Source organism: Labrus mixtus, chromosome 7 (assembly GCF_963584025.1).
Source record: "Labrus mixtus chromosome 7, fLabMix1.1, whole genome shotgun sequence".
Taxonomy (NCBI): Eukaryota; Metazoa; Chordata; class Actinopteri; order Labriformes; family Labridae; genus Labrus; species Labrus mixtus.
Genome location: NC_083618.1, coordinates 27,651,216 through 27,795,394, shown reverse-complemented (window position 1 = coordinate 27,795,394; position 144,179 = coordinate 27,651,216). Strand labels below are relative to the sequence as shown.

At 41.7% G+C, this 144,179-nt stretch overlaps 6 protein-coding genes and 1 long non-coding RNA gene across 14 annotated transcripts in view; 4 read left to right on the top strand and 3 right to left on the bottom strand.

Moving 5' to 3' along the window:
* The window catches only part of LOC132977091 (transcription factor SOX-13-like), a 30,802-nt gene extending 6,755 nt beyond the window's left edge, over positions 1-24,047 (top strand). For 2 of the 6 annotated variants that reach the window (XM_061041485.1, XM_061041480.1), the window contains exons 2-15: positions 4,666-4,882; positions 4,988-5,090; positions 6,022-6,108; positions 7,352-7,524; positions 7,710-7,826; positions 7,960-8,074; positions 11,332-11,408; positions 12,582-12,747; positions 14,517-14,635; positions 17,098-17,200; positions 18,488-18,658; positions 19,133-19,349; positions 20,528-23,179; positions 23,226-24,047. In XM_061041485.1, the coding sequence (XP_060897468.1) occupies positions 4,667-4,882; positions 4,988-5,090; positions 6,022-6,108; positions 7,352-7,524; positions 7,710-7,826; positions 7,960-8,074; positions 11,332-11,408; positions 12,582-12,747; positions 14,517-14,635; positions 17,098-17,200; positions 18,488-18,658; positions 19,133-19,349; positions 20,528-20,813 (1,950 nt within the window). In that variant the 5' untranslated portion in view covers position 4,666 and the 3' untranslated portion in view covers positions 20,814-23,179; positions 23,226-24,047. The remainder of the gene's footprint in view (positions 1-4,665; positions 4,883-4,987; positions 5,091-6,021; positions 6,109-7,351; positions 7,525-7,709; positions 7,827-7,959; positions 8,075-11,331; positions 11,409-12,581; positions 12,748-14,516; positions 14,636-17,097; positions 17,201-18,487; positions 18,659-19,132; positions 19,350-20,527; positions 23,180-23,225) is intronic. The other 4 variants (XM_061041484.1, XM_061041483.1, XM_061041482.1 and 1 more) reach the window with 4 other exon arrangements.
* Positions 24,048-27,771: 3,724 nt separating this feature from the next.
* etnk2 (ethanolamine kinase 2) lies at positions 27,772-42,336 on the bottom strand. Its single transcript, XM_061041518.1, has 9 exons — positions 41,914-42,336; positions 35,145-35,282; positions 34,886-35,007; positions 34,079-34,219; positions 32,387-32,529; positions 31,790-31,873; positions 31,534-31,694; positions 31,338-31,411; positions 27,772-30,787 (listed from the first exon to the last, which is right to left on the bottom strand). The coding sequence occupies exons 1-9, from the start codon at positions 42,058-42,060 to the stop codon at positions 30,715-30,717; spliced, it is 1,083 nt and encodes a 360-aa protein (XP_060897501.1). The 5' UTR covers positions 42,061-42,336; the 3' UTR covers positions 27,772-30,714.
* LOC132977351 (uncharacterized) lies at positions 36,251-38,349 on the top strand. The gene is made up of 3 exons (XR_009673818.1): positions 36,251-36,607; positions 37,771-37,941; positions 38,096-38,349. It is a non-coding gene; the product is annotated as an uncharacterized LOC132977351 (long non-coding RNA).
* A 14,587-nt stretch (positions 42,337-56,923) lies between the features above and the next one.
* Positions 56,924-66,315, top strand: si:ch211-112f3.4 (EF-hand and coiled-coil domain-containing protein 1). The gene is made up of 9 exons (XM_061041479.1): positions 56,924-57,707; positions 59,325-59,766; positions 59,861-59,995; positions 62,377-62,456; positions 62,876-63,017; positions 63,109-63,262; positions 63,467-63,586; positions 65,273-65,342; positions 65,427-66,315. The coding sequence occupies exons 1-9, from the start codon at positions 57,125-57,127 to the stop codon at positions 65,594-65,596; spliced, it is 1,896 nt and encodes a 631-aa protein (XP_060897462.1). The 5' UTR covers positions 56,924-57,124; the 3' UTR covers positions 65,597-66,315.
* An 876-nt stretch (positions 66,316-67,191) lies between these two features.
* Positions 67,192-125,679, top strand: phactr3b (phosphatase and actin regulator 3b). 2 transcript variants are annotated; one of them, XM_061041476.1, is made up of 13 exons: positions 67,192-67,443; positions 92,400-92,558; positions 92,732-92,806; positions 92,972-93,112; positions 95,140-95,370; positions 95,457-95,664; positions 95,994-96,184; positions 99,331-99,484; positions 120,512-120,567; positions 122,457-122,518; positions 122,616-122,756; positions 124,592-124,668; positions 125,116-125,679. In XM_061041476.1, exons 1-13 carry the CDS (start codon positions 67,335-67,337, stop codon positions 125,129-125,131), a joined length of 1,620 nt encoding a protein of 539 aa, XP_060897459.1. In that variant the 5' UTR covers positions 67,192-67,334; the 3' UTR covers positions 125,132-125,679. The 2 variants fall into 2 exon arrangements, with proteins under 2 accessions (XP_060897459.1, XP_060897461.1); XM_061041478.1 differs by lacking the exon at positions 67,192-67,443 and adding an exon at positions 87,608-87,853.
* A 7,540-nt stretch (positions 125,680-133,219) lies between these two features.
* On the bottom strand, positions 133,220-134,747 carry LOC132977085 (protein phosphatase 1 regulatory subunit 3D-like). 2 transcript variants are annotated; one of them, XM_061041472.1, is made up of 2 exons: positions 134,306-134,747; positions 133,220-134,176 (listed from the first exon to the last, which is right to left on the bottom strand). In XM_061041472.1, exons 1-2 carry the CDS (start codon positions 134,340-134,342, stop codon positions 133,224-133,226), a joined length of 990 nt encoding a protein of 329 aa, XP_060897455.1. In that variant the 5' UTR covers positions 134,343-134,747; the 3' UTR covers positions 133,220-133,223. The 2 variants fall into 2 exon arrangements, with proteins under 2 accessions (XP_060897455.1, XP_060897456.1); XM_061041473.1 differs by having other exon boundaries at positions 133,220-134,159.
* A 1,294-nt stretch (positions 134,748-136,041) lies between these two features.
* LOC132977084 (tripartite motif-containing protein 16-like) lies at positions 136,042-138,578 on the bottom strand. The gene has a single exon (XM_061041471.1). The coding sequence runs from the start codon at positions 138,404-138,406 to the stop codon at positions 136,724-136,726; it is 1,683 nt and encodes a 560-aa protein (XP_060897454.1). The 5' UTR covers positions 138,407-138,578; the 3' UTR covers positions 136,042-136,723.
* Positions 138,579-144,179: the final 5,601 nt, after the last annotated feature.

The following is a 144,179-nucleotide window of genomic DNA, read 5'->3' as shown; positions in this document are numbered from 1 at the left end:
AGTGATTTTTGAGGGGAAGCCATAAAACCAGACTGGTTTGCATTGTTCTCGTCTGAGACGCTGAAGGCATTGTTTGAAAATAATAAAAGCAAAAAACCTTTGTGCTTCTAAAACACACACACACACACCTTGACGCATTCTTCGCTGTCAACAGCTCTGCGGGTCGCTGAGATTCTGTGCATACCTCTGTTACACACACACACACACACACACACACACACACACACACAGAGAGTCTATGCAGAGGCGTGTGAAAGCCACCTGTGGCAGCTCCACAGCCCTAGCCTCTGTGGAACGTGGAGGGGAGACCCAGGAATAACTTCCAGCGTGGGACAAAACTCTCACACACACAATCAACCCCTTGCTGATACCAACGGGGGCCGAAGCGATGTTGACTAAACAGTTTCCAAACCTCTCTGTCTTCATTCCTCCATTCTCAATCCTTCTTTACACTCAGCGGAAGAAAAATAAAACTCCACCACACCTGAAAGATAGGAATCAAGACAGTGACACACATCAGTAAGGGTTTACATGTTGCCAGCTGATAGACTGGAGTGCTAAGATTAGGATTCACTGGAATTACAGAGCAAACCAGATTTCTTTCAGAATTCTTAAATTTTGGCCAGAGAGAGTCAATCACAAATAATAAAACATAAAAAATCACATGCAAACAGATGACTGTGTGTGATATTGAGTGCGAGGTCAACATGGGTTAAGCAGGTTCATGAAATGAGTTTGAGTGCAGTCCTTGGCCCGGCTCGTTTGGATTTTTATTGGCCACAGTGTTTTGTAGCTACCAGCTGTGTGAAATGGTTTTATCATGATTCACAGTTCACACACACACACACACACACACACACACACACACACACACACAGGTTGAAATACACTCACTCACAGTTTGCGCAGGTTAAGAGCTTTGGCTGTCAAGTGGCCCTGCGGTGAAATCAAGCGGCAAGTTCAGGTGTTGAAAAATGAGGCCAATGCAGAAGTGCAAACCCTGCAGTCCGTCGAGGGTCCGCTTGAGGCTGGCTCCAAGACCCCTGGTAGTCACATTAAAAAAAAAAAAAGCCAGTTTTTAAAGCAAAAATTAACATCAGAATCAGAAATACTTTATTAATCCCAGAGGGAAATTCGGTCGTTACAGTTGCTCCAAAATATACAATATAGCAGTAGAAAAATAGTCATAAAAATATTAATCAAATAGAATAGGAATGTAAGTAAGATTTCAATAATAGGTACAAGAAATATTTACACATGTAAAATTTTAAAGATAAAGATGATGTTGGCCGAGTTATGTGTAGTCAGGCGTGTATCTGAATTGATTGACGGGTGTTTTTTTAAATTGTTGGCTACGCCTTTTATCCAACAGGTGAAGCGGAAAATCTCTCATTAAGACTTAAATCATTCAGTAACTCCTTTAACCCTGAGGGTGTCGGCTTTGTTATAATGGAGCGAGCACTCCCAACAGAATAGAAATGTTTGATGAAAGGAGAATGAGATAAAGTTTAACCTCGCAAAACAACTGAAGTGCTCACGCTGGAAAACAAAATGCACTCAAAGCATTCAGGCAAAATGTGCACTTTTTTAACTAGCATGATTTCAAAACTTCTCAGTATAAGTTAAAGTCGACCTGTTGTCGTTTTATTTCGCTGTACTTCACCTTCAGGCCGTCCCAACAAGAACAGAGCTAGCTCACAAACATGGACGTAAACAAAGTGAACAATCGCATTCCTTTGAGGGAACAGAATGCATTGAATGTGTTCGTCAGGTCTCAGGGTGACACGCACAATATGGTTTGTTGAGAAAACAAAGAAGGTAAACATGGCGGTTAACATGGGAGAAATCTGTACACCTTACATTCTAAGAAGGTTTTTTTGGGTTTTTTTTCCAGCGCAGAACAATGGGCCCGATTGTGCCGAGCAGCCGACCGCAAATAAAAGTCAATCAGAGTTGCTCCAGAATTTCCCCGCCGCACATTTCTCGTCACTCTTGTTTTGAAGTCACGTATGCACTGCTTGATTTAATTCATGCGTTGCAGGTGAGAGTTATTAAATGTGGTTTAGGCGATCAGGTGGTTTACTGTAGTGTGGCTTAACATTGCATTCAGGCTCTTAGCCGTGTTTTATTGGTGCAGTCAGTGCACACACAAACACAAACACACACACACACACACACACGCACATACATCATAGAGGGTTGGAGCCTTGGCCCCTGGCAGACAGGTGGCTTTGTTCATAATCACAGTGTGCAGGGCTGGGAGAGCTGGGTGAAGTGGGGTGGTGGTGGTGGTGGTGGTGGGAGGGTTCTAATCATTATCATGCTTTCCGCAGAACGGTGGCGCTCTGCATTTTTTTGTTGTGTTCCCGAGTTGGTCGGCACATTCCGCTGGCATTGTTATCCGGCCTGTTTCCTGCGGCCGGCTGCTTTTGTCAGCCTCTCCCCCATTGTCCCGGCTTCCTTTGTTCCCCGGCTCCAACAATGGCTTTTTTTTTTTCTGCCTCTTAATATATATGTGCACTTTTTGCCCTTGTGTGTTCTGTTTGTTTTGTTCTGCTGTCTGCCATGTTTTTCTTTCCTCCTGCTGCCGAGGTTGGGAAATAACATGCACACACACCCCCATACACCCACACACACACACACACACACACACACACACACACACACACACACACACACACAACAAACAGGCACACACAAGCTTGAGTTGATATGTTCAAGTTCACCGTGGTTCAAACTTTTCTCACTCAACCTGTCCTCTCTTCCTTTTTTCTCCCTCACTGAGGTTTTGTCTGTCTGCCTTTCCTGTAACCTTCCATTAGTCACTGTCACTCACACACACACAAACACACACTTTGATAGTAAGCCAGGCTGTTCCTCATGTTTTTGTAACAACACAGTCACAATAAAAGCTATTGTAGATCCTAACTCATTTAAGGTTGGCTGATGATAAGAGCCGATACGGGCTTATCAAAGACAGATCTAAAGTGTCCTGATGTCAAAGAACATGGTTGCGGAAACAGTGTTTAAAGTTGTCATCGCCTGGTTTATCTGGCAAAGCACGCTCTGCAGAACAAGGTATGGTAGCATACCTTAACAATTTCTGATTGTTGTGCACAGTCCTGTTGAAAGGTTTTTCTTTAGGATTTAGGATTTAGGATTTAGGATTTAGGCTGCATAATCTAAAAACTAATACGTCTTCCTCTTTAAGAATTGGTTGTAAGACGCAGCGGTAGGTTGCCGAGGGGCCCTTGAGTAGCCACTGAACCCCCAACCGCTGTGCAGCCCCCTCCCTCTGACATCTCTCCATTAGTGCATAGGATCCTGTTTGTGCATGTGTGTGTATTTCAGCCTATGTGTGTGTAGCATGTCTCAATAACAGAGTGTGTATGTGATTTCCCCGTCTATATATCCACTCACCAATTTTTCATTTTCAACTGATATTTCACTCATAATGATGATGCTGTCTTTGGTAATCTGTTGACAAACTCTTGGATGAACTTTGGTTAAAGGAAGACTGTGCGACATTTTGATCCAGTAGATGTCGCCCTTGAGCACCAGCATGAAACCAAAACAAACTTCTGTTTGGTTAATCTGAAGCCTCCGCTCTCCTCCAGCGACACACCTCCAACCCCCCTCTCCACTCATGAAGGAGTTATGAATTAGAACGCACCGTAATTAAGCCCCATTAGGCAGACAAAATTGTCATTTTCTTGAGTAGCAATTGTGTCCTGCATTGTTGTGTTAGCAGGCTAATGTTAGCACACTTTGGTTAACTCGTTTATTATTTTTTTTGTATTTATTTATTTGCAGTAAGGGGGGGAAAAAAAGCATATTAAACAAATAACAAAATAGACATCATTCAGTGCAGGAAGAGTGAGAAAACGCAAAGAGCTTATTTGAAGCCTCCGCCTAAATTATGCAAAAACATCATCAAACTGGTTTGGTCCAATCACAGCTTCATATTGCACATAATTTGACACAGAATGACTGTGATCTAAAGACACTTACCTGACATCCAAATAAGCAGTGAGTATGTTATTCTTCTTTTCTCCAGTCTTTGTCACAAACAGCTTTATAAACAAGGCCGTCCCGTCCATGTAAACGTGATGTAAACACGGCTCTGACAACAACACAGCCAGCGGGACTCGAGCTTCTCACTCATTGTAGACAGTCATGACTCAGAGAGACATTTACACTGGCTTTCTGCTGTATTTATGTCTCACATTCTTCCTTTAACGACCAAATACCTACAAACTTAATGGCATTGCCATCAGCCTCAGCTGTACGTTGTGTTAAGCGAATTACTAATGTTATATGTTGACCGGGTAAAAACAATATACCTACCAAATATCAGCACATTAGCATCATATTGTGAGCTGATGTTACCATTTAGCTGAAAACAGATCTGTTCTCAGTTGTCCTAAAAAAAATCCTAAAAGCTCTTTTTTAATTATCTTTCCAATCACTGGACCAAAAGAATGACTCAGTTTCCCCCTCAAGTTGTTTTAACTTCTTATCTTTCTGCTACTGTTGTAACTTTATCTCTCTCCCATGCCGTTGATCATATCAACAATGGCATTAAAAAGTGGCATGGCCTGTGCCCAAACCGCAACACACTGTAAGTGATGCCTTCATGCATGGGTTGTGTTTGTCTTCCCACAGAATGGTTGAGCCCAGCTCTCCAGCGCTGCACCTCCTCTCCGGCGGGGATGTCAGCATGGCGGCTGTCGGTGTCAAAGTGGAACAGGAGGAGTCTGGCGGAGCGGTCGGAGTCATCACCAATGTGAAACCTCCCAAGACGTCGCCCTCGTGCGACTGGTCAGCCAATCATCCGCTGGAGGCCCGCCAGCTGACCCCTCCGCTCTCTTGCTCCCCATCGGTAAGAAAAAAAGAGGCACGACTCTCTCCGGGTATTTTAGAGTACTCTTTCTTTTCCTTCTCTGATGCTTTGGTAAATAAACGCTCTCTTTCTGTGTCTTAACAGGAGGGCTCTCCAGGTAAAGAGCTGCCTCACAGGCAAAGCCCCCTGGGACTGAAGGAGGCCAGGACACATGACCGACCAGAAGGACAGTCGAACTTCAAGGAAGGTCCGTCCAAACTTTGAACATGTTCTCTTTGCTTTAACGACGTCACATGAGAGTAAAAGACTTCCACGCTTTTCAAACAGAAAGCGATCTCTTCTCTTTAAAGACATAGCTTCTGTTATTTAGAAGGAGAATCATGAGCATGGGGACTTCATTCTAGTTCTGTTTATTTAGCGAAACAACTCAGGAAAGACACCAGGTTTGATATTTTGCACATCGCTTCTTATTGATACAATATGCAAACACTCGTCTAATCAGTGAAATTTTCTAAAGATCGGAAATGAAGGATTTAAGATATCGGTTTTGGTCTCATTCCTGCACATGTTTTTTTTTCCGTCTCTCTCTCAAACAGTTGGTTACAAACGTCCGTACAACTTATTGCATCGACCACACTTAGATGACTCTGTATCTTATGTATTTAAGTGCACTACATTCTGCCGCTATTCAGCAGTGAACAATGCAGCCTGCTGAAAAATCGATGCGTAGAAGTGACAGTTTGTCTACTGAAGCGAGGGTGTTGTTTTTTCTTTCTGAATGGATTCTAAGGGACCGGGTGTTTTAAGTCTGTTTTTGTTCATCATCCACTAACAGAGTAAAAGGCTGCTCTGTGAGTCGCCCCCCGAGCCTCTCCCTGCCCTTAAGTCTTTCACCAGCAGGCACTCCTCGCCTTAAATTTTTCTCAAGTTCTCTCCACTAGCTGACCTTGGATTGTTCGCTGTTCAAATATTGATCCACTCAAACACTCAAAACTTCTCCCAGACGCACAAACAACCTCTGCCCTTCTTCAATCAATTCCATTAGGAAGGCAGAGGAGAGGCTGAGAGAGTAGTTTGGTGTCAGATGGGTTTTATTTGACAGAAAATGTTTTTTCTTTCATGCCATCTAGTGCAGCTCAGTGCAGTTCTGCTGAGTACCTGATGTGTTCTGTTAACAGTAATGCCCACCATTGAGAAGCTGCTGAATGTCGACTGGAAGGAGAAACTTCTGGATAAAAGCTCAGGGTGGGCAGGACAACTGAAAGGTCAGTTTGCAGACGCTACCGCCATCTCTTCACTTTATTTACTGCTTTCATACCATTATTGCATGTTACTGGTATATTGTGCAAATATCTGCCGCACTCTTTCAGTTCAAACATGTTCTATAACCTCTTTGACACACCTGCAGTAATGTGGGACAGCACAGGTTGGATGACTTTGCCGTCATAGTCGTTTGCTACATCTGTATTTTGTTTTAAAGGAGGACATATTATCCCCCTCCACCTTTTCAAACAGTCCCCCTGTAGTCTAAATGAAACATCTGTGCTGTGCTTTGGTCAAAATATAACATGAATCAAGCACCAGAGGAGGTTTGTGACCCTGTATAAACCAGCTCTCTCAGAACGCTCCGTTTTGGTGTGTGTGTCTCTTTAAATGCAATGCGCGCCCCCTCTGAGTTTTCCTGGTAGACATCACTCCTCTGTAGCGAGAATAAAAATGGCGGACCTGCTGCAAAAGTTTTGATCTAGGCTGGGGGTGGAGTCCATGGGTGGAGATACTAGGGGAGGGGAGGGTCTTTTTTTTACCAGAATCCCACTGTGACATCACAAGGAGAGCAAATTTGAAACGGAGCGTTTTTCTCTCAGTTGTAAGACTTATGCAGACCACAAACAAAGGACTGGATGGATTTATTTCACATTTTCTGGGTCTGTAGACACTCAGGTTACCCAAATATATGTTCAAAAAAAGTGTGTCAAAATGGATTTTTCAGAATATGTCCCCTTTAAAAGCAGGGCAAGCAACCACGGAGTTAAACAAGAAGTCCACGTGAAATGCAGCAATAGCTTATGATAAAGTGGTAAACATTCACAAGCTGGTGTTCAGGGAGAACTGAGCCTGTGGGGATTCTAGAGTTCGTTGGGGCCCTTGGCAAAAAATGAATGGGGGGCCCCTCCGACGACTATTATATCTACCCTCGTCCCGACGGTCTGCCTCTTTCTTCTTCACTCCTAGACGGATCATTCCTCTTTATTTTCCTTCAGTGATTTGGTTTTCCACAGGAGAAATACATGAGATGGTAATCAGGGCAGCGAGAGTGAGTGGGGCCCCATTAGGGAGGTATCCTACTGTCATTGTAAAATTTGCACATTTTGAGCTACTGCTGTGGTTAAAAGTTTGTTAGCCCTCGGGGGATTCACTGTTGGATTCACACTCGAGCTACAGTGTGTCCGAAAAAAAAAATCCACAAGCTGTTTGAAATGAGAACGCTGTCCTTTCCGACTCCTCCAGGAACCCCGGAGTCGCTGGCAGAGAAGGAGCTCCAGTTGTTGATGATGATCAACCAGCTGAGCGGTCTGAGGGAGCAGCTCCTCGGGGCCCACTCGGAGCAGAGGAACATGGCCGCCCTGCTGCTGGAGAAACAGCAGCAGCAGATGGAGCTGGCCCGACAACAGCAGGAACAGGTAACGGTCACAGGTGTCTAATCACTCAATCTGAATGTAATAGACACGCAGAACAAGTTGTAGATATTTTTGAAGAGAAACTTTTGCTGTAGGGGTTCAGGTTGAGTTCTTGAATGAAGCCCTGATCACACTGTCAGCATCATAAAAAATGATGTACGTGAAAATGACCATGTCCTGTGTCTCAGATCGCCAAGCAGCAGCAGCAGCTGATCCAGCAGCAGCACAAGATCAACCTGCTCCAGCAGCAGATCCAGGTCAGCCCCTCTCGAGACCTTACACACGTCTATGCACACTTCAGACAGGTGCATGAGCATGGGGGGTTGCGATATATATATATATACGAGAAGTTCACACAGCAGATCAGACATCCGTGTTTGACGAGGAGACGACGCAGGAGCATTTACGCGAGTTGTGTCTGTTTCTGCCCCGTCCCAGCAGGTGAACATGCCCTACGTGATGATCCCGGCTTTCCACCCCAACACGCAGCCCCCGCAGGTCACCTCTGAGTCCCAGATGACCCTACCCCTGCAGCCGATCCCCTGCAAGCCAGGTAGGTCATCGAGCTCACACACAGAGGTTTCAGCGCTGTGGAGGAGACAGGTCGGGACACATTGGCTCACATTAAATCATATAACCACGGATGAATAGCGAACGCAACGGGGGGAAAGAAAGTAGCCTCAGGGTTTTACTCATATGGACAAGTCTTACTGGCAGCAAAGCTTACTGGGTTTGATCGTCACAATTCATGTTACTTTGCTAATTTAGGATATCAAATGCTTTTCAAAGGAGGTGTTTGTACATCTAACTTATCTCATGAAGTTGGTGCTTAGGACGACAAACTATCACTTGAAAAGAAAAAAGAAAATAGCCCGCACACTACTCTTGCTAAGCATCACAAGGTTATTAGAAAAAATCACAACGTTTCGAGTCCCGCTGAACCTTTGTCAAGTGTGTTCTCAAACAATTCCCCAACGTGATCTTTAAGTAGACAAAGCTCCACCTACTGTGTGTGCTCAGGTGTGGGACATTTAGTATAATCACAAGTGTCTCTCAATCAACAGCAGTGACACGTGCATTGTCACTCACAACCAATATTCACAAATATGAAAAAATGAAAAGTTTCATGTCACGAGGTGAAGATTACTCTCGACCCGTCAGCTGAGCTGTCCAGGAGATTTTTAAAGTGAGGTGAGACATTTCAAAGGCGCAGAGGGGTCGTCACTGTGACTACAGGGAGACACTGCGGAGACTAATCTATAGGGACAAGATAACGTGATAAATGCAATTTAATATACGCATTTATTTCTGAGCTAAATCGCGGTTTAAACCAAATTCAGTCCCACCATTCACTTCCTCACTGTCCATTTTAAAACACTTTTTTAATCAAGTGAATGAATTATGACAGGCTTCCTCTTTTTCATCTCTGTCATTCTTCACCTCCTTTTGTGAAGGAAGAATAAAAAGAACTGGACTTCTTTAAAAACGACTGAAAGCTTTTGAAGGTCAGAAACTTTTCTGCAGAAAAGTTGTGGCCACAAAAACAAACAGCACCATCGATGCTGGAACATCTCCTTGCACTCCAGCTCAAGGCCCATTTTATAGAAAAGGAAAAGGCATTCGTGAGATACAAATGTATGCTTCAACTGAACAATGTGCCTGATAGCTCCTTTCATACACGTATGCTTGCACAGTTAGCAGGCTATAGAGGGCACTGCGTGGAGAGCTTTGTGCATGCTTTCACGAGTCTTAAAAGCCGGGCTTGTGTGTGACCTTGTCTCCTCCATCTTTTCAGAAAACCTAAAAGACACGAGGCCAGTCTTTAAAACATTGTAGGCGGAATTTGCGGATAACCATTTATTTGCTCTCTGAGGAATTTAAGTGGCTATGTTTGAGTGTCTCAGAATGTTCTGACGGATGAATAAAAAAAAAGGAAAAACGGTCGGGTTGTTTGGAAGAGGTCAGCTCAAGTCAGCTATTGGATGGCGTCTTTTATTTGATGATAAAGACGGATTAAAAAAAAGTAGCTATGCAGGGTATTTTATTTTGTAGTGACCTCTATTTGTTTGCATTTAACTATTAGAAACTTGTTCTATTCAAAGCTTCTTTTTTTCAAAAAGTACTCGAGTTCAAGAGAAGGGAGAACTAACTCGTATTTGATCTCAAATTAAACACAATCAAAGTCTATTGTGAAACCACGTTGTGTTCCTTTTCGTCTCAGTGCACATGACAAGCTTACACAAAAGTCCGTTGTTGTTTTTTTAATGTAAAGTATTGACATGTTACAAAGTTAGGAAAAAGTAGAGCCATGGGCGGCTTTGGGACAGTGGTGGAGTCGGTCGTCTCTCAACTGGAATGTCGGGTTGGATCCCCCAGCTCCTGCATGTCCGATGTGTCCTTGGGCAAGATACTTAACCCCTGGTGATGTTTTACATGTAGCAGCCTCTGCCATCAGTGTGTGAGTGTGTAGGTGTGACCTGCAGTGAAGAAGCACTTTGAGTAGTTAGAAGACTAGAAAAGAGCTATACAAGGTCCAGTACATGTACCATTTACCGTAGGATTTCACAATCTATGTTGCACATTCTGATGGTCGGTGTTCAGCTACTTTTCTAAACTCTGTGATAATGAAGAGAGCAAAAGCCTAACTTGCTGAGTGTGCAAAACTTGAAGGTCATGGCCTGTAATGCTTCATACTGCGGATTTAAAGCAAAGCAATGTGTTGATATACTATGGGGTATTACAAATCCACAAATCAACATCTTGTCATTCATTTATATTTAATGTTTTTAAAAAAAGCCTTATTTGAGCGCAGGTGGCGCAGTGGTGCAGTGGTTAGTGCGTGCGTCCCATTTACAAGGCTATAGTCCTCCAAGCGGGTGGCCCAGGTTCAAATCCGACCCGCGGCTTCTTTGTCGCATGTTGTTGCCCACACTCTCTCTCTCGCTCTCTGATTTCTGACTCTAGCCACTGTCCTATCTCTCCAATAAAAGCACAAAAAGTCCAAAAATAAATCTTTAAAAAAACCTCCCCGTGGTACCTTAAACTGTATCATGTTTTATGTTGGAAACTCAAATTGTATTGTGTATATATATATGTATTAGTTACTAATGAACGCATGTAAATGGGTTATATTCAATTCTACGATGCCAAAAAACATCCGACAAAGGGACTGCCTATGAAAATTAGCCTTTTCGGCTAACTCGGGTACGTTTACATGCGTCTGACCGTTGATTAATGTAGACTGTCCCTTTTCAAATAAATAAACCTCCCGAGGAGATATGGCCATAGAAGATGGTTTGGTCTCCCATTACGTCATGTTTTTACTGATGCTCATAGTGTAATTAGCATTACTCATGGGGTGGTTGTGGCTAACTGGAAGAGTTGGGCGTGTCCCAACTGGAACGTTGGGGGAACAATCCCCGGCATCTACAGTCACACGTCAAAGTGACCTACAGCCAAACGCTAAACCTGTAATTGCTCCTGCTGCATAGTCAGCGCCTGTGTGAACGAAAATGTGGGTAACGGCTGCAGAGCCTCTCCAGAACCGATGACAGATTGACTGATTTAACCTCTGATTGTATTAGTAATGTCAGATATTTACAGATTTTATTTACAGACGCTGCCTTCTGAAAGGTTTAGCGGCTTGCAAATCCGTTCAATCCGGCCCTCAATGTTCTATTGCACATTTCTCTGATACTGCTGTTGTCAGAGTTACTGTCTGGTATTTGATTGTTTATTACATTTGAATCAAGTCTTAGCTTCTATCAGTAATGCTGTAATTCATACATGAATTTGTACCCCTTTCCACAGCCGTGGACTATCCCATGCAGCTGCTGCAGAACCCCCACCCCACCTCTGTCAAGAGGAGCAGTGGATCCTTCAGACAGGTACAAATATTATGACAGTATTGTTTGTCAGCCATTTACAAGTTATTCTAAGGCAGAAATGCGTCAGCTGTCGGCTCGGGGAGTGTCTGCATGAAGCGTTTCTGCTCTTGAGAAGAAAACCGTTGCTCGTCCGTCCTGTCTCTGTTACAACAGTTTGTTGACAGCGGCCGCTGTAGCCTATGACCGACACTGCTCCGTTACTTTTTACTGCATGTTTTTATATTTGAGATCGTTTTTTTTTTTTTACCCCAGCAGACTCGGAGCAAAGAGGGATGTGAGTGCAAGATACGATCTGCAGGAGGCTAAAACCACAGGGAATATCGTACATTTTGAAAAGAGCGCCGTGACGTCAACAGCGCCTTTTCTGAAAAAGTTTAAAGTTTTTCAACTTGAGCGCTCGGAGCGGCCGCACAAAAACAGCATAGCGCTTGTAAAAAAAAAAAAAGACGCTGGGCGCTGCGCTTTTTCTTCCAGGCGGCTGCTTTCTGCTGAGAACGCTCTCTACCCAATGAAAACAACTGAAAAACGACACACAAAAAAACGCTAGGTGGACACGGGGCCTTAGAGTATAAAAGCTTTTTCTCAAGTCCCAAACATACAAATATTATTCTGCATATGTTTTTTTCCTAGAGATTGTGTGTGTGTTTACTTTGCAGTGTGTGTGTGTGTTTATGTACTGTTTACATATTGCCATAAACGTGTGGTTAAATGCACATTAAAGTAAGTGACACCCTCCAGATTAAACAGAAAATTTTACTTTGGGGCACTGAAAAAACTTTCTGAAAACACCACACCCTCTGTTCAAAGATTTAACGTGTGTGGCATAGACGTGTGTGAGGGTGCTCATACATGTGTGTGTGTGTGTGTGTGTGTGTGTGTGTGTGTGTGTGTGTGTGAGAATGTAGCGTGAACTGTATTTGCACGGCTGGTTCTCAAGCAGGGATCCAGCAACACGGCTTAAAAAAAAAACAAAAGGGAAGAGAGGATGAGGGGAACACAAAGACAAAAGAACCTGGGACGCTTCAAAGGTGTGACGGATGCGCTCCGACATGCCAAATCTGCCGTGCATAACCGGAATACACGCACACACCCTCGCCCTTTTGTGGTTTACGCCTGAATGTGTGTCGGTGGCCCCACCCCTGCTCATCGCTCGCTCTCACTGTGTTTTTTCAGGAAGCCAGTCAGCCCTTGAACCTGACCTCCAAGCCAAAGGGGCTGGAGCTGGGGAAAACACCTAGTCCGCAGGGCCTGGAGCTGGGATCTCTGGGGATGCACGGGACCTACAGACCCAGAGACCATCATAGAGAAGTGAACCACAGCCCGTCTCGATCTGCCCTCAGTGAGTCCCACCCCCCCACCACACCTGACTGATACACTCCCTGGTAGAAAGTGTGGATCTATAATAGACTCATTTTAATTAGTTTGACTAATCCTGCAGAGATTGCACAACATTTTTATCACCAAGAGGCTGCACCCAAACCAACTCTTCTTTAACTTTTCTTTGAATTTAGTTCATCATTAAAAGAGTTTGCGTCTTTTTTATTTGTCTCCTGGTTCAAGCCATAGACTACATAAAGAGTGGACAGCGCAAACAACTCGCCTCAAGCCAAGCCAAAAAGACGTAGAGCTCCCCCTACTGACTGGTTGTGGTAAAGCTCATGAACCACCATGTTAACAGATGGGACACAAGTCAAACTATAAAATGAAAATACAACTTTGCACCTGGTGTTGTTGTGACAGTGATCATCATGCTAAGTGTGCTATTTGTGTTAAATTCATTTTTAAATTAATTATTTGATGCTATTAAAAGGCGTAAAATGCCGTGATTGACAGCTCGGTTGATGAATGTGGCCCCCTGCAGAGCTGCCTGCACTGAGTAGAGTAAAAGAGGACACATAATGAACACTAACACAAGAGCCCTGGAACTTCCAATAAGTCAGTGTCTACTTCAAACTGACACCTGACAGAACCGGTTCTGCTGTGGACTGTACCGACCTGAGGGATCCTCGACATTTTATTAGTAAGATAAACTTGTGTTTCGTAGTGGGAGTGGTTTGACGGCCGTCCAGTCACTGTGTTGCAGACTTTGGCTACAAATGCGCTACATGTCAGCGCCCGTCAGGGGGGGGTAATTGGCTTCATCTTCGTTCAGCAGAAGGAGGTTGAGGCTTATTGTCCATCTGTATACAGTCTATGCATCAAGTACTCAGGTGTGTTGATACACAGTCGTGCATACTGTATCACTGGACTTTCCACTGATGCGACTAGACCCGAAGTTGCATCTGTAGGTAAAAAAAGTTGCCAACAAAGTTACAGGAAAAGAAGCTTTCAAACTTAACAACTACAATCTGTGCAGAAAAACACAAATAAACAGTGAAGGGAGAAAAGGAAAAATTACATTAGCGCTGTTTGCTTGTTGAAAATGCGGCCCAAAGGAATTCAAACTCTTAAGGCAGAAGGCATGGTACCAGCCACATAGTATGATAAAACGAGAATCTCTATGCTATTCAGACAAACCACATTTATGAGCTTTTGGTAACAATCAGTACTGTAGCTACAGTCAAAACAGGAACTGCAGATTAACAATTTATGCTAAATAGACACAGTTTTAGTAGAATACTGAGGGTGTCTGTATGTTTACTGAATGATGGATGTGCTGGTGTCATCTTTTAAGTTTCAACAACTTAGTCCTAAAACTGTGCTACTAATACAAGTGGAAGCAACATTCAGGTGTAAGCTATGGTATGCTTGGTATCTGTGAAAAGCTCTTTGACCTTGGCTTATACAGAGAAAAGAATGTCATGTTATGCACTATTCAGTGTTTTATGGAAACACATGCAAATCCATCTGATTTTATCTGAACTCTGTGTGCCTCGTTCTCTCAGATAAGCTGAGTTTGTATAGGCTCTACCTTCCTCATATTTCCATCAGAAGGACATAAAGGTGATTCTCGTCTGTGCGTCGGGGAAGAGTTGTGAAGCTGTACGTCACACGGGTTTCTTTAGTGCAGCCGCATCCAAAGAGTCAACTGCATTGATCTCGTTCACCTCATCAACATCGTTCACATCTTTTCTTTTCTCCTTCTTGCTCGGTGTTTTTGTTCTTCAGGTTTCCTCGGAGATGGCGATGTGGTCACTCAGGCCATCCACGACGCCCAGCTGCTCCTGAGGAACCACAGCGCAGGAGGACGAGAGAGGGGGAGAGAGAGGGACAGCGGGGGAAAGATGGTGAGCTAAATGTTCAGACTACACCGTGCCATACCTATTCCAGACCTCCTGTCAGACATCTCATGGCTTAATAAGCTCACACACTCTGACGTTAAAGCCACACGGGTGATCCGACCATAGCAGTGTGAGGGATAAGCCATGATTTGAATAAACACAAGGTGCTTGAACAAGCGCCTGTAAACAGCTACGACAAGCCCACCTGTCAGTCAAATTAGCCACATTTCTATTTATGAAAATGTATGCATACCTCTTAGCCTTCATATAATCAAAACGGATGAGTTGTAAAAATACATTCAGCCCACTTCTGCATGTTCAGATAAAGAAACAAGCCACTGAGACCTAAGCTGTTTTATGCACCAGCCTGTAAACATCTTTAACTCTGCTGTCTGTGTAGGCATTTTAACATGGCTGTTACTGAGGTTACCTGGGCTTTTGTAAACAGCCTCTAGTGGACACTTTAGGTACTGCAGTTTCTGCTTGGTTTAAACTCATTATTAAGCTTTGTAATGCTAATTCAGTGTAGGTGTATTACTAAAAACAACTTTTTTAACATTGGTCCTATACATTGTAATCATAAAATATCTAAATAAAAAGTAAGTGTACACCTGCCACACAGAATTCTGAGGTATCGATCAACTTAGCGACCCTTTGTCAAAAATAATTTAGAGCAATTAAAGGTCCATTCTGTAAAATATCTACTTAATTAAATGATACAATGACATCACTATACCATCAGACATTAAGGAAACATGCTCTGTTGAAGTGCTGGCTTCTATGTCCTCCTTCTAAGTTTAGATTCTGGTCCTGAATGGTCTTTTTTTCATTTTGACCAGACAAAGGTAGACGGCTTTAAGGCACCCAGACACGGCCGTTTTTGACACCCCTCAGTTTGCCTCGCAAACGGCACACCAACAGGTGTTGCAGCGATGGAAGGGGGCAAGAGAAGCCCTCCGCATTTTTCTAGTAAGCTGCAAAACCAGAAAAATGGTCAAACTAGGATCAATATTGGAGAAGCTTTTGAAAAATGGAGAGAGGTTAGAAAGCAGAAAGGTTTACAGACAGATGCAGAGCTGGTCAAACGCCGAAGCTTCTGTGTCAGCGTCATGGCAACACACATGCCCGTTGACTGTAAGGAGGAGGAGGCTGGGCGGAAGGAAGACAGCTCTCGACAATGTTTTGAATTTTAAACGCTACGTGTCAGAGCTGCATATTGCTCCTTTTAAAATGCTTAAATGTTCATAAAAGGGTTTTATATCACCACATGTTCAGATCTTGATATGAGTGGTTCAGATTCAGCTGAGCAGACTGTAGAAGTGGAAACATTCACAGTCCTACCTCCTCTGTTTCTCTGGCTGACATGAAGTGGGCTTATCGGGGGGTTAGAGTCAGGTTTAGGGTTTCAGGGAACCGTGCCTCTTAGGGTTGAGACCAGCTGAAAAATACCCCAGCTGGAGTGGAACCACACACAGAAGCGCATTGTTACATACAGCTCAGTGAGTTTAGGTGTTTACTTCTGAAAAATGCTGCTGAACACGGTGAACGATCAAACACAGACGCTATGCAGCTACATACTAATCATAGCTCTTATTAACGGCTGTTAATCTCTTGTGAGTACATGTGCTACAGTGAAAGGTGTGCAAGAACATGACTTTGGTAGTACAAGCAAATGAAAAACAAAATGTGAACTTGGCATTCACAGATTTCCTCTTTCATGACTTTTAACTTTATTTTCCAAGTGCTGTTGAAGCACCTCGCTGACTCCTGGTTGTCATATTTTTGTTTTGGTTCTTGTAAAAATTGTCTTCTATTCCGGTCTTGGTTTTCAGTCTTTGAGGTGGCTGCAGCTTTGGTCTCAGCCTCGTCCTTAGGCAACAGCTGTTGCAGCCTCACAATACCACAAAGGCCTCAGTGTGGCATTGACTGAGCCACCTGCCTGCTTTCTTTGTCCACAGTAATACTGTACTCTGGAGCTCCCCCTCCTCCTCTTCTGTATTCTCCTGCTCCATCTCGTCCTACCTCCGCTGCTGCTTTAACACCATCACTGATCACTGACCTATTTTGGTGTTGCACTCCTATGCATGGAAAATGAATAATGTTTATCAGCATAGCGGTGGATGATAGAAAAGATGGTGGTGTGATAGTTTTGCAAATTCCGAGTTGCTACATTCCCGCCTCTGCCTTTTCTCCTTCACCTTTCCTCTCTCAAACAATAAACACCATTCTTTCACCTCCATAGTATTGCACTTTCCTTTCTTTGCATTTATAGCCCTGCATTTAAACAGCAGCTGATACGGCGAGTGCACGGTCTCTTTACCTTAAATAGCACTCTTATGTAGCACATGCGTGCCCTGAACATTGGGTCATCTTTTATTGCAGACAAAATTCAAATCATCCCTTTGTGCCGGTGTGAATATTCCATGCCTGACTTCCTCCGTCATTGTCTTTTTTTTTTATGTCTGCAGGAGTATAAAAGTTCTTGCAGCGAGAGAATTTCTCACTCAGAGCGGCGTGAAGACAGTCAAGGCCTGCCGCCCACCGAAGACCACCTCAGCAGTGACTCTGAGGGTACGTGTCCCTGGAGCAGCCTGTTTTCAATAAGGCTTTATCTAAACTGATGCTGACATGTTTATCCAAAGTATTGAAAGAAGTTTCTTTTTTTTTTTTATACTTTTCAAAGAGTTGCTTCATTCATATGGTCATTTCATTTCAACAAACATGTTTTCAACATAAGATGTTTAATGAATCAAAAAAAAAACTACCCCCAAGAAAAGAAGCAGCACCATCTTTAGAAATGAATACACAGACTTACATACACATCAAAACAAAGAAATAAGAGAGAGAAAAAAAAATAATAATAAAAAATATAAATATATAAATAAATTAATTAAATTAAATTAAATTAAATTAATTAAATAAATAAAATAAAATAAAATAAAATAAAATAAAATGAAATAGAAAACAAACAGACAAAAACAAACAAAAAAGAATAGGGGGAAGGATATAGCCGCTATGTTCAATGAAAATGAAATTTATGTGCATATTTGTGTGACAATACCCATGAAATATTGAAATTAATCCAATGTAGAAATGTGGAAACCTCAATTTGCATTGAAAGAAGTTTCTAAGCCATGACCACACTGGTGACCATAATGGTGTAATAAGATCCATGTGGGTTCTTTTGGCTTGTCCCCATAGAAGAACCCTTTTCTGGCTTCTCTTCTCACAGAGTTCTACCTTGATCCCAACATAAAGGGTTAAATCTACAACCACTTACTTATCCTTCTAAAACCCTCCAAGAAAGGTTTTCCTAAGAACCCTTTTCTGGTGAAATGGTTCCATCTGAACATTTCATGGTGGGTTCTATCACAAAGCGCTCAGCCCACAGGTTCTACCAAAAACCCTTTACTATTCCAAGGGGTTCATCTAGGACCCAACGTTTATCATGAGCCCAGCCAGAGGGGGAAACATTGAATATTGCTTTAAAAGATGGTGATTGTAAAGTACAAAATCAGGGCAATTAGTTTAAAAATGTGAAAGCTATAACATTTAAATCCTCCAGTGGGATTTGTAGACAATTCAGAAAAGTCCTCCATCCTGGTCTGCCCCTTCATGTCCTCTGCATCGGTGGTCTCAGCACTCCTTGTGTTAACAGTTCTAAGTGATACGGCTCTGAACTCAAATTGTTTTTTTCTGTAATTCCAGGTTAGATGCTATTTAGCTGAAACTCTGGTGTTTATTTATTTACCCTTTAATGACAAGATTAAAAAGAGATATAATTAAGGATGAATGAGTAACGTGTTCCAAACCAAGCAGTCTGATGTGGTCGTCTCACTAAACCCCTCTTTCCTCTAGGTGCCCTGCCCGTCTCGGTCGCAGGCAGCTATGCCGAGGCCCGGCCCCCTCCCTCCTCGGGCCACATCAAGAGGCCGATGAATGCCTTCATGGTGTGGGCCAAGGACGAGCGCAGGAGGATCCTGCAGGCCTTCCCTGACATGCACAACTCCTCTATCAGCAAGATCCTGGGTGAGTCGGTGGCTCTATTCTGAGACGCTGCCCTGGCACATGTGAGGGCACAGACAGCCACCTGCTTCTCCCCACCAGACAGAAACATGCAGACACACACACACACACACAGAAACATGCAGACACACACACACACACAGACACACACACTGGCCTGAATCCCTTTCCTTGAAATAAACATTTGCATTCCTTTCTATTGTGGAGAGCTTGTTGTTGTGAGCTATCCATTTTTCACAGATACACACAGACATGCATGCAAATTCTGCAGAGTCATATGAACCATTTATATTGATTTATATAGATTTTGGTTTAACTTATAACTGCTTTAGTGTCCTACTATTGACTGTTCAATACACTCTATAAAACTAGTATCATTAGGATCCATGTCCGTGTCTGTTTTCACACTGATGGCTCTATTTTTAGCCTGACTTTCTGCTTCCTGGTTCTTTTTGTAAAATGTGCCTTCATCTTCAGGCTCCAGGTGGAAGTCCATGTCCAACCAAGAGAAGCAGCCTTACTATGAAGAGCAGGCGAGGCTGAGCAGGCAGCATCTGGAGCGCTACCCGGACTACAAGTACAAACCCCGGCCCAAGCGGACCTGCATCGTGGAGGGGCGGAGGCTGAGGGTCGGCGAGTACAAGGCCATGATGAAGAGCAGGCGGCAGGAGCAGAGAGCCACCTACACACACAGGTAAAAGACAAACAGCACCAACAGCATTGACAAGTTAGCTCGACTTTACCTGCAGCTCCCTGAGTTCCTTTTTCATTCTTGAAAACAAAAAACAAACGTGCACTACTTAGCTTTTTTTCGTCCTTGATAATGAATAGCCTCCGTCACCATCGTTCCTCTAAACTCCTTCACCTACTCGAGCTGGAAGGTTGGAACTGTTTGAAAAGTTTTACAGTTTCATCGTTTTTTTTTCCTTTGTCTCAAATATTGTCAATTTCTTTATTTCTAGTCTCTTCATGAAAGTCAAATGGAAATATAAAAAAGAACCCCCTTGGCTTTAATCCATGCGATGAATAGCTCCTTCCTCTTTATTGCTCTTCCCCCTCCTCTCTCCCGTTATGTTAAATATACACTGTTGTTATTTTTATGACTGGCAGTAGGGGTGTGTCCAGTGGGGTGGCCAGGGGGCATGACCCTGATGCCCTCCCAAAAAATCCTAAACTGTAATTGGCATGTTGCCCTCTCAAAGGTGGGACTTAAGACTATTAGTAATAGTAATGCTAAGTTAAATCCTGGTTGTATATATTCCCATTATTAGTTTTGATATTTTTAGTGCTTATTTACTTTGTATTTAATATTATTTTGTGTTTTTTGCTAATATTGTGTGTTTGGACAACCTGCTGCTGTAACGCCACAATTTCCCACTTTGGGGTCAATAAAGTAATTCTATTCTATTCTATTCTATTCTGCCTGAACTAACTGGCAAAGTTTCAGGACCAAGACTTTACCAATCAATGTATTTCTGCAATGTAGACAGAGTTTGCATGTGATAAGAATATGTTATCTACATGACAGTATGTTGCCATTATCTTTGTGATGAAGCAGATATGATTGTTGGAGTTAGAAATGGTACTTAATTGATCGGGCCACCCTCGCAAAAATCAGTGCCCCAGTTGAGCCATAGCACTCAAAAAAAAGTCTGAACACGCCCCTGACTGGCAGTAAACTTTCTACTAAAAACCGTGAAATTATCAAACATATTCATGAACACTTGTTGAGTCTTTGATGAAAGTGTGTTGAACTGACATTTCAGAGTAGCTAATGTATTCTGTTTAATAGTCGGACCTCAGATTTTGTGAAATGCAGGTAAACCAAAAGTGTTGCTATAACCGTCCACATGTGCCCTCTTGTCGTTCCAGTCAAACAGAACCACAGCAGATCCACTATTCCCACAGCGACGGTCAGTACCCGGTTACCGCCGGCTCAGTCTCCGTGACCGCCATGCCTTTTCACCCTGCGTTGTTGGAGCACTACCTGCCACAGGTGCCCGCGGCGCCACGTCGAGCGGAGGGCCAGGCCACGCCCACCTCCCTACCCAGAGAGCGGGAGAGGGACAGAGAGAGGGAGCGGCCGCTGTACAGCGAAGGAGAGGAAAGTGATGGAGGAGAGAGGAGTGAAGGGGAACTGGTGCTCCTGACAGACTGAAAAGGGGGAGGGAGGAGGAGGGGGGGGAGGAGTGAAGTGAAAGGGAGAGTGTAGCTCAGGAGGAAGGGTGCTTTTGATTGGCCGACTGTCAGAGAAGAAGAAAAAGAACAGAGGAGACACAGAGGGATTGAGCTATCCCCTCGGTAAATCAAAAATGAAGACGTGGTATAAAAAACTTACCCTTGTAGATTGTTTTCATTAAAACACACACACACACACACACACACACACACAAAAAGGCAAGCTGTTTCCGTACTAATTTCCTTTCATTGATTTGTCATCAGCTGCTTTGTTTCTTTCCACGCTGACTTTCACAAATTCAATTCCTCTCGGGGATTTTCACCTGTTTCAGTAACTGGCATGTGATGGAGCTTTATGTTATCAGTAAAGCAGTGCTGCCCCCTGCTGGTGAATGCTGGTAAAAAAAAAGAAAAAAGAAAATGCAGACCTACAACCTTTAGTTTCTCATCATCACGCTGTTGATAACATGGACTCACCATTTTAGTTCTTAACCTACCTAACACACGGTTCAGATTGTCATCCTGCCACATCAATTCAAGTTTCCACCTTGAAAATATTAGGAACAGAAGTATTCCCGAACTTTTAGAAAGGGGGACATTTTTCAGCTTTTAGTTCCTTGTTGTTTATGCGTCAAAAACACTGAATCCTACACTTCCCATGATGCAAAGCGATGAATGCAACAGGATTATTTTCCTTTGTAGTTTGTGCGCAATCTCTCCAGAGCAACAGAGGACGTGATACAGCTGTTTTTCTCAGGGTGAGCGGTCAACAGAATCTGATGATTAATGTGTGTGTGTGTGTGTGTGTGTGTAGACGGACCCCCCCCCCCCGAAATTAATTCCTTTAAATTAGTAAAACAGCCTCCAGGACAATAGTGCAGTTTAAAGTGATAAACTAAATCTCTGAATTTGTCTCCATGATGAAAAAGAGTTCATCACAGAAGGTGATTTCGCTCTACGTTCTTGACAAAGTTTTAACTCCAGGTCACATGTTTGTCATCACTAATGAAGTGATCGTTTTTAGCTGAGGAATGTCTCATTGATTAATGATTTTCATCACGTTTTTTAAGAAGTTACTACCCTGAAACGATGCAGTAGTTAACGAACAAACCTCCCCCTCATCTTCCTCGTCTCTCCACGTCTCTCTGATTGGTTGAGCTGTGCTGTAAATGCTGTATTTGTGTGTCCCATCGGTTCCCCCTCGAGGGCATGATGGGTTGACCCGGGCCTTGCCTTTTTTTTTTTTTTTTTTATACCTCTGTGTTTGTTTCTTTAAATGATTGTTGATTGATTGTTGTGCTGAGCGCCCCCCTCCCATTTTTTTTGTCCATCTCATTGGCTGATTTTTTTTTCAAGATGCAGCCTCCCACACGCACTGTACACGATAATTTCTTCAAGTTATTTTATACATACGTTTCTGCAATCTTTAAAAAAAAAATGTTCACGACTTTTTTTTTTTTTTAGGACATGTCGTACTCTTTGTACTTCTTTGTGCATCTGACCTCGTTCTAAGACTTCTCTGAAGCTACACTGGAATTTATTTTTCAGATTTGACGACTGACAGTGAAAGTAAAAATTCATTTTCAGTTTATGCAGTGACATATCGATTGACCTCACGTTAAATAATGTTCCATCTGCAGACCAGCAACAGAGAGGCAAATCTATCCTTAAATCCCCCTCACACACGAGGGCAGTAGCTGTATGTCTTTAGTAGTATCCTCCCTCTCAGAGCGGATACATCGATGGATTCATGTTCAATCACCGGCTTTGAGCTGTGGACAGGGAAACAACTTCTTAAAGATCTGTGTTAATGAACCACTGATCGACTTCACGAGAACAAAGACACCAAACTCATGACTGTAAGAGTGTGTGTGAGGAAGTTAATCCAAGGTCATTCTTTCATGAAAGATTCTCACTAAAGGCAGGATAGACGTTTACTTTAAAAGAAGCACTTCAATTAAATGTTGTAAGATCAGATTCAACTTCAAAAATTATACTTTCATTGTAATTCCAACTGCAGGTTTATGTAGCTTGATTAGGAAATTAGTAGACTTAAACCAAATACCGTAAAACTTCTATTAAAAGCCCATGCAGGTTTTTATTTACTTCAGTTTATTCAATTGCCCTACCTTTATTTGGGACAAGCGTGAATAAGAGACCACCTTTAATTATTTTAAAACAACACTTGTGCACGGCAAAGATTAGCAAGACTAACAATTTGTCAATTTAAACCAGAAAGAATATTTAACTGTGTACAAAGTTAACAAATCAGTAAACAGATTCTACAAATCACTGATTTTCTTTGACGTTGTCGGACAGCCCATCCATACCAACCTGCTGCACTGTGTGGAGAGAGAGAGAGAGAGAGAGAGAGAGAGAGAGAGAGAGAGAGAGAGAGAGAGAGAGAGAGAGAGAGACATCTAGTTAATATATTTTAAATCCACAAACTAATCATCACTTAATGCACAGAGGCCTCTAATGCTGAGCTGCATTCATGTGTCAAAGCGTGCAGCAACACCAGGCTAGGAAAAGAGACTGGGCCTTAAATTAGGATGTTTATTAAAAGTTTTACGATATTTAAAAAAAAATCTTGGGAGTGAAGGTGCTGAGAACCGGCTAGCTCCTGCTTAACCTCGTTTCATTTAAGTTCTGTAGACTGCGTTCACCTAAAACTCCCCACGACACTGTTCATGTGCTGAATCAACTGGAGCCAGAAACAGACAGACATGAATGTCCAACATGCTGTAGCGTTCTGTGACTAACACTTCTTGTCTCGTGTCTGAATTTGGTGTCTTTGCGCTCATCACTTAATGACCACACTGTAGAAAACTTAAGTGTACACTTGGGGGTCAATCCATCTGATCCAGCTCGGTTTACAAATCATAATGTCAGAAAACGCCACACTTTGGTCTTCAGGGTTCGGGGCTCATCATGTACAATCATGTTCAGGACTGTGTGACGTAAATAATGCTGGATGATGTGCACAGAGAGAGATCGACATCAAGAGGAATGTGTTCATCTTATTTTAACGGAGACGTGCTGTGGAGTCACCTGTCGTTACCCCTGCTGATGTAAATATAGAGAGAGACTTTATTTTGTTTATAAGAGCTTGTGTAATTTAAAGGTGTATGTTTCTTTATGTTTCAAGAGTTTTGTGTTGTTGATGTTGTTTTTTTTTTCCTTGAGAGAAAATAAATTGGTTGTGTTAATCGTGTTTGATTTTGTTTTTTAATAATTCGATCCTCGGTTTCCAGCTCAGGCACGACAGTGTCCTCTTCAGTGTTCTGTTTTTATTTCCTGCATCTCATGAGAACTATAATTAATAACAATGAAAAACATCAAGTGATTCAAAATGTCAAAGTTCCCTTCTACAAGAGAACAGTTTCGAAAAAATTTAAATTTTTAGTCTGAAGGAAAAACAAAAGAAAACAATTAATCCCCGTTTCCTCCAAGCGGTCAGGTTTGGTTCAGATCAGTTACATGGACTACATACAGTCGTTCAAACATCCAATAAATTCAACAAATAAAAGAATGTGACAAAGTAAACAAAGATCAGTGATTCATAGGACGGTCTGCATCTCTGAGGAGAATAACAAAAACAGCCTTGAAATGACTCTCTCTAAATCTGCAGGGCTTTTAAACTTGGTGCGTTTTTGTGTTTATTACCTTTATTACACATGGGAAGTGAAGATTATTTCGACCAATCAACGGACTGCAGTGTTTCTAGCTCCAGCCTTTTTACGGTCTGATCGGTACGCTTGTCACGCCAACAGAAGGGCACCAAAAAAGTAGGACGGTACAGGTCAGTTATTTTGATACCCTTCCCAACTTCAGACGGTGGAAACGCCATTAAATGTGATCTGTACCGAACAGAACTGAACCAGATGGTGGAAACGGGACATTAGACAACGTATAAATATGGACACACAGTCAAAAGGTTTGCAGTCTTCACTTATTGTGTGCTTCACCATGCCACATACAACATTGTTCAGTATTATACTGTGTGATCGAATAACCTGCAGAAACAGTAAAATGGTGAATAGACTGTACTTACATATAGCTTAACCACTCAAAGCACTTTTACACAACTCTCACATTTCCCCTTCACACTCGCTCTCACACAGACGACAGATGTTGAAGGACACTTTGACTTGAAGCCAGCAGGGGCTGAGGAGCAAATCGCTGACATTTTGATTGAGAGGTGAGTCAAAGCTGCTCTAACAAATAACATGATTCCAAAAAAAAAATGTCCTCGTCATAGAGGCAGTGGGTCTGAATCTGACCTCTGCCCTTTGCTGCATGATATCCCCCCTCTCTCTCGCCTCCCAACGTTTCTGCTCTCTCATAGCTGTCCTGTCCAATTAAGGCAAAAATGGCCTAAAAAAATACATCTTATCAAAAAAACATAAAACGATTCGCACAAAAAATCTGAAGATAAATCCTCTTCAAACTAAAAAAAAAAAAAAAAGATTTATACTGTACAAGTTTAAATGAACACTAGTCTGTACATTCCTACATCCTAACACACTTATTTCTGGAATTATTCAAAAACGCAGACGCCATCTTTTGTCTTAAATGTTCACCTATAGATTTATAATGTTTAATATCTCAGTTTTCAAACTCTTTTACAAACTGATTACAAATTCAACACCTCACATTCAATATTTTACCATTCAATTATTAACACAGAGAAATGTGATCAAAATCTGTTGATCGAAAAAAGACTTTACACTGTCTATCTTGTAACATTTAACATTATTTGATTAAAGGTTTGCACCAAATCACTTACAAAAAATAAAAAAGTTTATTAAGATCAATTCATTTGGATGAGTCTAATCTGAGAAGTATTAAGTTATCAGCTGTTAAATGATGTTTTATCAAACGCTCTCCAGACTCACAGAGACTCTTAAAGCTCCCCTCACATTACTGTGGTGATAAACTCACGCAGCAAAGTCCCTTTACAGTTCACACCAGCACGGAGTGACAATATTTAACCCATCTCCCACCAAATCTGTAGCTGCAAAATGTCCGACGTGTCCGTGGGCAACACACTTCACCCCGAGTTGCTCCCGCTGCTTTGTGTGTGGTTTATAAATGTGTATGAATGGAGTTAAGTATGGTCACTTTACATAGAAGCCTCTGCCATCACGGTGTGAACGTGTAGGTGTGAAAAGCACTTTGAATAGTCAGAAGACTAGAAAAGCCATTTACCATTAACACACATTTATACTTATATTTTAAATTTTAGGAGAAAAATGACTCTCCATTTAAAAAAAAAAAAAAAGTAGGATCTATTAAAGTCAGCTGCTCCAGCCGGCAGCAGTTAAACAGACTCCTAAAGCTGAGTGACGGGTTATAAATCTGCCCGGTTAAAATGCGTCCTTTAAAAGTTCTTATGAGCAATCGCTTAGCCTGCTGCCACCGCGATCCAGACCCAGGTTTGCGGAAGACAATGGAAGAACACATTTATACTTCATACCTGCAAAATGACAACACTGTCAGCACAAGCGGTTTGTTTTAATCGATGAGATGCACACTTAAGTATCATCCTTGCAGTATGTTAGTTTAGTCATTGTGAGCACAGTGCATGTTAACTTCAGCGTTTAGCTTCAAGCACGATGTTTTTATAAATGTTCAAAGTCATATTAACTGAACCTGGACGTATAAAACACAGACACACGTTTTCTTATTTTATACATTTTAATGGAAATATTTACTGACAACTGTTAAATAAGTCTTTTTTTTTTTTTTATCTTCCGGAGGTGTGAAGGATCACTGTACAGTAAGCTTTCCACAGTTTTTTTTTTCTTACAGTATTTACATCCTCCGTCTCTGCCGGCTGCACACACCGACGCAGCCTCCCCTTCAGCAGTGGATAAGTACATTTACAAAGCGCTCAAGCATTTACAAAAAAGTAAATATCAGCATACAAAGAACAAAAAGAACAAAAAAACAACAACAGTTACCTGTACAGTGTTTTTTTTTTTTCAAAGTCAGTTAGTACATTCACACACAAACACAGTTAATCTCAAATGAACTGCAATGCAAAACCTCCTGAAGCTAACCATCGTGGTTCGATTAGAAGAACACGGACTGTTGCGAAATGGAAACATGAACGTGAGGTCCCGTCAATAAGTTGGACAGATTCAGGGCATCCTGTCGGGGGTACAAGAGGGCGAAACAGATTTGTGAATATTTTGGTCGTTAAACTGGTTCGGTTTGCTTGTCTTATTTTCACCGTACCCACAGTGTGTAACGTAAAGAGAACTACTTTATCTCTGTGTCTGTTTATGTCAAACACTTTGACGTTCGACTGAGATTAATCAAACTTTTCTTCTAGCTTTTTGAACTTCAATATTTTCTAGATCCCTCCCTTCAGAGACGACGCCTAGCTTAATTGTCAGTGCAGTCAACAGTGCAAACGTTTTCGCTACCATTCGCTAACTTTTGGGTGAGCAAAATAAACATCGGCTAAGACTTGTCGGAAGAAGGATCCGTCATTGGTCTCATTTTCAACCTTAAGATCCTTCCTCCCGCGATATACTTTCAGGGCATATGGATCACTTTTGTTACTGTAGAAATCTCTAAAAGTTTTATCCAAATATTTAACATGAGCATTAAAACAAAAACTCTACTTTTATTGCTGATGTAGAAGAAGAAAAAAATCATTTAAAATAACTAATAGTTTATACGTCAAGACTTGGAGAACACATTGTTTAGGTATTGAGAGCCTCAGTCAGCCTGTTGAGAAGAAGTGGACGTAGCTCTTTTTGACTCCAAAAGTGAAGCCAAAGTACAAGTTATCAAAGCGTGCATTCTGCTCATTGACCAGCAGGGGGCGACTCCACTTGTTGGAAAAAGGTAAAACAACAAGAGGTGCAGGAAGCCTACTTTTTACTTCCTTTTTTGTTAATTTACCTAAATAAACTGTTTCTTAATAAGTTAATGGTCCTAACTTTATAAATTCCCCATTCAGAGCAAAATAGATGATAAGAGGACGGTGAGTCTACTTGTGATGGACAAGTCGTTACCGTGGCGATTCATCAACCAGGATAAAGTGCATGCATCCTCTATTAAAAAAGAAACAATATACAGCCAGACTAAAAAGCTTTTCAACAGCAGTCCACTAGACATATGGGAGACATCACAAAGGCTACGTTCACCCATTACTTGGCCAGCTGATTATATCGGCAGATATCGGCTTACCTAGTGACTTATCGGTATCGGCTAATTTTATCTCAGATATGCGCCGATATTACTAGATTTTTATTCACCAGTCAAATAGTATTTCATTTGAGTATCATTGTTTTAAACAAGCAGTTCTGTTTCACCAGCAGAGGGCGCTATATGGATTACAACAAACATTATCACTCCAGAGTGTTAAGTGGTGATGCATGTACATGTGCAGTTACTTTCCAGTTGAGTGACCATCTTCATTATATATATATATATATCTATTCCACAAGTGTTTAATATGCATTTGAAGAGTCAACGCAATAAATGTGTACGATATCTGTATCTATCTCTACAGATCGAACATAGATCGAAGAAAGATATCGGCCGATATATCGGTATCTGATTTTTTTTTCCCCATATCGGTCGGGCCATAGATATAATCCAAAAGAAACTAAACAATATGTTCCCAAAGTCTTTTCTTCCTCAGTCCTCAGTTTTTTTTTTTACAGACAATTATGTGCCATCATAAAACGACTCTTTTACTAAGTAACTCTAAACCCTCACAATGCCACAAGCAGTTAAGAGTTCACATTAACAAGCTTCTGATCATCACTCATTAGGATAAGAGCTTCTGACACATTCTTAGATGGACGTGATTCACCTGACAGCACCTGGGCTACGTCCCAGCTTAAATGTCCGGACTGGAAACCATTAACATAAATTAGAGTCTGTAGTGATGGTGTTAAGGGGCAGAGGCAGCTCACTTTGTAAATTATTGAGCCTGTGAGATACATGAGACGGGGGAGTGTGGGACAAAGGTCAGCGCTCAGTGTCTCCCCCTGCTGTGCCTAGTAGAGATTAAATATCCTGAAGAGCGTTTGGGGGAAAGAGAGGGAAACTTGTTCCTGCTCTGGAGACCGGCGGACAAAAGTCGTTTCTGAAGATATCATCTGAAGCTCTGATTTATTCATGACTTTAAAGAAGTCAAATAAAGAGCTCAGGTTCATTATAACAGAAGCCATTAAGATCTTTCTAACAGACCGGTTAGCGCCAAGATGTCTGCAGGATTCAAACAGCCAAATAAAACCATTTTATTGTTTGCAGTGTTCAGTTAAAACGGCTGAAGGAAACATCTTTCAATGCCATTTCATCAAATTAACTGAGATATGAGAGGACAAACAAGACCACACGAGTCAAACGTGTGACCAAGATGTAACAAATAAATTAAATGAATGGAAAATCAGCCTCGATTGAATCACAGATATAAATCGTGCAGTATTTGATTACGTAACAGAACATACTTTTAAAAATGTGAGACGTGAGCAGGAACTGATTGGCACATGGTGTGGCGGTGAGAGCAGCCTCTGAACTCAACGCTGCCTTTGAAGCAGGTGCTGCAGTTTGAACCTGTTGAAAGGCCAGATATGAAACCAAACTGGGGGCTGGAGATCAAAGATGATAACATGAGGAGGGAGCAAACAGATTAGGCCATAAAGAGTAGAGGAGGGGATATTGGTGTATGAGGAGGGGTTGGTAGTGAGGGTGACGGAGGTTGTAATTTTCCAAGAGGTCCAGGAAGTCTTAATGGAAAGTTTAACAGAGCGACGCTCCGTTACCATAAAAGTCAAGAATGTGGAAAAATGGGTTGAGGAGAGAAAAGCACACAGAGTGATACAGGTGCTCTCACTTAAACCCTCCTCCCCTCCTCCTTCAGTATCACTGCAAGCAGAACCATGGAGCCGTTTCACCTGAGATACTAAATAATCCAGAAGGTCTTCACATCAATAAATAAATGCACATTTAGCTTCTCTCTATCATCCATTGCTAGAACACAATAGTGACCTAACCCGAAGCCAGCCCGTGAAAAGCTTGAACAGGTTTCTGTCTCTCACACTCAGTCCTTCCTTTAGGAGAGAGGTACACCAGCAAACACTCACTTTTTATTTTTTTATTTCTAATATTAGCAGCAGTTTATTTGGAATAACTAAAATAGAAACTGACAAACGCTTTTACTGGAACAAGAGAAAAAAAGAATCAGGGAGAGAGAGAGACACACAGGACTGCCCCAAAGTACGCAGCTGGTGTCTGGGGAGGGCAGTGCATAGATACCACAGCTAAAAGCACTTAGCACCAGAGATGCAGAAGAAAGGAATTTAAATGTTTCAAGATCTGCAGACAGAAGGAGGAATTGTTTTAAGCATACCAACCAACCTGCAAAATCTCAGGAATATGACGTGCAAGGCGTCTATGGTTAGTTTCTTACTACAGTGAGGCCGTTGCATTGAGTCATGGAGACAGTCAAACTAATAAGAGGAAAGGCTATTTGTGTGTATCTTTTAAAAAGTCAAATTTTTTTGTTGGAGGTGCTGTGGGACATTTCTGTATGAAAGTAGGAAGTCAGGTTTCTAAGGATGGGTGGACAGTACAAACAAAAAGCTCGCACACTCACTCACTCACATACTGTACAGACAGACAGAACTCAGAAAAGTGTCTTGAGCGAAGAGTTGTGACAGACCTGGAGCTAAGTTGGGAGGAATGAAAGAGTAATCGCGCTCGTCGCAGGAAAGGAGGCCAGGTAGAGCGGGTACTGGTCCGTCAGACAGCTGGGCTGGAAAGATTGAGAGAGTGTACAGGAAGTTCCAGCATGAAAGCTGATGCACCCTCCCTCACTTTTTCTCCGGATTCTGCCTTCCTACGTCTTCTTTTCATTCCGGGATCTGCAGGGCCATCGTTGCAGGTTTGGTCTTGAAGTAGTTCTTGAAACGTAGCACGGCGTACCTGCAAGGCAGAGGAGCAAAACGATGGAGGTGGCAAGAAAGGAGGAAATCTGGATTTTGAATTCTCCACTCTTCTTCGATACAGAAATATCAACAATATATTTCAGCTAAAGGCTGTTTTTTTTTTATCCATGTTTTACCTAAAGAAAATTATTTACGTGAAAGATAAACCCTAAAATAATTGATACCACATGTTAAATAGAAGCCCCCCGCTGTCTCCTCTGTTTTATAGGCTTAAAGGCTACATGGGACTTTGGTTCTGTCAAATCCTAAATAAGAAGTGTTGCTCCATCTAGACTTTTCTTGTGTATACTGAACATGTTTTTTATGTTGGACCCTCAGGGCCATCCCAGTTGAGTGGTATGGATCACAAAGGAAAACAAGAGTCATGTTGGCTTTTGGGGTTTTTGGTTTCACTCTTGCATAACCCCCCTGTTGGATTATTTTCAGACACACAGAGTGGCCTTTCACTTGCGTAACATCCTACACTGGGGGGGGGGGGGTCACCACACACGGCTTCAAATCTTTGACACTCGTACGCAGCCACTTACCCGAGGAAGTCGAAGTCTATGGTGGAGTATTCGGCCTGTATGAGCGCCCAGAAGCCCCAAAAGAAGTGAGAGGCCTTGAAAGAGACAAGCGAGGTATCAAATGTAGTAATGTGAGACACTGAGTAAAGCAAGTGTGGAAAAGATAGTGCTTGTCATGTGTGTGTGTGTGTGTGTGTGTCAACATATTCCTCCTCACCAGAGCAAACTTGTTGACCTGTACGTAGAGCGTCTCCAGCTCTCGCTCGCTGACCTCCTCTGTTTTCTTGGTGAAGAGCTTGTATGCCTGCAGGTACACTTTGAGCCAGTCCATCTGCATCTCCCGAGTCGGGTACAGCCCATAGTCCAGCTCTGCCATTCCTGATCACACACATGAGCCCATGGTAGTAAAATAAGGGAGACTTTATGGATATAACTTGAACTCGTGATTCACTACAGCGTAGCTTATAACAAACCTGCAAATTCATTGAAGTGGTTGCCGATGTCAAAGGCCTGGTAGTTGTAGCTGGAGTATTCATAGTCTATGAAGCGAACGTGACCTGAGAGACAACAAGAGGACGCATTCAATACAAAGTCATGATGCTGTACTGGATTTAAAAAAAACAGCTGTTCTGTCTTGATGATGGCAATAGTTCTGTAAAGTACAAAAGCCCAGTATCCCTCCCACCACACCCCCCAGATTTACAAAAACTGTCGCTGCCTAACATGCATCATGATAGCAAACCACAACCTGAATTGTGGGTACTAAGACTTCATGAGTCAGCTTGAACTCTAGGGAACGCAACAGGAATTAACATACACAAAAGCTAAAAAACTGTTCCGTAGATGTCACACTTAGCTTGGCTGTTCAAGTGACCCCACAACTGCCTCCTGTATGTGACCCTCGACAGTCTTCAAATGCTCTCCTTTTTGTTGTTATCTGTATTACTTTTATTATTGGATTTACTGGGGGTCAATTAAGCTGCTGAGAGATTGGGGACTGGTAATTCGGGCTTTGGCAGAGGATGAAAAAAAAAAGAAGCGTGGCGCTCGATTGTGGCTAAGCTACCTACCCTCTTTGCTGTTGTGGATGATGTTCTTGCACAGTAGGTCATTGTGGCAGAGCACCACGGGGGAGCCCAGTGTGGAGAGGTGCTCCTTCATCCACACTATCTCCTGCTCCAGCACTGCTTTGCTGGGACACTCCTGCTGGATCCTGCAAGAACGGAGACAGTAAAAGAGAGAGATGGGAGAAAAGTCAGCGAGGTCATACACGTGTAGCTACTTTGTGCAGACGGGTGTGACAAGACAACGGTGTTGATTGACTGGAAAACTGGCTCCACAAGCATTGGTAAAGGGAAGTGACGGAGATATGGCTGTGTGATATAAGTATTGTTTCAATATTGGCATGCGCAAATGCTAAATATTCACATTTCAGGACACGTAGAACACACAAAAGCAGTATTCAGATCTATCTGTACATCTGACATCTGGCATTTAGATTCATATTTAAGCTGCTACAATTTGAAGGATCCTACCTCCTCAGGTGCACCAGGATGCATATTGATCTTCAATAATTCAAAAATTAGCCTCCTGAGAAAATGTCTTATACATATTTTTGTTACATTCTTGTGCAGCACCAGACAGAAGGAGTCGTACTCGAGATCATCGACCAAACCGCAGAGCTTTTTGTTGTTTTAAGGTCATCGAACTGTTGGATCATATTCTGAAATGAAAACAGCTGAGACAAACATGCACAAAAGGCACACCTGCTCAGCACGGGCTCCTGGGAGGGGTGTTAAAGAAAACAAGCTCTCAGTGGAAACTCCTGGTGTTTGAAAGCCTTCCAGAGTCACTATGGCTACACAGCTTTGTCTCCTTTTGGGAGCTGATTATCCACATTTGCTTTGTGTTTACTTTATACCTTCCTTTCTTGATCTTTCTGCATCTGCATTCATCATCAAACCTGTGTTCAGCAGCAGTCACATGACAACGCACTGACCACTTCAGATCATCAATGTTTGTGGGTGCAAAGGTGTTATCATCGGCTAGTAGAGAGAGGGTTAAGTCCACCAGCTAGTGGCTGATCCAAGCAGACTGGTTGACTGAACAGAGACCCCGGTGCTAAGCGTAATGGGCTTATGGGAACTAATCCACAGCTAGGATGACATCACAAGAAGAGAGAAATCTCAGAAGCACGCTGTGTAAGACACACACACACACACACTCACACATCCACACCCTCTCCTACAACTACTGCCTCACGTGGATCTTTGTCAGACAACTCATTTGAAAATGCTCATTAACATGAGGGCATATGTAAAGTCCGCCTCGGACCACAGAGAGACAAGCGGCTGGCGTCTAGGTGCAGAACACTTTAGCTGTCTGTGTAACCAAGGAAGAGAGTAAAGTGACCCGAGCCGAGCAAACATCTGCTGGCCTACTGCATGCCTCAGACTCCCTAATCCAGCCGGCTGTAATTGTTACAGTTATATAAAGCCACATGCTGGATTTAATCTAATAGCCATCAGAACAAAGACGTTAGCTGCAACCGAGCAGCTTGCAAGGTTATGAAATGATCCACCTTTGTCGGCTCCACAGGTCCGCTGCCAAGAAGCAAACTGAACCAGCCTCAGCCTGAACGTCGGGAAACTGCCCCCCAGGGCCATGAGAACGAAGCCTTAGTAAACATGTAATGCCGAGGGGAACCTGGAGTAGTTTCACCTATGAAGAATTACTAAAACATAAGAGAAACCTGATCTCACCTGAGGTTGGTTGCTTGGTCTGTGAACTCTGTGGGCACAAGAGAGAAGTATTTTCTCATCTTAATCCAGAGGTTGGGTTTGGGGATGCAGCCGTTGTGGGCATGGATGGCATGGATACGAGCCATCTCTCCGGCTATCATTCTGAAAGGAGACACATACTCAAACAGTTACTGATAAAATTACATTTCAACATGAAATCAGAAACACAACAGTCAAAGACACACAGTTACGTTAAAGGTGCTCTATGGAGTTTTGGTAGAGACATGTGAAAAATGGAGAAGAGTACAGATTGTGTGGTATATGTTCATAACTCTATACACAAACTGTCCTCAGAGGAAAATGTGATCCCTGTAACACTGAAGATAAAATGCTACACAAGAAGTGATGGTGGTGGTGCCCGCAACAGTGAAACAGTAACTCTCCTGGTAGCTTTTTAGCTCCAAACAGTGTTCCATGGACCCATTTTTTTTCTTTGAGTAAAGTTTGTGTATTCAGTTCAGAAAATATAGAATAGTTTCACGACTAAATCTCCATAGTGAACCTTTAAGCTGCAGGGTTATGTGTGGACAAGAATCTTGCAGAGATCATGGATGAGTCCACACATGCTCTTGCTTCATTTGCCTCTTTACTCCTGCGGTGCTGATGTGTGTTTTTACTTGTTTAATACCTTGTGTATCTCTGTATGTCGTCTGTGCAAAACCAAGGAGGCTTCTAAACCAGGTACTTGACACACTTTTGATAACACAATTACCTCTGAGCTAAGTAAGTAAAATCCTGAGTACGTCCATCACACTACCACGTCCTGACCTGAGTAAAGAAGGATCCCTGACATCCGCCGTCCCGAGAGCGTCACCCTGCACGAACTCGTAGCAGATGCCGTTCTGAAAGGTGCAGTAGAGGTGAGGAGCGCAACCATTAGCATGTAGCACCTGCAGGAGAGTAAAAAAAAAAAAAAAAAGATAAACAACTCATTAGAATGAGACAGGAGAACGTACTCTAGGCACTAATTGATTTACTGGGGCAATTGGGCTGGGACACGCAACAGATTCATTAGCTTTTACACTACCTGAAAGCTTTTGAGCTCATTGTCTCTGTCCACGAATAGCTCCGTCTTGTTTCCGTATACTCGGACAAGGACCACATCCTCTGGACTGTCCTCCACGTAGCAGCCCACTAGCTTGTTGGTGGTTCCATCGGTAAAGAGCTGAAAGGAGAAGAGAAGAAATCATGTGACCGCTCACAGATGAGAAATATCACCAGCCTCAGCATGTGTAGCAACCATCCTTATATGTTCCAAGGCAATCTTAGACATGAGAGATCTCAGTGAAGTTCATAGCATATGGAATATATATATATATATTATAAAGCAGATTTCTGCAGCTCTGAAATGCCAAAAGAGAGACTAGTGTTCCCCCTGTATGCATCTAGCAGCATCATCATTGTGGATGCCTCTATAATGTCATTATTGATCTCAATTTCAACATTAACAATGAATCCCTCTTGGCAATATTTGAAGAAACCCTCCATATATTTTATGCAGATGATACTCAGTAATACTTATAAATGAAGCCAGATGAGACAACTTAGTTAACTAAACTCCAAACACACCTTAAGGACATAAAGACCAGCGCCAACTACCAACTACCCTAGTTGGTGTTACCAATGTAAAGAATGTGGGGGTATTCACAGATCAGGATATGTCTTTCAACTAGCACACGAACCAAATTTAACAGACCTCCCTTCTCAACTAAGTAACACATTCCTTATTTAAAAGTTAAGATTTGGCCAATAAGTCACTTCAGATTCCAAAGTCCAAAATGCTGCTTACAAGTGTGCTGACAAGGAAAAGGGAAAACAGATCATATATTTCCCATACTAGCTTTTCTGTGTCGGCTTCCTGTGAAAATAAAAAATACAAAACATCCCAGCCACAAAGATCTTCATAGTTGTTTGAACAAGCACGGCCAGTGGAATTCATTGGAACTCTTTTAACAAACACGTCTTAAATGGATGATGGGAGCCAAGAGAAATAACTCTACAACTCAATCTAACAACTAAATTGGTAAACGAGATGACTGATACTTGCATGTCAAAACGAGTGAATGATTCTTGCATTAGGCCTGCAGGGTGTTGTTGGTGTTCCATCAGTCAATCAAAAATTGAAGTCAAACGCTTCATCTGAAATTACGAGTAAGCAAAAAGCCGTCTATGTCTGGAGCCAGGCCCTAAATCTCACGTCACTCCATTGGAAACCAGTTGGCGAGTCCGTCCCACTCAAATGAACACAATAACAACATACACACTGCCTGCATCTCCCCCAGTCCAGACGCTCACTCATACATATCTAACATTCCACACGTGGCTGACCACAAAGATGGGCATGCAGGCATCCCTGTTATGGCCGTATATATGCAAGCATACACGCCTTTGCTACCACATGACTGATCCATTCTACCCGCCACACAATACACCGCTAACACCGGCAATCAATACATCGACAGACAGCGATAAGCTTGGACCCAGACAGAGGTAAACATTCAGCCATATACTGCCTGACGTTTGATTTTTTTTTTTTTTCTCCCATGAATGAGTCTACAATGTGTGGCCTGACTGCAAGCCCTCTGAGGTGGACTGTCTTTGGGACCCTGTCTTTAGTAGATCTGTGGGTCACTGTCAGGTTTTATCTGTAAGGTTCCCATTTTAATACTTTCTTCTAAAGCTGGGTGATCCATCACTTTAATCCATATGATGATGTAGTTTAAATATTTAAATGGAGAATTGATTCTGAGTTGACTTTAGATGGATAAACAAATTACACTTCCGCTTCCCCTAGCTTCTGTTGTTCATAGTGCTAGGCTTTTCAGTCCTCTGGAAAGGGTTCAATCTGTGAGAAAATTACAAAGAGTTATACTAAACTTTGTTGGAATCAGCAACCCTTCAACACCTGTAAAACAACAGGTAACAGTAGTAGCTTCAAATCGATTAGAATCACAACTAGTGTGAAAAGGAAATTGTAGGATACATTTTTAGGCTCTATTGCTAGGACAAAAAGGAGCCATTGAAAGCAAGTGTTTGTAGTGCTCGGTAAATAAACGAGTTTCAATTTCAAGTATGATTTTGGATTACACTGCCAAAAAAAAAAAAACGGATTCGAGATCAAATGATGACTGCCCTGCGTGAAAAAAGTGCGTCAAAAGTTTTTGTCATGTGTTGTTAAGGTTTTTAAGTGTTGTTATATTTTGGGCAAAAGAGTACTGCACCACTACCTCAAGAACATAGTTAATTTATCTTTGTCTTTTATTATTTTCATGTATTTTTTTCACTTTATTGCGATTGTGATTTTTACATATTCGAGCAGCCCTTAGTTGTTGTTGTGCTTATTTTCAGTTTTAAATCTCAGTTCAACCCAAAGAGTCTCTCTTGCAGTTAAAAATAAATGTATTAAAATTGCACAACTTTGTACTATCAGCTGAGGGGTCAATCACAGTGGACAGCAGAGAAGACCCCCCCCCCCCCTAGTTAAAAAGTGGTTTAGCCCACCACACTGACTGTCATCATCACCAGAGCAGAGTGTCTGAGAAGCTAACAGAACTGAGTTGCTATGCCGTGCCTCACACTGTAAACACTCACGCTGCACTCCTTTCTATCATCCATCTTTGACTCCATTACATCTTGCTTTGTGGTAAATTAAGAGACTGGATCGATAGAAGCGTAGGATGCAGCTTGTCATGCCGTTGATCCTCTACTGCATGTAGAGAATGATGAGGCTAAAAATCAAGTCAAGTCCACATGTGGTCTTCTCCACTGATGACTCACACCATCGACCTTTATTGGGCAGCCTTCATCTCCAGCATGGGAATGCTGTAAGTGGAGACTGTTCCTCTGTTGCTGTTGGCACACACTGCTGTTTTCATGAACTCAGGGTGCACATGGGACGTTTGGAAATGGACAGCGTGTATTTCCAGTGAAACTCTTCCTGTCCAGGTGGCGAGGCTAATCAGATGTTTCTGTCAACAGTGCTGCCCTGCTGCTCTTCACCACATTCAGCGCTTCCTGCTGCCATGAAAACAATGGTCCCGCTGCTTGAGAAAACTCAACCCCAATTCCCCTGAAGACGCTCTTTACAGTAATCTCACACTTCCCTTTCTCCGTCTTGCTCATACCTGCCACATGACAAAACTGCTAGCTGTGCAACTATGCCGATCCTTATGAGAGAACATTCTCAGGTGGACTAAGAACCCTATTTTGGGGTCGATCACAGAAACACTCTTATGGCTTTTTAGCTCAAGGTCAGCTCTATCGTGGTTTAGTTGAGTTTGATTTAGTTGACAGCAACCATGGGCCCGAGTTAGACTTGCAGCTAATTTACATCTGGTTTCAGGGTGGGGTATCTGATCCAGGGAGATTAGCAAACAAGTACAAATCATGCCATTTGAGAGTTAAAGACGCAACTTGTGTTATTGTGTCCCCTATCAGAGCCACCTCCACGACTTTGACCTGGCAATGACTCATCAGTCACTTGATCCTTTAACAAGGAATTAATTATGCATTTCCCTTCCTGACGAGCAGAGTCTCTTAACTGGATTGCCTAACAACAACACTTGTTTGCCAGCCTTTGGCGATTGTGTAGAGAAAGGTTAAAGTACAGAGACTTCATCTAGAATTTTTGCCGATATTATTTTACTGGAAAGAAAAAGAGCATCAGAGTCTCGATTTGATAACATCACATCGCTTAGAGCAAAATGACATTAACATTTAATGTCCATAGAGATGTTTCTACCTCGTCTTCTAATAGAAAGAAGGAAATAAGTTTGGACTTTTTTATTCTATCCCTAACAAGGTTTGATATGTTAAATTATTAGAAAAAGAAAAGATTAGTCTGATAATCCATGATAAATTAAAGATGGAGCTTACTGTCCAGCTAATAGGCATCATATCAGATGAGATTTTTCAACCCCCTCGGTTTACATGAGGGGATTTTTATCTTTAATATCGACGAGACGGAGTTACATTATTCAAAAGAATAACAGACCCTGAGTTCAAAATGCTACCCCCAAGGTTAATATGCGACCTTGTAAAGAAAAGCAAGTGCTTTGGCAAGAAAAGAAAAGAGTTGTGGATCCGGAACAAAAAGATGCACCTTCTGTTAAGCCTGTTTTTGTCAGGCTTTAAGGGCCATCTTCATTTTTCTTTATCCATATGTTACTTTTATTTAATCTTATCAGGATTTCTTTAATCATTATTTTCCTGCAAGTATTTTTAAAACTTATATTGATTTTTCAAAAGTGATTCGGTAAAATTAAAATTGTGTGTATACTGTAACAATTAATAGATTAACTCAGAGAAAGTGGACTCTTATGGAGTACCTGGGAGTTCACCTGAACGATAAGCACGAGTCGTCAGCATCACAGCTGCAGACAGGAACAGACTGCACAAGCACAAGCTGGCGAAGAAGGCCAGCTCTGTTCTGGGCTGCCCTCTCGACCCTGCGGAGGTGGTGGGAGATACGGAGGATGAAGGCAAAGCTATCATCCCTTATGGAGAACGCTTCCCGACCCATGCATGGCACTGTACTGTAACAGCACTGGGCAGCTCCTTCAGCAACAGGCTAAGTCCTCACGGTGTGTAAAGGAGATACACCACAGGTCCTCCCTTCCTGCTGCAGACTGACTGTTTAACCAAGCCTGCTCCCGGTAGATCACAAAACACACACACACACACACACACAAGCTGGACACAATTCACTCCAACCAATCGTGCAATATTATCATAGAAAATATCTGCTCCATCTCTCATATCCTCTGATATTTATGTGCCATAATATATAGAACTGTTGCACTGTGTTCATGATTGTCTATACATCTGTGAATGTTCAGACTACATTTGTAACGACTGCAGCTCTGTTTCTGCTCGTCAATTATTCAATCACACTTTGTTCTCCTTATCGTCTAACTTTGCTCTTTGCTACTGTAACACTAAACATTTCTCCCTTACGGGAAAAATAATGGTTTATCTTATCTTCGTCTATAAAAGTGTATCTATCTTCAGTAGTGAGACATTTTATGCAACAGATACACGTTTGACGTCATACCATCTGATGCATCATGGGCATATAGGGGCGTCACTATGTCGTGGCACAGCATTTGTGTGAGTGGGGAGGGGGGGTGGGGGGGGGCAGAGTGGGATGAGACTGTCACTGAGCTCTCTGACTCACAGACAAAGCGCTCTACGACAGATTTCAGCAGGACTCGTTCTGCTGGGTCCCCCTCCAAACAAGGAAGCAACAGATGAGCCGTTAAGCGTGAAGTTTTTGAGGCATACTGTTGTGACAACAAACACAGACTTTGACGATATCACTTTTGTATTTTATCATTTAACCCCAGGTGAAATAACTTCCTTCTAGACCCTCTGTGCTTCTGAAACTTTAAAGTCATGAGTAGTATATCTTGATACCGTGTCTTTGTTAGATTTCATTAGAAGGTTGTGAACTTGAGCTTCTTCTAGAACTAAGAATTTGTTATTTTACCTCTTTTTATTGGCCTTTGAATTGTGCCCTCCTGTTGACTTTCATTATATGAATGCTGTAAAGTGTCATGCCATTGAGCCTTGTGACATTTCAAACTACAACGTCACAAAAAACTTAATTCGTGGCTTATATAAAATGCCTAGCAACACTCTCAAATTGCTCTATATTGAAGAGATAAATTTAACTTCTAGGGATTTTCATTGTCTTTTTTTTCCCCAAACATCTCGGTGATTAAAATGTTATCGTCTTTGTTTAAATAAAGAACTGTTGTATTTTGTACAGTTTTTGCAGGGGGAAAAGTTCTTGAAGCTGCAAAAACAAAAGCGTTTAAGGCAATAGTATTTTAAGAAAGCCTGTGAGTTATTCAAGTTGTGAACCCATATCACGTGTTTACATTTATCCCACATGAGGAGCACAACACCCCTGCTAGATCTTACTTTAAAACTACATAGCAGTTTGTGTTGAGTGCTATCCTTCCTCTTTTTTCTACTAAAACATGTGATCAGAGAGAAAGGAGACGCAATAAAGAAGCAAGGCTGAAGTTCAGGGAATAGGCTATAAACCAAACTTCATAAGGTGTCTGCAGTCTTGAGAAAGTTGAGTTGAGTTGTTATTCAACGCTTATTATTTCCTATCCAAACCAAGTCACAAACAGGGAGGATGACATTCCCATGACTTGGCTCTTAGACTTCAAACAATAATTAGACTTCAAACATTCAAACAAACAAGCCAACTTCAATATTTTTCAAGTGGCCTCTGTGGTTACTTACTTTCTCGTTTAGCTCAGTTTATCAATCAATAACTTTATTTATACTGCACCTTTCAGACAAATTAAATTTCAGTTCAAAAGTGCTTAACAAGAGTGCAGAAAAGTTATTGACAAAAAGTAGTTTATAAAATCGTTGAGAGACTAATGCACACCAATAAGAATTTAAAAAAAAAATGTATAAAAATAAAAGAAAAGAGAATATGACACATAAAAGCAACAAGATGTTAAAATAAAATATTTAAAAAATATTATAAATAAATACAAATTTAAAAAATCTCGATTTTTAGGTTTAGTCAACACTGACAGCTGTTAGTTTAGTTAACCTTTTCATAGTTTTTTATGATTAAAATTGCGACACACATACGTCTCAAAATAAGAGGAGACTGTCTCAAATGCTGACTTGTTCGCTAAATGGAATTAAACAAGCTTATTATTGGGTTTTTTTTTCCTCGGCCCTCCTCCCCTGCTTGGCTTGGTGATGCTGCAGAGCTGCCAGTCTTAGCCTAGCTAGCTTCCTCTAGCTTGGCAGGCTAACGTTACCTTCGTCTTGACGTGACTCTTGTCCCACGCCGGTCTCAGTTCTTGGATGAGCGTCATCGCCCCCTCCGCCACGTTGTGCTCGTCCACGAAAATGGGAATTTTTCTAATCACCGGCGACCCCACGGGCACATGTATTTGCGTCTCCATTCCTGCAGTCGTTTATCTGCACCGCTAATCTCCCAAGCCCTTCGCAGATATTTCCAGAAGCTGCAGCATGCAGGTGTTGCTGAGTGAAGGTTTAATGTGGACGAGATTTAGGTTGAATGAGTTCAATGTTATCTTTGCTTCGCTCGCTTTGGCAGGATATCAATGCGTGGAAAAGCGGTAAAGATGGGCGATTAATCTGCCGGGTACGGAGGCTCGTCGCCGGTTTTCTTGAGAGCAGTCATTCAACGGTACAGTTTCCTCCTCTTTGGCTCCGCCCGCCCGGGATCATCCGATTGTACCGCCGGTTGAGACGCAACGCAGCCGAACACGCCCACTATTTCCGGAAATACCCGAATACACCCGAGCTATAGAGAATCTTTCTTTCTTCTTTCTTTCTTTTTTTTTTATTATCATTGTATACAAAGACACAACGAAACTTCGTTAGCAGCAATCCTAAACAGCAGCGTTTACAAAAACAACAACAAAAATATCATTTGTGGCGATATGAAAGAGAAGTATGCAAAAAGTGGCCAGAGCAGTTGCTGTTCAGTGAATGAATGATAATAATAATAAATAAATAGACAGTTGTGGTGACTGAAAGAATATATACAGTTATTATTTTTGCAGTGACTGATTAATTAAATAAATATAAATATAGATATATAGTGCAAATAAGTGAAGTTATGGTGCAGTGACAGAGTATTTATTATTGTGCAGTGACTGATTAATTAAACAATATAAATATAGATATATAGTGCAAATAAGTGAAGTTATGGTGCAGTGACAGAGTATATACAGTTATTATTGTGCATTGACTGAATGAGTAAATAAACAGTGCATTAGTGCAATGAATAAATAGACAGTTAAAGTTAAATTGCAGTGACTGAGTAAATAAATGTTGGAGCTGTGGGTGGGTGTGCAGTTGTGGGTGTACAGGGAGTAGAGGATAGGACTGAGGACGCAGCCCTGGGGTACACCCGTGTTGAGGATGATGGTGGAGGAGATGTTGTCTCCCAGTCTGACATGTTGAGGTCTGTTGGTTAGGAAGTCCTGGATCCACAGACAGAGGGGGGTTCCTAGCTGCAGTGTTTGCAGTTTGCTGACCAGTTTGCTGGGCTGGATGGAGTTGAATGCAGAGCTGAAGTCAACAAACAACATTCTGACGTAGGTGTTGGGCTGTTCCAGGTATAGAAAGTGTTAACGCTTTGCTGGCTTTATGGAAACATCCAAGATTGAACAACTTCTCTGCTAACCACTGGAACAAGCCGTGGTGTTTTGTAAAACTACTTAAATAAGCTGCTGTTTTTATGTTTTATTTTAAAAGTAAATAAGACTTATTATGTATTGTGCACATCTAAATCTACTAAATCTTCCTTTTTCCATTTCCCATCTGCACAGCTGTCCCAAGAGTGAGCCTCTAGTTGGACACTTTAATGATCACCTCAGTTACTTAAATAGCACCTTTAATTTAATGTCTGCACTGCCTGTTATTTAATGTCTGTTTTTGATAACTCTGCACTATCTGCTTTTTAAACATTGCTGTACATATATAAACAACACAACTTCAGAAGGTCAACACTTTTTTATTTTTATTCTTTATATTCAGGTCTAATTACAATTTTTTTTCCTCAACTGTTTTTAGGTTCTTGTTTTAAACTGCACATATATTTTTATCCCTGCACGGGTTATGTACATTTCTTGTATAAATCTATTTTTAATTGCACAGTTTAAGTTTGATTCATCTAGGGGTATTCTTCAAATCTTTTTTTCAGGTTAATATATATGTATGGGAGGGGGGGCGGTTTTGTGGTTTAATTTGTAACAAATGTTTCATGTCATGTATGTCTTTGTAACCTGCTACTGGATGCTTTGAATTTCCCCCGCGATCAATAAAGTATCTATCTATCTATCTATCTATTTAACTGTTTGGTCCTCTTTGGTTTAACTGAGTATTCTATGTCGTATTTTATCATTAATTTAGTTTTAGATATTATGAGACTATTGAATTTTAAACTACTCCCTCATAATTATCAATCCTGCATTCATTGTTTGTTTTTAGAATGATGCAGCTCCAAGGATATAAACAAAGTGTTACAGCAGCAAAGAGACAGGCCACTCAAACAGTGCAATAGGCCTGTTTGCATATATTTTGTTTGTTTGCATGCATAAAAATGCAAAATTAAATCAAACAACTTCAGGCAGTTACAACTTTTCTCAAAAGGGAAAGTAGGCATTGTCTTTTTAAAGAAAGGTCAACATAGATTAATGTAGGCTACATTTTTTTTTTTACCTGGTCCAAATGCTTTATCTGACTGCCTACAAAACCCTACTAGTTCCTACTCAGTGTAAAGTTGTGATTTTTGACCCTTGGCATAAGCTTAAATAGCCTGAATGATGATAGAGGCTTGAGACACATAATGATCATAAAACACCAACACTGTCACATTCAACTGAGTAAGTTCCCAGTACTGTATGTGCTGATTATCCAGAGGAGACGTGATCTGCTACAGCAACCTTTTCTCTGGCAGTACCAGCACACAGCCACATGGTGGCAGTATAGTAACGTAAATGACTGTTGAATAGTGGGGACAGGGATGTCTTGAAGGATTCTTTAAAAAAGTACAACTCTTAGTCCTGATAAATCAATGAGGGAATGCTGTCTCACTATCAATGATTTCTCTGCATTTATTTAGTTTGACAGACTTTCTGTCTTTTGAACAGCAAACTTCAGATTGTAAATTCTCAGTTTTTTTCAGGTTATGTTTCCAGTAGGGATGGGTGGATGATTAGCCTAGTGAAGCGTTAGGGCTTTCTTTTTATTAAAAGCTTTTGGGTTTCATTCTGAGGAAAAACAGTGACATCTGGTGGCAAAATAAAATAAAGCAGCTTTAATAGTGGGACAGAAGCACTGACACAACACCTCACTGTTGTTTTATTTTTTTAAAGATTTATTTTTGGGCTTTTGGTGTTTATTGGACAGGAAAGCGGATAGCACAGGAAACCAGAGAGAGAGAGTGGGGAATGACACGCAGGAAAGAAGCCACAGGCTGGGATCGAAGGACTATAGCCTCCATACATGGGGCGTGACCTAACCGATAGGCCATTGGCGCCCCACACCTCACTGTTTTTATCGGAAATTTCTGCAATAAAAGTTAAGTAAAGCTGTATGTTCATTTGTTGAATTGAAGCTAAATATTACATGAGCAGTGTTACTGTTATTCTACCTTCATAACATAGTGCTCATGAAGATAAAACTACTTGTTCAAACTCCCCAATAACTTCTATGCATTTTCTATTGAGTTAAGAAGGAACCCTAACAGTCATAGAGATTTTTAAAATACATTTTTATTCATGGCTTTAATTAAAAAAGAGGCATGATTTCATAGAAGTGGTAGTTTGCTTCATCAGTAATTTGAGAATGAGCGTTATGAACAGGGAGGTGTGTGCTTTTTGCAACATTTTATTTTTCTTTAAAAATGTATAAACGTTTTTCTCCACAGTGCTTTAGGCTTCAGTCGGCTCATTTTCTGGCTCATGATTTCCACAGCCTTGGGGAAAAAAATGCTGCTTACCTTTTCTTATTTGGCGTCATTCAATCAAAATGCTGTTTTTCTCCATATTTCAAAATCTGCTCTCTCAAAACTCAATATTGCTAAGTATCACTGAGCCATCATAAACTCAGAAGTTAGGCGCTGACACTTGGGAGCTGTCAAACTCACACAACATGTCACAGTAGAATAAAAAACACGGTGGTTCATTAAACTGACAAGAGCTTCAACATCGTTTGCCCATCTCTAGTTTCCTCTTCCTCCTCTTTTAACACTTTTTATTTCCCATGATTTGTGATGTTGATGCATGGTCAAATCAGTAAAATCATTAATGCATATTTAAAACTAAACTGACCATATGAGAGTTCTATATAAATCAGTACCATAAAGAAACCTAACACACCTTCTCAGCTGTGAAACACTCCAGACTTCAGAAACCAAATATGACCCACCACTGTCGCACAATATGACATTTTGATAGAATTTGTTGGCACGGACAGAGTTGTTTTTGATAGTATTTAAAATCTTTGCTATTCAACATTTGGGGACTTTTTCTTTACCCATGAGTTGTCGACTTCTATCTCCTATGATTCTCTAAAACCTCATGACACAAGCAGCCAGTTGAACAACCACAGACGTCTGGCCACTTGTAGAATGAAGATCAACTTTATCAACTTTATTTGGAGGACCCTGATGAAGGCCACAAGCCGTAATGTGTCGGTCTTATAAAGTTAATAAAGTTGATCTTCATACTACAAGTCAAGCCTTTCACTCTCCATGCGTCTTGGTAGTTGATGAAGCTTCATCACACTATATCTGCTGAAACTTGTTGCCTTCATAGCTGCAGGCAAACGCTACATCGTCAATGTGTGTTTGTGTGTATACAAACCTGGGAGATGTAAACAAGTCCACAGGATGTTTGGGGCATGTTCATTCGCAATGTCTACTGTGTGGAAGTCAGAGCCTACATAGAGCCATAGAAATATTTCCATAGCAAATGTATTACAGCAGTGACAGTGCTGCATTTAGTAAAGCTGAAGTTCTTTAGTCCCAGAATCACTCACTGCAATCCAGTCTGTTCTCAGGCAAATGTTTCATAATTAAACCTGGAATTATATCGTAATATTATTCAGTTAAACTTTGAATCCACTTCTCATGAAAAAGCTAATGACCGGGGAGATGTCAAAACAAATAGACCTTTCCCAGGCTCAGAGGTAATTACAGGGTTTGTGGTTTATTTCTTTGGGGGTTTCTTTTGCTCAATAAACCGAATGCATCATTTATTCCTCTACACATGTTACCTGATTTATGTATTGAATTTGCAATATTATGTCTTTATTTCAATAAAAGTAATAGTTTGTTGGGGTGCTGGTGGCGCAGTGGTTGCTGTGTATGGAGGTCATGGTCCTCCAGGCGGGCGACCCGGGTTCCAATCCCACCTGTGGCTCCTATCCCACATGTCATTCCCCACTCTCTCTCTCTCTCTCGCCCTGATTTCCAACTCCATCCACTGTCCTGTTTCTCCATTTAAAGGCACAAAAAGCCCAAAAAAATAAAATCTAAAAACAAAAAAAAAAGCAATAGTTTGTTCTAGTGTTGTAGTCAAGACCACACTAACCGAGACCAAGACATAAATGTCACTGAAAAATGTTAATCTTGTGTGCAGCAGGCGTGTCACTCACTTAGACCGTCACACTGGGAAGGTTGTGGCCGTAACCGTGGGATAGAAATCAAAATTATGAATGAGTACCATTTACCATCGTGCATCCACAATCCAGAGACAGTGGGGGTCCCCAGTGTCTGGTCCCCTTATTTTGGGATTTGCGAGTGAAAAGTTTGGAAGCCTCTTCTCTTTATCAGCACTTTAGTCCAATCAGAGTATACTCCATTGTAACTAACTGCATTATAAAATCTCTAAACCAATTCAATACAAGTTAATTGTTTTACTGGTAGTAGAAGATATACATGCATTTAGGTTTTGTGTGATGTGATACATACTGTATCTTTAATAAGGAACTTCAGCTGTGATGCTTTATGTACAAGTTGGCTGGAGTATTCTTTCTTAAATTAACATTTAAACTTAAGTAGAATTTTAAAAGCTTGACTTTTATGGAGTTAAACCTCAGCATGGAATCTCAAAATGTCTTCAACTGCTGCCAGGTCTGTTGTACCACTCACAGCTGAAGCCACCTATATCTTCTTTTTTTCTCCACAGAAAGTCTGAGTGAGCCGATGTGAGAACGCAGCCGGATGTAAACAGGATAAATCACCTCGAGTGAGTGGGATGGGGTGGTGACGTTTGTGATCAGAAGGAAACCACATAGAGACTTTCTGCTGTGATTAAATGTTCTTCTCCGCTCTTTTGTTGATATTGTTATTTTGTCAAACTACACATAGCATTGATATGAAGGCAAATACTCCCTTTTCTGGCGCCATGTAGCCGAGTCTGTTGCTTCATCCGCCAGCTCAACGTTGTCTTTTTACATCACGTCTCGCCTCAGGAGACCCCCCCCACCGCCCTAAGGTGTCCAATAGGGATAGTCTCCCGCTGTGAAGTGCATTTGTGAACGACGACTAGGGATTTCAGATGTGCATATGTAAAACCCAGTCCAGGTATGTGTTAATGCCTAAACATGTTTTTTAAATGACTTACAGACACGTTTTCGTTTCACAGGACTCAGTGTGACGTGTCGGCGTGTGTGTGCCATCACACCCAGGAAGAGAGTGTGAGCAGCTCAAAGCCACAGCTCTAACCTGTAGCCACATGTCTCATCTGCTCTCCTTAAACTTTGTTCACTCGTTTTCTGCTGGCTCTCAGGAATGCAGCTGACAGATTGTGTGTGCAATATGTGAGGATGGGTAGGTGTGGATGCATGAGCGAGTGTGTGTGTGTGTGCGCTACAGTCATGACCTTGTACACAGGTGGGTCAGCTCAAAGGTAGAGAGGTGCTCCTGTGATATCTCAGGAATGAGGAAATGTTTACATTGTCACACAGTGGAGTGTTGTTTACAATGTGGAACACACACACACACACACACACACGCTGCTTCTTGTCTGACCTAATTTCTCATGTCAAGGCTCATGTTGACACACTCCTCATCTATCACGGGCTGCATGAGCGGAATGAATCGGAGTGTTTGGGAAGAGCTTTGAATTGTTCAATGCTAGAAGTGTTTGCTCTCACATACAGCCAACCCAAAGTTTGACACAAACCCCACACAGAGAAGAACATGGCTGGGTGTTTAAGTTGGCAGATGTCCTTTTAGTGACTGAACAATGTGCAGAGTTTATGATCTACTACAAAACAATAGACTGGAAGGTCACTCAAGGACGTCTGACCATCTGGACTATTAGGATGAGGGTTAGATTGGAATGGAGGATCGTGACCCACTGAACTTGTCTGCTGTACTCTCCTTTTTTGTTTTCTAATCGTCATTTAAAATTATTTTCAAGGTCACTGTTCATCACATTGAAATCATTGTGAAAAGCAAGATTTTAGGGATGAGGCAAATTACACTTACGTATTAGTAGCAAATTTGTAAATGTAATTTGCAGTCACGTTCTGTCCCATCCCGTCACCATATTATTCACTTTGTTGTTCTTGTAGGTCAATTTGTCTCGGACTCTGAGTGCTGCATACAGTTTGCTGCTTCCAACAAATGGGGAATGGACCTGAGCTTGTATAGCGCTTCGCTAGTCAAAGCACTTTTCTACAGCTTTAGCTTTTTCTTAAAGGTGCAAAGGGACTCTGCAGATCGAATGGAGTTTGGAAGTTTGTTCCACCACCGCGGGGTGACAGAGGAAAAGAGTCTAGTTAGTGTCTAAGGACCCTGTTGTGAAGGTTGGATCAGACGCCTTTTCATCACACCTACACATTCACACACTGATGTCAGAGGCTGATATGTAAAGTGACCATCAGAAGAAACTAATCCCGTTCATGCACATTCATACACCACTGACGAAGCAGTGGGAGCAACTTGGGGTTAAGTGTCTTGCTCAAGGACACATCAGACATGTGGCTGGGGATCGAACCCTCATCCTTTCGGTTGAGAGACGATAGACCCTACCAATTGAGCCACAGCCACTCAACAAAGTATTCCAAATTACTCATATTGCACAAGATCATCATAAAGCACAACATTACAACTTAATATGAACTGAAGAAAAGCTACATTTTCATTCCAGTTGAAGATGTCCTTGTGAGGAACCAAAGACATTTCAAAGGAGCTGACAAACTCACAGCTCCCACAGCTTCCCAGTAGCTTGTTAGCACATAGTTGTCTATTAACACAATACAGATGCACAGACATGTTTTTTTTCTGTGACTGGAATTCAGTTTACTTCCACAAGTCACTTGTCGGTCCAACATTCAATATTTTAGCCTCTGAGAAAGAAAACTCTGGGATTTTAGTTTACTATGTTTATACATTTACTGACAAGAAAGGTGCCATTTTTCCCCACTAGTACCACGGGCTTGATAAAACCAAACATCTAAAGTAACAAATACAGAGCTTAACTAAGCAAAATAGAATAATGTTTCTTTAGCTCCGTTCAGACTGCCGTTTTAAGGCCCAATATTTGTGACGCTTCGCCCCTCAATCTGAACGTCGGGGAGGCGTAATGGGGGGACCAAGTGATCCTGCCTCTGTACCGTCTTTAGAGGTAGTAACAGAGGCGTTATAGGGGCGAGACAGCAGCGGTGTGTGTGTGTTCGTGCATGTCTGAACGTTTGTGTGTGTGGAGCTCCCGCTGTGCCGTGCTTCTGCGACGCCAAAATGCAATGTGAACTAACAGACTGGGACAAGAATGTTAAGCCGTAGTGGGGTCGATATGAATGTACAAAGACGTAATGACAGCTGCGCTTAGTTACAACTTTTGCAGAAACAAAGTCTATTAACTTTATTGATTGAATGTTGGTGCAGCATCGTGATATTGAAGAACAAGCAATGAAAACAAGTCTGTTGGTTTCTAAAGTTCCTCTACCAATATCTACCAATCCTTTAAACCTGACATGTCCTGTCTCTCTTCTTTGCATGTTGTCATGTTTTTCAGTTTTGTTTTTTTGTTTGAGAACAGCTCGACAGTTGTTGGCTGCCTTGTTTGTAGTCTCCATGAGATATCAGAGTTGGAGTTTTGTCCCAGATTTAGGTCAGTGATTGTCCTGCTCCAGATACTTTAGATAACCACGCCTGGGTGCACAAAGTAGGGGGATCAGCAAAGCAATCAAAGCCTATGTCCTTATGAATAAAGATTGTTTGGTCTAACACAATGCAGAGTGGATTGAGGTTTAGTCATATAGAGTGGCTCTGAAAGAACAAAGAAACACTTTGAATCCAGTCTTCCTGTAGATCATCATTGCTCTTTTGAAACTTTGAACTGCACAACAAAACTCATACTTTTTTTTTTTCATACAGCCAACTTAAATTTAAGTTAACAAACTGTGCTTAAGTGTATTTTGTACGTTGAGGTACTTGTACTTCAAGCTGCTTTAAGCCATTGCTTCACAAAACTGCACCCCGAAATAAAATATTTAATGGCTGCATGAACTAGCATCCAATACATAGAATATATTCTTTATGACTTGCAACATTTTCAAATCAGGAAACATGACTGCCTTACATGGCGGTTGCCAAGATTCACGGCGTAATGATGCAAATTCAAAAACACATGCAAAAAGTCTACAAGAGAAACACACAACAAATACAAACAAGTACTTGAGGAAAGCAAAAAAAAAAATCCATACACACAAAAATGCATAGACGGAAACACACAAACAGGCTATGTTGTAAGGTAAAGATACTCTGTTATGCAACAAGTGACTCTAATATGCACGGCCTGCTTCGACCTCCACCTCAGTGTGGACAACAGGAACGTGAGGAATACAAAGACGAACTCCTTCCTGCATATTATCCCATCTCCCCCTATCCCATTTTTTTTTTTACACACCTTGCACACAATAATTTTTCCATTTCACTTACAGCCATGAGACCGAAGCACTGGGAAGCATGCCTGTAATGAAGCAACTTCTTTTGGTTTTTCCAACATATTTACTTTTTTGCTCATCACCATTGTTTTTGTGCAGAGAAAAATCTGCTTTTATAGGCAAAACGCTTGGAATACCCGCCAACCAGCACTGACCAGCAGTGGCGATTCTAGAGTCTGTTGGGGCCCTAGGCAAAAATTTATTAGGGGCCCCTCCAATTACATCTACCTGTATCCTGACACGCTTCCTCTTTCTTTTCTTTTTTTTTACACCCAGACAGAAAACTCCTCTTCATCTTCCTTCAGTGATTTTCATTGACAAACTTTAGTTTTCACAGGAGAAATACATAAGGGAGGTTTGCTACTGTAATCTCAAAATTTGCACATTTTGAGCTACTGGTTTAAAGTTTATTAGCCCTCGGGGGCCCCTAAGTGGCCAAGGGCCTTAAGCAGTTGCCCGACTTGCCTGTTGACAAGCAGCGCCTCTGCTAACCAGCAATAACCAGCGGGTTTAAAAGATTTAACAGTCCGAGTCAGCTTTCCATATTGAAGTTAGCGTTAGAGGAAAAAAACAAACACAAACCAATATGAAAATGTATTATTTAATCCAGTGATCAGATCTGTTAAAGCTGATGTGTATATCAGCTAAATGTATGGATTATTTATGTCTTTCGAAAAGTTGTTGTATAATGTGACGGACATGTTGCTGTTCACTGATTTATTTAAAGACAGTTTTAATAAATGATGATAGTTTTTCTGTGTTTTCAGAGTTCTGTGTTGTTCTTACAATTCAGATGAAAGTGAGTTGCAAAGTGTTTCCAAAACTAAAAGTTCAACCAAAGACAAAACTTGAAATTCAATTTCTATTTTGAAACCTGATTCTATTTTACTTATTTCACTCTGATGTAGTAGCCGACTTGTGTTACCCTGACAGGAAATGGTCATGGATGAACAAAGGACTTGGGGGGGCTGAAAAATAGGTTAACCATGTGTGACCTCACATCAAGAGAGACCTTCACTTCCCTGCAGGGTTAAACCAGGACCAGCCTTCAATGAATATCGCTCAGTGTCACCACTTCAAAGACGGGGGTGCATCTGTCTGTGAGTGTGTGTGTGTGTGTGTGTGTGTGTGTGTGTCTGTGTGGAGTGTGTGGCTGTACTTTTTTGTTGACCCTCAGAGCAGCATATGGCAGCCAACACAATGCTTTAACCCAACTCCTATCAATACTGATACTGCCTCACTCCTCCTCTCAAAGGTGAACGACAGGACACTGAGGCAATGCATGAGCACACACACACACACACACACACACACACACAACCCCCCCCCCCCCCCCCCCCCCGTTTATTAACAGCCCCCTCTTCTTGCTGCCCATCCTTTCATTTTCAGATGGGGTCCTTTCACCCGCAGCAGGCAGCAGCTGGAGGCCTGGCTCTCAGAGAGGGGAGACACCATGACAGCAGGACTGAAGAGGCAGGTGCTGAGCTGCACATTAACTACTAGTTACCTCACACAGAGTCAAACACACATATACCACATTAACCCCAACCAAAACACCTATTATGTGACTTCATTTAAGCTCTTTTTTGGACACATCTCGACGGGGAAAGAAAAGCTTTAATCCTCAGAAACAGAATGTCAGAAGGGAGGGTCTCCCATTCAGCAACGTCAAGTATATTTATGAAAAGCTTGAAGTGACAACTGATCTGCGAAAGCCTTTTTATTTCTGCCCCAGGTAAAGGAGGTGTGGCTGCAAGTTTGACATACCCACAGCTGACAATTTACTATTTCAAAAACACCAAAGGGCTTTCACTGACTTATTGGGTGTGCATTGTATATGTGAGTGATGGTTTCTTGTGTTGTGCAATACAAAGTCCTCTAAAGGTCTTCAGATATTTGCAGGAGCCGTAAGCAAACAAGCATCAGTCATTTTTAATTTGCTCTTTTTTTACTGTGTAGCGACAACATTTTGGTTGTTGTTACATGAAAATGGAGTCAAATAAAATGTGTGGATGTATGTCCGCTTAGGGCTTCCGTACATGTTTGTATGTAAGTAGATTTTTTGTTGGGAAAACCATATCAAACTATTTTTAAAAATGCATGAAGAAACGTAGGTTTGCTGTATGTCTGACACCATTTGAGGGGTGCAGGTTGTATATACCAGTAGCCTACATGTGTGCGATATTAAAGAGTTAAAGGCTCCATAGAAGGTCGTTGGTAAAACCAGCTACGGGGTTCGAGGCTCTACACAAACAGAAACAACGAGTTAAAACTAAAAAGGTGTTTTTAATCACTTTGGTTTTAGAAAGTAACCTCAGGAGAAAAGAAAATTGGGCCTTAGCAGGAGTGTTGCTTGTATTAAACGCTTTAAAGGGATAAAATATTTTTAAAGAATTGTTGTCAGGCTTCTATTTATCTGTATTTTAATGTCTTATTTTTGTTAAATGATGTTCTTCATGCTGTGTTTTTATACCGTCTCTAGCACTTTGAGTTGCTCTATAAATAGACTTTCCTAAAATGTATATTTTTGTATCCATGGCTTTGGGGCACACCTTGACCGTGACTGTGTTATCACCAGTTATTCCCCCGGAAGCGTCGGAGGAAACGCACATAGTTTCCGAGACACAACCAGAGGACCTGAGCTGAATACCCTCTGCCTGTCTCCACACGTCGATGAAAACAGGCCGCAGGCTATCGCTTCAGTTATACGTCTCTAAGACAATCCGTATCTGCTGAAGAGGACACATTTGTTTGTCGAAGGGAGGACATATCCGTAGCCTTAAGTAGAACCTAATGAAACAGTGCTCTCTCACACACCCTGCAAAAAAAGGTAAATGCCCAAGATGAGTCATGGCAAGTGCTGCAATTCAGCCATACTAAGATTAGCGCTGGAAAGCTAAACAAAGTCTAAACTATATCTGAGGTTTCCTTCTCTGAGCTCACTGTGGGTGAGAATGACTCATCAGCTAGCCAGTACATCTGTCTGCGGTTTGCAAAGGTGAAAAGGTATGACCAAGGATGACAATAGTCAGTCATATCATTAGAGGAACAGACGATTCGATTGAATTTACTTAAAATGGAATTGTCTTGCTAAAAAAAAAACAGATGGACACACATGTCTGTTTATTCAGTCTATGCTAATACACACAAAGCTTTTGTATTTTGGGCTATTTTAGCTTTTATTAGATACAACAGGTGAAGAGAGAAATGTTGGTAGGAGAGGGGGGAGGGAGGGGGGACATGCAGCAAAGGGCGGAGGACGGATTCCAACCCACGGTCGCTGCTACAAGGACTATGATCTCCGTGCAGGTACCGCTATCCAGCACCCCACAAAGCACATTTTATTCATATAGCCTACAATTAACAAATCACTCTTTCAGAGTCAAATCAAAGAATTAGCATAAATGTATCATCTGGGCAGTTAAAGGCTTTATATGTGATTTTTCACACTTAAATATAATAGAAATCAAGTATATCCTCTGAAAATAACTCTGTGAGTCATGACTGTCTACAATGGGTGTAACACCCGAGTCCCACTGTCTGTGATGTTTTCAGAGTTTTCAGAGTCCTATCTTCAGTTTGTTTACATCGCCCGGACGGCCGGCTGACTCCTCCCCTCGTGTATAAAAGTTGTTTAATTGAGGGACTAGAGAAAAGAAGAATAACATACTGCACTCACTGCTTAACTGTGTTTCTAGATCACGCTCATTTCAGGTAAATTTACATGCAGTGTGAAGATACGAGCATAATAAAGATCGCTAGCATTAGCATGCTAACACAACAATGCACCGCCAGTTGTTTTGGTTTCATGCTGGTGCATATAAAGCCTTTAAAGTTACATTAACTGTACTGAGGACATGAAGTACTGAAAGTTTACTCACCCACATCTTGAAAAATGCTCTTTTTTCCAAACTGTATCTGTTTTTATGTTCAGCTTGGTCACCTGAGTGTGATTTTCTCTTTGGGTCTGTATGCTTTCCTGAGACTGAAGAAATGTAAATGTCGCACAAATGGAAAGGAATGTATGAGCTGTACCTGCTAACAGAATATAAACAAGAATATAATATTGTGACCTTACAGACAAATAAATGAACAGTGCTTTGTTTGTTTTAGTTGTTTAGGAGTGATTTTGCATAGTTTAGAGTTTGCGGTTGCACATTTTTATTATTGTGGTGTTTTTTTTGAAGTTATGGACTTGAGCTTATATAAAGCTTTTCTAGCCTTCTTACTACTCAAAAAGCATTTTTACACCGCATGTCATATCCTTTCTTTCTTAATGTTCTTGCAGTTTTAACAAATTGTAAACAAATAGGTGGATAAGGAATGACCCGCCCTGACTGCTGTGGCCTCTTTATTGGAGCCCTTGTGTCTCAATGGGACAATGTGACACAGGGAAACTTTGTCCTTTATGCTGCTTCGTCTGACCTCGGCTGATTAAATCCTAAAAATAATCCTTATCCTGTCTCACGATTTCACGATTTCACCATTGAACAATCACAACAATGAATGTCTTGCACGTCTGAATGATCTATCATCTATCAATTGACAAAGTGTTTTGGCGCTGGTCCATGTGTACTGAATTCTTTTGCAGTGTGTAATGCAGTACGCAAGTGCTGCAGTGGAGTGTAATGCACATGTAATTTGTGCGGCGTGGTCTAACCACAGGTGAGTGTAATCAAGCAGCCCTCTTTGTTCTGGCTGTCAGGTGGGTGATAGGTGGTGTTCAGGGTGGGGAAAGGTATTTCCGAAAGGGGAGTTGCTCAGTTTTTCTTGGAAACAAACTCAAATGTGACTTCCATGTAAAGGTATGTGTGTAGCTACCTGAGAACCTTTGGCGACCCTGCAGTCAGAGGGTGCAGAGTATCAGGAGCCCTTTGAGTTTTATTGTTGTTGCTGTCACACAGGTTGTGAGTCAAACACACTTAAGACTCATTCTGGTAGCTTTGAAGGGGTAAACTGAAACCCACCGTGACTCACTCTGGATTGTTGTGGTTTCTTTTTGTTATTGGATGACAGGTGTCTCAAAGTTCACCTGAAGCACTTACAAACTCATTTGACATCACGCCATCACACCTACATCTGATATTTTACCACACTGAATCAGCTAAGTGAATAAATATGAACTGTTTTGACAACAATTGTTTTAATAGATAATAATAAAACCCGGTCTCTGTCTCTGTGTGACTATGAGGTGAAATGAAAAACGCTGGTACAGTCATGCACACACACACACACACACACACACACACACACACACACACATACATACACATGTGGTCAGAGTGTGCACATAAAAGGGTGGAGTCGGTGCGGTGGGACTTTTTTCTCACCCGAGGGGATCAGATCTTGACTTGACGCGCCAGGAACGCACTACAGGAGAGGAATTACGCAGATGAAAACCACACCGGGATGTGTGACAACTGAATTCCGGTTTGAAATTGTATCCGGTGCTTATCGCAGTAGTCAGATTTCAAATACGATCCAGAGGCAAAGTCTAGTTTCTGTGCAGTCTTGGAGCACATCGCATTGACCATGCCTCGCGTCCAGCCCTCACCACGAGCGGCGCGTAAAAGCGAGTGGCTCCGGAGCGCCCTGGCTCATCACCACTGCCCTGATCCCTGCGTGGACAACGAGATCGTGGTACTGGCAACTGGAGTAGACCAATACCTGCAGGAGGTCTTTCACCACCTGGCCTACCCCAACCGGGACGACACAGTGTCCGCAGAGGATTTCACTGAGCTGTGCACCGTGCTGGGACTCAACCGGGTCGAGAAAGGAAAGAGGACAATTAAAGACGGAGCCGGAGAGGGACAAAAAGGTGAGGAAGATGAAGAGTTCAGGGACGTGTGTTCCGGGCTGCCCTGCCACCTGTCCTTCAAAGACTTCCACTCGCGGCTCTGTGGATATTTCCGTGTGCGCAGCTCGCGAACAGGCACCGGGGAGTGCGCCTGGCGCCTGCCTGTTACCGAAGCCACGGAGCTGGTGGAGACACAGATCCGGGTCCGGTGGCCTCGTTCAAGACGGAGAAAATGCGTAAGCTTTGATCTGACAGGGGACCAGAACGGAGCCTCTAAGAAATCAACCAAAGGTAGAACCGCAGAGGAGCGCGAGTCAGGTAAAGTTCCAGGATGATACGTTTGATTTAGATTCTCACTGTGGCAGAGCATAGCCCTACTTCATTATTGTTGCACCTCTTTAAGCTGTAGGCTTTAAGGGGACTATTCCAAGTAAGTTTGTTTGTACCTTTCAACTATCCAAAATTAACCCATAAATTGTACATCCCAATTTAATATTTATTGACTTCGAGTAACAGAAAAAGCAACATGCAGCCTTCCCCACTTCCATTATTTAAAAGTGATTTTTATCTGATTGTTCTCAGCTTCTTTTATGTCCAGATCTACCTGTTCCCATTCTCTTATTCCCCAAGAGTCAGAGTTTATTCAAGCAAAACTCCCATAAAACATCATAAATACAAATAGATGAATCAAGATTGTAAAGTCCCCCTTAAAGCTCCTGTGGGGAACTTTTAGTTTGAGTCGATTGTGATGCCCCCTGTACATATCTCTTTGCTGATCTTGTCCTTTAAATGTGCAAGTTGTGTTTTCTGATGAAAAGCGTCCTCCTGTTTTGTGAACAGTCTTTTGTCCTTCACTGTGAATATTTGTGGAAAACGTTAAAAAAAGTTTTTGTAACATCCTTTACTCAGTTATCTGACACCCACCCTGTGGTAGCAGTTACCGTTTTTAAAAAAGAACTTAACGAAATGAACAATCTTGTCTGTGATTGGTCTCGTTTGCTTTTTAATGGTCAGTATTACTTTCAGTCTGTTTCGTCACAAGCTAAAAACTTCTCACAGGAGCTTTAAGTAACCAGCTCAGAGCAGGTACTCGCTCAACATGTCGTCTATGTTTGACATTGAGACCAAAAAGGCTTTTTTGATCTTTAACAGGCTATCTTTGGATTCAGGTTCGGGTTATAGGTTTTTTAGTTCAAAGCAATATTTGCCTGTAGCTGAAGTACTTGAGTAAACACAGGCCTTTACTCTTTGGCTTGCACTCACCACACATTATATCATATTATATAATAGGATAAGCACTGATGTTGGTGTGTAAGCTGTTGTTGATGGTAGATATGGAGATATAATCTTAACTACCATATCCATTTTCCACCTGAACACTTATATCAAATTGAATCCTCACCTCATCACATGTTATATTTACCTCTTCAATAAAATTATTCTCAAATATAAATGAGCTTGGATGGAAGTACCAAAATAAGTGTGAGTGTTTTGAACCTTTACCTGGGTAGATGTATACAACAGTTTTACAGAATCAGTATTTTAAAAAAGTATAAAACATACTCACATACATTTGTATATAAACTGCAATGATCGGTGTGAAGCGAGGATATCAACTTGGGAGGATAGAGCATGTATTTGATTTTTAAATACTGTTAAATGGCAAATTGGCTTGAATTGACTTCTCTTATCTATATTGGTGGCTAAGCCTCTGGGAGGGATTTTGGTACACAAACACAATTTGAAATGTTTACTGCAAGCACAGACTGGTGATCAATCGACCCGCTTGGCCTCTGAGCCACAGTCCCAGTGTTGTTGTAGATGGATAAATATTTAAAGCAGAGGAAAAAATACCCATTAATAAGAAGTGATTCAGTTTCACCCCAAGTTTAAGCATTTTTCTCTCTTCTCTCGTTTCCCCCTCTTCTTCTCCAGATGAGGTCGCAGCTCTGAGGGAGCTGGTGGAGGACCTCCGCTCAGCGCTGCAGGGAAGCGACGCACGCTGCCTGGCCCTGGAGGTAGCACGGAGACGGGAGAGGGGCCGCACGCCTCCGTCTCCATCCAGGCTCAAATCCACAGTTTCACCTCCTACAAGCTCCATCACCCTTAAAGAAGGCAAACTGGTACCGACGCACAGAATTAGAGGACAGGGCAGCGTTTCTAGAGTAGACGGGACAAGTAGGTTGGGCAGGAGACGTGACATCAGGGACCCCCTTCTGAGGGAGCTGAGGCTCATCCGCTCCGCGCGCGACGGGCAGCTGGAGGAGGCCATCAAATTTAACGAGCGTCTGGAAGAGGAGCTGCGGTGGGCGTACCAGGAAGTCCGTAAACTTCAGGGGGTGGAGTCAGCGCTGAGAAAAGAGAACACTCACATCAGGTTGGGAAAAAAAGTCATTTTGGAGGATTTTGATTGGAGGAAATATACAGGAAGTGCATGAATGGTTTTAACGATGTTGGATGTTGTCCATCAGGAGGCGGGCGGAGGAGGCCAGGGAGGCTCTGAGCTTGGGGCTTGAGAGGGTTCGAATGATCCAGGAGCAGGCTCAGTCTGTGCCGCAGCTCCAGTCCAGGATCAGCCAGCTGGAGACTGAGCTACACCAGTACAGGTACGAGCACTGTGTGTGGTCCGGAGAGAACAGAGGAAAGTGCATGGGCGTTGTTGGTGCATCCGTTTACACATCATTTGCCTCTGAGCTCCACTCATTTGAAATTCAATGCACTAAAGCCGAGAGATTAAGTTACCCCATGAGTTTACACTCTGTCTGAGTGTTGGGAAAAGTAGACTGGGTAACATTCCAGCAAACACCACTGTATTAACGGCAAACAAAGACTCTTTCCCCCCAACCCCCCCACAAAGACAAGTTCTTTTCATTGTACCCACAATGCATCAGAGGCTTGTATAAATCTGCTCTGACGTCTGTCTTACAAACATTTGATATAGTTTTGAATAAGCAAGTTAATGTAAAAGGCGTCACTCATTAAAAAACCCCGATCCAAACAAAATGTTAAAGCATCTTAGAACTTGTTTTTTTTTTAGTTTTACTGCCGACAACTTAACAACAACTTAACTTTTTTTTGGTCAAGCTCATCAACCTTATTTTGTCTTAAGCTCTAAAAACCATGAACCATGTTTAAGAAATGTAAGAAGCCTCTTTTTAAAAGTGAAAACAAGGTTAAAGCGACATAAATCTGCAGTATTTTAATGGCCAGGAGGGGGCAAAAGAACTTCCAATTGAATGGAACCTGCTCAGAAAAATCACCCCACTTCTTTGATATATATTACCAAATGAGTTAAAAAGACATTTAAAAATGTGTCAGAAGTGAACGTTTTTTCAAACCGCTATTTGAAGACGTTAATTAAACGTCTATGTTAAGATTTTATCAAGAAATGTGACACTATCACAAGATTCATCGTCACACATCAATACACTGTCATTTTTCATATTTCATATTTGAAGGATGTTTTGAACTTGTCCTCATTTTACGATGTCGCTGAATTTTCTTGTTTACAACTCACGGCCCTTAAAGCGCCACATTTATATTTCTGTGGGAAAAAAATTGATTGAGATTATGTCTTTATGTTCAGTAGGTGGGATTTCACACCGAATAATTTTGGACGAATGTCTCTACAATATTTATTTTCCTCACTGCTTCGATGCCAAAATGAACAAGTTATCAAAATGATATATCAAACTGTGTTTCTGACACATTGATGTTCTAACTGTGTGTGAGCAGGTTGAAAACTGTTGACATCAGGTCTTAGATGTTCAGACCTTATTCACATCTCTTTTCAAGCAAAGATCAAAGTTGAAATCCTGGCTGGTGCTCACTGGGTGGTCTCAATCGATAGTTTCTAGTCTTCGACTCTGCTTAATGTTACCTCGTGAATCATGGTCCCATTTACAATCATATATAAAACAAAGACGGCGAAGCTTCAAGCTTGGCTACCTGTGATTGTCAGGAGAGATTGTGTTTTGTCAACACACAAATTTTAAACTCTTGGCCTCAGAATGGTAGTCCTGAAAACTATGGGCGAAGTCTCACTGTCCATATTTATACATTTATGTACTCTGCCTACAAAGCAAAAGAAGACACACACACAGTCAGAGACTTTCTGATGACGTAATGGAGCAGTTAGCAGCTGAAGGGAAAGATATCTGCAGGAGTCAGAGATGAAAAGGAGGAACATGTTTGGATCACATTCATTAGCTGGACAAAAGCACGACCTAATACTAAAACTGGTCTGCGCCTGCTGGTTGTGCACAAAGTCAAATGTTTACTTTAAGTTAGCCAAAAAAAAATCACCTGCTGAATTGAATGCTTTCCACATAAAGCCCCAACATGACTCATCAAAGAAATGATGGAGTTTATAAAAGTCATGTGTGGTTTCAGATCAGATAAAGGACAATAACACAACAAAAGAAACATACTGAAGACGCCTTTACTTTGAAGAGACACACCTGATATGTCTCACTCTGACCTTCAAAGTCTAGTCAGGGACGTCATTTTAAGCGTTTGGATCAGACAACATAAGACGGCTGATCGCAACTCTGATAGAAATACTGACAAGTCAGAATCTAGTCCACTTCTCTCAACATGCCCTATGATGCATCAGGTAGTCGGGTCATTGACATTCATTTTCCAAGGAGTCTCCTTTGACCTGTCTTACATTGTCACGTTCCAACGCCAACGCCTTGCAGTTCGTGATAGGACACGACATGTTCATGTATTGTTTGCTGATCTTGGCTTTAACTTGCTGTTATCTCCTGTGCCACAGAGTGTATCTGTGCTGCAGCCGTCACTAAGAATGCAGCTTGGATGTGTTACTTAAATTGAAGTAGTCTTTTTTTTATTAGACAGTTCCAGGTGGAGAAAAGAAAGATATAGCAGCTTCAAACAAACTCAAACAAATGCACAAATAAAGGAGCTTCTGTCCAGATAGGCAATGTATTTTAAGTTTATATTTGTGTACCTCTACCACCCTTAGGTCCTGCTGCACCTGCATCTCTTACCCCGCCGATCAACAAATTCACCCAGTCGGAGCAGAGGACACCTGTGGCAAGACTGGTGAGTCTTCTCTGGAGTGGAAGAACAGAATGATTTGCTCTGAGCATCAGGAATCAGACGCTTGTTCTGTCTTAACTTCACTTTAACAGCAACTTCTAATGAATAAAGAATAAAGAACCATTTTGCATATTTTTCAGGGTATACTGATATATACAAATTTCTGCAATAAACTTTTTTCATAGAAGACATTTGATGCGTCATAACAGAAAGTAAAGATGACACTCATTAAATATACCAGAACCCTGGAGCTAGCGCCCCTAAATGGAATGTGGACATTTGTAATCTTGTCATTTCTCCTCCCACATAAGATCATTTATTTACCAAGTCTCTGCAAGAGTGTTATAATGTAACACTATTTTTTCACATAAAACGCTGAAGTGTCATTGAGCAAGTATTGTAACCCCTTGTCCTGTTTGCAGATTCAGAGTGTCTGCAGAGAGCGGTGGAGGGGAAGGCGGCCTCGGATGAAGAGGAGGAGGACGGAGGAACGAGGGAGGAAGGAGAGTGCATCCTGAAAGAGACGAAGAAGAACATCAGCCGACAGCACGACTGTGCCAAAGGGTTAGTCGACATCGTGCACCTGCAGACACCAACTTGTTTAGATGTTTTAACCCCAAAAAACTGATGAGAGACCTTTTTGTTATTCCTCTAGATGTCACAAGAACAATCTGGTCCACCCGCGATCCTCCCAAACTCACCTTCATGATAGACACCTAAGCACTTTGAAGGACAGCAGGGGGCGCTGCGACTGGAAGGGACAAATCCAAGAGCAGCCAGAAGGGGGCAGATGTTTTGAAAAAGACAAGGTGAGAGAAAGAGATGGACTTGGATACGTCTGTGATTCACTTCAGTCAGATGAATCAAAATTGAATCCAGAGAAACACATTGAATTTTATTTCTAAGCACATTCAAACACAGCTTAAGAAACTTTCTCTTGTTGTCTCATCAGATTGAAATAAACTTATTTGACAGCTTTTTGCATTCATTTGTTTCTCCTCTTGTTTTTCCAGAAGCCTGAAGAAGAGGTGGAGGAGACCAGGCTGGAGGAGGAGAAAGAAAAGACACGTCTGTCTTTACTAGAGGATAAACTCACAGATGCTCTCACAGTGCTGCTGCAGCTACGCAACAAGGTTCACCAAAAACAAACTCTCTCACCATGCACCTCACACACTCACACACACACACTTACAACTCGTCAGTGCCATCTAGTGTTCAATCTTCTCCCAGACATGCTTTGTGACATTCCACAGGTTATGGATTAGTCTTGCAGGGAGACACAATCTGCATTATTACTCAAACAACTGAGGGATATGAACTTATATCTATTATGTTGTATTCTTTCTTAATGCTACTTTACATTTTTTTTACCTTTTAGAAACTTGTTGAAATTAAAAATGTATTTTCCAAGAGTGTCCTGGCCGAGACAGGCAGCAGCACAATTTACAAACATATGTATATATATATATATATATATATATATGCATTATTAGACACACAAAAAAACACATTTAAAGAGCAAATGTTTGTCAAGATCACCCTCAAACAGATCAAGGAGAACATCTACTGCCAGATGTGTCCACCTCCAAATCATTAAACATCCTCTTACAATAATTCAACAATGGGCTGCAGGTAGCTTAGCGGTTATGTTGCGCGTCCATATGTCGGGTATAAGTAAAGCCCTTCACTGCAACGGCCCGTGGGTTCGAATCTGACCTCGGCCCTTTCTCCTCCCAACATTCCCTGTCTCTCTTTAGATATCTTAATTACTAAAGGCAAATATGACCAAAAATTGTATTATAAAAAAAGCATCCAACAAGAGCAGCTAGTTTATAATAATAGTAATAATAATAACTTTATTTATATAGCACCTTTTAAAAACACAGGTTTACAAAGTGATTTGACAAACTAAACCAAACACAGAAGAACATAAACAACAGCAAGAACAAACAAATGCAAAATACTAAAAATAATTAAATACAATTCAACAGAAAAGAACCCAAAGTGCACGATACCCAACAGACATATAGAACCCGACCATCACAAGAACCATCATAAGAACCCAACAACACGAGCTGAGACCAAGAGGAACCAAAGATTTAAAAAGATGTAAGAAACTAAAAGAGATAAAAGTAAATCAAAAGAGAACAGCACTAAGAAGGTAAGAGCAGAAAAAGAAATAGAAACAAGTGGATCAAAAAAAAACAACAATAATATTAATAAAAACAAAAGTAAAAATAAGTAAAGTCTCAGCTCTTTGCGTAAGTCGTTCCAAGCAGAGGGAGCAGCAAACAGACAGTTTGCAGTATGAAAAGGTCCTGGTATACAAGATTACAAGTCCCTGTTCTCTTCTGACTGATGGAGGTCAGAAGGTATGAAGGAAATAGACCTAAAATAGACCTAAGATTAGAATATGTCAGTGTTTCAGTCTGTGTAGGGTCAAAGAAGTCCATCCAACAGATGCATAAAACAAACAGTGACGAGTGAGGGATTTAAAAAGAGTGATGAACCCCTGAGCTCCAGATACGTCCAGAGATGATCAAATTTGCGGCGAGGCATGCATGTATAACAAATCACAGTAAAGAGTAGTTTATGTAAGTGGATATAATGGATGTTTGTGTAGATAACATCAGGGCCATTCTCTCTTAATGATACATTCATGAAGATTAAGGCCTGACATTGTCCGACATGTTATGTGTGCTCTATACGTTTAACTTTGTCGGTTGTGTTTGTTTGCTTTTGGTTTTGTTTTTGTGCTCATCATTGCAGTGTCTGTCGTTATGTGCATGAAAATCATCCGTTTATTGCTTCCTTTCCAGAACGTGTCCCGCAGAGCCCTGGGGAAGATCGTGATGGACACTCTGGATGTCTGCAGCAGGAGTCGAGAGGGTATACGTCTGATTCACATCTTCTAGTTGTGTTCATGTTGAAGTGTTGCTTGTTGCTTAAACTTTTTTTTTTCTCCACCTGCAGGTCCCTCTCAGATCTTGCAGGTAGCCGATGCCCTCTGTGTGCGCCTGTCGTCCAGGGATCTCTTCGGAAATGGATCAGACTCCGAAGCGGGAGAGAGCAGAGAGAAACTGCTGGTTTCGTCTTCAGGGTGTCAAAGCAGCAGCGTTAACTCTCTACTCATCTCCTGTTAAATCACCTTCTGTCTTTCCTGTATTTAATCTTTGTCTTATTTGCACCCACACGTTTTATAAGTAGCCTATGTATATCCCAGATTTTTAAAACAGTTCTATCTATTTAAATATTAATTTTATATCCTTGATTCAATCTTTTGTGAATGTACTATCTATTTAAATTTAACCATTAAAGGTTTTTAAAATCCAAAGTGCTCACTGTCTAAGAGTTGACAAAGAAAGCTCTGATTACATCATTTTGCATCCTTCTCACACAGAATCTTAGATAAAGGGACGACTGACTTTAGCACAGAAAAAAACATGGTCCATCCTAATTTAAAGCAACAATGGACACATTTTAGTTCACTCCTAAATGCTCACCTTTACCCCTAAAAGCAACACATTTGATCTATTGTTGCTTCAGTAAAACGTCACCTGTTTCAAAATGTAAACCCCCTCTTCTACAAATGATACGAGCCTTTTTTTGTGGTAATGTTACCGACGTAAATGTGCCCACTGAACTTCACTGTAAGGCCAGTAATGTCACAACCAGTATCCAGAAGTAGGAAGGATGCCAGAAAAGAGAGAAGAAGAAAAGGAGGGAGCTGGCGCCGACTTTTGACCCCAACAATATTTGATTTGAACAAACTTGTTTCGGTCTGCTCCAAAAGGCTGTTGGGAACCAGGCATAGGGAACTAATGTTAGCTAGGAGGCTAGTGCTAACAGTATCCTAGTGACTGAATTTGCATATGTTGATTTAAATCATATCTGGAAGGGCCCATTCACAGGGCCTTTAAGGGGCCCAGACATTTCAGTGAGCGGGCCTGTTATTATATTATATTAAAACCCACCTGAAACTGAGATTTCTGACATTCTTTTTCTAATATGCTAAATGAGAACATCTTAAATGTGTGTGAGATGAAGTGAAATAATGACCTTGAGTATTTGAATATATTTGTTTTGTAGGTTATATGTGGCCCTTGACCTTCAGTAGGTCCTGTAATAAAATGATTAGCCTGGTTTCTCTCTCTGCTGTTGCTTCTCGCCCTTCTACAGTCCTGAAAACGTGACGTCATCTCAGATTGTGGGCCTGCATACCTTACACAATACATCCTGAAGAAGACCTAGTCCGGTGGGAAAAGGTCATTAAGAAAGTCCCCATTTTCTACCAATCCCGAACGGACGTGAATCCAGCGCCGCTTTAAAGGGACGCGGGAATAATTGGATTTTTGAGTTGCCCTGTGGTATGAGCGATCAATCATGTGGTTAATGAACAGCAAATTCATTAGGCTTGTAGTCACCTGTTAGGCTTCATATTTAAGATGTAGTCAACCGAATCAGCAGTGTGTGCACATCAAAATGACTAGGACTTTTAATATTTGATTAAGCCTATTTTTCTATCAAATCCAGTTCAGAGACTGATTTCGTAGAATCCTCCTGCATGTTTACAATTTGCCTGAAGAACAGCAGAGTGATAAAAGATGTAACCCTAGTATGTGTCTTTTTTTTAAGTAGCCTAATACAAACTGTGAGGACGAATCAAGCCCTTGAAAAATGGGGTTTACGAGCAGCACTTGAAGGTGGCATGATGCTGCGCGCGTAATGGATTTCCCCAGCACTGCTTATTGGGGTCCAGGAGCTGCAGCTGCAGCGGTCCAGCCACATTACATCTTCTCCACCACTTGATGCCGGTGACCTTGGCTGGCTGACGGAGACTACCTCTCTCTCAGCCTCGCATTGTGCTTTTTTCCGCTCACAATGGCATCATCGGACGGGCTGGATGAGGATTGCGTGCTGCAGCGGGGGAGATCTCAGAGTGACCCGAGCAGCATCACCGAGGTCCGCTTGGGTGAAGCGCACAGAGCAGGTAAGAGGAGGGGGGGCCTTAACGCAAGCTGGACATCTCTACCTGTTTGGAACTGTTTTTTTTTTTTTGCTTTGAGCTGGTGGTTTCAAAAGGGGAACACCACGTCGCGATGTCGGGGTTCGCCTGCAGCCCCATCTCATCCGCGGTCATCATCATCTGAATCTGGATGTAATAAACGCAGGTCGTTCTGTAGACGTGCGTCATATAGCCTCCTACTATCCCTACATGTTCCCAAAATACTGAGCTGTGCTGCAGGCCTCTCATATGAAATTGCTCCCCATAATGTCCTTCACAACAACATCAGGTAGCCAACATCTGTGTCATGCAGCAGCAGCAGCAGCAGCAGCAGCATGAGATGTTGGCACAACTGGTGTCTTGTCTTCGTCAGAATCCTTTTGGCGGTTGTCCTACATTCATTTCTTGACAGTAATAGGATGCATTGACTGGTTGATTTTGGTTAGTTTGAGGCCTATATGCCCACGAGGAACCGTTGTCTATATTACCACTTGTCATCCCAACCCACTGCCTGCCTTATCACAGACACTGCTGCATGTGACTGACATGGAAAGAAAAAGGCTTTAATAGAAGCTTTGGAGACATGGGAATCTGCTCCATTGGCCAACAAAAGCTCAACAGATTCGTTCAGTAGTGGGCCTAACATATTTTGCTTCGCCTTCTTGTTGGATGTAGCATAACCTCTGTGGCCTATATAACCTGTCAGCACACCTTCACACATTGCTATTACTAGAGTAAGAGAGGGGGAGTAATAATAGCCAAGCACAGGCTTTTAACACTTACCTTGATATCTGTCTGCAGGACTCCACTAGGACAGGTCAGGGCTTACAAGAAGAAGCAAGACAACTTGAGTGAAGGAAGTCAAGCCACTTAACCTAGTGCAGGCCTACACCAGCCAATTACGCTGCAAAGCACAAGCAATGATTTATACACCAACAATACAATCAAGTGTGTTTTAACCTGTGCTTTTTTCCATTTTAACAAGTTTGAAAAGGGCACGGATGCTCTAACCATTTATTTATCACTCCTTAAAGATACAAATGACTTTCCCCTGCAGCACGGATTTCACATCAGAATGATAATAAGAATAATTACACTAACGTTAGGATAATGACTTCCAGATGTTAAAAAATGTAATGGGCGTGATGCCTCTGATGGGAAGGTAGAATGTAAAACTTGGCATCCCACATGGACTGCAGTATGTTTGAGTTGAGGCTGATGGGAGTGCTGGTTGTGTTGCTGGCTGTTTCCATGGTAACCCAAATGGCAGAAGGCAGCGCTTGGCTCTCCAACTGAGTCGACATGGTGGTTTATCTGCTTCACTTACTGGTCGTCCCCCCCCCCCTCCCCCCCCCCCTCCCCCCTCCCATTGCACTCAGTGATGTACAGCAGCAAAGCCATTCAAAGTGAAATGCCACTTAGACAGTGAATCGTGTTTTATTTGTGAGATAGATTCTATATGTCCTCTGGGGAATCCGCCGGGGCCAGGACATAACTGTTGCTCGACAGCTTCCCGAGCTGACTTAAGATCGGCTGTTTTGAAAAGTGTCGAGCGATGGATGGACGGATCAATTTGAAACCTTATAAAATCACTGATTTCAACTTGCAGGCCCACACTGTGGCTCTTTGCCAGCCATCATCGCCCACATACTGAAGACTCAACTGGTTTTATGAGAGACTGACAGCAGGGAAACAGATGACTTTAACAGGGGATTTTGGTTCTATGCAGCTGTTATATCTGATCAAATAAGGGGTTCAGTTACTCAGTAGTAGTCTGATGTGTGTGTGTGTGTGGGGGTTGCAACATAATATATGAGGCAGGATTCTTGGCTTCACATTACGGCACGCATACTCCACTACACTTTCATTTTTCTCTCGTGTGTGATATTACAGTCTGTTTGAACATCAGACCGTTTCACGTGGGGCCAGCTATCTTTAGACGCGAGGGCCGCTGCAACAACCGCAGAGAAGGGATCTTCACGTTCTCTTTCCAACGGAGAACGCTGTTGTGCTCGTGCCCTCCCGCTTTCCAATCCAGCGCTCGTCACGTTGTGCGGTTGTTATGGTTACGTAACAGCGTTGGTGTTATGTGCAACTGTATGACGATTGTCCTGGGATGTGCCCTTCATTTTTCCCCATCATGAGCTTCAGGTTCAAACACACCTGGTTTCCTCTGAAGTGCTGTGGCAGATTTGATTTCCAAAAGCTGATGTTTTCCCGTTGCAGCGTCAAGCAGCAGCACCCCCCCCCCCCACTGCTCTCCTCAACCCCTCCACACCCAGGCCTGCTCGGCGCTAACCCTTTCATAGCCATGGCACCACCACTGCAGCTTTGATCCTGGCACTTGACGAATTATCCCCCATTAAAGGGAATAAAAAAAAGAGCGCTACAGATCTGTGATGATGGTATTATCACGGCACCCAGCTGGGCGGTGTCACAGTGCATCAGCTGCCCAGTATAGGCTGTTCTTAATAAAGATACGTCGTATTCTTCAGTATGAAGATGTAGGGAGAAGATAAAGTATTCACTCTACAGCATATGATCGAAAAGACAAACAAACAGAAAAACCCCTTCCTATTAACGCTGAGTAGATGCTTTCAAATCAGATCCTCATGAATTCTGATTTCACCTCAATACAAGGCCAAGAAGAACTTCTCGCCCGAAGGCATTTTCGCGCCAACGGGAACAAAACACTAATCTGAATGAAAATCTCCCCATGAAGGACTTGACTGTAGGTTGTTTCCATCTGGAGTCGTGACAGGCAGCCGCTTTGTTCAGCAACGTTACAGGTTACATCACTTCACTCTGTTGCAGAGGATGCAGAACAGTAAGTGCAGCCAAAACATCGTAGCCCAAAGGTGAAACGCGCTCTCCACTCAGATTGTGGCATATGCAGTCGCCGGAAAACAGGATATTCATGGCTTTCAACAGGCACAGATGCAATGTGACACGTAGCGTGCCTGCAAAACAGAACTTGATTCTTCCAACTTTAAACAGTCTGCTGGCAGTGAAGACTGGTGTGATTGGGAAAGCATCCATATTAGTTTCGTCACGCAATAACTGATTAAAAAATAATGACCATACACAATATACTCTATTGTTGGGTTTGGCCTGAGGTTATCCTGAATTTATAATCCTTTCTTTCTTTTTTTAGATTGATTTCTGGCCTTTTTATGCCTTTTTTAGAGAGCGAGTGAGAGAGAGAGAGAGAGAGAGAGTGGGGAATGACACGTGGGAAAGGAGACACAGGTCATATTCGAACCTGGGCTGCCCGCCCGGAGGACTCAATCAATTAGCTACCAGAGCCCCAGTTGTAATCATTTCTAATTGAGGTTATTCTTACATGAATATATCTGATCTGCGTCAAATTTAACTCAAAATGGCACTTTTCAATTCTAGACTCCTGCGGAGGGACTCTGCTTTTTGTAGAAACACTGCATACAGTATATAGTAATCCATGGGCAAACAGTAGATTACACATGATGAAAATCAAATGGAGTATCAAAATTGACAGGAATCATGATAGAAATGAAGGGCAGAGTCGGGTAGAGCAGCTCATCTTCACTCTGTTGGCCGCTCCCTGCTTCAGTGATAACTAGGGATGATCTTAAGTAACAATTCAATTCTATGTTAAGTTTATTTGAGACTAGTCGACTAAGATAAGAAAACACTTGGAAACAGACAAAATTGCATATTGCAAATGTATTAAACACAGCTACACTGTCCAAAACCATATTGCGCGTTGCCAATTTAACTGCTATTTGAAAAAGTTCAGCACATTCTTTAAAAACAAAATTGACGGCTACTTTAAGCTGCTTAAACGTGGGACACTTTGCGATGTACGTTACTCCGTGGGTAAAATATGCCAAATTGGTTTGTGGAGTGTAGCTACCAGCCTTCAGTCCTCCTTGCAGATTAACATCCCCACGTCTGTGGTGAATGTGGTTAGGTTGGCATGTGATCAAGTGTCACAAGGTGTCACCCGTCCACTGTGCTGGTTTACATCCATCGCTCCAACTCTACAGCATTAGAGCATCAGATCCCGCTAATGGCAGATGGCTGTAGCTCCGTTTGACCAGCTTTGCGGGTCTACATTGATTAAACACGAATAATTGGTTTAACCAACCAGAACAGAACCCTGAGGGACACCACAGGACAGGGTTTCTGTACGGATTACAAAAATTAACCAGCAGTAACTAAAAGCGTTCTGCATGACAAAAGCTAACACGCTTCCATAGACAACCGCCCAATTGCTGAGCCTGTGAGTGAGAGTGACAACTTTTAATTTACTAATCAAACCCCTAACATCACTTGTGATAACGGTTGTGTTATAGGCTGAACCACTTTGAAACAATGCTGACTGCAGGCCAGCTGAAAGATGATCTGTTGTATGCTGTTTTTTTTATATTGGAATAAGAATAGATATCACACTTTACTTTATGTGATTGTAAAACTGAATGTTTTGCAACTTGTGTTTCAGGTTACCCTCTCTCCTCGCCCCACGTCGTTTGCTATCATGAAGTGATGAATTACCTGAAATCAGTCCTTGCAGTTCCTTCAAGTGTCAGAATGTATCCTACTAGATCCACCGTGGCAGCACATATTGACCTGCTGTTTTAGTGCAACAAGCAAAAACAGATTCATGGGGACACGAGCTGACTTTCTTTGGGGCTCATACATTAGTGTATCAGATCGACTGGCATGAAGTGTTGTGACCTCAGTTCAGGTGAAAACAGCATCACATACAGTGTTCGTCTGCAGGATTATCTTCCCTTGCTCCCATCATCTCACTGAGCTGGCACTCTTGTATTAATCTGAAATGCTGCTCTTCCATTCACACGTTATTGTTGTGTTTTTACCTGCTGGGAAGTGCCCAGCACGCAGCTAAACAGTCGGCTGTGAATACACAAAGCTCACACTGTTTTGTTGTCTGACAATTGAATGAAGGACACCAAGAAAGAAGAAAGTTTCACCAAATTATTAGACACATTTTTCTATTTCTTCATTTTCACCTCACTGGAGCTTCTGGTCAGCAGTTTCCACCTTCTGTCTGCTCTTGTGATCTGATCCTAAATCAGCCTCATCATGACAAAATTATACACACATGATTATGGTTGTCTCTCGGGATCAGCGCTGATCAGGGCTCTTCTTGTTTCCACCGTCTTGTTATACATAAAACCAGATCAGGGACTTTGTAGTAACAGAATGGGACCAGACCCTGACTGAACTAACTGAACAAGGTCAAACTTGTGTTGGGTCATAAATGATCCAAGAAGATGAATGAAGATCTACACTTGGACTTCACTGAAAGTGTATTCTTGTCTTGGAATGTAATATCCTGTTTTGCCTGATGAAGGTCTAGTACTGAAACGTTTCCAATAAACGTTTATTCGCAAGTTAGAGAGTTAACCGTTCCAAGTTAATGCTAACATTAAATGTACACTAAGGTTGTGATAAAGACAAGTTTGGTATTTATGGTAATGGTATTCATCACTGAAGTTAATTTGAAGAGTAAAAAGGGATTAAATTACTTCTACTCGTTGAAATAGTGCTCGCGTATTTTGAAGATAGCGTGAGTATAAGTGTATATATTTTACTACATTTAAGAAATGACAATCGCAGCACAAAAGCGGTGTCTGTTGTCAGATTTATTTGAAAACTGAGGATTGTACAACAGCATCTTTTGTGCTCGTTCAGCAGAAGAGGTCTTTAAATGCTGCTGAGCCGGGTCAAGAGCACCTGACAGTGAATAAGTAGGAGAAACTGCAGAAAAAAGGGCTCTTACTAGCATTGGTAAGATGTTGTATGTGTATAAGGTAAGCTGTCACTGTTATAAGGAGACCACCACTGCAGCAAGCCGACCTCTAACAAAGAATTGGGACCAAGCATGTGCTCAAGGTTGTGCTGTGTAGTTTTCATGCACAGCCATTTGCTCAACGTTATTCAGAACTACGCTGCACGGCTTGAGACGAGTTGGCATCAGACTTTAGTGAGATTAGCTTTGAATGAATATTCACTTTATTCCAAATCTCAGAGACGTGCATAAACTCTGCAGTCAGCATTAGGAGAGGCTTTGAAACCTTTGAAGTTCAATCAAAGGAGGTTAGAAATGAAAAAAAAAAAAAAAAACACACACTCAGAAAAGCAAACTTTGCTTACTCCATTTCTCTCTGTGGCTATTTTTAGAGCTGATGCAACTTCTCAGAGTTTTTTTTTTTTTTTTTTTAGTTCTCATGTCTTTTTGGAACAACTGAAAGCGGTGATAAAGGATTTAGCACAGACAGCATGTTGATGATTACTGTGGAGCATTGGAGAAGTGACGTGACTCTAATCTCTCCGGCTATAAATGAAAAATGTGACTCTGCTGAAAATGCTAATAGGTTGTCTCATCATAGAGTTTTACCCTTGAATCGCTGCTGCAGCATTGATTCTTTTTTTTTTATTAGCCAGCCAAGACACAGTGGCTCCTTTTAAAAAGCACCTACTGTTTCTTATGCCAACTCATCTCTCGTGCCATTATGCAGCAGGCAGTGACGTCCCCGACTGCAGGGACCTCAGGGAGCAGCACAGAAGCAGGACAAAAAGCATGACATCAACCATGTAATGAGGAGAAAACCTCACTATTCAGAAGACTTGCACACTGTACATATAGGGCTGTTTAGAGGGGTGGCCAGAGGTGGCATGGGCCCCCTTTGACATCCAATTGGCCATCCCTGATACCACCCCAATATCCTTAACTGTGATTAGCTATTTGCTTCATCAGAGGTGGGACTTATGCTAAAATAAAGTATTTGGGCTGTGTCAGAACAGGTTGCTTTTCTTTGCATTTTAGACTTTAAAATGTGACTTTGGGCATACATTCTTTTTGACTTCTTATAAAGTTAAGCTGAGGAGATGGTAACTGTTTGTAGTTGTATGAATAAAAAAAGTTCCACAGGGAGAAGAAGTCTTTCAGGGCGCACTCACACTAGGCTCGGTTTCAACCCCACCGTGCTGAAGCCAATTGTCCCCGCCCCCTCCCCGGCCCCCATGCTGGCCTGCACTCACACCGCTCCAGGCACAACCAGGTCTGAGCACGGTAATAATCTCTTGTACATACATCATCACCATAAAGTGTAGTGCTGCCGGAGCACACCGGAACGACGACGACGCTCCAGGACTTTTTTTTCCTCCAAGTGAGGAAATAGAATATTTAGAATTTGCATAAATCCATTTGGTACATTTACACTTTTTTATTGAGCGCTTCGAGGTCGGATCATCACTAAAGTGTATGTTATGCAGGAGATATGATAAAAGCAAACACAATGGACAGTTATTATTTTGACATTGAAGGTTTCTTCAAAGATTCACAACATCAACTCGTGCACTTTTTCTTTCAGTAACATAAAAGAAGAAAATCACTAAAATGTCCTGTAGCTGTCAAATAGCTTCCAAAGACTGTATGATAGGAGCACAGTGGTTTTTTTTTTCTGGTCTTAAAATGGAGAACATGAATGAATCTTTACTATCTTTGTGAGTTTTTTGGAGCTCATACAGCCCTCTACCACTCCTGGATTTCTCGATTATGCATGGCGGGGATCGATTATGTGTTATGTCCATGCTCGTGCATGAACAACCGTATCATGCTGAAGCGCACCTCGGGGGCCAAGGAAGTGCACCCTGCTGGCTTCAAACTTCAAACTGGACTTTGGGGGGTCAAATTTTGCTTGGGCATGGTACAGATTACCCAAAATAAATTTTCACTAGAAGTCATGCTGCATATCGACTGTTAAATCGACTTGGACAGCACTTTTCTACTCTTCTGACTACAAAACACTTCAGACACCACACGTCACATTCATTCACACGCTGATGGCAGTGATGAAGCTGCCACGTTAACTGCCCAATCGTATACATAATTCACACACATTTACGTGCAGCTGGCGTAGCAACGGGAGCAATACGGGGTTGCCCGAGGTCACTTCCACATGTGACTACAGGAACCTTCCAGTTGAGAGACGACCCCCTCTACCAACGAGCCACTGACTGCTGTAAAAGTGTCCAAAAAATGAGGAATTTTTTTAATCTATTTTTTTAAGCATTTACATTTGTCTTTTGCTCTGGTTTGATTTGACCATCGGCATGAAATAAGAGTGAAAGTCTGACATTAAGGGATACTAATAATAACATTTCATAAATACTACTTCTGTTTAAAGGTCGGGCTTCCCTTTCAGAGCACACAGAAGCAGAAACTATCGCACATAGACGGTTAGTCCTCGTCTCAACGTGCAGACTTGATTCAACAGCAGCACAAACAGAAATGGTTTACTGTACTACCCCCCCCTCCCCTCCCCTCCACATACAAACAGGCACACACTCACCATGCTGTCTCCCCTCCCCCAACTAAACAAGGGATCTCTTGACAACAAGGATGTCACGCATACAGAAATTTAAACAGCTCTGATTTTTGAGTCGTGTTCTTAAATTGTGGAGCCACAGCCTAAGAGATAAACGTCTTGTGGGCTTTGTTTACTGCATGTTGTTGACAGGTACTTTTCATGGATGCTCTTCTGCATGTGTTACCTTTTGGGTTTTACATGCATTAAAAATTGTTGCAGTAACGATACATGTCTGAGGTTTAGACGCTCACATGCCATTATGGTTTATTTTAATATAAAGAAAGGTGTTTTTTTACTATGTGTGTAGCAGAGGCAAAGATCTACCCGGTGACTGGTGCTAGGCATGTTGGGGGGAACGACTTGACTTAAGCTGTCAGCCATTTACACATAATGCATCTTTTATGAATGTTTCATGTGCTGACCTAATTCCTTTCAGAGCGAGTAAGAGCAATATGTTGCACATGAGAACACACCAGAGCTTCCAGCTGATCCTCTCAACATAGGAAAGGCCAGACACAAGGAAACAGAGCTGTGATATGAGCATTTGGATGCACCAGAAAGGCAACAATAACGGCTGTGGACCAAAATGCTGAGTTATTTTCAGAAAGATATATATATATATATTTTATAAATCTACACTGCATCCTAGAGAAAGAGACGGGGAATAGAAGGAGTCTAGCGAGAGCTTAATCACAAAAGAGACGATTTCCTCTGTGGCAGATGTAATTAAAACAAACACTTAAGCCCAGAGCAGGAATAGAGGGACTGATCACTGACAGACTTGAATCTCTCAGCAATGTAAATGAAAGTGGAGGAGGGGCGGGGGGGGGGGGGGGCAGCAGCTGCAAAAATCTGTCTGCTGGAACCGCATGCTGGATGCAGGCCCTAAAGAGTAAAAAAAAAAGCTGCTAATCAGCAATGAGCTGTTGTTCTGGCATGATTCAGAAAAACCTACAAAATACGTGCATTTAAAAAGTGTGGCTGGTTAGAGGGAGCCAAGAATCCCAGCAAAAAAAAAACACACAGACGGGCAATTTATCTAGTTACAAATAAATGTTGTCCTTCAGACTTTGGCTTCACTTGCTGTAAAGACAAAGACAAACACTGTGTGGGGTAAGACATTCAAACAGTCATGAGGCAGTATGTTGTGGTGGGCAGGTTTATCTAAGTGATTTCTTTTTGTAGCCAAAGTCTGCTTTCTAATAGATAACATTTTATATTGTCCAACTTTAAGCTCGGCATTTTCTTGACAGCATGTTTGCATTGGTTTGCATTCGCATTTCAGAGCACTGTGCCCAAGAACAACCTGAAGGTGCTGCTAAGCATGACTTAAAGGTCCCATATTATGCCTTTTCTGGTTTTATATGCTCTTTAGTGTGTTTTCCAAGTGTCCTGTGCATGTTTAGGCACATCTATGTGCAAAAATTCAAAGTCCGCGTAAACACGGCTTCTCCTACGTCCTCCTGTTAGCTGTAGCATTAGCTGCATGTAACGCTCGGTTCTAGCCCCCCTTGAAAAAAAAATGTCAGTGTGACGTCTTGTCAGTGTGAGATCACTGATCTAAGCCCATTGGCTCGTTGTGGCAAGTCCAGCAGCTCATGTTGCACGCCCGTTAACTTCTGGAGCACGCCCACGATATGCCGTGGCCTGCGGTAGCACAGTAGTGCTAAGGTGCTAATGTTTTTGCTCCCCTCGGAGCCAAAGTGGCTGCATTCCCAATATGGTAAAAGGGGCGGGACATTTCCGAGAACCGTGCTGAGCGACTGACCAATTACGACAGAGCCGACAGGCCGACCAATCAGATCAGACTTGGCCCACGTGGGGACTCTGAGCGTGGGCACTTCAGAGCCTTAGAGAGAGTCAGAAGCGAGCCGGTGCATGGAGCGGCAGTTCATGAAAACAGACACTTTTTTATAACTTTAGCTATTGTGAACATACTTTAGTAGGTACATATATTAAATATACGAACCCCAAAAAAGGGCAGAATATGGGCTCTTTAAGACATTTAGTTTGTTTTCTGTCAGTGACCCAAAATACGTATTAAGGCCACCTTATAGATTAGTTAAGATGTTTATTGTCATTTGAACAGGTAGGGCAGTGTACAGGTACATTTTTGTGCATCATTGAGTCAGCTCTACAAACAAGGTAAAAGTGTAAAAAAAATAGAATACCAATATAAACATAAGAGAGAAAAAAATAATAAATTGTAGTAACAACAAAGAAAAAATAAACTGTACAAAAAAAACTATAAAGAGAGACAATGAAATGAGAAATATGTTTCTTCCCAAGATGCTCCACGCTCCTCATTTTAGTACAGGCAGCCGCTGATCTTCTGCTATAGAGTAAAATACTAAAATACGACTTTATTCTCGTAAATTTACAACTAAAATCTCTTACATTTCTCTGATATTTCCCCCTTAATGTGGCCCTCATACTCCTACGTATAGAACAGTGGCTGATTCAAAATGTCTGGTGTGCCCATTCCAATTTTGGCCATTTCATATTTCATTATTTAAAGAACTATAATTGACAGAAGATTTAATGGAAATTCAATTGTATGTGTATAATAAATCACTGACTGCTAATCAGGCTAATTGTATATTAAAACAAATCTTGAAAACTGCACCAGGTTTCAGGACCATCTGTCATTCTCATGGTTAATTAAGCCTCCAGTAGCTGCCTCTCTCTTTCTCACCGCCTCGATGAACAGTATCTGCGTCTGCAAAGAGATTGTATCTTCTTTAATATCTGTTAATTATCAAAATGCACATCTGTAATGTGTCCTGCAAAGTGAGTCTTCTAACGGCAGGTCAGACTCTAACTCACTCGCTCACAAGCTGAGGTTTGATCATCTAAGTGTCCCAACGTAACCTTAGAATATTACGGGAAATAAATAAATACAATGTAACTTCTTTTCTGTGTGGAAAACGAGAAAACACAAGAATCTATTTTAAAGGACTGTCATGTCTTCATATTTGGCACTCCGCCTTCTTTTTACTGAGACTCTGCACAGGGTTTTAGATGTAGTATTTATTGTAGGCTACGTCATATACTGAACCGTGGGGGGTGAACCGAACTGATCCTGTATCATGCGTGATCCGTTTCACCACTAGTCTTTGTTTTATCCAGTAAAAACAGCCCGTATGAACAGCCAAAACGAGGCAGAACAATGTCTGCACTGATGACATACCAGCTCCCATCAGCGGAAATCTAACGATGATTTATGACATTTCAACTTCAGCCATAAATCTGATCAGAGTTTACTCAACTCCACTTTATTTATATGACACTTTAAACACAACACAGTTGATCCAAAGTGCTGAACATCGCAGATAGTTTAGATTTCCCGACCTCCTGAAACGCGTCAGAAAACAAAAACAGAAACAAAATAAAACAAAGTTATTTTCTTCTCCTCTCGAGGACAGACCTGAGAAAGCTTGCAGATCTTTACAGATCTGCATCATGATGTTGTTTCAGAAAACTTAATCCACATTTATTGCAATTAGCCCGCAAGAAAATTGGTTTCTTTTCCGGGCTCATTCCGCTGAAGCGAGCCCGAGTGAAGCTGCTGTATCCGATAATAGAATCTACTGCTGAAGTGAGACTCAACAGATGAACTCCTGGATGTTATGGAACAGGAAATGGCCGCGCTAACGTTGCAGATGTAAAAGCAAAGGCTCAACACTTCTTACTGCTGGCTTCACCTGGATTACAGAGAAATGATCATCCATGCAGAGGACATATATCGTCTGTCATACAATGATTTCTGAGATTGTCATCCGGTCAATCAGTGCACCTCTAGTAACCACGTTTTTCAAACATACCCATGTACTTTCTGTGATTAATTAAAGCAATTCTTATCTGTATTTCGTTAGCAGAAATACATTTTGTCTTAAGGTTTTTTATCACTTCAATAAAGGTCATATCTTACATTTTTGGTAAGGGCTGGGTGTCTGATCAGTTTATGCTTTCATTTATTGTAACTTGCACTGCACTCTCGCTCAGCATTACAAATTTGTAAGAAAAAAAATCATGTTTCAGTCCCTTTGAACCTGCAAAGGAACAGAAATGTAGTGTTTTTTTTTCTTTCTGTCTGTGATGCCAAAGCAAGAGAAGTGTTCATAGTGTTTCGATGTGATAGTTTGATGTCCTACGCACATACTCCACGAGATAGTTGGATGTGTGAACACCTCGATTAAAACAATCTATAGTAGCCTAACAGAAATAACAGATTATGTCATGCACTTTTGCTTTATTCATTTATCAGGGAAAAAAATAGTAAAGTGAATATCTTCACATTTGAGAGAAAGGACTAATTGTTATTTTCTTTGGACAAACGTGCGCTCTTGAATCAAACTGTGGTGATAACTTGCCCTGATTTCTAACATTCTGTAATGAATGAACGATAAAGCACACCATGAATGTGCCCTTCTGCTAAACATAGACGGTGCCAAGTCCTACCTGGCCTCCTCCCAACCTTGAAACATCCCCGTCAGAGGAATCCCAGAAAGCGTTTAGTTTGCAGCACACACACTGAAGAGTCGAGGCCGTGTCTTCCCCTCTGCTAACAGTCCTCTATCTGTCATTGTGATGCTGCATTGGCTCGCAGGCTGCACAGGCCCGGGCCGTACCTGATGAATGATTCAGCAGATTGAAGGGGAACTGTGCTGGAGTGGTGCAGAGGCAGAGTTTTATGAACGTATCATTTATGGGTTTTTTTGAAAGCTGAGCAGCACAGTCACAGTGTAATGTCTGTTTAGGAGTTAAAGGTCAAACACTTCATTTAGCACAGGCAGTCTCCTACTTACTGCTTATGGAGTAGCTCCAAGGCAAATGTGACAACCCTGGGCTACAACGTTGTGGGTTTTAGTTTTACGTTTCATGAACCAGTTAAACACTTGACTGATGTATTTTGGGGCAAATATTATCATTTTATTGTCCTATTCCAAATGACATCTTTTTGGTTCCTTTGACTTTGTCTCTTCATAAGATACGACAAACGTCATACGCTTTTGTTTCATGATGTATTATTCATAATCTGACACATGGGTCATTAAACAGAAGAGGAAAGATATAGATAGAATAAAGCAGACGATATAAAAGATAAAAGATAAGCAGCGAAAGAAATGAGCTCCAAACTGCAGTAAATCAGAAAGACAGTCGGGGACTGCACCATTTATTTTTTGGTGTGCATTTAGCTAAAATGTGGCTACAAATAAAAAAAACTTTTCAGGTGAGCCTGATGTTGATTTGCAGCACTGAAGAGTGTAGCAGGACCCCCAATATCCACATACGCCCGGGCACGCCGCGGTCCGTCAGCGCCAAGGTTTTGCTCCGTCGGATGGCTCGTGCCCTCCCCCACTGGACCCGGGGTATGTGTGTGGATTAGGGGCGACATCCCTTACACAGTAAATAAACACTGCTCTTCAGTTACTACCAATTATCTCAATACACTCATAATTTTTATTCTCAATGTGTTTGGCTACTTGGACCTTTTCCACAATGAGGCTGATTTGCACAGAGAAGGTCAAACATTTTGACGAATGCATCATGCGTATTATCTTATATTACAAACAGCTCAGGAGCTTCGAGGTGCTGTTTGTGTGGATGTGCAATCAAAAGTGCATTTGACTATTCTCTTGGGCTTTGGGAATAGGATGTTTTTTTAGTGAGTCATTTGTGAAGGTTTCCTCTTGTGTAATCATCCCAGAGTGTATTGGGTTTATTTTCGATTTTTAAAGGTCACATATTCTGCAAAATACCCTTTACCATGTTTTTATAACACTAATATACGCCCCTATCTGTCTACAAACCCTCCAGTTATGAGAAAAGTCCATCCTCTCTGTCTTTTGGATGCTCCACTTTTCAGAAAATGTGTGCTCAAACAGGCCGTTTTGGAGATTTTCCCTTTGTGACATCACAAAGGGCAGTAGCCCCTCCCCCAGGTGGCTGACACTCCCACAGCTAGGTGTTTGTTCTGCCCTCTGAGTCTGCCTTCTCACCGTACACAATAGGAGATGGAGAAAGAAGCCCAAGGCACCCAAGCCCTTGCAATGAAGCATGTGGTCGAATCCAGCTAATTTACATATTTAAAGGTACAGACACAGAAACAGCCTGTTCTGAGCAGGGCTGAAATAGAGGGGTTTATAGACATGATGAATACAGGATCAGAGTGGATTTAGAACAAGACACTTCACAGATGTGTTTTGGGGAGCTCTTAGATTTATTTAAACTTTTTGAAAAGGAGGACCTAATATGTGACCTTTAATGTATGCAGTTGTTTGGCACCATGACCTGAGGCACAACACACAGAAATAAATGACATGCCCACAGCATGATGACAGACATGAATAATACAGAGATGTTGACATCTGAGCTAGAATTTATTTTTGAATATGACAACGGATTAGATCACAAATGAGAGACTTCAGCTTCACTAAACTTCCGCTTAGTATGTCAGATAATAATAAAGCATCTATAAAGGAAATAAGACTTAATGTTTCATCATTATGTCATCTAATGATTCAGTTACTGTGAACACGAACTCTCTGAACCATCACTGAGAAAACGCATGCTTTGAGGTTTGCAATTATCTGTAAAGTGCTTTGCAGCGAATTGTTCGAATGGACACTCAACAACTGCAGGTTTGAGCTGTTTTACTGCTGATGCAGAGCATGTTTCTCCATTTTCTGTCAACTCCCATGTGACTGCAGAACACTTAAAAGACCCCGCTTCCCCCTTAGAAAAGAACGGCTCAGAGTTTTTCAGGTCTAAACGTAAAACTCACACACACACACGTACGTGCTAATAGATCATTAGTGGTTGCTGTTATTGATCCTCCAGTCCTGCAGTGGAGGATATATATCTTTTTAACACTGATTTGAAGTAACTCAGTGTCTCAGTGTGTGTGTGTGTGTAATTACAATCTCATATTCAGCCTTAGCTAAAACAAAGCTTTCAGATTCTTGTGGATCAAATGAGTCTTTTTTTCTCAAAGTTAACATTTTGTTGTGCAGGATTTAGGCCTTCATTTGAAGAATTTATTCAAACGTATGCATGCACAAACCTTCCATAATGTAGCTGGTCTCCAAATGAGGCTCTTTGATGTATGCAGCATCCACATAGGGTAATCAGATATGTTCTGTATTCAATGGTTTTTCTAAAGCTTTATTGTTTGTCCTTTAGTTCAGACAAGCTACTAACAGCGAGTATTTTTTTTTACATCATAGACATGAGGCCTTCCCTTTCTGCTGACGTTACATCAGTTCACCAACATTTATCTAACCATCAAAAGGAAAGCTTTTCTTCTTTTTTTTTTTAAACAAAGTGGCCGCAAAATGCAAACCACCTGCAACGGCAATCATTAGAAAAACGTGCATTCAAATTCAGGATGTACATTTTAAAGGACATGCAATCGTCCAAGTCGTCCTAGTTCAAAAAGTGAATTTCTCTTTCTCTCAAATTCCGTTTTTCATAATTTGTGAATTTCACTGTGTAATAATTTAATGAGTATACAGTGGTTGTCTTGTATCTGTCTCCTGCCCAGGGACCAAAGATGTAATTTAGCTTGTTAACTCTGGTACAGCTAATAGGCTGCACGCTGTCCCTGTCACAATGAATATATGAGTAAATATCAAAAAATCAACACAAATGACTGAAACGCACTGCAAATAAAAGACACGTGCTGCAAAAAGCCGCAGCATCTTCACATGAAGCTCGCTGTGAACACATAAACGATGCCGAATCAAAATGACTCACATTGAGATAACGACTGCATAAAGACAAATGCTGCAAATCCAGGCTCAGTGGAGCAGTTTGTGATTGAAGGGAGAGAAGGTGTGGGAGACGAGGAAGGGATTCTTTGTTTGAATAGGAAAGAGGGATATTTGACAACATGAGAGGAATGTTGAATTAACAGCTACGAGGAGATTTAAAGCGAGCCGGCTGTACGTAAGCGTACGTGCAGTTTATTTGACGTGTATTTGCATCGCACCTGATGTTAATGCCGTTGTTTTCGACTAGTTGCAGCACGTTTCCTTCTTTTGCAACATATTTCAGTCTTTGCATCATTAATGTCAGTAGTTGTAGTCGCTACAGAAGCAGGTGTTTGCTCAGAAAATGATAATTTAGCAGAAGTGAATGTAAAAAAACGACCCATTAACGCTATTCAAACTTCTGTAATGTGAACATTGCTTTGCTGCAGGGGCGTCACATTTCTTCATCTTTGAGTTGTCAGGCCGCAGGTCATGTGTCACTTTTTATTAAGCGCTCACAGTTTGCATCGTCCACTCACCTCTGTTTTGGAGTACCATCCATCCTGAGCCATATTAAATGAAGCATGGTAAATATTCAATGAGATTCATGCTCACTGAGTGGCCTACACCATTGTTTATATTGTTTGCTTACTGCTAGCGTGTCCCCGGGGAGAAATCCAGCCTCTGACTTTGATCATCTGTGATGAGGCTCAGCCCTTCCTGCCGTTAATGTTCCAATGGTGCTGTAGGAAAATCGATCGGAAACCACAAAGGCTCTGTTTACCGCCCAAATGATGTTGTCAGAATAACTAATAATAAGTCCCCTGAGGTGGAGAGGTGATGGAGGAAAAACACCAGCAGCGTACAACAGTCTGTTAGTGTATAGTTATAATGATCTATATTCCTTAATAGAGTTCACAGTGACTGTGTGAGTGTATTTATTCTTTTATAAGCTGTGCTATTGATGGTGCTATAACACTCTGACATGTAGTAGCACCCTGACATTTTTAGGTTGCATTGCTGAGATGTGTTTTTTTTTTCCATGTCAGGAATAACAGAATACATGGAAACGTCTCTGTGTCAGTCGGTCGCTTTACTACGTTAGCCTACTTTGGTTTTTAAGGCTGAAATTGATCACGCTATGTTAAAGCAAAACATTTAAATTTTATTCAGTGGTGGTCGGTCACTCAAAAAGTCGGGACCCGACACACTGTGCCATGACTTTAAACAACACTTGGCAAATGATTTCACATTTTCTGAATCAACAAATAATAATAATAATAAATTGGTCTTATATAGCGCTTTCCTAGATACTCAAAGACGCTTTGGCAAGGAAAACGACCAAAAAAAACAAAAACAAAAACGACTATGACAGTACAACGAAGGGATTTCTTGAAGGAAGTGAGTGCGGGGGAGTCTCGAATGTTAAAGAAATCAATCTTCAATAAAGAAATCAATCATCCTTTTCGCCAAAAATTAAAATAACCAATGTCAGATGTACAGACCTACAGTATGGGACTTGGACTAGGTAACTGAGGGTTGCTGATTGAAGTCCCGGTGCAGACTGAAATATTGAAGTCATTCTGATTGCTTGAGAGGTGCCAGGTCACTTCCCGAGTACTGCCGAGGTGCCCTTGAGCAAGGCATGGAACCCCCAACAACTCATGCACGCTCCCAATTGTCATACAGGTTAGATGCTATAGCTTCTTAGGTCTTCTCAGCCCGTCGCACCTCCTTTAGGTCAGCTGCAGGGTCGTCAGCTGGAAGCCGCCGTAGCAGCATGTCATGCACTGACAACATGCACGTCCACAGGTTCTGTTTGTGCATGTGTTTATTTCAGTGTGTGAGAAGCATGTCTCTCATTAACAGAGAGGAAAACCAGAACATCCCCTCAGGGATTAATAAAGCATGTAAAATAAATAATAAAGTCATGAGTTGTAACAATGAGGCGAGCTATAGGGTTCAATACCTGAGGGGGAAAGTCGGTACGGTGACTGATGATAATTACCGGTCGGATGAACCTAAGCTCACTTGATTTACTCAAAACGGCTTAGGAGAAATAATCCATAAAGCCGCTCATTATACTGAAACATATTCATAATTGGAATATAGAAGTTATATGTTTCAACAAAGGGATATCAATCAAATAGAAACATATATATGTCAATAACTAGACCAGTGCAAACAACCGAGGTAAGAAAATGCACTCAAGATGATCTCCATCTTTTATGAGGAATACACTTCATACGATATAACAACAAGGGATGAACATAAAATATGGACCTGGAGAAAACGAGGGAAAGGGAGACATAAAACAACAAAAAAAAACATGTCTTTGCTTATCGTGTCTCTAGACGCCTGTCAGCTTGACCAGATGTGATGCAGCCTGCAGTGTACTTACAGTTTATTTAGATTTTTCCTTCTACATTTCTGACGTTCATCTATTCTACCTAGTAGACTGTTCAATACTGTGAACAATACATTCTGACATACAGTAGACTACCAGAGAATATATAGAAGGTTTTAGGCTACTAATGACACTCAAAAGAGAGTTTATTTAAGTAACAGCTGACAGGAACTTACAATTGTTACATTGGACTTCATTGATTATAAAGAATGTTCTCATCATTTCATAGCTTTTTAGAGATACAATGATGACTCAATAAACTATACATCCATCTATCTGTCCATCTATCTACATAAAATGAAATAGAAAGCCTTATTTTTGTCGTTACACAATTGCAAAATGAAATTAGAAATGCTTGACCTTAAAGTGCACAGACATGCCGACATCCATCAGCAACAACTTGCATTCAAAAAGGAGAAGAGGGTACACGTCTATGTAAAAATACGTACAGCAGATATAATGCACAATAAAAAAGTAACCTTGCAGGAGTTAAGAATTTTGCAAAGTCAGACATTTAAATATTGCACATAAATGTGTATTCTGCAGTGGAACAATATGATTTATACAGGAAGAAAGTGTTGAAACAGTCCAGGTACATAGGCTTTCTATTTTACACCCTGACAAATCATATCACACTATTAATTATTGCAAAAGGAGACGTATAGGAGAAAAGGAGACGTGTTTTGAGAGGCGAGGTGTGTTCTTTTTCGCTCTCATTTTAATCAGTGAGGGTACAATGAACATTATAAACACATCTCTTATCATTTATTTACAACCACAGTCCCTGAAAAAAACATAAATTAGACATCAATCAGTGCAAGGAGGTGAAACTGCAGGACTGTTTTATAGACTGTTTCAGGCTGTACGGTGGGTACTACTTTACTCAGTGAGTCTGTTAGTTTTCATAATGTCACCTACAAACCGTGTTATTGATATTTCACTTTACAAAGTCACCTATTGCAACAATAACTGTGCATGCGCGCTTTTTGGTCTTTTAACTACGGGTGGTCATCTCTGTTACCATCAATGTCAAATCTGTTTGTGTTATGTTTTTATTTAAAAATGATGATTAAATATGTTTTATTGTTATCAAATTGATTAGAAAGTGTGTAATAACTAACATATTCACCACAATAAATTACAATTTATTTACATTTTTAAAGCTACGTTTAATGAAAAAGGACACGATTTTGACATCTTATCAGTTAAATGCTAAATCATAGTTTACTTCTTTTTTTTAAAGTCTCTTTCTTATCAGTCTTAAAGTTTCATTTATGGATATAGAGACAAAAGGTTTTAAATTATTTATTGTTATTTTACTCTATATAATTGACCCAATTTGTCTCTAACAGAGTTGACCGACTTTACTGTTAGTATGTTAAATATACAACATTAATGACTCGTGTGTGTGTGTGTGTGTGTGTGTGTGTGTGTGTGTGTGCGTGCGTGCGTGTGTGTGTGTGTGTGTGTGTGTGTGCGTCTACGTCATTTGTAATCTATCTTAATCTATTGTAGTAGCGACAGTGCTGTGCTGTACAAAATGAGTGTGTGCCAGTTTATTTGCCCGCCTCCTCCCGTCCGGAGGGGCGGGGTCCACACATGGCACATCAACAGTAGAGTTACAGCAGCCGCTCAATCCGCTCACACTCGGTTTGGTCTCTCTCGTCTCATCTCTCGGTCTACTCTACACTTTTTTTTTTTTTTTTCTCGTAGATTTTTAATAGTGTGAAACTCACCGCGGCTGACAGTCCCTCAGTCTCCGGTTGTTTTTAGCTCGTCAGCTTTTTTTTTTTTTTTTTGGATCATATGATGTGAATACCGAATGCCGCACGAGGACTGGGGAGCTGTTATTCTATGTGAGTGAGACTTTGACTTTTTAGTCTTTTGAGTAGCGCATCATGTATCTTATTATAACACAATGCTTGTCATGTAATCTGCTTTTCGGGAGTTGTACTTCGTGGTGCTGCTTTCACCAAAAACATCCGAGAGTTAAATTGGTCACTAAATCCTGAGACAAGGGAAAAAATGTTCCAAATTTGACTTTAAATGTTTGTAAATTCACTTTAAGCTGATAAACTATATGTAGGCATTAGGCAAAGCTCTAAACTAGCGATTATGTGAATGAACCGGTTTGTGGTCTGACGTGTTTTTTTCCAAAACGTGACTTTTTTTTGCATGTCATAGGGCCTATTGATTTCTTTAATCTCCGTCAATCACATTCAAAAAGTATTATCAATGTAAGAAGAACGTGTAGTTTGCCTTTATATAATAGAGTAATGAAGTTCAGGAATAAAATAAATCATAGTTACTATTTTATTATTTTTTTACTTGTCTGAAATATCTAATTTCTAAATGTCATTAATGCCTACAATAATATTTAATATTAATGCGTTTTATTGCATTGTATTCAGTAATATTAATGTGCTAAAGTTATTATCCTTCCTTCTTTTATCGTGTTCATTTTCTTATTACCTTAACCTCTTCCTCTTGAGACATCATTATCTAAAAAACAAAACTGGAGTTTAAACATCATGACATCAAGTTAAAGTAAATGTGAGTGATGAGGATGTTTGGACTCGAGCCTCCTCAGCAGTCGTATTATTTGCAGCAGTAGAGCTCTCTGCTTTAGGGCTACACTGCTCTGCACATTTCATTGAACATATCTTTCTAACACGTGCATCTGCAGGAGAGGGGAAAAAAACTGTGTCAGTGCTCACTCCTGCACTAACACAAGAATTAATATTTCAACGTAACTTACAAATTAAAAATACAGCAGCTCACTCCCTGACTTTACATTATGCATCGTTGCATGGCTGGCTGTGATTGGCTGCAGCTCGCCATCGCTCTGTGTGGCAACAGTCTTCTCATCCACCCAGCAACTCCCCATTCCTCATGCTGTGATGATTCTCTGCCTCCAAGGGCCTTTTCTGCAGCATCCAGCGTGGTCGCCATGGCAACGGCAGCCTGACCCTGGGTGTGTGCATGCTGCTACAGTTACTACAAGCTTGACCTGAATTCCTCACTGCATCCTCTGCAGGCGCACCTGACTTGGGCGACTGACCTGCTTCTCACTGCAGGCAGTCAAGAAGCTTTTTGTGTCGATAAAAGCCGAGGTGCTGATTGGAGCAATAAATTCAACCATCGTTTGGCCTTGTGTTCTGAGTATGATGTTATCTAATGTGCATCTCTCACATCTAATCATTTGCATTTGTAAGTGCAGTGAGAATAAAAAAAAAGATGCCTGCAGCCTCTGTAGAGATGCAACAGAGACTGGAGTCTCTGATTGGTGGCTTTTAGAAAACCTGGTGAGGTTTCCAATTAATAAAAAAAAAAACACCTCTGGTTTTAGCTTCTTCAGTTATTTTGTTTGTCTTACTGCTCGTCTCACTGGATGTACTAAATACTCAATCTGGAACACGTATTAATTTTTAACTAGAATAGTCACAGCAAGCAGCAATGGTCGGAGTAAAAGCTGATCGAGATCATCGCTTTCAGTTTTCTTTTCCTGCTGAATTTTTGTCGTTTTTTGTGTATTCTACTGACAAGAAGCAAAACTCCTGATTCTGTATGAGAATATGTTATGTGCTGACGCTGCGTTCAAGTTGATAAATGTACATTTGATACGCCTTAAAACATATCAGTATTATATTTATATTTTTACTTCTTCATTTGGTTAGCGCTGTGGCCTCACAGCGAGGAGGTTTCTGGTTTGAACCCCCGTCGGCCAGGCAGGAGCCTCTCTGTGTGGAGTTTGCATGTTCTCCTTGTGCATGTGTGTGTTCTCTCCGGCTTCCTCCCACAGTCCAAAGACATGCTCGTTAGGTTGACTGGTGACTCTAAATCGCCCCCGTAGGTGTGAATATGAGTGTGTCTCTATATGTCAGCCCTGTGATTGACTGGCGTACAGTCCAGGGTGTAACCGCGCCTCTCACCCAATGACACCTGGGAGGGAGTGGCTCCTGCACCCCACGACCCTGAATAGGAAAAAGCGGTTAAGATGATGGATGGTTGGCTTTTCATTAATAGCTTGTTTTTCAAAGTGTTCAGAGAGTGTAAGTAAGTCCAATAAATTCATGTGATGCAAGTAATTTTGTTAAACAATCTCAATGTCAATTAAAGTAATCGTGATTCAGATTATTGCCATGATCGAGCAGCTCTAGGTGTTGATGTTGGAAACGTTTGAATGAGGTGTTTTGCAGATAGGGATTTTAATTGAGTTGACATATTTGAAAAAGTAAAGAGTGACTTCTAAATTGAGATTTTTGAGGGGGGTAATGGTTAGTGTCTGGATATTTAGATTTCATGTTGAACATTGCAAATCACTTCCCGGCATACAGGATCCAATCACGAGCTCCAAGTTGACTTTATTCCCTTGAGTACATTTTCATTGGAGCAGTTAATGAAGACACACGTTTGAAAATGTGCATCAGCTCATGTTTCAGTGTAAAACAACATCATCGCTAACCCATCAGCTTCCATAAGACAGAATCCTTCATTTAATCATTTACACAAATAAAGCCTCTCCTGTCTTTGGCTCGTAGGAGCAGCTACACCCTGATGCACAGTTTCTCTTTTTTACTGTGTTAAAGAAGAAGCTAGTAATAGATTGTGGGGACATGTAAAGGGAGTTTCGGCAATTGAGTTCATTCATGGGCTAAAGTCCAATTCTGCTAACAGAAGAAAAAAAAAAAAAGGCATTCATTTAGCGCTCCTTGTACAGCCCACTGCTCAGCTGCTGGCTCCCTGAGGTGTCAGCTCGGTGTTGTTGGAGCCAGACTGTGTGGGAGTGTCTATTTCTGTCCTTTCTCTAAGGAACCTCTTAATGTCTAACTCCCTCTCGCTTTGCTATACTCGATGCAGAAGTCAGCTCGGTGTGTCTCTGTAGTTCTCGTGGCTGTCTATCTGTCTGTCGGTGTGAAGCCTCCTGCACATCCTTCACACTGAGCAGCACTAAGTACCAGCTATAGGACGAATAGCCATCGACTAAACGGTCGCTGTTAATCAATCAATCAGAGCATCTTCACTCTGTTAGTCAGGCAGTCCATTAGCAGATCTACAGTGTATATAGTTTGAGACATATTTAAAACACGTTTCTATATCGTGAAGAATTTTTCATGATCTTGCTTCTTTTTTTAAAATGCCAAGCTGCTTGAATTTGTCACCTTCAGTTCTCGAACGCTTTGATGTACAAGTTGTGACATTTTTACAGACGAAAGAGAAAAATGCCGGGGAAAACTTTTAAAGTGACAATAAATACAATTAGACCGGTGTGGTATGCGTTAACTAGTTGGTTTAACAAACTCAGATCTTTGTTGAAGTTTAAAGTCTTGTTCAAGAACGATGTGAGAACATTAAAATCTTAACTGATGGCGCTTTCACACTTGGAGAAAACGCCTGAAAAACTGCTGATATTTCCAGGAGGAGATGTATTTTTTCCGAGTCCAGGTGAGCTGATGTGAGAACGCAGCAGGATATTATACTCCAGAGAATTCAGCTCAAGCCAATAGGAGGGGGGGTGACGTTTATATACTGTGAAAACACATACTGTAAAATACTGTAAATTACTGTAAATTACTGTAAAATACTGTAAAACACTGTAAATTACTGTAAATTACTGTAAATTACTGTAAAACACTGTAAATTACTGTAAATTACTATATAACACGTCATCCTTTGGAAAAAAACAGGCCTGCTAACACACTAGAATAAATGTTTGTTTGTAACAAAAAATAGTGCTGAATAAAAAAAAAACAAGTGTGAGTGAAGAGGCAGCTGCACGCTCTGCCACTCTTGCAGTATTAGCGTTAGCATGTAGCATTAGCTGATGCTGACATCACTGTATGATGTCCACTGTGCTGTAATGCGCCTCTACATGAAGAAGATAAGGAGGCAGTTTGAAATAGTGTTAAATCAGCTGGAGGTTCTGGCTGCAGATGTCTGCCCTGACCTCAGAGGAAGCAGCTGAGCTGAAGCTGATTTTATTTATTCTGTTTGTGTGTGTGTGTGTGTGTGTGTGTGCGTGTGTGTTTCAAGCCTTCTATTGTCAGTGGGTTTGGGGCCAGGAAGGTCTGGCTGCCCTGAAACCATGTGAGTCACACACAAACAATGTGATTCTCTGTCTTCTCCGAGTCTCTCGCTTCTCAGCAATAAGCCTTCAATCAATGAAGAATTCACAGCCACTGACCCACATGTGTCGCTCTCATGTGATGATGTGGGGGGGGGTCAGTAATCGACCAGCTGTGTCAGAAGGGATGTCAGGACTTCCTGTGGTAGCCACACTATCGGCGGCCTGATTGGTGTCACAAGTGCGTGTTGTGTTAAGGACTGGATCTTGTTTTCCTGCAGCCTGTTTTTTTTTTTTTTTTTTAAAGGCAGCTGTTTTTGTTTTTTTGTGTGTTGTAGATGTGATGGACCAGCAGAGGGCGTTGCATCCAGGTTGCCTGGTCTCAGGGGTTCGTACGCCTCCCGTCCGTCGCAACAGCAAGCTGGCGAGCTTGGGGCGGATCTTCAAGCCGTGGAAATGGAGGAAAAAGAAAAACGAGAAGCTGAAGCCTTCGACGAGTGAGTGCGATATATATTTTGTTCTTTCTGCCACTGATGCTAAACACTGGGCTGAAGATTGGAAAGCAGAGATTAAAAAAAAACAAAACATGGAGGATGGCTTTACATGTTTTTCGTCTTGCATGCAATCAGTGATCCAGTGTTTTTTTTAATAAATGTGCTGTGTTGTTTAGCGGGGGAGAAGAGGGCGGTTGTACGTCAGAAGAGAGATGACCTCGTCAGGAGGAACCCTGGGGAGACGGAGACAGGTGCAAAATGATGCACACACACACACACACACACACACACACACACACACACACACACACACACACAGAATCTCTAGGCTGATCTCGGTTCACTTGGTAAGCCACATGATGCCCAACTGCTACTCAGACTCACCCGTGTGCTTGTTTACTGTGCACCATATGCAGAGTCAGACGTTGCTTGTGGGGGGAACTCTGAAGATCCGGACACCCCGAATCACTCAGACGCCGAGGACCGAGACGAGGAGCTCGTGGCACCTCTGGCCAGCACCAATGAAGAGCTGGGCAGTGACTTAGAGGCCTCCACAGGTAGAGTGCAATGCGTGGGTCCGTCTGTGTTATTTTGTGGTTGTTGTTTGTTTTTCCATAAAGGATTAAAGCTACACTAATCAATCACACATGCCTTCAACTTCATTTTGCTTTAATCCTCATTTATATAAATAATGAATCAAATGGCTCTGCAGGGTCAAAGGTGTGATTCAGGTACTACCCCGGAGTCTCTGCTGTGTGTGGAACATTTTTACATCTCATCGATTTTTTGTTTTTCTACCCAACAAATTGACTGTTTGGTTTATTCTCATCGACCGTTTTTTTTCCATTTGTATAAGTCAGCTGTTTTAATGAACGTGGCTCTGTCTGAAGGCAGAGCGTAAAGAGAGCAAACAGTGGACTCAGATTCAAGCTGGTACCAAAAAGCAGACGATGAATTAATGATCATTCTGTTACAGTTACTGTTGAATGGGAGGGGCCACAGGGCCACAACTGTCTTAATCTAGAGCGTTTATAATGTGAACAAGATGCTCTATCTGCTGATATCTCATTGAAACATATCACCATAAAAAACGTTTACAAGTAAGAGCTCTGGGTTTTTATTAGGGATGCATTGGGTTCAAGATCGGTGCCAGCTGATATCGACCCTGCTGACAGACAAATATTGGTGCATGAGCCGATGTCAGTAACTAATGTTTTTTTGTTGTGCCAAATCGATTTAATGCTGACATCGTGTACACCTAACTACTGATTCAGAGAAGAGTTTTTTTTTTGATTGGGCAGATGAAGTCACATTGTGAACAAACTCTGACTTGTTTTCATCGTCAAACATGAGAGAAAATGTCGACATTGTGGGAGTCTGACACCAAAAGAAGTCATGAAACAAACATCAGAATCTGCAATCAGCCCAGATTTTCCCCAATCACTGCATGTCTCATTTTTACTGCTCAGTCTGTCTCCTGTTCACAATTAAAAAAAAAAAACTAGTAAGGTGATACATATCAAGATTGTTAGTTTGTGTGAAGTGATTTTCTACTGATATATACATGTCTCAATCAGTTAAAGATGTTTTTATTGGCTTGTGTCTTATACCAGTTTACTGAGGATTCCCAGGCAGACACATGGAGAACATGCAAAGTACACACAGTGACAACTAGATTCAAACCCAGGACCTTCTTGCTATCAGGCAGCAGTGCTAACCACCCTACTCCTGTGCTGCAGATGGTTGTGTGACAACTAATGATCCAGTAATGCATTTTTATTTAACCAGGAAAGAAACTCATCATTGGGATTAAAAATCTCTTTTCGAGGATGCAGTTTAGAAAAAACAATTTAAAGTTTCAGACAAACAACGAGCAGCCAAACATACAACTACAAAAATAAAAAAATATGTTAGACATAAAAAGGAACAAATAACAAATTAAAACAGCAGATGTTTGTCAGGATCATAACAAACACATCAGGGAGAACATCCTCAGCCAGATGTGTCCGCCTCCAAATCATTTCACATCCTAATCCAAAATACGGCAGCATTAAAGTTCACGAGCAGGTCACTGCCGTCATCCATTTTTGCAGTCGGGGTAGAAAACTGTGAATTTTAACAGCTTCTGGATAAAAGGAACGAGTCATTTATTTGTATTTCACTTACTGAAAAGTCCTCTAATTAAGTGTGTGCTGAATCGTTTCAGAGAAAAGCCTACACTGAGAGTGTTCCTCTTCACATTATCAGAGGGGATGAAGGGGCTCAGGGTCTATTTTTAAAGAAAGAACTGCTAACTCTATCATTTCTGAAATGATCGTATTCTTTGTTTAATTAATTGTGTGTGTGCACACCAACAGCAATCAAAGGAAAACATTAACCTTACATTATAAAATAATAAGATGAGTCATCATTAGTGGAAAAGTCTAGATGAATACCAGAACTATATCAAATGTGCAGCTTGTTCAGCTCTTTGCTGGCAGCTCCAGTTTGAGATGCAGTGTCCCAGATTGTCCACTAGGTGGTGACAGAGACTTGCCAATCCAAATCAAAGCTCTGCATTAACGTTGCTCGTGTTTCATTTCAGTGCAAGACCTGAGTGAAGATACAAAGACAGTGGGAGACCCCAGTCAGAGCGAGGATGGAGAAGACGAGAGCACGTCAATGAGCGACCCCATCGACGAGCAGCCGACCGCGAAGGTGGAGTCTGTCGAAGCCAAACCCGAGGCGACAGGACCCCTGCCTCCGAGACGAGCCAGCACCTCCATTCCCCCCAACAAGCCGGTCAAACTGCTCACCAGACTCGGCAGCCTGGACGGTGAGTTTCCCCAGAGGAGCTTTGATGTGAGGCCCCCGATGAGTTGCAGCACTCACGTCTCACTTTGATGATTTTTCCCTCTCCAGGTGCTCCTCGGGTGCCGGTTAAGAAGTCCCCAGCCACCCTACCCAGGAACTTCACACTTCCCAAAGACCCCCATGGATCCCTGTTGAGGGCCAGGATGTCCACACCCACTGGGTCCCCGCACCTGGGGACACTACACCAACAGCTGCCCCCTAGCTGTATCATTGAGGAACTGCACCGCGCCCTGGCCAGCAAACACAGACAGGACAGGTCAGACTGTGTTTGTTTGTGTTATAGTTTCTACTTTTTGGGCATCATCCAATGATATGTATGACAATAGACACTTTAGAAGAAAGCTCAAACTTTAATTTACACAAAAAATATATAATCCGTTATTAAAGGATAGTGCAGTGTATAGGCCTCCCCAAACCAAAAAATAGTCTGAACAGAACACTAGAATTAATCTCAAACGTAAGAAGTTGTATTTATTGGTGACCAAAAGTGAATGTACACTTTCCAACCCGACTGGAGAACTCTCTGCAGCTGTGATACAATTAATTTGTAATTGAAAGTTTTGTCTCGTGTTGTGTGATCTAAAGTTTTCAGACGAAGGACTCGCGCTCATCTCTGAAGCGGCGGCTCGACGGCCGTCTGTCCCGCTCGTCCAGCACGGAGAAGGAGCCGGCCGGGGAGTCGGAGAGCAAGAAGGAGTCGGACGAGAACAAAGAGAACTGGCGTCTGAACGAATACTTGAGCGACCAGGACAGCTGGAACGACTCTGTGATCTCTGGTAGGTCTTGCTGTCGGCGTGCGGTTGCAATGTTTGTTCCTATGATGTGCAAGGAAGCCGACCAAATCCAGGCAGCCTGTCGGTACTTAATGAAGCAGTGTAATGCTCTGCTGATATTTGTTCGCAGTGGGAGCATGACAGGGAGATTTACAGTGATGACGGGGAGCAGACTTACTGGTGTTAAGTTACAACCGCCCGTCAACATCTGCTCTGATGGCCTAATTCTTGGTCATTTATGTGGGTCATTGGTGCACCGCCGGCTGGGGATAATATGTCTGCAACTCAGACAGACTATATCAGAAAAATTAAAGGGTAGACTGAGGAGTAATCATGGAAATGGCTTGTATGCATGCCACCATTAAGGAGGGCGACTCCATATGATACAAATATATAATGACTGGGGCGCCGGCTAGCCTAGTGGTTTTGTTGCGTGCCCCATGTCCTCACCGCAGCGGTCGTGGGTTTGAATCCAAACCAAGTCCCTTTGCTGCATGTCATCCCCCACTCTCTCCTCCTGACATGTCATCTCTCTCTTCAGCTGTCCTGTCTAATATCCACCCAAAAAATATCTTTAAAACATGTAATGACTGCGATGTCAGCAGAGGGAAGAGAGTAGTTTTCAGAATGAGCCATGTTTACTGTAAATTATTAGGACTTTATCCGCAGTGTTTCCCCTACCATTATACACAATCAGGCAGGAAGGCCCGCCCCCTTACTAGCTTGACAGCCATGCAATACAGACTATCAGGGACAGAGTTGCCGTGACAATATTCAAAAGAGAATATTAAATGTCAAAGGGAAAAAGGATTGTCACATTAAACCTAAATTTATCGCAAATACAACACAAAAGTATGAAAACCACAACAGAGTTTGTTTGGTATGAATCTATGACTACTGACTCGAGATGAAAAATAACCGTCACTATGTCCAATAAATGATGAGTGGATGTTCTATTCAAAAGGAGAAGTGTGAAAAACCCAGCAAGCCAACAATAACTCATCTGGGAGAGTTTTATTATGGCCCAGAGGAACAATAGTGAATCTAATAACTGTGTATATGAGAGGAAAATAAATGGGGCTTTCACTTTCTAATTCTGCTGCAACTAAGATTGAGATCTGAGACACAACTGATGTGTATGTAGTAACAGATAAGGATATTAGGAAGAAGAAAAAACAGCAAAAGCTAAGACATTTCGGGGGGAAACCTCCCTGCAGTCTGCATGGAAACTGCAATTTTTCGTTAAGCCTAACAGTGTTTTCCGGTAGACTAACCCCCAACATGAAGCCGAAGCCAAAGAAAAAAGGCAAAAAAAAAAATAATAAAGCTGCATGAAAGCCCCAGAGCATCCAAATCAGAGTCAAGACCACTGTCAGATTCTGAGTCTGAGTTTGTGGCAGGAGTTGAATGAGGGAAAATTGCATTGTCCAAACCTATCCACATCCACTCAAGGCCGTGAGTGGTGTCAGAGGAATACACGCTTTGACCTAAATACTGTAAAACTTCAAATAAAACGCCCATCCCAATTTAAGGCCCTGTCCCCTTTACTGGCCTGGTGTAGCTGTGTGTTGTTTTTAAAACGAAGGCAGGTCTAACTCGGAGCCCTCTGTGCATGCAGTGATGATTAATTAACAGATTAAAGATGTGGAGATAAAGCAGCAAGACAAGAAAACACTTTCACAATGTGAAGACAGACTGATGCATAGCAGCCGTGCAGCAGGATGGCATACTGTCTTAACATGCGTTCAGTTTTTTTCTATATATGTGTTTGTATTTACTGTACATGAATTTTCAGAGTAAAAGCACGACTTACACATGAGAAGGGAATAAATAACTAATCTGAAAAGAGAACACAAAGTGCATACTACATGTTAACATCTTGCAGAAAGTGTTCGTGGGAAATGCATTTAATTAACAAGGTGTTAGGTCTTATGAGTCAACACAAAGGCACACTGTGTGATTATCTGGAACACTTCACAGGGTTAAGCTGCAGAACTATGTTTGGCAGCTCCAAAAAAAAAACCTCAGTGCTTATTTAACCTGAGTTTGGCTCACCACCTCACCACCCCAGACCTGAGCAGGAAAATCACAAAATCACCCCGAACACTAATGTCACTTTACATATTCTACTGACCTCCTCTGATCAGGTCCACATACAGCATGAAGCTCCTGGCACTTTAAACACAGAGGACTTTAAAGGTAGAATATGAAGATTTGTTCTTAGAATTTTACACCAAAATATCTAAATTAATTAAAAACGGACTAAACCTGTGTTATATAATTTTTTGTTGAGTATTTACATTACCTCAAATATTTCCAACAGTTATCAAAGCCAGAGAAATCCATAATTTTATAGTTGTAACGGGATGTCGCAGCGGCCGCCATGACAGACACAAGAAGGTTTATCGTTGCCAAGGAAACGGGCGAAAGACCGCTGCATAAGGAAATGAAAACTGTTACTGAAAGCTGCCGTACTGTAGCTGTATGTGCTGCTGTGATGAAAACGTCATGTGAATTGGGTGGGGGGGGGGGGGGGGGGTAGGTAGCGGAGAAAACTCCCATGATTCCCTGCCAGCCTTGAGGTCATCTTTTTGTAATCAGAATCTGATTTATTGGCCAGGTGTGCTTACACACACAAGGAATTTAACTTGGGTGAACTGTGCTCTCTTATGTACAGGTACAACATTAAATATCTTATAAATATGTATTAATATATAAGAAAAGACTAATATTTACATGACTAAATATGAAACAGTGCAGTGGTGCATTGTGCTAAATATGCTGAAGTAACATGATAAGTAAAATGCAGTAATGTGACAGATGGGTCAATTAAGATGTCAATTACAGTATTTACATAAATAAGTGTGCGTAAATTGATCATTTAAATGAAATAATGTATATTTACATATATGTAAATTCACAGTGATTGTTTTGATTGAGCGCCCCCTGTCGGTGGTATTTAAATACTGTGTTTTTTTTAAAGTCAGCAGTACCTTATTTTTAAGGTTTAAGGTCCATGCACATTAGCATAGACTCTGCACCGTGGGTCGGAGGTATGTCCAGTACATACAGTATGGCAGAGTTGACATTAAAGTTGACATTAAAGTTGACCTTGACTTTTAATATGTGCCCAACAACAACAACAACAGGGACCCTCCCGCGCAGGATGAGGAAGGAGCTGCTGGCCGTGAAGCTTCGGAACCGACCCAGCAAGCAGGAGCTGGAGGATCGCAACATCTTCCCCGTCCGCAGCGACCAGGAGCGTCAGGAAATCCGCCAGCAGATCGAGACCAAGCTGGCCAAGTGAGTCGCTCTGTGTGGACCCAGCCTGCCATCAGCTCCTCCCACCATCACCCCCCCCCCCCACCCCCCACCCGCCATGTATGTCTCTCTCATCACTGACATCACTGATGTGTATTCTTAGGCTGTTTATCATCTCTTTATAGATAGATATAAAGATATCACATGAAGAAAACGGACTCCGTTCAGTCACAGTGCGAGGCTCTCCAGCTTCCCGTTGGAGTAGCCATCCCGCACTAATTCATTTAATTTAATTTAATTTGTTACTAAAGGAGGTCTTTTCACATCTCACTGTCTGTTTGTCCAGTGTTATCATAAAAAAAGAAATGAAGGAGTAGTTTTAAAATCTTTTTCACAATCTGGTGTGTTTGATTTTCTACATGCACCCTAAACCTTTTTGACATTCAACATGTATATACTATCACTGTTTACTTATATCTTACATAGAAATGATTAAGGCTGCATGGTGGTGCAGTGGTTAGCGCTCTCGCCTCACAGCATGAACCTACCTGGTTGATGGAAACCTCGGCCGGCTGCCTCCCCGTGTGGAGTTTGCATGTTCTCCCCGTGCATGCGTTGGTTTCCCTCCGGGTACTCCGGCTTCCTCCCACAGTCCAAAGACATTGCTCGTTAGGTTAATTGGTGACTCTGAAATGCCTGTGTGAATGTGAGTGTGGCTGCTTGTCCGTCTCTATATGTCAGCCCTGTGATTGACTGGTGAACAGTCCAGGGTGTACTCTGCCTCTCACACAGTGACAGCTGGGATCGGCTCCAGCCCCCACATGATCCTAACCGGGATAACCAGTAAAGATAATGGACGAATGGATGGATGGACACTTGTGATTTAAAGAGTTAAATGAATGTCCTCCGCTTTCCTTAAAGCTTTTAGGCCAAGCCGTCAGTAAGCTTTGAGTATGTAACAGGATTTAGTAAAAGGCAGGAGAGGAATGCAAAGCAGTCAGAGCAGCATAGTCATATTTGTTGTGTAACGTTAAATACCAAACGGTGTTAAAACAGGGACTTAATAGGATTAAAAGTCCAAGCAGGTTCCTTTTTTTAAAAAAGTTGAACAGTGGCAGGTTGTGCTGATTGGCTCAGACTGAGAACATCTGGGGGTCAGTCCTTTGTGAGAATCAACTGACAACAATACATGTATAGTTTAAACATACAGTAAGTTCAGTGTTCCCATTTGGGGGTGGTGGGGGCCCATGATTACACAGCTCTTATGTCTGATTAAAGCAAACACAGAGTGAAATGCACATCTCACTACTCATCTGTCTGGCGCTGTTTGCATGTATTGAAATCAGCCATTATGCATACGTTCAGGTGGAATTAGGCCTGTGTGCAAATGTGCTTCATGGAAAAAGCTGTGCAATTCACAAACACCAGCACTGGTAGCCAGTAAGAGTAAAATAATGGTTCTCTCCAAAAAGCTGGTTGTAACATGCATGTCACTTCTAGAACGCCACACATGAAGCAATAGGAGCCTTGACTTAAACATGAAACCAGCAACACTACACCATTCACTTCACTTCAATGTCTCTATGTGTAGAATATGTCACAGATATGAAACAATACACTCAAAACATCCTGTAACTGTTTTTAAACTAAATCTTAAAAAAGTGAAAAAGGATGTAAATGAAATGAAACATTAGATTATTTCTGTCCCAGGTTCGAGTCGGAGACGTAAGCGGCACTGCAAAATCACACAAGACGACGACAGAAAATCACCTCATGTAATAGCAACAGCATGAAATGGATTACAGCTCTAACTCTTAACTCCAGTGTGATGTGAAGGTATCAGAGATTTTATTTTTAGGAGATGCCCCGCAGTCAAACTTTCTTATTGGCAAACTCAAATGAATTCTGGCCTAAATCGACCCTCGGCTTTCAAAAAAAAAAAAAGCTAGTTGTTCTCTTGACTGAATAAATCCAGTTAGAAAACAGATTCAACAGATTCATATTGTTCAGCTGGTTTCATATCACATCGTCAGCATGTTAGGAAAATATAAAAGATCATGAAACGTGTTTTACATAGCACAGTGACAGCAGTGGAAGCTGTGTATTTTTTTTTTTACATCTGCAGCTCATTTGTTTACTGAATTAAGACAAAAGATGCACTGATATCATTTCATACCTTTACAGTAAGCTTTACTTTTGTCAGATCCATGATGCATTGCAGCATGACGGGATTATTACATGCATGGTATCCTACAGTACATTTAACGGTTTGCAGATGTCAGGAAAGTTCAGCTTTCATTTTAACCGCCGCTTAATGTGTTGTTGGATGTCCTCTGTTGATGGCTGTTTGCTAAATCCTCCTTGACACCATTCAGACGTGCAGTGATTGACAGAAGTTGATCAGATGACTTTTCTTTAAAGATGCACTTAAGACAGATTTATGCGCAAGCACGGCTGCAATAGAATAGACAACTTGAAAGCAACTGACAATGTCCTTCGTAAAGGAATATGCATAAATGCAAAGTAGAAATTACAATTGCAAACAGAAAATAATGTTAAACTCGGCTTAAAAAAGTGTGCTGCAGGGCACCAGTAGTGTAGGTGTTAGTGCGTCCTATGTGTGGAGGCTGCGGTCCTCCAGGCCGACAGCCCGGGGTTGAGATCCGACCCGTGGTTCCTTTCCCGCATGTTGTTCCACCCCCCCAGCTCTCTCTCTCTCTCTTCCCTGTTTCAACCAGTACAATTAGGTCTTTTATATTCTTTGTAAAATCAGCAGCTTAGACTGCCAAAAGCTCTTCTCTCTCGTTCATTTAGAAAATCGTACACAATAATCGTCTTCTCATTCGAATGCCCTCAAATTAATCCCAGGCCAATATTATCTGCTCACCAGACCCATGATCCATTAGAGAGAAAAGCAAGGCAAGGCAACGTGCTGATGTCTCCAGTAGAGTCTGCCTGTGAACTGAGTGCACCAGCTGACGATGAATAGCAGACTTTGTAATGCTGTGCCCCGTGTGATGTTTTTCCGTGTGTGTCATGGAGGGTGCTGTAAAAGATGTTTGTGAAATCAAAATCATTTCACAGTAATAAAATCCTAATAGTTTAAGTCAGTGTCTTTCACTATCAATGAGGCAGCCCGGCACAGTGACTTCATTGAAGTTAACAGACGTTTCCTTTCATTGAGTCATTCATCATGTTCATTCAAATCTTAAAGTAGCAATAAGTAACTCTGACACGTAGGGATTCAAATGGCTACTGCAGTCAAAATGTAAAACATTGGAGGGAGCTGTGTGTCGTCATACCGCCTAAACGATGCGCATGCTGGTTGCCATGACGTGGACACAGAAACTTCAGTGTTTAGCCAGCTCTGCTTTGGCCTTGAAACCTTTCTGCGCTCTGGCTTCTTTCCATTTTTTCAAAATATTTATCCTAGTCTTACCAACGTTTCTGCTTGTGGAGCTTATTAGAAAAACGCAGATGCATTTTCAGTCCGGATACAATCAGTTATACCCGAGCCATTTATCTTGCAGGCTTCCATCTCTGCAACACCTGTTGGTTTGTGGTCCAAAACGTGTGTGGGGGTTCCTTAAAACCGCCTACCTTCTCTGGTTAAAACAAAAACAGACCATTCAGGACCAGAATCTAAAGTTAGAAGGAGGACATAGTGGCTGCTGCATTGTTGTCATAGAAACCAGCACTTCAACATAGCATGTTGAACCCCAATCTGCAAAATATTTTTGGCAATAATCTGATATAGTAAAAATGTTAAAATAGGTACAAGGCGTATAGGCATAACCTTTGAGACATTATCTTTTAGTATCAATAAATCAAGTGTGTATCGTTACATACACGTAAGCTATTAAGAGCAATAAAGACTTTTAATCAAGACAAGACCAGAGCCGGTGTCCGTTCTGTCAGACCGCTCTGAGGGGGAACGAGGCCCACCTGATTTACACCGAGCCTTTCTCTCTGAACTTTGTAACTTCACTGAGAAGGATGAGTAAGACAGGGTGGCACTGAGATAAGAATACGGCTCATCAGCTTCTTTGGGGCCTTGCATCACTCTTTGCCATGTGCCTTTTTTTCCCCTACGCCTTCACCCAAGGCATCTCACAGCTGCGTGTCAATCTGGATAGCAGAGCGGCGGCTATGCGTGTTTATGTTGTCCGTGACGTTTGCAAAAAAAAAAAAAAAAAAAAAACCAAAGCTGTTCCTATCACGCCTCGTTCCATGTGAGCTCCATGTGCACGTGGAAGAATTCCAGCATGTAACTGCAGAATATTCAAAAGGCATTATGCAGCATGAGCATTTAGTTAACTTCTCAACATGCCAGAGAGGATGCTGGGAGTACTTTAGCCTGTCGTCTGCAGGGGGGGGGGGGGGCATTATGTGGGGGGGGAGAAGCGGCCTCATCCCCAACACAACAGACTCCTTATGTAAACTGAACTCCTGATTACTGTTGCATAATACAAACAGGACGCAATCAATTGTGTTTATGCGAGGGGAGGTGACAGTGGGATGCTGGGTTACATCAGTATGTTCACAGTCTGCGGGTTAAAGCCAGAGGTCAGAGCAGCAGGCTCCCTGCAGGTCATACTGTTCACACTCAATGTGTTACATTACTGTAATGATTTATTCTCTAAGTGGGGCACCTATGCACTTCAGTAATAATGGATCAGTTTGAAATGACATTATTTATTTAGAACAACTGTGGTGATGAGATATAGGAATAAATATATCCTCTTTTAATTGTCAACATACCCATCAGGTTGTTGTTGTTGTTGTTGTTGTTATTTAGTCCTGTATTATAATAACTTCACATGGTAGTTTTTCTGGACTGCATAAACTGCAGTAACACATGTTTTGTGGGATTATTTACCGTTTAAAAAATAGGCTGGAATTACAGTCTTTAAATTCCTTTAGCAGATGCTCTCATCCAAAGAGATGAGCAACACAAGCATGGATCTTGACAGAAGGAAACCAACGTCACTGAGAGCTATAAACGGCTTCTGGTCCAATCAGACACAGGTGCTGACAGGCAGTGCAGAGGAAATACACAGGCTTTATATTATGTAGATGTATTTCTTGTTTTTCCTTTAAATCAATAACAACAAGAATATAAACAGCTGCTACTTGACGTCATCATCAGGAATAGTCTAATCAACATCATCATCAATGTCATGAAGTGCGTAGATGTCCAGGAAAGAGCTGGGTCTTTAGCTTTTTCTTAAAGGGCGCACAGGGAGAATTGAGTTTGGTCACTCATTCCACCACCGGGGGGCGACAGAGGAGAAGAGTCTAGTTAGAGACTTCAGGCCTTGTTGTGAAGGTAAGACCAGGTGCCTTTCATACACAGATTGTAGTGGTCAGAGGGAGTACCTGGATGAGGAAGTTCAGGTTGGCTGTAACCGTTTTTGTTGCCGGTTTATAAAGGAGCAACTGGGTTTTGATTTTGATGCGAGCAGCAACTGGGAGCCAGTGTAGGGAGACGAACAGCTGAGTGTGATGTTCTGGGTGGGTTGAAGGCCAGTCGTGCTGCTGCGTTCTGGATCATCTTCAGGTTTGAATGTGCATGCAGGGAGATCTGCCACTAAGGAGTTTTAGTTGTCTGTGTGTGATATTTGAAGAGCCGGTATCAGGAGCTGTGTAGCGCGCTATGACAGGTGAGGTCTGATCTTCTTGATGTTGTACTGGGCAACGAGACACGACCAAGCTGATCGAAGCCGAGTGTTCCTTAAAGGTAAGCTGGTGGTCAATCATGACACCTGTAAGTTCCAGGCAGACTTTGTGGGTGGGATTATCAACATGATAATTAAAGAAAACATTTTGAACAAAAGATCACAAAGAGGGAGAGCGGCAGTGACAGAGCACTGGAACAGATCAGGTTTGGTTGGGTTGAAATAACAGAAGTTTATTAATGGAGACGCACAAGATTTTGAGGGTTAGCATTAGCATTGATAGCCAGAAAGCCACCTACAGAAGATCAAAAGTAACAAAGATGGAGCCAACAAAGAATACTGAAGGCTGTAGTGGAGATTGTTCTGATGTCAAAACAGACTTGGCTCCATTAAGCCATTTCAAAGGTTCAGAGGTCAAGTAGATTTTTCCGTAAACAGATTTTTTCTTGACAGATGAACCTAATTTTCAAAAAGTTGAGCAAGTACACGATGATTTAAAACAAATGGACCACGCTGACATCAAAGCTTTGGCAGAGTTTTTGTGTAAACGTTCCACCAGACGCCGTGTTTTTGCAGCCTGGCTCCGCTCTCTCAGGTGCTGCAGTGCTCAGCTGTGGCCATGACTGCCAGGAGGACTGGCTAGTCGAGCCAGAGTCAACAACATGAAATGAGTCAGAGCAGAGGACAGCTGAGGCATGCCTTTGTTTAGGGTGACGGCACCATGTGCTCGTCTACCAGCGTCTCCTGTCCTGCTGACCACACGGTCTGCTAAGAGGACATGACGAGCCCCTTCCCGGCAAGCGCGCACAGGGACCAACTCTGAACCCTGCTTCTCAAACACCCATCGTGTACCAGTGATTGTGTCGACAGACCGGATCATACTGAATCTGTCACATTGAATGAATTGTGCTGAAGAGAACAGTGCAATGTTTGTGGAGGTGGCTGGCACGCCGTGTCCTCTCGGGAGCACTTGTTGCAGTGTTAGTGTGCTGCTAAAGAGCCTTGGACGGAAAATCTGTTTGTATCAAAGAAAAGGGGGACATCCTCCATCAAGGAGAGATAACAATCATTCATTTTCACATTGAAACACATGCAGAGCAGAAGCACACATCCCGGGCAACACAATGCAGAAGCATTCACCTGAGTTCCTGCAGAGTCAACATGAGGTACATGTAGATGTCTCTGTGAACAGCTTTAAGTTTAAAGGTATATAGGAATGAAATAATATCTCAATATAAACCTGGTAGAGTTTGTGACCCATGCATCTATTCTGACCTCTCTCTCACCCCCCTGCCTTTCCTCCTTAAAGCTCCTGTGAGGAGTCTTGAACTGGTTATGAAAAAGACTGGAATTAATTCTGATGCCTCTATATGACCTGAAGAAGCAAGCGAGCTCATCATCGACAAGCTTGACTGACTATTAATCTATACTTTAAATACGTAATGTCTGCTACCGCTGGTACAGGCTGGGTGTCGGACAAGACGTTTAACAGCACGCTTAAGAAAAGCGTTTTTATTTTGAAATTCTCAACAGCAAAGGATCACAGTGAGTGATGCATTTTGCTGTTAATAGAAAGCAGGATGGGCTTTTTTTTTGTTGCAAAAGCTACTAACAAATCAGCAGAAATAAGACGCACACATCCTTATGGTTTCGCCGTTGTGCGTTTAGTTGGTTGAAGGAACCATTTTATCCTGGCTAGTTGGCACCTGTCGGTTAAACGCATTATATAATTATATTTTTATTTTGGACCCTCAGTGCTGGTCAGATATTATGTCTAAACTGAAGGGCAGCTTCCATCCACTGTAGCCATAGACCTGCTGTACCCCCGGGCTAGTGGGCCTATCTTCTGGCTCTACTGCCTGGATGTAAACAAGCACATTGAATAGATAGCATATCATAGGAGCAGCGTGTCTGACAGTATTTCGATTTAAGAAGATAAAAATGTATGTAGGCTGTGTCATGTTAAACTTGCATATCGACTGGAGTAACCGTAAGAACATTTAGAACGGGCATCTGGACGTTAACCTGCAGGGAGGACAGAAGGCTGGCCGTTCTAGCAATGCTAACGTTAGCAGGCAAGCTAAATTAATTTGTTTGCCTGCAGAAAATTGTAAATAAATTGTTCTCAATCTTAACTTAACACCAGTCATTCAGCCTGAATTTGAATTTTGTTTTAATCGACTTCGACTTTATCCACTGGGGGCACCACATTTAACACGAAAGGTTCTCAGCAGAGCTCGAAGCTGTTCTGTCATACATTCAGTAAACATGAATAAACATAATTTCAAGAAATAAAGCTGTGTTCATGTTAAAATGCTGTAAAAAATTGAATTTGGGGCGAGGATGAATAGTAGATAGTTACAGTATGTGGAGAAGCTTACTGATGACCTCAAACATTAACATTGCTCAATCTTTAGCAGCTTGTGCTTTTGCCTGGAGACATCAAAACAATCCAACTACACAGGATTTTAAATCTGTTCATCTCTTGGATGAAGTCTGAGCTTTGTCGCGTTTACTTTCTGCAGTTCTGTATTTAGTCATGTAGGACATTTCAACAGCAGGGAACAAAGAAGCCATCGAGCTGTCTGTTAGAACAACACCACATGGGTTCAAGAAGTTCATATTTTGTGGGACATAACTATCGAGGATTCTGAACTTCCCATTATCATAGGATGCAGAAACTCTTTTGTCTCACAGACTGTTAATGTCAGTGTAACTGCACTGCAGTGACACCCCTGAATTACATCGGAAATAGTGCATTGAACCTTAAGCAAAATGGAAACCGCAAGTTTCCCCTTCATGGTATATTCAATAATCGCTAAACATTGTTTTTCTCTTTACATCGTGCTGTGATGCAACACATCCTCTAGCTGGTATTGAGGAGCACATGGCATGTTGTATTGACTCACAGTACTGAATTGCAGCACTCTGCAGCAGAATGCAGAGCAGTGGGCTGGCCCGGCACGACAGAAGGGAACCCTCTGTTTCTAAATTTAGCCTGCATTGGTGCAGCAGCAGCAGCCATAATCAATGGCCTGTCTACGTCACAGCTGTGGTCCCTGCTGATAGAGAGAGAGATTGCGTTTCCTCTCCCATATTCCCCGCTGATTGAACAGTCCCTGCTTCCCCCCGCGGCGCTCTTCTGGAGAGCTGTTCAGGACACGGTTTACTGCAATGTTCTGCATCTCTATCTCTGTTGCTCAATGGTAGAGTCTGTGTGAATGTGACATGTAGTGTAAAAGAATCAGAAGACCAATAAACACCCCATACAAGTCCATGTACCATGTCCATATTTCATGTGCTTTTGCATGCACATTCAGCATGTGCTCTCAACTAAGGACATTGTGACATAAAAAGTACACCATGAAGGCCATCTTTATAACACTGCTGACATTTTGCTGCAGCACACCTGATCCTCTTGTGTAGTTGTGAGAAGGTTGTGATCATGTGCCTGTAAAAATAAAAAAAGAAGCCCTGAAGCATCAACGCCGCTGAATCCAAGAAACATGTGACTTCTATATTTAGTATATTTAGACTTTTTTGTTATTCCATTGTTTGTTTTCCTTCCTACCCGTCATGTGTTGATCAGGTGGGTGATTTATGGAGGAGATACAAAAAAAAAAAAAGCCAAAGCTGAGAGGAAACGGTTACATAAAATGGAGGATGAGCAGATATTTGATGGGTTTGGTTATGAGGTTGGCGAGGTCCGGACATTGGTTATTTGTTATTATATATAATAAATGAAATAATATGATGTTCTCTGACAATACTATCAGGACTGTAGGGCTGGGAATTTTATTTTTTGGGTCACAATTAAATTCAGAATCGATTTTATACGATTCATTGATCCATGGAGTCAAAGTCTATTTATGAATAAGTTCATACTTCAGTCATCTGTGAGACTGGCTGAATTTCTTGTTGCTCTAGCACTTTGCAGGGAGTCACTTATTATTATTATTTTTAATCGATTTTTGGAAGTTATGAATCGATTTTAAATCGTAGAAGAGAAGAATCTCGATTTTTAATTGAATCGATTTTTTTTCCCAAGTCTACAGGACGCATCTTCAAGTGATCTTTAAGCAGCATGTACGACCTGAACCTGGACCTGGTCACTGACATGCCTCAGTCTCTTAGGATTGAAGACTTCCTCTCCTATAGAGAAAGGGCTGTGTTCTCAGCTTAATGTCTGACTTCTTGTTTACCCCCAACTTTGTCGGCAGGCGTTAAAAAAAACTCCATCTTTACACAGGTTGATGAGGTATAAGTGGTGTTACCTTGACTGAGTCCATAACAACATTAAGGCTGCATTCAGGGGGGAGGTTGATCTCTTAAGCAGGCTGATGCACCAAGAACAACTTGTGCCAACCTTAATAATGATGAGGACGACGGTCTCAATATAATTGAGATGGTAATGACGATGGTTTTTGTTTGATAACGACGACTTATAAGATGGTTTCTATACTGATTAGAGCTCTCAAGAACTGCCCTCAATGTTGTGCTTTGCCTCTGGTCACTTCCTGTCAGCACCTGTGTGTCCAATCAGACTCAAAGCTGATCGTTTGCTCTTACTGACATTGTTCCCTTTTTTTCTAGATCCTTGCTTGTGTTGTACTTACTCTCTGATGTACGTCACTTTGGTTAAAAGCGTCTGCTGAGTGAATTGTAGAATTGTAGTTGTAAAATTGTTCCTTAACATAAGATGGGAATACTGGTGTAAGGAGCCACCAAAATAATGTTCTAAAACACTCTTTAAACCTTTCCCTTTAAAGGCTTTGTATGCGATTTTTTGATCGAGCAGATGTCGCCCTTGAGCACCAGCATGAAACCAAAACAACTCGCGCTGCATTGTTGTGTTAGCATGCTAATGCTAGCGATCTTTACTATGCTCGTATCTTCACACTGCATGTAAATTTACCTGAAATGAGCGTGATCTAGAAACACAGTTAAGCAGTGAGTACAGTATGTTATTCTTCTTTTCTCTAGTCCCTCAATTAAACAACTTTTATACGCGACGGGAGGAGTCAACCATCGGGCCGGCGATGTAAACAAACAGAAAAAAAACTCGGAAAACATCACAGACAGTGGGACTCGGGTGTTACACCCATTGTAGACAGACATGACTCACATAGTTATTTTCAGAGGATAGACTTGATTTCTATTATATTTAAGTGTGAAAAATTGCATATAAAGACTTTAATGAAAGCTTACTCATGAAAGAAGATAAAAAAATATCAGAGCCTACAGCTGTCTTAATGCGGAGGCAGGGCAGGAGTCTTTGTCAGTCAGTACAAAGCAATAATGACTTTGACTCTATTGCTTTTGACTCGCAGCCTGTGAAGAGATGGAGAAAAAACGTCTAACCTTCTATTATCTTCTTTTCTCACTCGTGCACTAAATTTATCTGAACAACGTGTGTAAATGTATTTTTGTATTACTCTCAGATGTACTGCTTGGTGCGAAAGCATCAGCTAAATGAAATTAGACCTATTATACAAGGTTGGACCTAAAGCATAAAATCCCATAAATTCCTATTAAAACACAGATAAAGCCAAAAAATGTACTTTTCCATATTCTGAAAAGGGCTTGTTAGACTCATCTTAAAGCTGAATGATTCAACTTCTTGTAAAAATAATACTTACCCGATCAGGCTACCAGCCTGCTACAGGTACATCCAGCTCAGGCAGAATAAAGTTGGCACTCAAGATGATCATGATACTGTAAACCAGAGGTTCCCAACCTTTTTTTCCTTGGAGCCCCGCCTACTTATATCTAAGAAAATCCCGTCCTAGGGGGCCCGGACCACAGTTTGGGAACCATTACTCCAAACAAACTAAGCTGTAAACACATTGCTTTCATGGCTTTGCTGTACATGTTAGTCCTAATGGTCCCATGTCAAATAACATTATTTAACAGGAAGAAATAACTGAGCCAGTGTTGCTGAACCTGCTAAGCTTGTAAACTTTTAAGATTATGCCGATTATATTTCCTGAATCAGACTTGAATCAATTCTACTTTTTTTATTCCTACTAAAACTTTTTTCAATTCAGACGAGCAGTTAAGCCTATTTCTCCTTTTGAAGAAGCCTTTTCCTTTTTGTGACCATAGCTCTTTGATTTGCACCTTTAACTAACCAGATGAACAGTGCAGCCTTAAATCCAGTCAGCATGTCAGGGGTCTAACATGAGAGATTATAACGGGTAATAAAGAGAGGACTAAAGAAAGCGGGGGCAGCTGTAATAGTGACGCCAGCAGAAGCCTCCTCAGTATTTGGTCGTACTCTGCTGAGACACAGAGGGACCAATAATTGGATATTTGTGGCACATAGTCTAATTTCTGCTTGCACAGCTCACTGCATGAAGCAAGGGCAGAGCGGCTCACCACAGCTGCTGTCCAGGGCGGCTATAAATAACTCACTCACCGTACAGCAGCGGACTAGCGTTTACAAATCTCAAAACCTGGAGTGAGTCCAACTAACTGCAGGGGTTTGATTCTTATCGAATTAATCTGATCAATTAGATTTATTACAAAATGTGTTTGACGCTGGGGCAGCCAATTACTAATCCAGAAGGGCCAGAAAAAAAACATGTGCCCGTAGTATTTTCTACATGTTATAGGCAGGATGTTGGATGGAGAATAAAAATGTGTTGTTCTTGTCGTGTGTTGTTTAGCTGTGATCTTTTAACTTCAAACTTATATTTCTATAAATGTAATTCCGTAAAGAATAGAAATGTTTTTCTACCCTTACATTAGGGGGCTTTTCTGTCCTCCATGAACGCAGTAAAGTATTAAACCCGAGCAGCGACCGCTGTCAAATAGCAAGGGTGCCGTTTGTCCTTGTGAGACTACAGAGGAAAACTTTTTCGTAACCGGTTTCGTAACCCCTTTCACCTGAGATGAAATATTTATGCTCTGCGGCGGGTTTCCCTCTGCGCTTTTTTTTTTACTGCAGGCAAACTCAACAAGGCAAGTCATCCCTTTCAAAAAGAAGAATGTGAACGTTTGGTTAGTCTGAGACTGACCTGACAGTAAATTTACCCAACATTTAAAAGGCAGAGGCCTTCTTTCTCCAGCAGTCATGTTGAAAACTCAATCCAGGTTCATTGCAGCATGTCATGAGAAGCTGATATGTAGCATTAAGTTCCTCACATTTATCTTTATCAGACTTATCACTTATTTGTAGGGATGCACCGATGCATCAGTTCAATATCGGTATCGGCCCTGTTGAAAGACGTCGGCACATCAGCAAATAATGAGGCATGAGCCGATGTCAGGAGCCGATGTTTATTTGTTGAGCTAAATCGATTTGATGCTGAAATCTAGTACACTTACTGGTTCAGAGGAGAGTTTTTTTTTATTGGGATGATGAAGTCACCTGTTGAACAAACTCTGACTTGATTTCATTGTCAATCAAGAAGGAAAATGTTGGCATTGTGGAAGTCGGACACCAAAAGAAGCCATGAAACAAACGATTGGTATCAGCCCTGAATTTCCCAATCGGTGCATCTCTACTTAATTGTATTTATTATTACTTATTAGGTCATTTTTAAAAAGGTGGGGCAAATGTTACATCAAACTCACAAAATAACAATGAAAGTTTAAAAAAAAAAAAAAAAACGCTTTAAAGCTCATTGCTTTGATTTAAAGAAAATGTCCAAAGTGCAGTTTCTCTTTTACGTTCTTGCATGCGGTCACAAAAACAATGCATCCATCTAATCTGATATCAATGCAGTATCATGCATCACTTGTTGCCAAGAGCAAATGTGCTTATGTTACTGTATAATATCCAAGCCAAGCTTTGGCAGACGGCCGTGCTTTTTACTGCAGTTTGTTCAGATCAATGCACCGAGACGACCTTGATTTTAATTGGACTAAAAATGTAGAAGTATCTACTTTCTGTCTCCGTGTCTTTAAATGAGAAGCTCTTAGGATGTGCCTCCTCCTTTTCTATTTGTGCCTTTTTATATATCGAGCAGCATCACAGCCGGGCATCAGTCCAATTACAGGACAAGAGCTGGCAGATTTTGTGAAGCAGTTGGAGAGGCGTAAGCACCGGATGACAGAGCCTGAACATACGTACATGGCATGAAACTAAATCGTCAAATTGCACGTTGTCACCAATATAGACCGTCCTTGTCACACATGTAGTAATTAGCCTCATACAATGTTTTATTTTAGAGCTCAAGCTGCGAGGCCCCTGTAATTGCGATGTCAAAAGTCTCTAAGCCCCTTCACCCACTCGCTGAACGCTGGTTGGGTTTTTCTCCTTCCTAACAAACGAGGGTACGATCACCAGTAATCACGGACGTGACTTTGGATTTCATACAGGACAGACCCTTGAGATGCAGCTTCTCATTTTTAAGGGGGTCTTCACACAAATACAAAGTAAAGGGCGCCACAGGAGCGGGTTCTAAAACCAGGACGTGAGTTGGCTTTTTAGCGCCATGGGGTCGTTTGCCTCAAACTCAATGGATTTTTTTTTGAATGGGTTGGTGGTTAGAGGCCTGACATAAGGTCTGTGGTTAACACATCATAAGAGATGCTCGCGTTTTGTTGTACGACATTAAACACGTTAAACACGTGTCCTTAAAAAGGCGGTCGCTAACAAGTGGCTAAGAAAATGAAATGATTGTTGGTTGTTGGGGACATTAAACGTCGTCATCTTTGTTTGAAGGTACAACTAGACACGTGGTCTCCTGTAGGTTTAACTTTTGGGTTAAGGCGAAGATTAGGTTAACAAAACATTGTGTCGGGCTACGGTTTCGCTAGCTAGTCAAAACTGCTAGTTAGCTTGTCGGAGACATCCTGAGGCAAAGTGGCGTAGTTTGCTTGTAGCACAACGTTAGCTTATCATGTTTGAATTTTCAGTGAGAGCTTACCGACATTAACTTTAACCTCAAAGAACCCGTGTGCCAAAGAATAGTCTCACAGAACCATCAGACCTGCGGTGAACTCAGGCTTGTTTGTTTGTATCGCTAGAATCGATCCGTATGTTCCCGAGCCGACAGACCCACCTGAAGTGTGTGAAAGCTTATGCTTCAAGCTCAGTCACCAATAGTGTTCTAAGTAGGAGCGCGTTATTTGAAGTCTTCTGCACACTGTGTTCCCGGCAGGTGTTTTGAAGAGCCAGACATTAAACCCGCCCCCCCCCAACCCCACTTGATCCATAGGTCTTTTGCTAAAGGGCAAAGGATCAGAGACAAAAATCACACTAGATAAGGATTGATTCTTGGTTTCATGTCTGAGTCTTTGAATGTGTCCCATTCATCTATCATTAAAGGCCCAGCGGAGGGTGAGATGAAAAAGACAGTTGAAGGCTTTTTCATTATAGTCAGTTAAATATTAACGCGGGAAAATTAGGGCCGTTAGCGTCAACGCGTTAATAGCGATGAGGTCAATGATGGAAATGAATGCATTCATTGTTTTTAATCGCATCGATCGTGTGCACCGTAGCTTAGCCACTGCACAGACAGCAGCGTCTCCCTGTTTCCTTGTTTCCCTGTAGTCACAGTGACGGAAAGAACGACACATCTGCGACTTTTTAAAAAAAAACTCCCAGACGGCTCAGTTGACCGGTCAAAATAAATATCCGCCTCATGACATCGAACATTCACTTTTTTTACCGTCCTCTGTAGCATTTCCTTTTCGATCCGTAGCGAGGTCCTTTTCTCCGGGGGTTATAAATAACTAATAAATTCCATGTTTTATTTCAAAATAAAAGCAGGTTTGTATCCTAACAGGAAGCACTTAAGACCGCACAAAAATACAAAAATAAAAGCATGAGCAAACTTTAAATGCGAAATAATGTAATTTCACACGTGGTTAAAAATATGACTAAATTTCACTGTGATTGCGATTATAACATGTAATCTTTTGAACGCTCTAGTAAAAATGTCAACAAAGCACTATTTCCTCGTAGCCACACTCATCTTATTTATGTGACCTAGTAACAGTGGGACACATCCAGGTCAACACCAAAAAACAACAAAGTTACATAAACCCAGAGCTTCTGGCAGGCTACAATTAAAGAGGGATCCTCTATTGCCCCCCCACCCCCCCCCCCCCACCCCCCAACCCCTCGCCCCCTGGCTGTCCTGGGCTCCACATCGGACAGTGGCACTCCTGTCCTCGGGCTCTGTCACCGAGGAGAAGGAGCGAGGCATTAGGATACACCTCATTGGGCAGAAGCAGGCCACTGCCCGGCCTGTGGCGCCTGACGCATCCCATTCTCCTCCACTTTTCATGGGCTGACATTCCCATCAGCCCCTGCTTGTGCAGGCAGCTCATTGCTTTGACATGCTGGTGAGTCCTCAAACAAACGAGGAACTTTTACCTCTGACCGAGCAGAGTGGGTGAGTTGTTATGAAGTGCAAACCACTGTAGGAGACTGTGACTAAAGGCCCCACTCGGATTGTTTGGTAAAAACACGCTGAGTCATTCCTGCTTCTGTGTTGTGAGGATTTTCTCTTTGCATTCAATCCACATCACTTCAATCTTCTCATGGACAATACATCTTGTGTATCATTTCTGAGGTGAAGAGTGTGTCTGCAGCAGGTTTGTCATTCACTCTGTGAAGTGAGGTAAATGCCATTGACCTGATTTTTTTGTGTTTGCTCCAGACCACACATCCTTCTATAACTCTGCTCCATTAAGCACAACAACCCTCCTCGGCTTCCAACACTGGCATGTCTGTGGTGCTGTTTCATAAAGCCCTCTGTGGTCCCGGTCACAGCTGAAGCTGTCACAGGACAGGAGGCTTTTTTTAGATATTACACTCTAGGTTGCCATCCCACCGCTCATTATTTTCAGGGCTGTGGACAAAACGTAACAGCTTATAAACGCTTTGATCATTTTGTCTTTAGAATTGTCTGAGCTCGTGAGGTCAGATGAAAAATACACTTTCTATTTCTGTCTGCAAAATTCATCATAACTGCATTTGTGAGGTAGGACCTGTCCCCTTTTCTTTATTTCCTTGATACTATATGATATCAAGTCCTATATTGTATCTACCACCTAAAATACACTTACTCATACTTCAACCTTACAACGAGACAAAGGCAGGGCTCACTTCATCCTGAACGTCACTTCTATGCCAACCTTGCTCGCTTTAAATAAACAGCAGCAGAAAATTAAGAATTTAATGACACACTGAAATAACAGATTTACTTAAAACATTTCTCCTGCTCATTCTGTTCACAACTGATCCGTGAAAGGAGCTTGACATGTAAGCCTTTGAGGGTCATCGACCACTAGAGGTGGGAAAAAAATAGATTGATGTAAAACCGAGATTCTTATCTTCTGAGATTTAAATAGATTCATCATTCCCAAAAAATCTTTTTTTTGGGGGGGGGGGCTAATCAGTCACTCCCTGCTAAGTGCTAAGGCTAGCTCTTTATCTCGGTAGGATGCCAAATGGAGCAGCAAGAAATTCAGCCAGTCTCACAGATGAGACTTTTGTTTTGAATGGAAAATAGATTCTGAATCGAATCATGACCCCAAGAATCAAAATCGAATCATGAGACACCCAAAGATTTCCAGCCCTATCGACCACATTTTTGTAGAATTTATGCCCACCATATTTTTCTTGACTTGCTAACAAGTCTATATAGTGAATCAAAACAAGGGAGAGCTGTAGTGCTCAGAAGGTCATGGAAAGTGTTATAAAGGAGCTCTTTATTGTGGTGGGGAGGGAACCTGAGGCTCGACTCTTAAGATAAAAAGCCTTTATTCAAACGGCTGTTTCATAATGACAAAGCTAAAAACAGATCATTTAAAAAGAGAAAAACATGTTAAATTGATTAACAACAGGTCATTTTGAAACAAGCTGAATAACAACCAGATGTTTTCACCTGACCTGCATCTTTTCAGACATTTTTTCACTACAGATTGTTTTTTTTTTTTAACCCTTTCTGAAGATCCAGGTATTGCCTTCAGATTCGTTTTTGCACTTTCTTTAGACCTCAGCAATCTCCGTTGTGTGACTTTATTGGACAGACGATGGATAGAGTCAGAAATCTGGGGAGGGAGCGAGAGAGAGAGACACAAGGGTCAGTTTTGAACCCAGGCCACCTGCTTCCGTACATGGGGTGTGCAAACTAATCACCAGGCCACTGTCGCCCCCTTTTACATCTCGTTTTAAACGTTTTATTGAACGCTGCAGCATGTACAGTCTTCTAAATCTACTGACGGCCGTGGTTAATTCGATAGACAGCAGAAGAGCATCTGGGGACTCACAGTTCTTCAGGGATCATCTTGACAATTTAGAAATTGGTGCCATCTTTCCATGCTGCGAGACCGAGACTTTAAAACTGTCCGTCCACCTCAATAATTCTGCAGATTGGGGTTGTCCTGCTCTGGAAAAGACACTGTGTTCCTGGTAAATGTAATGTTCCTTTCTTGGTCAGCACGTTAAGCTCCTGCGCTGGTCAGAACAACATCTGATCTGATTTTTCCGCTCGTCCAGTCTGCTCTGCGTGGCCCCTGCTGCGGTTGTGAATCATTTGATCTCTGAACAGTTTGTGTAAACACAGTGTGCTCTGATCCTGTCCCGCTCAATTATGAAACTAGATTCTATTACGTTCAGGCATCTGTTGTTTCTTTTTTTTTCTGTTTGAGTCACTGATTCTACTTATTTAACTTCCGTTTAATCACCTAGCTTCCCATCAGTTCATCTCATTGTGCTCACATCAGCGGGCTGCCGAGTAAACTTATGGATCACTGTTGTTGTTTTTAGCTAATAACACTTGAGTGTCTGAAAATGTTGAAGCTAGTTCACTTTAGAAGCTAGCTAGCTAGATGGGTTTTTTTCTTACCCTGGTTGTCAGCAACTGCCTAATATCCAGAATAACTGACTGTTCTTAAGATTAAATTGAAGGAATCTTCATTATTTTATTCATAGAAACAACTGGGGGAGAAAGGTGTAATTTAGTTTTTGAAGGATATTGCTGAGTTATCGCACCAGCTAGCTAACTGAATGTAGCGCACTGTTGTTTTAACAATACAATTCATAATGATTAAATAACAACTTACTTCAAATTTTTCAATATTAACTCTTTTATTTCTTACGCAAGGTTTGGCATTGCTTTGCCTAGCTTATATTTTCCTTAGCATAGCCCACCATCCAAGTTAACGTATTTATTTGTGTCCATGTCTCTCCAAACCTGAGGATCAAAAACGGGAATATTTATTTGTAAAATACTTGGAGATGTTTTTTTTTTAAATACTGTATGCACTCCTGAAAATATCTAGAGAATGTCAGGCCCCTGAAATCCTCCTGATCTGGCTTTTCACCTCACAGCGGGAGACTGTTGCACGTTTAAAAGAACGACGCACAAGAAGCGGACTTAGCAACAGCGTCCACTACACGACGCTATAAAGAGAATATTCGCCTTTATACCGATGCTACATGTGCCATGTGTACAGTGGTTCAACAGGATCAGAATGCTAACAACAAGCTATGGAGCTCTCTTTATCAAACAACCAGAAGAATGTGATGTGCTTTGTAACGCTGTTAGCAAGAAGATTCATTCTGCTGAACTGGAAACAAAAAAAATCCTCCAGTTTGTCAAGCTTTAATGAATCATGTAATGAAGCATTTGCAGTTAGAAAAAATAAAATTTACCCTGAGAGGAAAGATAAATATGTTTTACTCAATATGGCAGCCATTTATAGACTACTATAACAAAAACAACCCCAGGAAAAAATAACAATTTAGCAAAATCCAGAGCACTAGACATCCTCCAAGTTGTATTATTATTACTATTTAAATCTTTTTATCTTATTATTTTGGTATTATATTTGTGTTTTACTGATTTTTTTTATATCTTGTATTTTTATTTATTTATTTAGATTTTTGTGTTGGTTTGAGGTATGAATATTCATGTCTCGGATTGTTTTTTTTTTTTTTTTTTTTTGTATCTGTATTTGAAAAAAGAAAAAACCCCAATAAAGAGAAGTTGAAAAAAAAAAAAAAGAATGCTAACAACAATGCATCAGTTTAATTACGCACAGAGATCATATAGCGGTCATGTGCAAACAGTCTTTGACCGTGCAACAATGGTATAGGGAATACTGTCACCAACCCCCCCCCCCCCACACACACACACACACACACACACACACACACACCCTCCCTCCCACTCACTCCAGGTGAATTCTCCTTTTATATCCTTCTGCGTTCTTACATCAACTAACTTGGACTTTCTGTTAAAAAAAATACTGCCGGCAGGAGAAACTCCAGATAAAGTCAGAGGGGAAAACTCTGCAATCAACCCAAAAAATTCAGGAGTTTTTTCTGGAGTTTTGTCCAAGCGTGAAAGCATTAAAGGACCCCGGTTAAGATCCAGTTTTAACATCAGGGTTAGTTTCCTGGTGAGTGTAATATAAAAGTCCTGTCCTGTTTGGAATCTGGTGCTGTCTTGACAGTTGTGTGGCAGATTTAGTGTCAGTGAGTGTGTGTGTGTGTGTGTGTAGGGGCGGGGTGGAGGTTAATCTTGGAGAGTCATGCGAGGAATCCTGAAATTCGGATGATGAGGAATGTGGAAAACGGAAACAAGCCAATAGAGGGTGTGCCAAATCACCATAACGTGTTAAACATGTAGGTCTAGGCCTCCATACATTAAAATGGTTGGTACCTGCAATAGTCTGTTAGCTTTCATGTCATCTCATTCCTTTTTGCTGCATTTTCACCACCAAGCTACATAGCCTATAACATCATACAGTTCTCTGTGCTATAGTTAATAAGTGGATAACAATCAATTAGCAATTAATCAAGCAAAAATGATTAAAGAGGGTTTTTTTGTTTGACTTCAACGCTGGCTCGTTGCTGCCCTACCTATGTTTTCCTGATAAAGCTGTGGTAACAAAACTGCTTGTGCTGCACAGTGTGTGTGTGCATGTGCATGTGGAGGGAATCTCCTCCTCAGTCCCTCCCCCTCACATTCGTATTATGCATGTGGTAAAAAGGAGGCAGGCGGTGCTTCACTCACTCACTCTCATAGTCAGAGCGCGCAGCATCCTCCGGACTACAACCAACGCGCCTCTCCAAAACTTCCCATCTCTCGTCCTAGAGGGGAACTCTCTCCCTTTATTCCTTTCTAAGCTGGCTCTGACGCGTGATATCCAACGCGCTGTCCGACTTTTTCCTGATGTGGAGCCTTAAATGTTGTAAAACTAAAACCAGCCGCTTTTCGGACTCCAGGTGGGACGCGGTGTTCGCGTTTTGGATGTGCGGATCTCGGCGCTCTGCACATCGGCAGAAGACCTCAAAGTGCTGCTAGTAGTAGTGCTTTGTGAAGGACTGAATAGACTTTTTGAGTGGGTTGAGGACAGAAAGAAACCCCAGCAGCGTGGGAGTAAAGATGGTCCAGAATGTAATTCTGGTGTTTTTCCGCAGGAGACTGAGCCAGAGACCGGCAGTGGAGGAGCTGGAGAGCCGGAACATTTTAAAGCGTGAGTATCCACACAGACACCAAGAATGACTTCTGCTTATCTGATCAAGAACTCGTTTATCCTGTGCAACTCTGAATGTGTTAAGTCAAATCCCACTACAGATAGGGCTGCAAAATGTTCTTTAGGCTCTATTTGTGTTTGGAAAAAAAAAAAAACTTTAAAAAAGTCGCACATTTTCCAAATAAATCCGAATAATAGGATTCATTTACTACTGCAGTCATTTCAGCAAATGTTGACATGATGGCTTTAAGACCTCTGCAAAAAAAAAAAAAGTCTGAAGTTGATAGTTTATCCTTACTATGACTATTTGTTTAATTTGACCGATGTTGGTTTTTCAAAATAAAATGTATCTATTGTTTTTTTAAAGCTGAAATTCAATGTATCTGGGCTATAATTGAAAGGCTTTGTGGGTGGCAGAAATGTGAGGACCTTGTAAAATGGACCTTCCCAATCTTTCAAATTTGCACTGCAATTTGTAAATGGCATTTCTTCTGGGTTTTGGCAATTTATCAGACTAAAGACATTAAAGACATTTGATCAAGCTTTGGAATTTTTGATGTAAATGTAAAAATTAGGCCTGATAAAAAATCTCTGTCATGTTACATTGTTGGAAAGTACAGCCTACACCACACACCACAAATACCTGAATCAAAATAGTATAAATCTGTTATTTCTACAGTGTGCCTGTTACTTATCATTTGTCCTAGTTGTGGTTGTTTAGATTTATGCTAAATGTAATTCATCCGTCTTTGGAGGCGATAAAACTATTCTAATTCGTCTGTCGAGAGCAGGTGTCAGATTGTAGCATTTCCATCTGTGAAACAGTTCGTTCTGTCCTGACGATATGGAACATTTCTGAGACAGCCAAGAGACGAGCGAAGTCCCATATTTGTGCTGAACTGCGCCTCCCAGTTGAGACGAGCCACCTGTGAGCTCCTCGCAGCTGTCTGTTTCGTCACTGACGCCGTCTCTTCCCACACAGGGAACATGTTCGACATTCAATCAACCAAACATACTGACCACCAGAGCATAAAAGTCTATAGAAAAATCTAAAATAAACCAACCCACACGTGCCTGTTACTCTGCATTCATCCAGAGAGTAAACACAAGCAGAGCTTTAGAGCGGCCCGCTCTGTTTAAGCTACAAAGTACCTCAAAATGGGGCGAATGAAAAAAAGAAAAAGATTAAATGAACATATAAATGACATGTAGTGATCTTTCTGCTGGATTTAATTAAGACGAATTCTATTAGTCCTCAGATCACCGTGTGCCTCTCTCCTACTCACATTCAGCACTAACCTGGAGTGGAAATCTGTCAGAGAGTGGTTTAGTTGGCTCAGACCGGCTCACTTAGTATTGATTGTCGGGAGGATTAGACATATGAGCTCTCTAATTAGAAATCAACCGTCAGGTCCAACAAATAAAACACAGAGAGAGTGTATTTCCTCGACTTGTACAAAGACAGGACATGTCCCAAAAAGTGGGGTATGTAATGAAACTGTTTTTTTTTAAAGGGAATAAAGCCTCTTATTTTGTATACTCTATAAGCTGCTGAGTTCAAATATCAACAAGCTCTTTCAGAATTGAATATCCCACATTTTTTTTTTTTTTTTTTTAAAGGTTTATTTTGGGGCTTTATTTAGAGAGAGGACAGGGGATAGAGTGAGATTGGGGCATGACGAGTGGTGAAGTCGGTCGGATTTGAACCCGGCTGCCCACTTGGATGACTATAGCCTCCGTACATGGGGGCGTGCTCTAACCACTAGGCTACCGGCGCCGCCTGCATACTCCACTTTTAAAGCATTTAATCTTCAAATGTCTGTTTCTACATTATCTTGAATCGTGTGTACGTTGTACTAAAAATCTTTTATTTTTGTGTTTGTCAACAGAAAGGAACGACCAGACCGAGCAGGAAGAGAGGAGGGAAATCAAACAGCGGCTGAACAGAAAGGTACGAGAACCCCAACGCTTCAAGACATTCCCTTTCAATTCATCACAATAAAAGAAGAAGTTGATGAGCTGACGTTTTGTTTTTCTTTACCCTGCAGCTGAACCAGCGGCCGACAGTCGACGAGCTGCGGGACAGAAAGATCCTCATTCGTTTCAGTGACTACGTGGAAGTGGCCAAAGCTCAGGACTATGACAGGAGAGCCGACAAGCCCTGGACCAGACTCTCAGCTTCTGACAAGGTAACCACAACTAAACGTTTCTCAGATCTGCATCTCTGGAACACTGATATTTTCTAAATGTGAAGAATCGTATGCTCTAACAGCTCTTTTATTAAAAAAAGACCTTCAGCCTCTCTCCAGGGTTCACGTGGGCAAAGAAAGACCTTAAACGTTTTCACTCGGTGTCCTCGAAAAGGCCTTGTGAATCATAAGAACATAATTCAACTACAGCGTGCAATATTTGACAAACACAATGCATGACCCCGCTCCTCCGTTTTATCTCTGTCTCGTATCAAACTCATGTTCTGAGGCTCATAAGTGATGGGGGAGACAGTTTGTTTACATATTCCAAGTAAACCAACTCGTGTTTGTTTACAAAATCTTTTGGTCCAGAATTTTTATGTCACTCCACTCTCCAGCAGGGGGGGCGTGTGAAAGCTACAAGACTGCTTCCCCTCTCAAGCTATTGCCAATTACAGTACATTTTTGATTCTGACCCAAATTAAAGGAGCAATATTTACTGAATCAATCATACAATGATCTTACTATATCATCAGAAATTAAAGGAAACATGCTCTGTTGAAGTGCTGGCTTCTCTGGGAACAATGCAGCAGCCAGTATGTCCTCCTTCTAACTTTAGACTCTGCTCCTGAATGCTCTGTTTTTGTTTTGACTAGAGAAGGTAGGCGCTTTTAGAGGCTAACCCCCAAACAGCCGTTTTGGACACCCCATGGTTTGTAATTCAAACGGCAAACCAACAGGTGTTGCAGCGATGGAAGGGAACTGGTTCAGATAGAAGTGATTGTACCCGACCTAAAAAGCCTCTGCATGTTTCTAATAAGCTCCACGAGCAGAAACGTGCTCAAACTAGGATCAATAATGGAGATGCTTTTGAAAAATGGAGAGAGGTTAGAACACAGAAAGGTTTACAGACCCATGCAGAGCTGGATAAACACTGAAGCTTCAGAGTCCAGGACATGGCAACCAGCATGTACCCTATGTACCACTATAGGGAGGAGGGAGGCGGGGGGAGACAGCTCTCTCTAATGTTTTGAATTTGACCTGCAGTACCCATTTTAAACACTAGGTGTCAAAGTTACATATTGCTCCTTAAAGTTCATTTAAAGACATCGACACGTTTTTTTTGTTTTTTTAAAGGAACCCTTTAATGAAATATAGTTAATTATGTGTACATTTTAGTAAGGTTACAGGCTCTGCAAAGTATGCAAAGTTGAATTGTTGCAAGAAGCTGCTTCATGCTTTTTTTTGTGGCATCTCTATCCTGTAGAAACACACTGTCACTACTTCAGGCTGCAGCAGCGAGGCAGCGTCTCGTTTTAATAAAAACAAGTGACGGGTTTCAATCGAAATGTGGATGAAATTATGAGACGATGAATTCATAGTTTGTTAATTCATTTATGTTATGCCACTTATTTAGGCCCTGTGCTAAATGCTTTATTGATTACTTCATAAACAATACATGGTCAACGCTGCTCAGGAATTTTAGGGCGTATTTTCCCTTTTTATCACAACACAAATATTAGATTGAAGTCTAAATGTTATTAAGATGTCTTCAGTGTAACTTGGTTGATCTAGAATTTTTTTATTTCACAATGAAGATCAACAATATTACTCCCTGGATGCCACTTTCGTTGTTTGTGGGTTTGAAACTGTGTTGACGTTCGCTCTGCTCGGCGTCAGCATCCCTGCCTAAGCTTGCGTAGTACTGCACCTGATGTTTCCTCGTTCTCTTAACATGTCAACGCCTCCCCAGCTGAGCACATCCGTCCGCGTGCAAAGGGGACACACCTGGGCTCACACTCCATCTTTCTTTTCTTTTTTTGTCTTTCCTGCAGGCAGCGATACGCAAGGAGCTTAACGAGTTCAAAAGTAACGAGATGGAGGTTCATTCTTCGAGCAAGCATCTGACGAGGTTAGAACAGTTCTTTCTTCCCTTTGTTCTTTCTGTCTGCTTTGTTGTTGCTCTGTTGTGTCTTAACAGGGTTAGTGTGACATTGTGCAAAGACACAAAGGTGCATTATCCAACAGTTTCGCGTCAATAAGTGCACATCCTGCAGAGCAAGGATTTATATTTAGCTGCATCCAGGCCCCCTTGAGATGAGAAAGTTGCAACCTTTCGCACCAGCTTTCCTACTAAAAATGAATGTGTGCACATATTTAGCTTGTGTTTCTGGGGTAAAAAAAAACCCTGAATTAACCAGAGATATGCTTACATAAGAGCCTATTCTTAAGGAGAGGTCATTGGCTGTGTGTAAGAGCACTGCTCATTGTGCTAATAATAGCGCTCGTGATTGATGAGACCCTTATGTGTGAATTTTTCAGCCCACATTCACAGTTTCTCCTCCTCTCTTCTTCGCAGGTTCCACCGGCCTTAGCAAGGTTTCTTCTGTGAAGAGTTGCTGATTTCTGGTTCTGTCAGTGAAGGCTTTGCACGGAGTCTTCCATCGGCCTGGCCCACAGTCAGTGGGTGTCCTGTTTTCGTTTTTTTTTAATGTCCAGCAAACCTTAGAGGCTATGTCTCTGGAAATGGAGCTGCGGGTGGACGAGGACGCATGCAGAACGCTCCACTTCTGCTCAGAGGAACACGACCTTAAGCCTAGCTTCACCTCGTCAGCGGTGGGGCAGCAGGAAGCAAGCTCGTGCATTCGCCATAGACAAACGGAGACCTTTTTTTGTAAACAGACTCTTTTGAAAGACATTCTTTTTGATGCTACCACAGAGGGGAAACGTGCATGTGACCGAGTCGCCCAGTCCCACTCCAGTATCAGTAGTCACATCCTCGAGCTGTGTCTGAGTCTCACCGACTCAGTAGATGACGCGTTTCATATCAACGGTGTAAACAGAAACCTTGTCTGTGTAAGAAGACAAAAATCCCTTTGTAAGCACTATTTATTGTCTGCACAATACAAGTTTTCAATTTGTAGCTAACTGTGTTTGTCTTCTCTATATGTCTGGTCCTTTTTCAGTCTTTTTATTTGAGTGTTTGCCGTCTGCTCCATGATGAAAGAAGAACAGCACTGAGCCTAACTTTAATATCACAGCAATGTGTGACCATGTTTCACACAAAGGTCTGAAATCACTCATTCAACATATAGTGCACTATGTAGGGAATAAGCTATTTATCAGTGGTGCCTGAATTCTGAATGAGCATTATCATACACCATCTAGTCCACTCATTGTATCCCACAACGCACTGTGAAAAATAGTGTACAATCGATGGTCACTATCCAATCAACATATACTAGGGCCTGACCGATTCATCGGCCGATATTAGCAGATCTAGTGACTAACCTTTTCAGCTAATAATATCTCAGATGTGATTTATTCACCAGTCGAATAGCATTTCATTTGATTATCATTTTTTATTTTATTTTATTTTTTTACTAGGTACAATAGAGTGACAAAACTGGGGATATATACATAACAAATGAGGCACACAAAAACAAACAGACAAGGTCAGGACAACGACTCCAAAATACAGTAAAAAAATAAATAAAACAAATAAAGACATCAATAGACACACATAAGACTACGACCAGCTGGACTACAAAACTATGAAATACCTAAGAAAGGATACAAGAAGTGAAAGAGAGAGAGAAAGAGAGAAGGGGAGGGAGAGAAGGTGCTTGTAAGGGGGAGTTGAGAGGTAGAAGACAGTTGAGCAGTGTGTATGGTATGTGTTGAATATGTTAAACAATGTTGTGGTGTGAGAGGTGAGAGTTTGTGGAATGATTATGTTTTAGCGGAAGTCGACTGCAGCCGGGGTTTTGGGTTTGGTTTGAGCGTTTGATTTGATTGGAGGGGAGGATGGAGGGAGAGGCAAAGCTATTATTTTTCTTTTCTTTGGCCGGGTCCTGCAGCAGCAGCAGCAGCCCCCAATTGATTATCATTGTATTACACTCTCACCAGCAGAGGGCGCTATATGGATTACAACAAGCATCAGCACTCTCCAGAGTGTCAAGCGGTGATGTACGTACATGTGCAGTTACTTTTCAGTTCAGTGACCATCTTGTCTTCATTATATATCTTTTCTGCAAGTTTTTGATAACTGCATTTGAGGGATCAACAGAATATATCTCTACAGATCAGACATAGATCCAAGCTAAGAAAGATATCGACCGATATATCAGATTATTTCTCTCTGATATCGTTATCAGCCCCAAAAAATTCCATATCGGTCGGGCCCTAATATATACCATCATGCATTGCGCTTCAAAGATCTGGACAGAGGAGAGAAGCGACCAACATGAGCACAGGAACATGAAAATGTCATGTTTGGTGCGTTTTTAATGAAATCTAGACTCTATTTGAACAGAGTTGGCATCGGTTTGTCCTAATGATGATGACAGACACAAGACCAGAGTCTGTGAGCACCAAACAAATGAGTTTTGGTTTGAATTTGTTTTTAAATCATTTAATTAATAACACAACAGTTATTAATTACTTTTAACTTTTTGTGAAAACTCAGTATAATGTGAGTTATCACTGAAGTTCATGCTGTAATTTACCTTTATTACTGATCCTCGACCGGAGATAATGCCACTGTCATGCTGAATGAGCGCACTCTATACTCCACTACATATCCCTCCATATGTAGAGAGTAGGGAATGAGGTGTGTGATTTCAGACACAACCCTCGTTTCACACAGAGGTCAGAATGTGGTTGTAAATGGTAGACTAAGGATCATAAGTGTGTTGTAAAGTGTAATCCCATCAGATTTATCTCGGCATCGTCATGCTTAAGTGAGCACATGATGAAATGATAGAGAAGTTCAGCTTCATCAGATCAAGAAGCAGTGAGCTTCTTTCTTCTCATCGTGCAGGAGAGTATTCACTAACAGATGAGGACCTGGCCTCTTTAAAGATTTGTGGTTAAATCTCCTCAGAAGCTGACATGGCTGCATGTGTCAAATTGTTGAGAGCGGATCTATCCTGTTGATCAGTGAACTGTTTTCTGCATCTCTAATAATTGATCTGCAGCCATCAAGAAAAAGAGAAATAAGCCGTTGTGTCATGCTTATTGTTTTAGCGTAACACACTTATCCCTCCACTTATTTCCAGTGACACACATTGAGATCTTACTGGAAATATTTATCATAGAAGCAGCCCTGATATTTTACTGTAACCTCCTGAGCTGTGTTCAGATTGCCAGGGCAGGTTTTAGCTTATTCTCTGACATCAGCGTTCACGTTCTGTGAGTCACAGCCTTGGTCCGAGCCCTCGTGGAGGAGCAGATGGCAGCTCCGGTGTGGTATCGACTGTACTCCACGACCGCTCGCTGTGCGGAGTGATTAAAATGAGCAACCTGTCCGCTCCAGAAACAGGCCGCTCACCTGTGGAGCTGCGTGGGAGGAATTCAGGGAAGCTCTCGTGAGCGTAAAAGGGGGGGGGAACCCTGACTTCCGGGAGTCCCTCAGATGAGCCGGGGCCAAAGGTAACCGCGCACATGCCGGACATATGTTCAGCAGTTTGTCAGCCAAGTTTAAGGACGATGACTCTCTCGTTGAATTATAGTCTTTGCAGGATTACGAAACACGTCATATTATCGACAGTTTTCCTTTAATTACGTCAAACCTTCTCGGTGAGTGCATGGAGCTGTTATTTCTATGTTACCGTTAAACTTCAAGTTAAAGCTCAGGCTTTTATTAACTTCAGTTTATGAAGCGACCCTGCCTTTGTTTGGGACAGGCGTCAAAACAAGACGGACTTTTACTTAATTTCAAACGAAACTCATGCGCAGCAAAGATGAGAAGTCTATAAAATTGTCAATTTACACCAGAAAGAATATTTATCAGTGTACAAAATCAGGATATGGATAAATAAATGACACATTAGTGATTTGATCTTTCTTTGTAAGACAGCCTAACAATGCCAACCTGCTGCACTGTGAGAAGGAAAGAGAGAGAGAGAGAGAGAGAGAGGACCCTATTAACATAATCACTGACTGTGTAAGCATGTCAGAATGCCTCAATTTGTTTAAAACTTGTGATAGAGCATTGAAAACTCACTTGAAAAATGGCAAAAACGATTTCCCCTCCCCCTTTATTTGAACATTTATTCCCATCTCTGAAGCCATCACAAGCAGCAGAGTCCTCCCCGTCCCTCCTGTCACTCACTGAGGTTTACATGTCTTTAGTCTTTATCCAGATCATCGTGCAGCAGACTCTCTGAGAGGCTGTGCTTACATTTTGTTGCACACGCACATTATGAACTAGATAATCTTTAACCTTCTGTCTCACACTGCTGACGAACATTTTTTTTTGTCTTTCCAGGACAGATGTTGAAGTTCAACACTAAACACTATTTTAACATTTAATACATAGAGAGCTGCCTTCATTTGGCTAAACATGGCAACACCAGGTTAGTAAAAGGGAGCGATCCTGAACGTTAGAGTTTCACAGCATATTAGCTTTATGTTAACAAAATGTGTGAAGTCACAAGTAAACAGCGGAGACTGACAATGAACAGTTACTAGAATCAACATGCAAGGCAGACAACTGCTTGGGGCCCGTTAGGGGTGACAAACTTTAAACCAAAGCAGTGGCCCAAGATGGACAAATTTTGTAACGACAGTAGGAAAAACTCCCTGAGGTGGCCCCGTCTGACAGCACTCTCATTGCCCTGCTTGGCATCACTCGCGTTATTGCTGTAAACCAAAGTTTCTCAGAGAAAGTCAACAAAGAAAAATGAGGAGAAAATATCCGTCTATAGGAGACAAAAAAAAAAAACAGGATAAAAAGAGGAAGAGGGGAAAGCATCGGGACACTGGCAGACGTGATGGTGAGGAACACTGGTTGGGGGGCCCGACAATTTATTTTTACCTAGGGCCCCTCCAGACTCTAGAAATGTCACTGGGCACTATTCTGGGGCTCTTGTGGACTAACAGTTAGGACGCCCCATGAATGGAGGCTATAGTCCTACATGCGGGCGGCCCAGGTTCAAGTCCAACCTGTGACTTCTTTCCTATCATGTCGTTACTCTCTCTCGCTCTCTCTCCATTTCTGACTCTCTCCACTGTCATTAAAAACAGGGCACAGTTTCATATCAAAACACACAGGCCTAACGGGCTCTCAGTGATGTGAGGAAGTCATCATCCATCATTCATTTATGCATCAGTTTCGACATTTCAACACTCAATTGTCACTATTGAGCATCATGTTGCGTCCTACTTTGTTGGCTTATTATATAACTGCCGACAAAAAGCAGAAGATGACAGCCCCAAATAAAGGCACAGTGCAGCGAGGCAGCATTGATGTATGTCCCGACATCACACAGGCATGACAGCTATGAACGTCTGTGCGTCAGTGAAGAGGTTTAGGAGAAACAATGATTTGATTCCAGGCACAGGCTGCAGACTGAAGCTTTCCAGCACTGAGGAAAAGATTGTGCATGTGGTGTTGTGACAGTGCAACAGGTCACAGCTTTTTCCTATACACTTTCCACTTCACCTTACAACAACGGCTACACTGGAATAAATAAGATGTGAATCCAGAAGTTATAAGCAACCAAAAGATGAGAGGAAAGGGAGAGAGGGCAACAAAGGTTTACACATGTGCACAGGGTTCAGTTATGGATGATGAGGGTACACCAGCCAATCAGTCAATCAGTCACTCCATAACCAATTAACAATCCAATTTACACGAGATGATGCTGTCACTTTAAGGGCTCCATACCCTTTGAATTTGAAGCCTAACGGAAGGTCATTCGATATTTGCAATATTAGATATTTGCCCGTAAGGTTTCAAACAGGTGAAACAAGTAAAATAAATAATGACACTTATGTTGAATGAATCTTGGATGGTGTTATCTTTGGAATTAAACAGATGTTGGTTCTTCTAAAGGGCCAATAGAAGAACCAGTAAGCTACAGGCGACAGTGAAGTTATTTTCATTGCGCCACTGAGTTTTGATTTATTTTTGTTGGTTGTTATTTTTATTATGAATACTTGTTTTTGTACCGTACTTAACAATGATTGAGTATAATCCAAAAAGCTATTTAACATAATGAAGGGTAATTAAAGGCATTGAAATGAGATCAGCCATGACACTCAAAAAATTCATGCATCACTTAAAAAACCTGAAAAATAAAATAGTAATAACTGATATTATGTTCTTCTTCTTGTATATTTTCTGATAAAACACACTTGAGGTTAAGCATGCAGGACTTTATGACTTTATAATACCTGGATGCTTTTCCTCCTGTTTGAAATCTGAAAAGGTTCCTCTACTGAAAACATAAACCAAGTACATGCTGGCATCCTCATACTGAAAGGCTGAGAGGCTTTAGACTTAAGTAATGGCGCCATCTAGTGTACCATAAGTGCACTTTGCCACTACTTTAGTGGCATGAATTTATCAGAATTACAAGAGCTATGAGTGTGTGATGTTCCTGCAGATATGCACTTAATTAAACTGATGTGCATGTACATTTTATGAAAATCATGGGAACATGAGTCATGACAAAACACTCTTAACCCTAGAACACGATAACTATCAGTTTTCTAACACCACCACTAACGCATATTTTACCTGATACACCCGATAAAACATACTTCCCATCAAAATATATTAAAGTACAACAATGCATGACAAATTGAAGTACTCTTCTTTTATTTCCCCTATACAAAGTCTCATAAAATGAAAAAAAGGTATCATGGGGGGACCCTTTAAAAGTCTCTTTGTGAAAAATTAGGGAAAAATTCCTGAAAAAAATAAATAAAGGAGCTTGAAAGTTGTTTTTCAGTCCACTTGTTCCTGGGACATGTGAGCCTTGTTTTGGGAAGGATAAGTCTCTCACTGCATGACTGACAAGTGTGCAATATTTTATTCACTATCACTAACGTCGGGTGAAAATCACCCTGAGCAGGTGCCTGTTGAAAAAGCCTGTGATTGGAGCAGGGAAACACGCCTACCTTCAATGACGTCAAGGGGCAGCATGAAGCTACCCAAAGACCCACGCTACTTAGACAGCAGCAACTCAATGAAATTCATGTGACCTCAATCGCATGGGTGAAAATCACCCAACGTTAATGTTCTAGGGTGAAGTCCAAATGCTGTTTTCTATTCCCTCAACAACTATTTCTATTCACAAACACTCTTGAATCTATTTTTGTTTCTCAAGAAGAAATCATTAAACATACTGATGTACAATTATAGTTTGTTGTTGCAGAAACAAATTAAAATGTTTTATATAAAGATCAAAATGATTTATTTTTATTGGTAGTGCTCATCATTCCCCACAGTTAATCAGACTGCACCTTTAACAAACATGTTCCTCTGGTTCTCTCTGACTGAAGTACAAAAACTCAACACGCTCAGTAATGTTTTAACTGCTATCATTTTAAAAACACGTCAGGCAGATGGCAGAATGTCCTCCTGCAAGCCAAACGCTGCAGCCTGCCAAAAAGTCCTCTGGAATCTGGCCTCTCTCAGTGGAAACTTTTTTTCGGTGAAAGGTCAGCGCTGTAAAGGGTGCGAGGGAGCTCACAGAGCAACGGTGGAGTTAACATTGCACTCTTTAGTCCACTTCAAAAAAAAAAAAAAAAAAAGCAGATGAGGTGATGCCATGTTTATCTTAGCAGAAGGTTCATGGTGACATCAAAAAGCATCTCACATTACAAAAAACAACATTAAGTAATAAAAATATCACTCTCGTTGCCCTGCTAAGCGTTGCTGTGAAAACCAAAGTTTGTCAATGAAAGTCAACCAAGAAAAATGCAGAGGAACTATCTGTCTAGGATGATCACAGGGTGATAAATGCAGGTTGTAGGGCCCCTAGTCATTTCTTGCCTAGGGCCCCAACAGACTCTAGAATCGACACTGTACGGAGGCCCTAAGCGGACATACATCCTTACATTTTATTTGACTCTTAACTTGTGATAACTATTAGTTTCTGGTTGTTTTTCTTGAGATCTGAACTTAACTGTGTTGATATCTAAATATAGCAGCATTAGTTTCCCCATGAAAACAAATTAATAGTTCATTTCTTTACACCTGGAGAGAGGACTGAAATGAAGGTTTTATCACAGGAAAAAAAAACAGCATTGTAGCGGTGCGTTCCATTTGATCTCGGAGGACAGAAATTTCCAGTTGTAAGTTGAAGTCGTTGCCTTCAGAAACGGCCCTGAAATCAGAACTCTGGCTGGAAAACTCGGAGGAACTTCAGTAACCCGAGCTCAAAATCCAACATGGCTGCTCTGTGCATCAACAATAAAGTTTAAACTGCACATGAAAGTGTTTATTAGCAGCTTAGTCTTGTTTTTGTTTTTTTTGTTTTTATCAATCACACAAATAGTCTCTTGCAAGTCATGTTGCTTCCACATGGAAACGTTCACGTAGTGTGTTAGCTAACAAAACAAAAATACTCATGGAGGCGACCATGTTGCCTCAGGCGAACCTTCCCAGATGCGACATCCGACTCCAGAGGAAAATGGCAAGCACCATGTCCTCTTGGGGCTTCGTGTGGACACTCAGGTAAAATGCCGCATGCTGTCCTCACACTCCCTCGGCACAGTCACTTTGTAGCTGTGGCAAGACAGTTTGTAGTTTTGTCCATTGTTGTTGTCCCAGTGGTTAGATCCTTTCACACTGTAGCAGATCGCAAACTCTAAGACAGCTCCTGGCTGCAAAATGAAGGGCGGCACGGGCAGACGAAACCTGAAGATATCTGTGTCCGGCGCGTTGCAATCGCCGTCTCCACGGTAACCGCTCGATAGCCATGATGCTGTTGTTTCTGTTTGGGATCTCCAGTTGGTGAAAGAATAGTGCACTGTGACCTCCTTCTCATACGCTAAGTTAAGTACTTGTATAGTGCCTGTTATCCCCTGCTCTGAACACTGAACCTGCTCCAGACACACGCTCCGAGTGCAGAGTTTCTCCAGGAAGTCGGGATGAATCCCCATATTCTCGGGGAAACAGGGTTTGAAGTAAGGCAGGGACAACTCCAATGACCTCCCCAAAGCATGCTCAGAACTCATCAGTAGTCTAAACAAAACATGTTCAGGTATCGATGGGTACTCTTGGGCTTTAAATACCTTGACTTCCTCTAACTCGAGTCCTAACGAGTCCACAAAACGTACCTGCAGGCTCCTGAACTCCTTCTTCCTGTCTGCAGACGAGGGGAGAGACTGAGCTCGTCTCCTCATGATTGTCTTTGTTGGAGGATCGCCGGGGGAGCTCTGTTTTGAATCGAGCTCCCTCGCTGAGGGCGGTCTCGGACCCGGAGGGCGAATCCGCACCGGAACTTTCTGGGGTTGAGGCTTTGGATCGTAAATGTCCCGGAGACGAATGGTGGTGATTCTAGTTGTGGATGCACCACTCGAGCCGTTGATGGTCTTAGTCTGAATCCCGCTGTTTTCACCAGAGCCTCTCTTCTGCGGCATCGCACAAGTCCAGGCCATGTTCTTCTTCACATGAAACACACCTTGAGAAACAAATCAAGCAATGTACAACCCAACCTTAAACAATCCCTAGAATTCTAAAATGACTTGACAAAACCATTAAATTGGAAAAACAATGCACAAGTTGTTGAATGTAGTTCAAAGAATCAAACCTTTACAGCCGAGACGTCTGGAGCTGCTCTCCTGCATTGACCTTGTTTACTGTCTGGAAGCAAAGTTGCTACAAACCCAACTGTGAGCAGATGACTGACGAGAGTCCGCCTCTGCCAGAAATGCCGGTAATACTCCAGTGGAACACAACATCTTGAGTGGCTACGATGACGCCAATGCAAACAACAGATGATCTAGTAAGGAGACTTACAAAAGCCACCTCTGGTTGCAACAAACTGTAATCTATGGCTCTGACCCGCTGAGCTCAGCCCTTTGACATATAACATGAGACCTGAACCAGGGAAGGGAGGTGTAGAGGGAATATTTATAGCAGGAGAAGTCAGTGTCCTTGTCTTTGAAGGATGCCTTTCTTCGTTCTTCATAGTCACTGACAACAAATCACACCTTTGAACCCTTGGGGTGAAACCTATGGTCGCACTAAAGATTGGCAGAGTGCCGTCGTAAAAAAACCAAATGAAGGATGTGTAATCTGATGTTTGTTGAACTGCTTTGTATGAAGGCTCATTTTGCATGATTATGTTGTGATGTGTATTGTTATATCTACCTATGAGCAGGGCCATATCGGAGCCAAATGTTTGCTGTAAAAATCAATGCATGTGTTGCATATAGATAGTGGCCCACTGATTAAACACAAAGATGCAATGTAAGTAAACTTGGGACTCACTTATCTAAACGTAATAATGGCAGCCGTGGCTTCTAAATTCCTCACTCTTGCAGTGAATATGTCCTTGAAAACACTGGACCCCAAACTGCAAGCTATATATATATATTTTTTTAATTATTTCATTTTTTTTAATTGTTTATTTTTAATTTTTACAAAACAAGACATTCTGTGACATATGACTTTTCTCTAGAATTATATATAATACTATTTTATTTATATGTATTTTATTTATTTATTTTAAATGTATTTATATGTTTAAAATATGTTTTATATGTTCTGTGCTGTGGGCACTGTAATTTTGGGCTTTTTATTCCTTTATTTAGAGACTTGACAGTGGGTAGAGTCAGAGATCAGGGAGAGAGAGAGAGAGAGAGAGAGAGAGTGGGGAATGACATGCAGGAAAGTTGCCACTGGTCAGTTTCAAACCCCGGCCGTCTGCTTGAAGGACTATACTAGGGATAGAAAGTGTGTCCAGACTCTGCACCAAAAACATATCTTCTACCTTAGCATAATGACGGCGCCATCATGTGGTGAGCTTTCCTTCTCACGTTTAAGTTTTAAACCTGCTGTGATGAAAAACAATGAAAAACTTCACAGAGCCTTTTGCAGCGGCAGAGATCATCAGTATCCGTTTAGTTTTATTACATGCAATAAAAAGTAGAGTGTTCAGTTAATAATTAATTTTGCCCCGACACTCTCTCATCCCTCGAATCAACAGTAATACTAATAAATAAAACAAATAAATTAATGGCACTGATGCATTGTCATCGTTTTCCTATTATCTTATATTATGTCAGTTTGTTCATGAGTGACAACCTGTAACTGTGCTTCAGGTCACATGGGAGAGATAGTAAAGACGAGTTCATTAAACTAAATGTTGTTGTTTTTTAAGTAAAACCATAAAATGAACCCTCTGCTCTTTTCTAAGATGTTTTAGTGATGCTGACTGATAAATACTCTTCAGCTCTAAACATGAACTAATAAACAAACTCTCACTCTTACTCATTTCACATTCTCTCTACCAGCTTTGTGCAATGAAGACAACAAGAAAAGACATTTTCAAATGTTTTTTTATTCATGATGTAAACTTCACTTCCAATCAGTAAAGTCTGATTCTCTTCAATCCCACAATCAGTGTGTTCGATCAGAATCTCAGATATGTAAACGAAAATGTCTCATTATTGATGGATAATTACGTTTTTTAAACACCCAATAGTACAATTCTCATTCATTATTAATATAAATATTAGAGAGAGAGTTTAGGGGCGCCGGTGGCCTAGAGGTTAGTGCTTGTCCTCAAAAGCGGGCGGGGCCGGGGTTTAAAACCAACCTCTCCTGTTCCCCTCTCTCTCTCCCTCTCCCCCACACACTTTCCTATCTCTAAAATAAAGACGTAAACAAAAAAGCAGGTATCTTGTGAGGCGACGGAGCTAACCGCTGCACCACCAAGCAGCCCCAAAACTAAATAGCACACATGAAAAACCAATTCAAATTCAAAATGCATATTAAAGGGCAGAGAGAAGTTTCTATTTTTAGCAGCATTTTCAGGTGATTGAAAATCCTCATGAGCAGTGAAAGGCCACAGGAAGGAGTGTCACTGAAAGAAACTCAAACACTTACACAACAGATGAGAAGACGTTGATATGGTTTGATTGACGGCAGCGCACGTGAATAAAAATCAAGTTCCAGAATTAAAACACAGAAGTGAACCCACTGTTCCTAAAGTACCTCCTGTCTACTTCAGTTTACAGAACTCAGCAGTGTCTTCAGCGGTGAAGTTATTTATCCAAAGTCCAGCATAGAGAGGCTGAGTGAATGTCGTCTGAACTCTTCGGAGGAGGGTCATGGTTTTAGTTACGCTGTAGAAAGACAGAACACCTGCACTGTGATCCAGGTACACTCCTACTCTGGAGGACAGGGGATTGGACGCTGGGGATTTGTCTTTGTTGTGCCAAAAGTTAGAATTGTTGTTGTAACAATCCAACGCCCAAGATTTGTCATTTTGTCCAAATCCACATTTATTCCAGCTTCCTGCTCTGCAGATATCCTTGTATGCGACCGCTACACAAACTCCGTCTCCGATCCACTTCACCTCCCAGTAACAACGTCCAGTCAGACTCTGTCGACTGAGGACCTGCCAACAGTCAGTGAATCTGTCTGGGTGAGCGGGATAAGGCTGGCAGTGTGTCCTTAATGTTGCTCTCCTATTCCCCTCAGACAATAACAGCCGCGCGTTTGCTGTGTTTGGATCCATCGTGATGTCATGTGAATATCTCAAGAACTCAGCTCTGGTCCTCAGCTCTGGTTGCGACATCAAAACGTCCACTTGAGTCACGTCTGTCTGAGCGACGTTCGTCCCTTTCCCTCTCAGAACTTCTTGGAGCTTATCTCTGAGTTCTGAAACGTCTGCTATCACATCCCTAAAGTCCCTCCGAGGGCCGATACTGACGCCGGACGAGTCGGTTGACTCACCGAGTTGTGACCGTGGGGGATAGTCGAGAAGAAACTGGGTGTGATCCTCTGTGTGTGAGAGTTTATCCAGCGCCGCGTCTTTCCTCTGCAGCTCAGTGATCTCCTGCTCCAGCTTCACCTGAAGCGCTCTGTAACCACTCACTTCAGTTTGCTGCTGGAATCTGACCTGCTGCGTCACCTCAGAGCTTCTCTTCTGCATCAGCCGGACCAGCTCAGCGAACATCTTCTCACTTTGCTCCACTGCGTTATCAGCGGAGCGATCGACAGCCTCCACCTCCTGTTGGAGCAGCTTCACGTCTTTCTCTCTGTCCTGGATTCTCTGCCGGAGGTTTTGTCGGCTCACCTCCAGCTCTTTCTGCCTCTTGGTCCTCTCTGCTGCAGCTGAGACTGTGTCATGACCTTTGTGCGCGTCGATGGAGCACAGATAACAGATAGACTTCTGATCTGTGCGGCAGAACATCTTCATCACCTCATCGTGACGAGAGCAGACGTTCTCCTGGAGCTTTTTAGAAGGCTCCACCAGCTTGTGCTTCTTGAATGGATCCAGTTCAGAGTGAAGTTGAAGGTGTTTCTCACAGTAAGAAGCCAGACAGACCAGACAGGACCTGCAGGCTTTCAGTTTCCTTCCGGTGCAGACATCACAGGCCACATCTTCAGGTCCGGCATAGCAGTGATCAGCCGGAGCAGCTTGGAGTCCAGTCTTCTTCAGCTCCTCCACTAAAACTGCTAACATGGTGTTTTTCACCAGGACAGGCCTCGGTGTGAAGGTCTGCCTACACTGAGGGCAGCTGTAGATTTTCTTCCCATCCTCTTTGTCCCAGTGGCTTTTAATACAGTTCATGCTGTAGTTGTGTCCACAGGGAATAGTCACCGGATCCTTCAGGAGATCCAGACAGATCGAACAGGAGAAGGTCTCCCGGTCCAGTTGAACCCCTTTCTGCGCCATTTCACCTCCCAGCGACAGTGAGTCTGACAACGACTCCTCTGAGTTTCACTTCCTTATGATTAAATCTGGTTTGAACTGTGCTCTACACAACATGTGTGTCATGGAATGACTGTCACCTCTTGGTGGTTACACACACCCTTCCACCTTTTGATCTGAAGGGGAGGGAACAAGGAATTATGTTTGAGTGCAAGAAGAACAGGGAGGGGTTTTCAAGCTGTGATTTGTTCCAGGAAGAGGAGCAGCACTGTGAAATGTGAACTTTGTTCCCTCATTTCCAGTAAAGCCTCGGTTATGAATTCCAGCGTCGTATGTGAAGCTTTAAGTTCCGTTTTACCTCCTCAGGTCTTGACTAACAGCATTTTTCTCTCAGTCTTCTTTAATGTCTGATCATAAACATTTTACTGCAGCTGACTGAGAATTCAGATTGTTCAAAGCTAACTTTTTACCACTTCATTCATATATCTGATGAACTATGTTTGAAACATTGATGATCCACCCATTATCTATACCACTTGTTCCTGTTCGGGGTCTGGGGGGGGGATGCATGCACAAGGAGAACATGCAAACTCCACACAGAGAGGCTTCTGTGTGATTTGGAATCCTGGACCAGTCAGTGAGAATCCTGAGCCAGAACAGGCAAATAAAGGCAATACTTGTAGCTTTTTTTTTTTTAATAATAGAGTGTGTATAAGAGCTGAAGTGTCACAGATAAGGACTCTAAACACAGGTGTATTACAAGTTGCCATTTTTTATCATCTTTATTTCCCTTGTAGACTCATGGGTTTCAAATCACACAATCACAATTTCACAAATAGTGTGCTGATGGTATTGCACCGTCTGTCCTGCTGCTTGAGGAGGACTGCAGAATCAGGGGAGGGTGTTTCATGAATGACGGTGAAAGCAATGAACTTGTCTTGATCAGCAGCAAGGCAGATGCTCCTGATAAAAGTTCAACCTTTGACCACTACTGTGGCGGCTAAGATTGAATAATGCTGTTAGCCTGTAACTGCAACTTGTTTGTATATAAACATAAAATTCAGTCCAGATAGGTAAGTAGATTTATTTAGCTACTGAACAGGTGAAATAAGGTAAGACCACACCCCCTGCAAATTACTGAAAATTATAACCCATTTAACGAGCGGTGAGAGGAATGATTATAGGCCTATGAAGCCGCACAGATTGTTCTTACTTTACTGACTTTAAACTCCCATTTCTATGAAAGAGTTATTTTTAACTTTGAATATCTAAAATGAAAAATCGCTCCAGATGTCCAGGGCTGACATCGGCCCCACTTTAAATACTGATTGGCCACCCCAAGTGACAGCCCAAAATCCAAATGGTAGTACCTTCAGTTCTAAATAAATACTTTGCTCTTTCAGTAAAAGGTTTCCAAGGTTAAAAACTTGTTCACACTGTCTAACTTGCAATGGACTTAAATGCCATTAAATGTATTTGTGAAAGTGAGACAGTCTACAAGTATTTGAAATTGTAACTTTTCACAAACATGAAGAATCAAGCTACAAGAAGATTTATGTGTTGCCAAATTGAGTTTCTGTTTCTGTAAGTACATATTTTAGTAGGGATAGAAAGGGTAAAAAAATGACATTAATTAACATCATGTAACTCCTGCATTAGTCAGTGACCCAGATGTTCGACCCCTGTTAAAAAAAAGTTAAGACACGCCCCTGAAGTAGTTATATAACCTGAGACCTGAAGGAAGTTCATCCAACCGGAAAAAATGCCCAGTATGCCAGAAAGATTATCAGTCCAGCCCTGGTCATGGTCATGAGAATATTTGTGAATGACCCACATGATAAGATCCTGATATCAGTTGAAACCTTGAATGGCAGACTTAATGTGGCAGTGTAGTTTAAAGTGCAGTGAGTGGGTTTGCAGAGTTGAGAGGCAGTTAAGTGCGGTCTACACCAAAAGTATCTAATCATTTTGTACCTAGTCATAAATGACTTAGTGTCTATTTTAATGTCTTCTAATAACTCATAACCTTGACTTTTAACATTGCCTGCATACAGTGTGAAACCTTTGGTTGTTTCTGTTCACCTTGTTGAAATGGTCTTTTTATGCCTCTGGTTACCTGGATACTAAATTACCACAAAGTTAAGAGCTAGTCAACGTTAACTTAGCCAGGGAAGACAGATATCTTACTGTGATATTCCTTAGCTGATATTTCTCATTCAGATCGCATTGTCCTTTATCTACTTTTTCCATCTTTTTCAAGGAACTTTAGTCATCTTAGGAGCTGATGTGAATTATTGAAATGAGTCCTGACCTGACTGAGGTCAAATGAGACAAATTCCCCACAAAACAAACAAACAAACAACGCAGCTAGTTTGGTGTGCAAGATGACAACAGTTGCATTCATGACTGTCATGCTTCCATGTCAGAAAGTTATTTTTCTTAAAATCTGTGCGCTATCCAAAGCGCGACGCCCATAAAATATGTGGTCACACTCTTTGGGGGAATAAACGGTATTATCAATTTCTTTAAAACTCTTATTTTACGAGTTCCAGTTTGAACTCTTTCCTCCAAATGTTTGCTGTTCCAAAATGTGTGCACCATTTCAGACACTACATGGCAGCAGAGTGCTCTTGACAAGTCTCAGGACTGTCTTGATGACAGACCAGCAGGAAACTGGCATTAGAAGGGCCCTTCAGGAAACATTCAGAAGACTGAATTCAGAAGAAGTTTTCCAGCCGTTTGTTGAGCAAAATGTTCAGACTGTAAACAGTTTTATATCTCTTCATTATGCAGCTGTTAAAAACTGTAACAAAGAAGTTACTAATGTAGGTTATCGCGCCCCCTCCTGGCAGATATCTGCCTCTGTAAATGCAACACACGAGTAGCCTACAGTAGAACTTACAGTGAAACTACATAAGGTGTAAACAGTATGACGTCTAAATCATAAATATGCCGGTAAGAAAAGTTCATGCTGTGTTGATATCATCAGGTAAGAGTGAGGTTTCCTCTGCTTCATTATTTCTCCTGTTTTTACAGGACTAAATTCTGTTTAAACATGCCCCACGCCTGAGGCCTTAAGATAGGTCAGTCATATGGTTTCCATGGGGATTGAAATGGAGTTGAGCCTACGAAGATAAAAATGTCCATCACAAATAAATGCATACAATGTGCAAATGGCAAGGACAGCAGAGAAAGAGTCCAGATTTTAGAGACGGCAGGAGAGGGATCAGGGGAAAAATAAGTGAGATAATGTAAAAACCTTTAATTCAAAGTAATTTTAATTTCTAAGTAAACCTAAAAGAAATACTGTAGGCTACGTAATTGTTCAAGATCTTCTATAAATATCTTACATAATAAGGAAAACTATTTAAAATCTAAACCCGTCCAATTCACCCCAAAAAAATGTGAATTGAAAACTTTGTAAATGTTGACATAAAAATGATGTAGGCTAGTCGTTTATTTGCTTTATATTCATATACAGATCTTTGGGTAAAAGGAAATAATATTTGTCTTTCACATATCAGGGCACGTGGTGGACCAACGAGGGGGATGAAACATGACAGGGCAGGTTCTCAGACTGAAAGATAAACAGTTTTTTGGATCGATCGAGATGGTTGGCAGCAGTTTGGATTGAATGTGGGCAGAAAGTTGGCAGCTGTGGACGGACATGAACCTCAGCAGCCGAAGTTGTCCTGTGGAGATGGACGAGGAGAAGGTCCATGTTTCCTCCAGAGAGTCATCCAGGGTGATCTGCCTCCAGGTGCTGCCTTCATACCTGCTGGCTGGATTGGGAATGGTGTGGGCCGGCATGCTGCTGGACCTGGTACAGGTGAGTGACCAGTATGGATTATATGTGTGACTACAGTAGGACAGTTCCACGGCTATCTGCCACAAACATGGACATGATTGATTGAATATTTTTGAGTCATTTCAGTGCATATGTATTTGGTGCATTGGGAGAGCTCCTGTTTATTTCTCTCCATTTCACTCTGAGGTGAATGCACTGAGCTGTGGGCTTGTGGCAGAGGGTTTTGAGGTCACAATGACCTAGAGTACGTCACCGTGCCAATAGGAACAAAGTGACATCTTGGCAAGACACATGCACATGAGATTTCAAGCCGATTAAGTCGTGTATGCGAGCGTAAATCAGGGAAAAGATAGAGTGGCCTACGAAGAGGAAGCCTATATTGTGGATTATAGTGACTCAAAGCAGGTAGTTAAATTGACATGAAATAGTTTTGCTGATGTATACTCAGACCTGCTTCTCAAAAATGTGAAAAAAAGCATTCAATCGCCACCAACTGTATGTATTTATAGACTATTGATTGCACATTTTGACAGTAGGATACCTCCTCTAAGGGGGCCCCATCCGACAGCACTCACTTAAATAAAAGTAAATGACTGAATGATGCTTGTCTAGCCCTAAATATGGTGGAAAAACACTTAAATAACATAAAAAAAACAAGTTGGTGTCAAATTATTTATAACATAATCAGGATGAACGATGTTTGGAGGGGCCCCCTGTGAATTTCTCCCTAAGGGGGCCCCATCTGACAGCACTCACTCTCGTTGCATTGCTAAGCGTTGCTGTGAAAATCAAAAGTTTGTCGATGAAAAATGAAGAGGAACTATCCGTCTATAGGAGATAAAACAGAAACAGGATGAGGAGAAAGCGTCGGGACACTCGCAGACATAATGGTGATAAATGCAGGTTGTAGGGCCCCCAGTTATTTCTAGGGCCCCAACAGACTCCAGAATCGCCACTACATGGTAGTAGCTAACCACATACTGTATATATATATATTATTGATTTACACTTGTACACATAAAACACCTAAGGAAGCTTGTGAAACATCGAGAACTCCCTTTGAACTCGTACACATCTGGAGATAAAGAGTGACCGTGGAGCGGGGGAAAGATAAAAAAACATAAGATTGTGATTCTACAAGGCCGAACTAGAGGCCTCGAAACACGCTTCAGGACCCCAATGCTGCAATAGTCAGCGCAAAGTCTCAATCAAACTAGTTATAGGATGAAATAATAAAATGATGACATCTCTTTACCTTAAAGGGCAACGGTCTACTTGGGAAAAAAAAAAGAGCAATGGATGGCGAATGCCTTATCATCAAGAAGTCAAAACATTATAGGGTTAAGCTATTAGTTCAACATATACATGAAACATGACATCGGCACTATTGTTTTGGGAGAGTTTCAGTGGCAGCAACAAGATTCAGACACCACCATGATGAAAAAAATCTTCCCCAGTGACTCTTCTGTTATATCAAAAGAAACAAATAAGACACTATGGACACATCATATAAACGCTGTAGACATGAGGTGCTGAGATCTGGAGAGTCAGAGTGTGCAGTAGTAAGATAGATCTGTGCACTGGTTTAAGGGGGTGACTAACCCATCAGCTGTGCCGTGTTGCTCTAACAAGCAACTTAATCAACATAATGATACTACAGAGGTCAACATACCGCAGATTCTGGTTAATAGGTGGTTAACATCGAGAGGCGTTGGCAGACACTGCTACTATAATTGCAGAGGGGCCAACCCAAGCATAAATTAAAAACGCAATGACGGGTTCAGTCTGAAAAGAAGTCTCTCTAATGCACGCTGTTTGACAATACAGTGACCCGAGTGCAGATTCTGCCTTAAGCCTCTGATTTATGTTATCACCTCTCACTCTGTGTTTTTTTTTTAGATGCTTCAGTTTGTGCAAAATCAGGCAGAAAATTCTCTTCAAATGATCGATTTTCTTTTTCATCTTTATATATGTGTATACGCAGATGTT

Coding starts and splice junctions, on each gene's coding strand:
- si:ch211-112f3.4 (XM_061041479.1), top strand. CDS start 57,125: ATGCCTCGCGTCCAGCCCTCACCACGAGCGGCGCGTAAAAGCGAGTGG. Junction 62,457..62,875: donor GGACACCTGTGGCAAGACTG/GTGAGTCTTCTC, acceptor TCCTGTTTGCAG/ATTCAGAGTGTCTGCAGAGA. Junction 65,343..65,426: donor CTGCAGCAGGAGTCGAGAGG/GTATACGTCTGA, acceptor CTCCACCTGCAG/GTCCCTCTCAGATCTTGCAG.
- LOC132977084 (XM_061041471.1), bottom strand. CDS start 138,406: ATGGCGCAGAAAGGGGTTCAACTGGACCGGGAGACCTTCTCCTGTTCG.
- LOC132977085 (XM_061041472.1), bottom strand. CDS start 134,342: ATGCAGGAGAGCAGCTCCAGACGTCTCGGCTGTAAAG. Junction 134,177..134,305: donor CAGACGTCTCGGCTGTAAAG/GTTTGATTCTTT, acceptor TTGTTTCTCAAG/GTGTGTTTCATGTGAAGAAG.
- etnk2 (XM_061041518.1), bottom strand. CDS start 42,060: ATGGAGACGCAAATACATGTGCCCGTGGGGTCGCCGGTGATTAGAAAA. Junction 34,220..34,885: donor AGGGATCCTTCTTTACTCAG/GTCAGGACGTGG, acceptor GTCTCCTTTCAG/AATGATAGCCGGAGAGATGG. Junction 31,412..31,533: donor AGGTCAACAAGTTTGCTCTG/GTGAGGAGGAAT, acceptor GTCTCTTTCAAG/GCCTCTCACTTCTTTTGGGG.
- phactr3b (XM_061041476.1), top strand. CDS start 67,335: ATGGCATCATCGGACGGGCTGGATGAGGATTGCGTGCTGCAGCGGGGG. Junction 67,444..92,399: donor GGGTGAAGCGCACAGAGCAG/GTAAGAGGAGGG, acceptor TGTGTGTTGTAG/ATGTGATGGACCAGCAGAGG. Junction 120,568..122,456: donor GAGCCGGAACATTTTAAAGC/GTGAGTATCCAC, acceptor GTTTGTCAACAG/AAAGGAACGACCAGACCGAG.